Genomic DNA, 139,018 nt, shown 5'->3' with positions numbered 1-139,018 from the left:
CTCTGCTGCTTGCAAAAGAAGAGCTTGGCTTGAGTGTCTTTCTCTCCGGCTCACCTTGTTTCTCTGGGAATAAACCAAATCAGATAATGTAGTCAAGAAAGTACCTGCAACACAGTGGGATACTCATTAAATGGTAATTGTGTGTGTGTCTCGTTACCATAATGAGCACTTACAAAGCACCAGACAATTATTACTGAGGTTGACGTGTTTCTCATTCTCTCCTCTGCATAGTTGAGCATAATAAAACATCTATGTGCTCTTAGGAAAGGCCGTCGCCACTGCAAGAGGCAGACATGTTTCCCTGTAGATACTCCTGGAGCAAACTGTCCAAAAGAACTTCCCGTGATGACGGAAATAGTGTGTATCTGCAATATCGGGTACAGCATCCGCCAGCACCGGGGCTGCCGAGTGCTTGAAATGTGGACAGTGTGGCTGAGGGACCGAATTTAAAATGTTATTTAATTTTAATAAAAGGAAATTTAAACTGCCCCATGTTGCTACCTCTAGTGAGGTTCTAGAGCAAAACCCGCTCCCTGAGAAGTGTAAAACTTTACTCTGGGACCCCCACAGGTACGAAAGCTTCATGGTTAACCGGGGTGGGGAGGCAGAGGTGGCGTGGGAGGGAGAGAAGCATAAAAATGGGGCAAAGTGGGAACTTTCCACGTGGAGGATGGGAGTGTACATCAAAACAGTTTGGTGGTAACGAGTCAAAAAATTAAGACACGCTTCCCTCCCGGACCCGAATAATAAAAAAGACAAACCAATAAAAATATGTTTTCATTTGCCAGGGTTGCTGTAACAAAGAACCATAGACAAGTGGGCTTTAAAAAAAAACATAGGAATTTATTGTCTCACCGTTTTGGACTACAAATCGAGGTGTCTGCTGGGTTCCCCTTTTTCTGGAGCCTGTAGCAGTTGGGTGTGGGCTGGCAGGCAACCCACAGCGCAACCCCTGCCTTGACCCTGGGCCGTCTCTCTCCCCACCTGTCTCCTCCTGCTGCCCCCAAATTTCCTCTGCTTATAGGAGTTCAGTTATAGGGAATTACCCACCCACCCCAGTTCAGTTTGGCCTCCCCTTAACTAATAACATCTTCAAGGATTCTATTTACACCTGGGTCCACATCTGCACAGGGCTGGGAGTTGGGATTCGAATGCATCTCTGCGTGGGACGTGATTCCGTCCATAACAAGGTGCAGACACTTTGAGCAGACACTTCACAAAGCAGGAGACATCAGTGGCCAGAAGCATGTGAAACGACGCTCAACATCCCGGTCATCGGGGAAACGCAAATTAAAAACGCACTGAGCTACGACACCCTCGCCACCCCAGCTACCACTGGGGAAAAGGTGACACCATGAAATGTTGGTGAAGATGTGAAGGAACCAGAACTCCCTCATGCTCTCGGGGGAATGGGAGATGACGCGGCCACGGTGGGAGGCAGGAGAATTACCCCAGATCCCCAAAGATGTCCACGTCCTCACATCTGGAACTGTGAATGTGTGCCCTGCCTTTCGGAAGCAGAGGTTGGAGCAAAACGACTTTGTGCCGAGGATGTGGCAGCCTCTGGAAGCCAGAAAATCCAAGGAAACAGGTGCTTGCTGGAGTCTCCAGAAGGAATCAGCCCTGCCCATGCCCTGTTTTAGCCCAGTGAAATCTATTTCAGACTTTTGGCATCCGGAACGACAAGCTAATAAATTTGTGCTGTCTTAAGTCACTAAATTGGTGGTAATGTGTCACAATGGCAATAAGAAACTAATAAAACCACTTCAGAAAAAGGTTTGGTGTTCTCTTATAAATTAAACCCACACCTACTCTCTGACCAAGAGATTTCATTCTCAGATATTTACCCAAGAGAAATGAAAACATGTGATCACAAACAGACGGGCACAAGAATTGTGCTGGCAGCTTTATTCTCCATGGCCCTCACGGGAATATCCCCGGTGCCCATCGACAGGAGATAAGTAAACTGGTACATCCACACGGTGGAATATTATGCAGCAATAAAAAGGAACAAAGCACTGATTCACATGATGTCATGGGTGAATATCAAAAGCATTAGGTGGGGAGAAAGAAAACCAGACCCAAAAGATTCCCTACTGTAGGATTCTATTTCTAAAAACTCTAGAGCAGACAAAACTAATTTACACTGATAAGCAGTAGTTTCCCGGGGTGGGGAGGGGTGGGGGTGGGGCTTGACAGGAGGAAGCAGGAGATAACTTCCTGGATTATCTCATTTGATTAATGGACATACCCAAATTTTGACAGTTGGGTATGTCTATTAATCAAAACTCATCAAATGGTGTACTTGGGATTTGTGCATTTCAGTGCATGTAAATTTTATGTCAGAAAAATGTTCCGGAGTTTGCCTCAGAGAAGCTAAGAGAGGACTCCCAGACACTTAGAGAGGAACACCTCAGGAGAAACAAGCAGAGAGTTAAGAGAAGCTAAGAGAGACAGAAGCACAGAGACATTTTGGAGAAAGCCATTTTGAAACACAGCCTGGGAGCAGAGGACAAGCAGACACCAGCCACGTGCCTTCCCAGCTGACAGAGGTGTTCCAGACACCACTGACCTTTCTTCAGTTGAAGATAACCTCTTGTTGATACCTTAGTTTGGACACTTTTATGGCCACAGAACTGTAAATTGTGACCTAATAAATCCCCTTTATAAAAGCAAATTCATTTCTGGTATTTTGCATGATGGCAGCTTTAGCAATCCGGAACAATACGTGATAAAGCAAATACAACAAAACGTTGACACGTGTAGAATCTAGCCACTTGGGTGTTCACGGTATACTTTTTTCAACTTTCTTTTTATGTGCTTGAAATGTTTGGCAATAAAATATTAGAGGAAAATGCACACACCCTAAGATCCAGCAGAACTACTCACTAGTGTCTGCCCTAAGGGGGAAATAAATTGGCCTGTGTTCACAAGGTATGTGTGAAGACATAAAAAATATTCTTTTTTTTTTTTTCATTTCCTCGTTTGTAAGAGCAAAACACTGGAAATAACCTAAGTGTCTATCAACCCGTCAACCGTGGATTGTTTAAAATAAACAATGCTACGCACATGCTGTGGAATTCTGCACAGCCATATTTTGGTTTTGTCTTCTAATGAGAAAGAGAGGAATGTTCTGAAAGGGAGAAATCTTTGAGACAGACTCCCAAGGGCAGTCTTGCCCACCCACCTGGAAACAAGACCCCTACCCTGGGGCCCGGGTTTCGAGGAACCTCCCTTATCTCAAAAAAGCACACAAAATAGCTTTATTAAAGGACACACGGTCATCACTGTCACTCAGGACACAGCCTGACCCAAAACCCTAAGCGTCCGCTCATGGATGTCACTAATGGCCTTCGACAATCCCCCGACCCCCGAAACACTGCTGCACAGCCTCGGCCTTGCATCCTTGAAATAAACAATTCTGCACTCAAAGGCCAACAAGGCTCAGGGGTCATGCTGACGTCCGGATGGACCGTGCTTTGGGGTGAAGGGAAGATTCGAGATCTAGAAGTTCTTCCATAAGAGGAGAGATGTACAGCTGTCATTTTTATTTTGCTCTTTCATGATAATCAAGTAAAATCGTATTTTAAAATGTTGCAGTGCAGGTACAGATGCCAAGGAACAGGAGAGAATGTATTAAGTTAACAGCTTGCTGGCTTGATTTATGACTCTCCCACATTTTGACTCGGGGTACATTGCCCTGGGCCTGGGGTTTGGAAGACGCAGACCCCGCTCTGTGTCCAAAGCTGGATCGCATCTGACGGCCAGCCAGAGGCTCAGTCCCAGCTCCCCTCAATCACACGGCAGGGTGGGAGCCCCCCGAGCCCACGGTGGGCCCTGGAGACGGTGGAGGGGCCCCCATACCACAAGACAGAGAGAGAGGAGAAGAGAGGGAGCGAGAGAAAGGAGAGAAGAGACTGAAAACAGAAAAACCCTCCCATTCAAAATGAACCCCAAAACTGAAATTCTAAGACACTTGGAGGCATTTTATAAGAATGATGTCCAGCAAAGTAAAAAATGGGAACGTGAATTCACTCCTGATGACAAAGACTCAAATAAGTTCACATGAATTTAAATTCAAAAAGAATGGAAGGAAGGAAGGGACAGAGGGAGGAAGGGAAAGGAAGAAGAGCAGGAAAAAAGAGAGAAAGAAGGAGAAAGGATTCCTAGGCATTATTTTGTTGTACTTTATATTATTTTATTTAAATTTTTTATTTTATATTTTACATATTATTTTTATATTATTTTAAATCTTTTTATATTATTTAATTTAAATTTATTTCATTTTTATATTATTTTAAATCAATAGTATATTATATGGTATTATTTTTATTCATTTTATTTTTTATTTTTCTGGCTGGCCTCTTGAGCTGTGTCCTGTGTAGCTGGCAAGGAGACTTCACAGGAAAAATAAAGAAATGTTTTTTCACCGTCTCTGGATTCCAGATGTGCACTTGGCCAGCCCAGCTCTTCGAAACTTGCCCACCGCGTTGAGTCCTGCTGCTCGTTTGGGGAGGAGTGAGTGAGGAGCACGGAGAGCCAGGAGTGGATCTCAGTGATGCTCCCCCATGGAAGGACGTGTCCTCCCCTCCCTGCCTCCTGCCAGCCGCCTCGCTCAGGAAACAGCGCCTCTTCCCGGGGTTTCTGTCACTGGCAGCACTTTGCGTCCTAATGGAGACCAGTTATTATTGTTATTGTTATTGTTATTTATAGCTGCCAAGCACAGGGGTCTTCCATGTGCCTGACACAGTTCTAGCACTTTGCATATTTTGACTCACGTGTCCTCACAGCAGCACTGTGAGGTTGGCTCCTTCTAGCAACCCAGCGTCTAAACCTTCAATTACCGTGACCACTCAAGTACAAGTCTTCGGGTGGACGTGTGTTTTAATTCCTCTCTGTAAATATCTAGTAATGGGATTACTGGGTCATGAGGTTGCTGTGTGTTTAGTTTTGTAGGAAACTACCAAGCTTTTTTCCCAGGGTGGTTGTATCAGTTTCCTTTGTTGCTGGAACAAATTAAGCACAAATTTCATGGCTTAAAATAACCCAGATTTATCATCTCATCGTTTTGGGGGTCAGAAGCCTAAAATTGGTCTCGCTAGGCTAAAATGAAGGTGTGGGCAGGGCCATGTGCTTTCTGGAGGCTCCTGGGACAAGCCTTTTCCTGGCCTGTTCCAGCTTTTAGAGGCTGACCACACTCCTTGGCTTGCGGCCCCATTCTCCATCTGCAAAGCAAACGGCATGGCTTCCTCAAATCGACACCACATCACATCGCTTCGACTCTGCTTTCATCACCATGTCTCCTCCTCTGACTCTCTTAAGGACCCTGGTGATGACATTGGACCCACTCGGATAATCTGGGATCATCTCCGCATCCCAAAGTCCCTCATCCTCCTGCAAAGTCCTTTTTGCCAGGTAAGGGAGCACGTTCACAGGTTATGGGATGAGGCGTGAACCTTTCTGGGGGTGTGGGAGATTGTTCTGCCTCCCACAGAGGCCGTAACATCTCACATCCCTGCGAGCAGCGTGTGGGAGAGCCAGTTGGTCCACATCATCACCAACACTTGATGTTATCAGTCTTCCTCATTTTAGTCATTCTAGTAGTTACGGGGTAGTAGCTCATTATGGGAACAACGTACATAGGCTTTTATGCATTTGAAAACAATATTCTATATCCATTACTGCCACAGTGAAGACTGGAAACCAGCCAAGAGTCCTTCAGCTGGGGAATGGGTAGGCAAACTGGGCTACATCCTATGACAGAATACTCCCCAGCCATGCAAAGAAACAAACTCACACATGCACGACAACAGAAAGGATTCAAATTCATGTTGCTCAACGAAAGAAGCCAAACTCGCAAGGCTATCCGCCATGTGACTCCATTTGTAGAACCTTCTGGGAAAGGCAAAGCCTCGGGGATAGAAACAGTGGTGCCTGCCGGGGACTTGGTGTGTGTGTACTGGGGAGAGGGGGTCGGTTACAAAGGGGCACTATGAATTTTCAGGGGTGATGGAGCTGTTGTGTATTTCGATCATGGCAGTGGTTACTGGGCTGTAAGCATCAGTCAAAACTAATGTAACTATTAAAAAGTGTGAATTTTACTGCAGATAGATCATACCTCAGTGCGCCTGCCTTAAAAGCAAAACCTTATTCTGAGGAAGCGTCCTTTGGTCGTATGAGATGCCCCAGGGCTCCATGGCACATACACAGAGGTTTGAATCCTGGTCCTCTGGTATGGGAAGGCATGGTTGGTGGCGGGCATGGTGTTTTCCGTTTGCAGCTCTGTGTCATCTGCCGCAACCAGAGCGGAAGAAGGGGAAGGAAGGACATTTCAAGGAGAGGCCCCTGCAGGGCCAAAGGCTGGGAAGTGGGACCCGGGACGGGTGTGCCCATCAGTCTGGAGGCGGGAATGCAGGGCACTGGCGGGCTGGGGGGTGCCGGGCAGTGTTCAGGGAGGGGAGGGAGATGGGTTGAGAACGAATGGGGACCTCTGGGCATATGCGTTTCCTACCCTGTCCCCGGGTGTTATCGTAGCCTCCCTGCCATATATTCGTTAATTATATACCTGCCTTACCTGCCCTCCCAGCCTGTGTCCTGATCTGGTGAGCAGAGGGTGCCGGACGCCCTGGGCGGGGGACACTGCTGGCTTCTGTGCTGCCATCGGGGGAGCCCGAGCCCCTGGGGGCAGTGGGAAGGGGCTCCATGGCGGAAGTCAGGGAAGGCTTCCTGGAGGAGGGGGCTTTGGGGTGAGGTCTTAGAGCTCTCCCGAGGCCAGTCCAAATACAGATAATGACATGAATGATGCAAGTGACAGCAGCCAATACTCACCAAGTGCAAGCACAGGATGCGAATCAGTTTAACCCCCTAACAATTCTACGGGGTAGATTATACTATCCGTCTCCTACAGATTCAGGAAATTGAGGCACACGCGAGGGAAACAGACCCCAGTTCCAGTTTCCTGCCCTCAAGACACTTCTGCTCTTGGCTGGGGCAAGGGGAGGCAGCCATAGGCGCAAGGGGGTCGCGATCTGGTGGAATTGGACTTTAATGGTGGTCCCAGGGGCTTCGGTGGGAAGTGACTGGGGAGAGTGGCCGATCGGGGGTGGGAGAGGAGGGGAGGGTGGGGAGAGGCAGCTCAAGGAAACCTTCCGAGAGGGGTGAGCATCTAACGTGGAGTCTTCTGGTGGACGTGGAGTCGGGTGCGTGGAGTTGAGTCATTTTTCAGTTCTCTTCGCCCCATCGTGTGTCCATATTCCTATTTTGGTTTCCTTTTTAGGCTTCCACTTAATCCCCCAGCCCCTGTCTTGTTTCCTCCCCAGCAACCCCTTGGACAAACCCCAATTTAACCTTCATGCCTCCTTGGATGTGTGTAAACTCTCATAGACCATACAGTGGTGCGTGTTGTAATCTATCTTGTAAATTTACACAGATGACCTTGTATGGACCCTGACTGGTTTCTTCCTTCTTCCGCTCAACATTATATTTTTAACCATGTGTTAACTAACGTATTGCTTCTAGAACATACCACGGGGGAATCCACCACCTTTTGCCCTCCTATTTTCCGAATAACTGACCCCACGGTTGCCTGATTTGCCCATTCCCACCGTTAATGCTGCTTTGGACTGTCATCGTGTTACCCAATCCCCTTGGAAGTGGGATCGCCGGGTCACGGGGCGAGTGTTGACTCAATCTCGCAAAGATCTGCCCTGTCATCTAAGGTGGATCTTGAAGGGTGGAGCAGTAACTGCAGTTCGAAGGGCTGAGAAAGTGTGTGGCGCGTTCCTGGGGTCAGGAAATCAGAGGTTAAACTCCCCCAGCGGGGTGGACCTTACCCAGAACAACTGTGTAATAAATACCCGGCTGGATTGGTTTCTTTTGTCATTTGTTTTTTCCTAAAAAGGAAAATAGTACCGTTGTGATGGTGGCATAGCAATGTCTATTAAAATCTTAACTGCATGTACCCTTTGAACCCAGCAATATTCCTATGGACCCATAAGGAAGCAGGAAGCAGGCTGGCCGCTGCGTTGCCATTTGTAAAGGTGGGAAACGGAGACCCACTCACAGCTCCGTCAATCAGGGAGGGGTTAAATGAGCTACAGATGGTGACTAGATAATACCAAGCAGGTAAGAAAAAAATGAAGGTGAATTTAAGTGAGGGAGCAAAGGAAGGTCCCCAAGACAGACAAATTGCTAAGAAAAGCAAGTTGCAATATTCAATATATTCAATATATCGAATATTATCCCATTTCCCTAAACACAAGAAATCATAAGGAAAAGTTCTCTGTTATTTATCTATTATATATGTAAATAAGGGGTGGGCAAACTTTTTCTGTAAAGGCCCAAATAGTAAATTTTCTCAGCTCTGCATGCCTTAGGGTTGCAGTCACAGTGACTCACTTCTGCCCTTGTATCGCCAATGCAACCATAGACAAAATGTAAATCAGTAAGTGTAGCTGTGTTCCAATAAAACTTTATTTTGAAGAACAAGCAGGGGGCCGGATTCAGCCTGTGGGCTTTGGCCCGCTGACCCCTGATGGAAATAAATAGTAAATATTTTTGGAAGCATTCCCACCAAAATATTATCCGGTGCACACCCAGCCGGGGAAGTGAGGAAAGCGTTGATCCAGGAAAAGTTACCCTATTGTTTGAATTGCCTTTTCTTCTCATGTAATTCAAAAAGAAAATAATGTTTTAAAAATAGCTTTGGTGATCTTCCCCAGAAAAGGTCAGTGGCATATAAAAGGGATGAGGCAGTCACGTTCCCCGGCTTTCCACCAGGCCAGACAGAATTTCTTTGGTTGGTTGTTCCATTCATTGAACACAGATTGACTGAGCACTTTCACTGTGCAAGGAACTGTCCTAGGTGCTGGGGACGGTAAATGAGGGTCCCCGCCTTCCATAGGGTTTCATTCTGCAGCAGGAGCAGGCTCCTGGTGGGTTCTAGAAGAAGGGGGCAGGCCGGTGTGGCCGGAGGGGCGGGCGAAGAGGGCGGGAAAGGAGTGGGGTGGGGGGCAGAGACTGCAGGGCCTGGGGGCTCCAATGAGGACTTTGCTTTGATTCCAAGTGAGACGGAGCCTCAGGAGGGGTCTGAGCAGAACAGGGCCGTGGGCTGACTTGGTGAAGACGGGGACGCACAGGCCTCAAGTCACCCCACGCAGGGGCGGAAACGCGGAGCGGTTGAGAGACTCCCCAGGTTCGAATCCCAGCCCCGCCATTCCCTAATTGTGTGACCCGGGGTGATGTTCTAAATTCTCCCAGCCACAGCCCCTTCGTCTGTGATATGGGAATGTCAACCGTGCCCGCCTCGCAGAGCTGGTGTGCGATCTGAATGAGTCGATGAGTATAAAATATTTAAAATGGTGCCGGCACATATGATCTCCCCATAAAGGGCAGCTATAATTAGCATCCTCTTCCAAAGCTGAGAAATACTCGGGGAAGGAACAAATTGGTCATCATGCAGAATCTCAGCCTTCCCGGGGTGGGGGGCAAAAAATTCAGATCAGCATCTTTCTCGGAACTTTTTGCTCATTTCCCTCCCCCCTCCTTAATTTTCTGGGAACTCTGAAAGGGGTGGCCCCTCTGAGAATGATGGGAACAGACACCTTCAGGCAGAACGGGTGAGCAGGAGGAAGGTGCTGCAAACAGTTCTGAAGGTTTGAAGTGCCTGGAATGTTCTGGCAAGTGTGACAGGCTTAAAAGCAGCACAACAGGGCAGTTAAGTATGTAGACCCTGGAGCCAGACTTCCCGGCTTCAAATTCCAGCTCTGCCACTTTCTAGCTGTGTGACCTGGGGCCAGTTGCTTTGCCTCTCTGTGCCTAACAACAAAATCTGTATTTGTTATATATTGCTGAGTACAAATGATCCCCAAACAGAGGGAAAAAAACTCAGCAACTTAAAACAACATACACTTATGATCTCATAGTTTCCATGACTCAGGAAAATACAGAATCACACAGCCAATGTTTTTGGAAGAATATTCACCAAAATATTATCAGGGGTACATCTCATTGAGGAAGTGAGATGGTCAAGAGAAATGTTACCCTACTATTTGAAGTTTTTCCATCTTGTGTAATTAAAATTCTTTTAATTCAAAAAGAAAATAAGGCTTTAAAATTAGCTTTAGTGACCCTCTGCTTCAGGGTCTCTCACAAGGCCGTAACCAAAGTGTCAGCCGGGCTGTGGTCTCGTCTCGAGTCTTAACTGGGGAAGGATCCACTTCCCCATTGGCCGGAAGCCACATGAGCCTCTCCAACATGGCAGCTTGCTTTATCAAAGCCAGCAAGAGAGTGATTGGGTCTGCTAGCAAGACAGAAGCCACAGTCTTTTATAACCTAATCACAGAAGTGATGTCCCGTCACTTTTCCCATATTCAATTCATTAGAAATTTCTTCCATTCATAAAAGGGAGAGAAACAATAATACTTGGCCCAGAGGCCTGCTGTGAATTAAACAGTTCACTATATATGTATAAGAAAGTACTTCAGATGCCTGGGATACAACAGAGATCATAAAAGTGTTAACTGTTATTTAGTCAGCCAGAAGGAGTCAGGAAAGTCTTCTCAGAAGAGGCAACTTTTGAGTTGGGTTTTGAAGTATGAGTAGGAGCTCACCAGGGGGGCAAAAGTCATACTTCCATTCAGTTTCTCAGTCAACAACTTCCCCCTTGGGCTTCCTGTGTTCCAGACCCTGTGCCTGAGGGTTCTAGACCCCCTGCATGAGTCTGACCCTCATTTTTGTGGAGCTACCAGACTCATAGGGGTGCCAGACCCAAACAAAGATGGTCATTGCGGCATGTTCTGAGCTATAATGGAATAGTCCAGGCATTGCAGGAACACAGACCAGGCCAGAAGGAGTGAAGAGTGCTTCCCAGGAGAAGCAATGCCTGAACTGAGTCTGGTAGGAAGTGTAGGAGTTTTCCAGGCAGAGAACAGGATTTTCAGAGAAAGGCTGTCATGTGCATTAGCTTGTGTACTTATACATCAACATCTCTTGAGGTGATGCTGAGGTCCCAGGAGTGGCTCAGACCCTTGCCCTGCCCTCTGGACTGGGGGTAGGTGGGTGTCCAAGCTGGAGGGGAGGCAGAGAGGGATCAGGGCAGCAAGGGAAGGGGGAACAGAGCCGGTCCTGAACTCTTAGAAGGTCAGCCCTGAACAAGGGCTGGAAATAGCTAGTCTGAACCACCTCCCTCAAGGAGCAGCCCAGAGAGGGAAAGGTATTTGCCCCAGGTCACACAGCATGGAGGGTCTCCTGATTCTGGGGTCTGGGTTTTTTTTTTTAATTAAACCACTTGTAAGTTACAGAAAGTACAGAGTTCCCATACCCATGCCCCCTACAGTTTTCTCTAACTAACATTTTCCATTAGTGTGGCACTTTTGTTACAACTGATGAAATGTTATTATAATTACGTTATTAACTGTAGTCCATAGTTTACATTGGGGTTCACTCTTCATGGAATAATTCTGTTCTGGTAACATATATACAAACCTAAAATTAATCACTTTAGCCACTTTCAAGTATACAATTCAGTGGCATTAATCACATTCACAATGTTGTGCCACCATCACCACCATCCAGGACCACACTTTTCCATCATCCCAAACAGGATCTCTGTCCCCATCAGGCACTGACTCCCATTCTCTACCCCACCCCTGTCCCTGGTCACTTGAGTTCTAATTTCTGAGTCTGGGAAGTTTGAGGGTCAGACGAGATACCAGAGATGCAGACGTGCCCATGCACAGACCCTCTACACAGGGACATGCCAGGCCCCAGGCACCAACAGACCCCAAGCCCCACGCCCAGACCTGCAGCCCCTCACGGACAGACCCACCCACAAAGGAGTGGTCAGAGACATCTGCGCCCCAGACCTCAGGCTCGGAGAGCCATGCACAGCAGGCACCCTGAGGCCCTCCCTACCCCAGCACCCAGCCCTGTGCTCGGCCCTGCTCAGGACTCAGACACGACTCAGGCTCAGACTCAGCCCATGAGGGGTTAAGGTGCAGGCAGACAGTTTATTCCAGACCCGTGTGATAGGAGCAGCCCTAGGAACGCAAGCGAACTGAGGTAGGGCATGAAGAGTGAGACCAGGGGAACCTCTGCACATTCTGAGCATGGAGGGGGCCTTGGGAACTTGACCTGGAGTGCCCTGGGGTGGAGAGAGGAGGAGAGGAAGTGACAAGCAGAAGGCACAGCATGTGCAAAAGCACAGAGGCATGAAAGACCATCCATCAGTCCATCCATTAATCCATCTGTCCATCCATCCATCCATCTATCCCCCCATCCATCACCTATTCATCCCCTCACCCATCCACCCACCCACCCATCCCCCATTCATCCACCCATCTCCCCATCCATCCACCCATCCATCCATCTGTCCATCTGTCCGTCCATTTATTCATTAACTGATTCTTCCATCTGTCTGTCCAATCATTTCAATGTGAATACCCTCCTGTCATTCATTAATCCATGCATCCATTCAAATGGCCACCTGTTTCCTTAATCATCCATTGATCTATCCACTCCTCCATTTGTTTCTTTATTCAGTTAGTTACACAGTCATCCACTCATTTGTTTATTCATCAGCGTCAACTGTCATATGATCCTCCCATCCCAATGTCGCCAACCTGACCCTCTTTCTAAAATAACTCCCTGGCCATCTTCCTGTCCTGCCCTCCATTATTTTTCCTTCAGTGCTCATGCCAACTTGACATTGCCCTCTATAGTTATTTGTTCACTCAGTCGGGTCTTTGTCTACCACTAGAACTCATTCATTCTCTTGACAAGTATTTATGGACCATCTACCGTATGCCAGGGACTGTTTTAGGTACTGGGGATCCAGCAGGGGAACAAGACAGACAAAATCCCGGCCATCACAGAGCTGACATTCAGGTGGGGGCATCGAACAATAAACAACATACATAATAATTAAATAAATTATTGGCATGTGGGGGGCTGATGGGTACGGTAGAAAAAGAAACAGTAGAACAGGATGAAGGGTACAGGGGAAAGGCATCACTCTAAACCGGGTCCTGAGGGAAGGCCTCACTGAAGAGTTGACATTTCAGTGGGGGGAAGAGTGTCCAGGTAGAGAGAACCACCTGTGCAAAGGTCCTGGGGAAGGACTGAGCCTGACGTGCAGCGAGCAGACAGTTGTGGCTGGTGCTGAGCGAGTGAGGGGGAGAGTTGGGGGATGAGGGCAGAGAAGAGGGGACAGAGCCGGCCAGGTCCTGCAGGGCTCCTGGGCCCCGGTGAGGACGTGGCCTTCACTCCAAGTGATGGGAGAACCTGGGGTAGGTTCTGAGCAGTGAGCACTTCTTCTGCATGCTGTGTTGCCAGCAGATTAATGTCTGTGTTCCATGTGGACCAGGACTCTGTTGTCGTTCCTGCCATCTCCTCAGCACTAGAACAGGGGTCCACAAACTGTGGCCAAGTCCTCCAACCCTCTTGTTTGTTTGTTTTTTTAAATAAAGTTTTAATGGAAAACAACCATGGCCATTCGTTTCTGTATTATCTATGGCTGCTTTCCCCATTAAAAAGGCAGAGTGGAGGAGCTGCGGCATTGACTGTATGGCCACAAAGCTGAAAATATGTACTCTCTGGTCATTTACAGTAAAGGCTTGCTGACCCCTGATCTCGAATGACGCCTGGCATATAGTAGAGACTCGATAAATATTTGTTATTGTACAACTGAGCCCATCGCTCCTCTGTGACCCGCACGAGGCTGCCAGCTTGCGCTTGACTCGGAGCCAGTTCCAACCCCGAGTCACATGCAAGGAAACAACAGCCGAGCGACCAAAAATAAAATACTGGAAACCATTCAAATCTTTGCCACAGAGAAAAATGCCCAGGCGGGATTGCGGACAGGACCCAGGGTGAAACTCAGCATCCTCTCTCTCCATCTGCTGCTCTCTGTCAAGACCTGCACCCCCCACCCCTCCCAGGCCTGGAAGCTGCTCCCCAAATTTCTTTCTTCGCTCAAAAAAACCATTAAACTCTCACAAAGCAAACCCCTCCCTGGTTCTCCACTCTTCCCCATTTCCTCCCCTCTCCACTTCAACATATTTTATTTCATAATTTGTATATATATATCATAAAATTTGCCATTTTAACCATTTTTAGGTACACAATTCAGTGATGTTAATTACATTCAGTGTTGTGCTACCATCACCAGAGCTTGGCCAAACTGAAACAGTCCCCATTAAGCAGTAACTCCCCATTCTCTGCTCCGCCTGGAACCTGATAACTTCTAATCTAATTTCTGTGTCTATGAGTTTGTTTATTTTACAGCTTGTAAGTGGAATCATGCAATATTTGTTCTTTTGTGTCTGGCTGATTTGTCCAACTGTTTTATTATGTGGCTCGGTTTAGAGACTTGCTAGCTTTTTCCATGCCTCATCTGCCTATTTCCTGGATTCTGCACAACAGGTCTGTGCCTAAAGCTTTCTCCTCTGCTGAGACTCAGAATTCTCCCACATTCCCTTTCCTTTCCCCGCACCTCTCTATCCCTGGACCATCCACCCCTTTGCCCGAGTTCCCTCTCTACTGCAGGCAGCTGCTGTGCTCTCAGAATGCACAGAGGGATTGAATCTGACCCCTGACAGCCAGGGGTTCATAATTTGGTGGGGACAATCCTAGTGGCTGGAGTGAAAAGATGGAAGGGTACTGGGAGGGCAGGCTTGGATGGAGAGGGAAGGCTCTGAGGCAGAGGGGCTCCTCCTTTGCGCTTGCTTTCCTGGGTTCTCTCTCTGGTGGTTTCATGCAGTAATTCCCAGGCCAAGTTCTGGAACCAGACTGCTTAGGTTCAAATCCCGGCACTGCTGCTTTCAAGTTGTGCAGCCTTCAGGCAGCCTTCCCTCAATATCCTCATCTGTAAAATGGGTGTGACACTAGTACCTACCACTCAGAATTATTGGGAGGATTGTAGAATGTAATAATACATAGGAAGGATTTAGAACGGTGTCTGGCACAGTTATTATGTAAGTGCTCAATAAATATCAGCAGTTATTAAAGGGCTTAACACAGATCATGGAATGTCCTCAGTAAAAGGAAGTTCATTATTACCCCTCAGTGGTGTTACCAATTACCTCATAGATTGAGCCTAATTAATGATGGCTCCAATTACCAGGTAGATTTCACCCATTGGTGGTCTTGATTATGTCACTAGTTACCAGGCAGATTTAGCCCTGAGCAGGGTTGATGACATCACCAGTTACCAGGCAGATTATGGTTAGAAGGTTAGAACGTGGGCGCCAGAGCCTTCTTTTCATGTTTGAATTTCTTTTGTGTTCCAGTTCACACTTCTTCACTGGTGCCTTTGGGCAGGGGATTTTCACGACTCTGAGCCTCAATTTTCTTATCAAACGGGGATAATAAAAGTACCGATCACATAGGGTTGTTGAGAGAATTTAATGAATTAAATGCCCAGCACACATCAATGCTCAACAAACAGCAACTTTTCTCATCTGCACTGCCAGATGCTTCATGGGGAACTCTCTGGCTAAAGTGGTAGGGGCTCCCTGCTCTGTCTCGGTTAAGAGCGTAGACCCTGGAGTCTGACCCACTGAGAAAAGAGCCCAAAACTGCCACCATCTGTAAAATGGGGTAACAACAGTGCCGATGTCACATGGTCAGCAGAGGGATGCATCGAGATGACAGTCACGTTTATAGCATGCAGTCAGGCCTGCTAAATGGGAACTGTATTATTCCCACAGATGTGTTTGAAAAGAACCACCGCAGGCCTCTGTTCTCCTATCTGCAAACAAGTGGATAGTGGCCATAGTGCTAACGCAGCTTCTCACCGGAAGAGAGAGCTCTAAGAAGCGCTTTTGGGATTGCTGACCAAGTTCACTGGGAGCTGGACACTCCCCTGCGCCTGCTCTCCACGCCCGGCAGTGGCATGTTTCCTTAACCCTTACCTCGCCACCTTTCCCTTCACCATCCTGGCTTCTTTTCCCTGTTCTAGATGTTCTTTCTCTCTCTCTGTCATGTTCCTCACCCACATGCCATCAGAAGGCTGTTGTAGGGCAATAAATAACAAAAATAATAATAACCATTATTGGCTTAATTAGCCGTTTCCCAATACCAGGGCTGGATTCAGTGCTTTGCATGCCTTACTCATTTAATCCACACACTACAAGGACTTGTTACTATTTATTCAACAGACACTTAATAAGTGCCTACTGAATGCCAGACCCTGGTAATTAAAACAAAGGTCCCCACTCTCATGGCACTTACATTTTAGTGGGGAGACAGATGATAAACAGATAAACAAATGCCACCAGTGCTATGCAGATAAACTAGGCAGGGTCAAGGGGAGAGAGAGTGATGAGGGGAACTGTTTTATAGAGGATGGTCAGGGAAGTTCTCCCAAAAGAGGTGACACTGAAGCAGAACTGTGAATGTCGTGCGGAACCTGTGGCAGGGGTGGGGGGTGGGGAGGGAGGTTTCCTGGTGGAAGGAACGGCAAATGCAAATGTCCTGGGGCAGGACCAAGCCTGGACAGTGTTTGAAGAATTAAGGAGGCCAGGGAGGCCGGAATCAAATGAGAAGAGGGGATGATTCCGCGTGCAGCCCCCCTCCCGGCTGCGTGCCTGTCCCATACGCCAGTAAAATGGGACCAGCAGCGCGGGCCCGCCCACGCCAGGTTAGCTTCGCCTCATGACCTTGGGCAGTCGCTGGCCTCTCCCGAGCCTCAGTCTCCCCATCTGTACAATGGGGGCCCCTTCGCGAGCACAAGTTCTGGAGTCAGGTGCCAGGGGATCCGAGCGCTTGCCAGCTCTGTGGTTTTCGGCATAGCTCATCTGGAGGGTGAAGATCTTAATAGCTCCAGTTCCAAAGGAGGGGGGATTAAATGAGACCCTGCAGGTAAAGCGCTGAGCACAGCGCCCAAGGAACGACCATGTCTCCCCCTGATGGCGTCACCGCCCGCACTTCTCCCCGGGAGAGTGCCTGGTACAAAGTCGACCTTCGACAAAAGTGAATTCTCTCCCCCGGCCCTCCTGCCCGCCGGCTCCCCGGGGACCCAGGCATTCCGGCCTCCGACTGCGCTCCCCGCACCCGCGCTCACAAAGGCCCTATTCACGCCCGGGGCACAAAGCGGTCCATTCAGCCGGGCCCCCCGGCCGCCCCCCGCGCCTCGCCATTGGTCGCGTCCCCTGCCCGTCAGCCTCGGGTTCCGCCCACGCCCGCACAGCCCAGCTCCCCTCTAGCGCCGTTCTTTTCCCACGGCTGGCACCCTTCGGCAACTTCTGATTGGCCCCGCTCGCCAAACGCTCTTCTTGATTGGCGAGGACGCCCCCCTCAGGGGCGGGGCCGCCCTTGGCCGCAGCGGGCTCCGATTGGCCGCTGCGGCCCCCGTGGGGGCGGGGCTGCCCTGACGGGCCCGCCCCTCGTTCTCCCCAGGCCGGAGCGTCCGGACCGAGCTTGGAAGCCGGTGAGAGCCGGAGACCCACCGCCCGCCCGGGGGCGGCGGAGCGGGACTGAGCCCCGGGAGGCCGGGGCCCGGGGCCTGCGGGCGGGTCCGGGGAGGCCGGCGCGGGCGGCGGGGGAGGGGCGGGGTCGCGGACACTCACCTTGGACGCGACACGGCGGGACCGCGGCTGGGGGTGGGGGCGGGGGCGACTGCGCTCCCCCGACTCGAGTTCCCACCACGTGCGCGGCCGGGTCGGCTCCTCGCTGGCGGGTCCGGGCCCATTCCGGACACGGGGAAATGGAGGCTCACTCTGAGACCTTGGGCACTTTAATGTCTGAGTCATCGCCTTCAATCCCCTTCCCCCCCGGAGCAGGGTCCCCGTTTTCACGTGTAGAAATCGTGGCCCAGAGACTGGGGTCCCACCGGACCGAGGCAGAGGGGCGCGAAAGGCACCTACCACCTGCCTGGGCGCCTTGGTTTGCATAATTAAATACTCTAATGATCGGAGTAATGAGGTGGGTGGTCTTGTACCCCTAATACAGGGGCACTCTGAGAACCTACTGCGCGTTCTCCCTAAAACCCCTCCCCTGGAATGGCAGACAACTGCCTGGCTTTGAATCCCCGCTCTCCCCCTTACTGTGTAGCCTTGAGGGCCCTACTTCACCTCTCCATGCCTCAGTTTCCCCATCTAAGAACTAGAGATGCTGATTGTCCCGATCTCATGGGTTGTTGAGGTCATTCAGTGAGTTAAAACTTAATATTGTGTCGTCTTCTCTGGCACTCGCTCTACTCTCCGTGGATTTTGTCACATTTCCAGGATTGGGGAAACTGAGGCTCAGAGAGATTATGTCGTGAGGCAGTGCTCTCCGAGGCCCTGGGCTGGGCACTTTCTTCTTCCACATCATACTTTATTTCATTGGCCCCAGTTTACACAGAGGAAAGCCGAGACCCAGAAAGCTTGAGCCGTATTTGAACCCCGGAATCCTCAGCCACCCCCGCCGCTGCTCCTTGACCTTTGCCCACTGCGGGGGGACCCTGGCGCCGCCGCCGCCCACCTGGGAACAGGCTCGCCCTCGCCCCTCCCAACCCGCTCCACCTCCACCCCACCCCCCCAGTGCAGAGCTCTGAAACTCCCGGACCCCCCCCCCACCCAAGCCGGGCAGGTGCTGGGTGACGTCAGAGCCGGGGTCCTGCCCCGTGACGCGACGTGGCCCCGCCCCTCCTGGACCGCCGAGGTAGCCGCACCTGAGTGCTGGGACGCGGACGCGGGATTCCCGTGCCCCCTGCCCATCTCCTGCTTCCGGGACCAGCCGCCGTCCTCCAGGTACCCCCAAGGATCCGCGGGTTGAAAGGGCGGCGACATAGGCGTTTGGGTTCCAGAGAGATGGGGCTTGGGTGCTCAGACTCCTGGCTCCAGGGAAGGGCTGTGGGAGTTGGGGGGACCCCGGTCTGAGTAAAGAGGCGCTGGGGCCCGGACCTCTGAGGAGGGAGGAGGGGCCTGGGAGCCTGGATCCCTGGGTTCAAGGAAGGAGGGCACTGGGAGCCTGGACTCCCGGGTCTGAGGGAGGAAGGGCTGGGGTCTGGACCCCTGGGTCTGAGGGAGGAGGGGGCTGGGGTCTGGACCCCTGGGTCTGAGGGAGGAGGGGGCTGGGGTCTGGACCCCTGGGTCCGAGGGAGGAGGGGCTGAGGGCTGGACCCCTGGGTCCAAGGGAGGAGGGGCTGGGAACTGCGACTCCTGAAGCTTAGCGCTGAGCTGAGGTCCGAGAACTGGAAGCCAAGGGCCCCAACCCCTGCCCTAGGGGCTGATCTCTGGCCCCTTTTCCTTTTCGGGCCCAGCAGTCTGGCCCCTCCCAGGGCAGGTGCTTTCACCTGCCCAGGTGACAGTAATGAGCTCTGGCGGAGGCGGTGCTGCGGGCGGAGGGAGGGCGGGGCGCCAGAGGGGCTCAGCCGCCTGGGGCCCCGCAGGCCTGTCCCCGTGTTCAGACTCCTGGATCCGAAAGGATTGGGGCTTGTGGGGCCCGGACTCCTGTGTCCAGAGGAGGAGGGGCCTTGGGCCCGGACTCCCGACTCCAGCGGGAGGGGTGGAGGGAAGTGCAGGGCCCGGTGATTGCAAAAACTCCGAAACTCTTCCTGGTCAAAGGCCGCTGCGAGAGAGGAAGGGGTGTGTGGGGTGGCGGGTAAAGTCCCAGGGATGGAGCTTGGCTCTGGGTGGATGAAGGTCACACAGGAGGCTTGGGGTGAGCCTTGGGAGTTTGGGGCCACTTGTGGTGTGGGAGCCCTTCTGTCCTCCAAGAGCAGAGGCCCGGGGTCTGAGGTTTCGAGAGCCTCAGTGTCAAGAGTTGCTGGGAGCTGGGACTTGGGGTGGGGGCCATCACCTCCAAGTCTGGATCTCAAAGGGAGCTGGGTGTCGGGACTTCCAGAAGGGTGTGTTGGGTGGGGGCAGTGGCAGGCTGTTCTAGGGCTGGTGGGCAGAGGTAGCAGTGCTACAGCGGGGGTGGGGGACAGAGATATTGGAGTGTTTTCCTGAGACTGGAGCGGAGGGCCAGTAGTGGGGGCCTTTGAGGCCATGGGAGAGAATAGGGGCCAACTTCTTTAGGAGTGGGGTGCAGGGAGGGATGGGGGAATCCTTTTCCTGACCAGTGCATGGATTCCCCTGGAGCTGGTGTGGTCTGTTCACTGGTCTCTGGCTTCTGCGAGGACAGGGAGGGGTCTAGAATGTTCTGGCTCACCCAAGGCCCATTGGGTTGTGCTGGATTCTTCCCCAAAACCAGAGTTCCTGCAGGCAGGGCCCCGCCCCGACTCATCTCTGGGTCCCCAGACCCTCTCAGGACAGAGCCTGGTCCTCAAGAGTCCAGGCAAAACTTGAATGAATGAAGGAGTGAATGAATGGAGCTGTTCTACCCATTTCACAGAGAAGGAAACCAGAGGCAGCGAGCCAAGTGTGTTCCGCGGGCGTGGGGCAGACCAGAGGCAGTCAGGGACCCTGAGTGGCATAAATCAGATCTCCACCCTCCCAAGGCCCCCGTCTCACACAGAGCCAAAGCTGTGTCCTCACTGTGGCCCCCCAGACTGGCAGGATGTGCCTCTTTGCCCCTGCCCCCTGCTCTCTCCCCATCAGCTCCAGCCTCTCCTGCCTCCTCCCTGGACCACAGAGATACAGGGCCCAGCCCTGCCTCAGGCCCTTTGCACGGCTGATCCCTCAGCCTGGAGTACTTTCCCTCCAGCCATCCCCATGGCCGGCTCGCTACAGCTCCCTCAGCTCTTTATTCAGGTAGCAAGTCAGAGAGCTCTACCCTGGCCATGCCATTGAAATCTCAACTGCCCTCTACCTTAACAGCCCCTATTTCCTGCTGGATTTTTCTCCTTGGTGTTCATCACCATTTAACATACTATATAATTTACTCCTTTATCTCTTTATCTGTGTCCTGGGGTTAGAGCAGCACTGTCCGATAGAAATAGAACGCAGCCAAATGTGTAATTTAAATTTTTCTAATAGCCACATTAAAAAAGTAAAATTAATGTTAATTATATATTTTATTTACACAAATACATCCAAAGATGATCCTTTCAACACATAATCCATGTAAACATCGTTAAGGTGGTGTCTTACGTTCTTTTCATCATACAAAGTCTTTGAAATCTGGGGTGTCTCTCATACTTTGAGCCCATGCCTGTTGGGACTCGCCACGTCTCGAGTGCCCATCAGCCACATGTGGCAATTTATGTTTAAGTTTAGTTCCTTAAAATTAAAAATTCCTTTCCTCAGCTGCACTGGAAGCATTCCAAGCACTCGGGAGCCACATGTGGCGCGTAGCTCCCGGAGGGGACAGCCCAGAGCGGGAAGTAGACTCTTCCGAAGGCAGGGATCTTTTTCTGGCTGTTTATTGCTGTATCATCCTTGTCTACAACAGTGCCTGGCCCATGTTGGCACTTATTAAATAATTATCAGATGGATGGATGGATGGATGGATGGACAGTCGGATGGAATAAGTAAACGAGGTCTGTTGACCCATTTTGCAGAAACGGACAATGAAGGCTGGTGGAAAAGGGCAGGGCGAGCTGCCTGGGGGGGTTGGGGTGTCAGGGGGCGCCCGGATGGAGAACCTCCTGACCTCCACCCCCTACCCCCCACCCCTCCGCAGGCCATGGCAGCAGTGACCTTGTCCGCGCCCGGGCGGAAGGCGCCCCCCGGGCCGGGCCCGGTGCCCGAGGCGGCCCAGCCCTTCCTGTTCGCGCCCCGCGGGCCGGCGGCGGGCGGGGGTCCCGGGGGCGCGGGCGCCTCGCCGCAGGTGGAGTGGACGGCGCGGCGCCTGGTGTGGGTGCCCTCGGAGCTGCACGGGTTCGAGGCGGCGGCGCTGCGGGAGGAGGGCGAGGAGGAGGCCGAGGTGGAGCTGGCGGAGAGCGGGCGGCGGCTGCGGCTGCCGCGGGACCGCATCCAGCGCATGAACCCGCCCAAGTTCAGCAAGGCCGAGGACATGGCGGAGCTGACCTGCCTCAACGAGGCCTCGGTGCTGCACAACCTGCGCGAGCGCTACTACTCCGGCCTCATCTACGTGAGTGACGCGGCCTGCGGGGACGCGGTGAGGCGGGAGGGTGGGGTTGCCAGCGCCCCTGCACCCCTGCCTGGGTGTGCAATCCTCCAGGAGACCCTGGTGAGGACTGATGAATCTTGTAGCCGTTTCCCCGAAATTTGGAGAGGTTAAGAAGATGGGGTTCCACGGTCTGGAATCCCCAGTTCCAACACCCGAAATGCTATGGAAATTGGAAGTGCTTTTCTGGGTCAATGCCAAAAGCCAACCTGAGCTAACGCGGACCGTTGATCGATCATCTTTTTCCTACCCTTAGTTGCCACATCATAAAGTGCTGGACTGGTCGGGCTGCCCCGGACCCCCTCCGGGGTGTCGCATAGCCTGAGATCGAGGCACCGTATTATTTTCCTAAAGTAGGAAGCGTTCTGAATTCTCAAGTATAACTCATCCCAGGGGCTTTGAGAAACGGACAACAGATCTGAAATAATAGTTAACAAGAATCACTGAGGACGGAAAGCCACAGGCTGGGCTCTGTGCCAAATGCCACCACATATTAATTCATTTAATCCGAGGTAGAGCATCTTGTTATTCCCCTTTTAAGAGGAAAATGAGGCCGAGAGACTTAATCGCAACAAATGCTAACATTCATTAAGCACTTGCTAAGCATGCTAAAACGTCTCAGTACATTTTCACAATTACAAAGCGTTTTGTCCCCATTTCACAGATAAAGAAACCACAACCCAAAGACAGGTAGTCCCCGGCCCAAAGTCACCCAGCTGGACGTGGGGAACCTGCCTCCAGCTCTGCCCTGGACCGCGTGGCCTCTTCAGTTTAGGCGGGATTGGTGTGGAGAGGTGCTCTGCGGGGGGCTGCTCCACGTGGTGCCGAAAGTTATGGCGAGTCCATCCTGCCCCCATGTTGGGACCCCCCCCGGGGAATTTTTGGAACATACCCAGGCCAGAGCCCCACACCCAGACCGGTTAAGTCAGGACCACTGGAGGGCATGACACGGACCTCGGTATTTTTCAGAAGCTTCCAGAGTGGTTCTCATGTGCAACCAAGGGGTTATTAATTTCATTTAATGCAAGTGCAGAGAGGATTAGAGAGATTGACAAGGAATGTGGACAATGGTATTGAAAAATAACAATATTGGGAGGCTAGCAAATATTTATTGGGCACTTATGATGTGCTAAGCACTGTTCTAAGTGAGTTATCAGGGACTGCTGTTATCGCCCGATGTTCAGGAATGTTAAGTGTCTTGGATCTAGGCGACACAGCTATGAAAGATTCACACCCCAAAGTCACGCTGCTGACACCACCTTAGACTGGTGGGGTCCCACAGCCTTGGTCCTTTAAACCAGTTCCAACAGCTACCCTGTTGAGGGTCACAAAGCACAAGTTTAGAATATTTTGTAAAGTCTTGACTCACCTTTGGCAGAGGAAGAGACTGAGGTTCTGAGTGGGGCAGTGCGTCGCTCAGGGTGCCTCAGCTTGTGGAAGACTGTCTGACCCTGGATGGGTTTTGGCACCTTCTTCAGGCCGCACTGGCCCCTTCCACCTCTTCACACGGCTTTTGCTTTACAAGCCCTGGGGGAGTGGCCTCTGCCCCCTCATTTCCCCAGAAGGTACTCTCAGTGAGAGCCGGGGACATCAGGGTTAACACCAGAAGCGTGCTACCCTTTGCCTTTTAATACATAGTCACCACGGGTCCATGAACCTTTACATCAACCTTGTCAGATATCTATAATCATCCTCGTTCTGCAGGTAGGAAACAGACTCAGAGAGGGGATACGATTTGGACAAAGCCTCACAGCTAGGAACTGTCTACGCTGGGACTTGACCCCAGGGCAGTCTGACTCCAGACCTTGCCACCCATCCACTTATCGAGAAGGTCTAGGAAAAACAAAAATGGTGAGGCCTGAGCTAAGAGTTTGGCTAGGGAGCCAGAGAATTGGGGCCTGAGAAATGGGAGCAAGATAGAAGATTCTAGAAGCCAAGCTGGGAGGAGAAGTGGCCTTAATAATAGTCATTAGCACTTAGTGAGTGCCTGCTCTGTCAGGTGCTGTTCTAAACTTGCTTCCAGTGTGACTTTATTGAGCCCCCCCATAAGGCTGTGAGATGGGGATTACCCCCACACCCCTTTTCCCACGGCTTGGAGAAGGGAGGCACTGGCCCAGCCCCTGCTGATAATGGCTAATGTGTGTGAAGCGTGCAGTGTTCCAGGGTCCGTGCTGAGCCCCGTACATGCTCCGTGAACTTGCCCACGGTCCCCAGCAGCCCTGGCTGGGAAACACTGTTCCCATCCCTATTTGACAGGTGTGGACAGTGAAACCCAGAAGTTTAAGGTGGTTGCTCAGGTCGCCTAGCTAGAAAATGTTTGAGGCGTGATCCGCACTTGGCACCGCTTGTCGTTGGGCCCCTTCATGAATGTTGATTGGCTGGGCAGCTGGTGGTGGGGATGACCACGAAAAGTGGGATATTGGGGTTCCAGAAGCCCAGTTTCTGCCACCAATAGGCCATTTGGTCTTAGGTCACTCTGGGTCTCAGTCCCTTCACTGGGACCCTCGGGGCAGGGAGGGACCCCGTTTACCGAGCACTCACCCTGCTCCCTGCTCTGAGAGGCACCGGGAGATGCCTTATTGCGTTTCACCCCCAAAAGCCTTCTAGGTGAGCTCTGATAACATGCGGCAACACGGGTGAACCTTGACATCATCTTGAGTGAAATAAGCCAGTCACAGAAGGACAAATATTTTATGACCTCAGCTGCAAGAAAGAACTAGAGTATGCAAATCACTAGAGACAGAAAGTGGCTTACAGGGCGCGGGGGCCGGCGTTGGAATGGGGTGTTACTGCTTAATGAGTACAGGGTTTCTGATGCTGTTTGAGGTGATGGAGTTTTGGCACTCGGTGGTGGTGATGCTAGCACAGCAGCATGAACATAATTAACACCACCGAATGGTATACTTGAAAGTGGTTAAGATGGGAAATTTTTTTGTTGTATATAAACACAATAAAAATTAAAAAAAAAATTCTTCTAGATGGCATGGGTTAAAAGCTCCATTTTTCAGGGTTGGAAACTGAGGCCCAGAGAGGGCAGGTGCCTTGCCCAAAGGCACCCCCAGCAGGAAAACGCTTGCCAGGATTCGAACCTGGGGTGACGTGGTTTCAAAGGGAGCGTGTCCCTGCGAGGTGGGGTGGGTGAAGGGAGAGCGCCAGGCCCGGCATCCGGGGCGCCTTCTCGGGGCCCTGCCTCTGGCTTGTCTTTGCGATCTCCCCTAATCCCCACAGCCTAGTAATGAGGCGGGGAGTGGCCTCCCATTTTCTCAAGGAGGAACCCGACACTGGGGCGGGAGTCACGGCCGAGTGGAGTTGGAGGCGGGCTTGGGACTCCCGTCTGGCTTCAGGGCCCCAGGGGACATGGCAGCCACTCCAGACCCTTCCGACCAGCTCTCCCACCCCAGCCACACCCCAGCGACCAGGGTGTCCCCGATCCTCTCTGGATGCTCCGGCCTCTGCCCTTTGCCCCCTGGTCTTGGCGACCAGCTCAGGTTCCCGTTCCCGGGGTGTTGCCCTGGGAACCAGGCGTGGCTGGAGGGAGGGGTGGCGTGGGGAGTGGGTTGCTCCGCCAACAAGCAGTGAGCAGTGGGGGCCGGGGCACCAGCAGCCGTGAGCTACCCTCCCAGGGAATGCGGCCCTGCCACCCCGCCCTCAGAGAGCACCCCGCAAGGCGGGGAGGGCAGGCACCCAGCAAACCGGTTGTTCGGCTCCCTGCTGGCCACTCACTCGGCTCTGCACCTGGAGCTGGGCAGCTGGCGGCGGGGGCACGCCCTCCTGGGCCTGGCAGGTCCCGGCCGCTAACCAGCAAAGTGACTGGTTGGCCAGCTAGCTAGCTAAGGGGCTAACTAGTTAAATAATTAACTAGCTAAACCACTAACTAGGTGCATTGTTAACTAGCTAAGCCACTAGCCAGGTGCATTGTTAACTAGCTAAGCCACTAACTGGTTGCATGGTTAACTAGCTAAGCCTCTAGCTAGGTGCATGGTTAATTAGCTAAGCTGCTAAGTAGGTGCATTGTTAACTAAGTAAGCTGCTAACTAGTTGAATGGTTAACTAGCTAAGCCACTAACTGGTTGCATGGTTAACTAGCAAAGCCGCTAACTAGGTACATGGTTAACTAGCTAACCGAGTGGTTTACCTAGCTAAGTTGCTAACTAGCTGTACAGCTAGCTCTCTGGCTAGTTTAACTGAGTGTCTCACTAGCTCTCCAGCCATCTGCCTGCAGGATGGGTGCCAGTTGCCCCTGTATTAACTCGGTCTCTTTGGCACCCTTAATCCATTACCAAGTCCTTGACCTGGGGCCCAAGTTGTGCAGAGATGGGGTTCAGGGGCTCTAGGAACCTGAATGCAAAAAAAAAAAAACCAAAAAAGAAACGTATTTATTTTCATGAGCCTCTCCCTGAACTTTAGCATTTCCCCCATTAAGAGTGAGCCCCAAACCACAGTGGAATAAACAGCACCTGTGAGTCTGCAGTCAGAGGAAATCACAGCTGTGTTTCTGTCACGTTTCATCTGCGGCAGGTACCTGGAGCGGGCTTCCAGAATGTTCTGTGCATGTTAAAGCAAATACACAAAAATATTCTCCCCTGCCCCTTCAGCTCCAACAGTGGCTTACTGTCCCCGGCTCTAGCCGTGTGTCCCTTCACTCGATGATGGTTTGGAGAATGCTCCATCCATATCTGTGCACTGGGATGCTCACGAATTCTTTTAACCAGTCACCAAGCGATGGGCGCTTAGGTCGTTTCTGGTCCTGTGCTGTTATGAAGAACGCTGCCTTTCAAGCCCGTGTGAGTCTGGGCGGCCATAGGGCCATAGGCCGCGACCCAGGGCCGCCTGGCTGCAGAGCCACATCCCCAGTCAGGGTGAGTCTGCATCCAGCCCGGTGTCTTGCTGAGATGTGAAAAAGGTGCCCCTTCCACAGGGGCCATTTCTACCATCAGCCTGGAGGTGTTCGTGACAAACATTCAAGCTGATGTTGTCAGGACATGAATGGCAGCTCCACAGATGGATGTCCTTGTGCAGTGCCCACCCTGCCCAGCTGTACGCAGCAGCCCCCTGTTGCCGCTGGGTGGCAGCTGGGCAGCTGATGCCCTCTCCCCTCTGGCCCGCTGCAGACATACTCTGGCCTTTTCTGTGTGGTCATCAATCCATACAAGCAGCTGCCCATCTACACGGAGGCCATCGTGGAGATGTACCGGGGCAAGAAGCGCCACGAGGTGCCGCCCCACGTGTATGCAGTGACCGAGGGGGCCTACCGAAGCATGCTCCAGGGTGAGTGGGGGGCCGCCTGCAGCCGGGCTCAGGTGACTGGTCGGGGATTTCAGACCCTGGGGGGCTTCCTGGGGAGCTGAGAGGAGGAGGCTCCTGGGTCCTACCGGGTAGGACCCTTTTATCTCTGTGTGTGCCCACCCCTTCTCTCAGTGAGTATTGTCAGGGAGCCGAGTGGTGCCTGGGTTCAGCAAAAATTGCTCGAGACAGTGATTCCGAGAGCATTCATTCCTTCCGCAGTTATGATACATAAAACCACCTCATTGACAGCCGACTCATTGTGTGAATTGTGTATCATCTATTTTAATAAATATTTAGTATAGGTGAAAATATGTATTAAACATTAAATTTTTACATCTGTTTACATCACAACACATAATCGTACCCAGCCGTACATTTACAGCACACTTTATATATACATTGTTTAATGTATACTATGTTTCTATTGCGTCTTGCAGTAGTATCTTTATATTGTGTAATACAAGTTTGCAAAGTGTGGGCCCTGCACCAGCAGCATCAGCATCCCCTGGGAACTTGCTAGAAAAGCACATTCTCAGGCCCCACCCCAGACCTACTGAGCCAGAACCCCTGGGGCTGGGGCTCTGCATTCTGTCTTCACAAGAGCCCTGGGGGTCCCTGATGCAGATGCAAGTGTGAGACCCTCTGGTGTGATACATGACCTCTGATGTGGCTGTGTTATGTAACAGAGCGTATTTATATATAACGTGCCTTGTAAATGTATGCATAATACATAATAATAGGTAGCCTTGCCTTTACTGGTTATAGAGTGTGTTAGCTATTATTATATCTTAGGAGTAAATCATCCTGTAAAGCAAGGGTTAGTTCCACTCCATGCCAAGCCCTTTTCATGGATTAACTCATTTAAGATCTCAGCAACCTCATGGAATAGGTTCTCCCATTAGCCCCAATTGCTTGATGGGGAAACCGAGGCACAGGGCAGCGCAGTCATTGCCCATGGTCACATGGTGGGTGGTGGAGGTAGGATTTGAACCCAGTGCCCCCGCACCACTTCCCTGTGGGTCGCTGTGGGTGCCACAAATGCACCTCGGGCTGGGGGCCAGGCTGGGTGCCTTTTTTTTTTTAAATCCAATTTTATTGAGATATATTCACATACCATGCAGTCATCCAAAGTGTGCAATCAGTTGTTCACAGTACCATTATATAGTTGTGCGTTATTGCGAAAATTAATTTTTGAACATTTCATTACCACACACACACAAATAATAAGAATAAAAATTAAAGCAAAAAAACAACAATTAAAGTAAAAAAGAACACTGGGTGCCTTTTGAACGTTGTCTCTTGAGTTCTTACGGCAGCCCTGAGGGAGGGGGGCTGTTTTGAGACCCGTTTTTCAGGTGGGGAAACTGAGGCACAGAGCAACTCAGAGCCTGGCCTACAGAGGGCAGCTGGGCCTCAAAGCATGTCCGTGAGGCCCCCAAGACCAGGCTTTTAAATCTGAGGTCCCATTGAACGCAGCACCTGCCTGGCTGAAATCCACCCGGAGGGTTCTAGTCCCTCTCACAAAACACCCAGACCCTTCTCCGATCACGGCCTCAAAACCCCTCTCCACCACTCCCATCTCCGCTGCCCGCTCCAGCTTCCCTGGACTCCTTCCTTCCTTTCTGTCTCTCGCCACCTCACTCCCACCCAGGGCCCCTGCTGGGCTGCCTCTCCCCGCACCATCAGGTTGAGCTGGAATACCACCTCCTCCGAGAAGTCCCCCTCCCTGACCCCAGCCACTTCCTGTTACTTTACATCAGGGTTTCCCAGGTTTGCACTGTTGGCACTTGGGGCTGGACAGCTCTTTGAGGTAGGGGCCGGTCCTGTGCATTGTGGGGCACTTAGCAGCGTTCCTGCCTCAGCCCACCAGGTGCCAGAAGCCCCTCCCCACAGTTTATGTGCTTTTCATTTCCTGCTCAAGTGCAGGTTCCAGGGGGCCGGGAGTGGCAGGACCCCTTCCCCCAGGGCTCGTGTCCAGGAGGGGTCAGAGAGTGTTTGTTGAGTGGTCATCAAGCCCAGGGCTGGGTGCTGGGGGAGGTGTCAGGGACCGAGCCCCGAACCACTCTCTCTGCCCTCAGGTTGGGCCAGTGACCCCCCAACAGGCCATGGTCACCGCTGCTGCTGTTTTTCAGGCCTGTTGTGTGTCAGGGACCAATTCTGGAGTCCAGGAGTTCGCTCTCGGGGCTTTGAGTCCCACAGGCCCAGGGGCTCATGTTGACATTTGTCAAATGAATTTTGTTCGGTTGGGGTTTAGTTGGTTTTCAGGCATCGTTTTACAGGTGAGGAAACTGAGGCTCAGAGAGAGACAGATGCTTTCCCGGAGTCACACAGCAAACAAGAGACCAAGGGACAAGTCAGGGTGGGGTGTTAAAATCTAGGTGTCGAGCACCCAGACCTGAGCTTTCCCTTAACCCTCAGGAATGATTTTGGAAAAGGGGTGGCCAGCATAGGGGGCTGTGGGTGATATGTCCCCTCTGTCCTCTACAGATCGTGAGGATCAGTCCATTCTGTGCACGTGAGTAATCCAGGAGGACTTCCTGGAGGAGGAGGGGTCCCGGCTGGGCGGCTCTGTTGGAACAGGCGGGCATGGGGGGCTTATCTGACTTCATTTCCAACCCCCTTTGCTTCACCTCGACCCCCCATCCATAGCGGGGAGTCTGGAGCCGGGAAGACAGAAAACACCAAGAAAGTCATCCAGTACCTTGCTCACGTGGCATCGTCCCCCAGGGGCAGGAAGGAGCCGGGGGTCCCGGTAAGTGACCCCAGCCTCAAGTGCCCTCCGCCCCACCTCCCCCCATGCGCCCCACACCTCAGCAGCCCCCACCCTTACCCTGGAATGCCCTGCCTCCCTCACAGAAGGCCACGGTCAGCGCGGGGACTTCTCCGGGCTGCCTTTGAGCACCCACTGCATACCTGCTGTAGCACCGGGGGGCAGAAGCCAGTGGGTGCAGGGGTGTGAGGGCCAGCTGTGACCCCATGGGTGCTTGGGCCAGGGCCCTGCACACGGTGGGGTCCTGATCTCCTGGGCCCCCCTCTGCCGGGCCTCGCATTCAGCGTGCAGGGCCCGGATTTGTTTATATGGTTCTTAGCCCAGAGTTAGGCCCTTTGCTTATATGAGCCCTCTGGGCGGGTGGGTAAGTCCTCCTGGGTTAAAGCTGAGAAACAGAGGCCACGCCCCCAGGGAGGGGGAGAGGGTGCCAGCCCAGGCCACCCCACCCCACCCTCCCAGATTCCCCAGCCCCTCTCCCCCTCCCTCCCCAAGGCCGCCGGTTCACCTGTGTGTCTGTCCACGTTCCATGTGCTGTGTGCTGGTCCGTGTCCCGGTCCGTGTCTCGTGTCCTGTGGCGTCCTCAGGCCTCCACCAGCACCTTGTCATATGTGAGTAGCAGGGCATCACTGGGAGCCACCCCTGCCCCGAGTGCCACCCCCACCGTCCAGCCCACTGTCTTCCTGGTGGACGGGGCCCAAGGCACCATGGGCACACCTGCCAGGGACCCGCACTGCCACTTATGGTGGTCCTACTGTGCGCACACAGCCTGGGCCTGTGCTGGCATTTGTGGTTGTCCTGCTGTGCACCTGCAGCCTGGGCTCATGCTGTTCTTACCGTGTCCCCACGGTGCCTGTGCACACTGGCCTGCAGCTCCCAACGTTAAACAACCCAGAGACCAAAACTGCCATTTACTGCTGACCTCCTGAGTACCCGTAGAGCCCACAGCCGTTGTGCCTGCCCACAGCCCAGAGGCCCACACTCCTGTTTATTGCAACCTACTGTGTGCAGTAAGCTCAGAGAGCACTGAAAGAAATGGCTGATGCTGGAGAGCCTGGCTAGGGAGGAGGGGAAGGGATTGCCATTGACTGAGGACCCGCTGTGTGCCGGTCCGGGCACTGAGAGGATAAAGGCCGACAGGCTGGTGAGCAGGTTAAGCCACTGAGTCGTCCACTTGTGGGGCTCCTGGCCTGGTTGGGAAAGGGGTGCCGTTTACTGAGTACCCCCTGTTAACACGCACGGTGGGTCTCGTCCCTCTTCTGCTGAGAACCCCTATGTGGCTCCTGTCTCGCTCTGTGGCCCACCCGGCCTGCCGCCCCCTGAACTCACCTCCACCCTCTCCCGCTCGCTCCCTCGGCCCCAGCCCCACTGGCCTCCTCACTGCTCCTCCTCACTGCTCCTCCAGTCTCCCCTCTGCCTGGACGCTCTTCCTCAGACCCCACGCTGTTCCATCTCCCGCCGCCTCTAATCCCTGCTCAAAGGCCTGCTTCCCAGCGAGGCCTCCCGGCACCTCCTGTTTCAGCCCCATTGCCTGCCCAGCCTCGCTGCCCCCTGCCCTGCCCTCGCCATCTCCCCCCACCACCCCCTCCGCACCCGCTCTGCTCTTCTGATTTGTCTCATCATCATCTGTCTCCCCCTCTTGAATGTAAGCATCAGGAGGGCAGGGGTTTCCATCCATCTCAGTCACTGCTTGTCCAGGGTCCGGGACAGTGTCTGGCCCACAGGACAAGCTCAGTGTTGATTGAAGGAATGAAGGCGTGAAGGAGTGAATGAATGAATGGATGACCGCGTGCTAGACTCGGGGTGGGTGTTTTCATGGATCATTTTATTTCATTATCACAAAGCCAGAAGCACCCATGAGAAAGAGAGAAAGAACGTGAGCGAGAGAGAGAGAGAAAGAGAGGTTCCCCCGGTACCCAAACTCTCGTTCTCTCATTTCCCTCTGGTTGTCCAGTGCTGGCAGGGGCTGAGACGCAGGGAGGACAGGACCCCAGCCCTCAGTGTCCACCTACCAGAATACAAGCCCCACGCAGGTGGGATTCAGACCTCCCTTAGGTCTGCTGCTTTCTAAGGCCTCACCCAGTGCCTGGCATGCAGCCCCCACCCACTTAATATTTGTCGTGTGAGCTGATGGTTCCGCAGCACAGCTCGGGAAACGAGGAGTCCCTGAGCCTCTCCACGGCCAGGCCCCTGCCCCTCACTCGGCTACATGTGCTCATGCCACAAAGCCCCTCTCCTGGCTGAGGCCATCCCACCCTTACTCAGCCAGATGTGGGCTGAGAGGAGACCCCTGCAGACGGCCCTGACACCCAGGGGCTGGGGGAAGCTGGGGGCGTGGGCCCCGCCTCGGAGCAGCCGGGCTGGGGAGGGAAACCACCGTCTCCTGCAAAGCCTCCCGCGGGCCAGACCGGGGAAGCACATTACGTGGATGGCATCGTTTTCTCCTTGGTCTAAAACTCCACAAGTTAGTCTGTGAAAACCTGCTGGCTGTAACGGATACTCCCTTTTCCTCCCCTCAGTCCCCCTTCCTCAGGGGTCTTCCACTGTTGGCAGTTTAGTGTGTCTCCTCACAAACCTTTTTCTGCACATTTACAAGTATGCACATTATGGGTACATTACCCAAAAAATGTCCGTACAGTTACATTTACAGGCCTGGAGAAATATAGTCTTGTTTTGTGTTTTTCCCCTTAATTCGTCCTTTTATTAGTAGCATCACATCACGGGTATTGTCCTGCAATTCGCTTTTTGTTTTGTTTTGTTTTGTTTCTACTCCACGTCGTCTTGGAGATGTTTCCCTGTTCCCCTCACAAGAGATCAGTGGGCCAGCCCCGGGTTTGGGGAAGCGCAGGTGCCCCCCAGGCCCCCGCAGGCAGCCCGCTCCCCAGGTTCCACTGAGGCCTGTGCCCGCCTGGCAGGGGGAGCTGGAGCGGCAGCTGCTACAGGCCAACCCTGTTCTGGAGGCCTTCGGCAACGCCAAGACGGTGAAGAACGACAACTCCTCCCGATTCGTGAGTGCCGGGGGCCGGGCTGTGCACCCCAGGGAGGCGGGAGCCGGGCACAGCCGGGGGGCGGAATGTGTGGATCCATTGAGGAGGAGGGGGTGGGGGTCCTGGACCCCCAGGTCTGAGGGAGGTGGGGCTGGGAGCAGGGTCCCAAGAGAGAAGTGGAAGGGGACTGGATTGGGTTCACAAAGAGCCCCTCCTTGGGGCCTCTTGCTTGGGGTGGGGTCCAGGTGAAGGGGAAAGCCAGCCGAGAGGCCTCTCTGGCTCTGGATGGGGCGGGTGGGGTGGGGGTGCTCCCCAGATCTAAGGGGGGAAGACGAGCCTCAGCTGAAGCCCCTCTCCCCCCACCCAGGGCAAATTCATCCGCATCAACTTCGATGTCGCCGGCTACATCGTGGGCGCCAACATCGAGACCTGTATCCTCTCAGCCCTGGGGGTGGCCGGGGTCCCCTCAGGATCTCGCCCATGGGGAGTGCAGCGTCCTGCTGCTCAGGGGGCCGCTGTGCCCCCCACCCCGGGTGCTCGGAATCCCCGGTGCAGCATCTCTACCCCTCGCTATGAGGTGGTGGGGTGGGGTCCCCAAGACCACCCCCAGTTCAGCAGTTCATTAGGGGGACCCCCAGGACTCAGCAGATGGCCGTCCTCACGGCCACAGCTCATTACAGCGAAAGGGCACAGAACAAAATCAGCAAAGGGGCAGGGCGCGTGGGGCGGAGCCCGGGGAAACCAGGCTGAGGGTCCCCATCTCCTCCCCGGGGAGCCATGGGGCTCTCTTAGTCCCTCCACAAGGAGCCTGTGGAGTGTCGCGGCCCAGGGAAGCTCGTTAGTGACCCATCGCTGGGGGTGTTTAGTGGGGGCTGGCTACACTCGTTAGCACCCTCTGCCCGGCTCCTTCCCTGATTCCAGACTCCCAGACTGAAAGTAGGTGTTCCGAATAAACCACATTGTTTAGGTGCAAGGAGCCCCTCTTAGCATTTCCTAGAATAGTGGGAAACCCGAGGTCCAGGTTCCCGGATGTCCTCCAGGGCCCACCTGGCAGGCAGTCCTCTCTCAGGGTCCCTGCCCGGCCTCTCTAGGGGTGACACACAAACCCGGCGAGAGTTTAATAAAAGATGAACCGCGAGAGAGCAACAAGAGAACAGGCTGAGAAGTCACACTGCCCAGGTTCGAGTCCCAGCCCCGCTGCTTGGAGGCTGTGGGACCTTGGGCTAGTGGTTTGACCTCTCTGTGCCTCGGTTTCCCCCTCCTTCCAAGGGGGAGGATCACAGAACCTACCCTAGGGGGTCTTGGCAGACTGTAGACTCACACGAGTCAAATGCTTAGCCCAGCGCTCCCGCCACATGAAGTCAACTAGCATTGTCCTTATAAGTGTTAATATTATTAATAATTATTAATGCTGATGCTAATTATTTATAATAAGGCACATCCCCATCCCCTGGGGCATCTGCTACGCTGGCTCTCTTCTGTAATCCGGGGAGAAAGGGTGAGAAGCACTTGTCAGTAAAGGGTTTCTCCTCAGGCTGACGAGGGAGTAGGGCACCGGGAGCTCTGCAGCCGGGCCTCGGGGTTCTGCCGCCTCCTGGTGACGAGATGCTCGGGTGGCCCCGGCTCCTGCCTCACTCAGGATCTCCCCTGACCCTGCGCCTTGCAAACTCCCTTTATAAATGCGTCCGTCTTCTCTGCCTGCTCCCCACTGCTCACTTTCTCCAGCCCGTGCTCCCATTCTGGTCCCGTGGAGTGGGGTGGCCGTGACCCCTCAGCGCCAGCGTCCCCGGCACCAGCCTGGCTGGCCTTCCCTGAGCACGGCCTGTGTGCCTGGGGTGCTCCGTTGACCCTGCGAGGTGGATGCTGCCCTCACCCCCAATTTACCACGAGGAACCTGAGGCTCAGGGGCGCCTCCCACCCAGCCCCGTCTAACCCGGGCAGGGCAGCGCCCCAGGACGTTCTGTCCGCCGGCTCCAGTCAGGTGACGACTGTCATTCAAACTCCTGCTCCGGGGCCCGGTGGGCGTGGGACACGGAGGGGTGCACGAGTTATGGGGCGTCCTCGTTTTGCTCTCAGTGTTCTCGTGGTTTGCAGCGTGTGGACATGCCGGCGGCTTTCCTAGAAGGGGAGCGCTGGGGACTGACCGTCCTGGTGTCCAGGAGGGTAAACTGAGGCTAAAGAATAACGACGATGCAAGGTGCTGCTGCCTGTGGTTGGCTATGAACCGGATACTGTTCCGGGCGAGTCACACAGCAGCGCCTCGAGAGAGGGGTTAGCATCACGCCCTTGTCACAGCTGAGGGAAACCGAGGCACACGTGCCAGTGGCTTGCTGAGGCCACTCATCCAGTTGGCGACGGAGGTGCTGGCCTGGACTCCGGACAGCTTGGCTGCTCTACAGGGTAGAAGCGGGGCGGCAGCCTCAGGGGCCGGGGGACCGGGCGGGCACCCCCTCCTCATCTCCGGCACCTTGACTCGCCTCCGCCCAGACCTGCTGGAGAAGTCGCGGGCCGTCCGCCAGGCCAAGGACGAGTGCAGCTTTCATGTCTTCTACCAGCTGCTCGGAGGCGCCGGAGAGCAGCTCAAGGGTCAGTATTGCACGTCCGTCCCGCTCCCTAGGGCCTCTGGCATCTCGGGGTCCCTGGGAGGGGGAGCATGGGGGACACTGATCACTGTCCAGTGCCTACTTTGTGCCAGGGTCCTGCAGCCCCAGCTTCTGCCTCCTGTGGATCCTCTCGCCTCCCAGCTTCTGCTGCCTCCCGACTTTTGCCAGCGAGTCCTGCCACCCCCTGGCCCGCGCTGCCCTCTGGGTCTCGCTCATGCTGGGTGCTGCCACCGCGTGGCCCCGTGGCGCCTGTTCTTACTTCCGGAGCTCTGGGGCTCCTATTTGCTGTGGCTCCTCTGCCGGGCAGCTTCAGCTTTGCCCAGGCTCCCGACTCTTCTGGTTCGTTCTGCTTTGCAGCTCCTGCTTCCTCTCGGCTCCCCTGTCCTCCTGCTCCTGCTCTCGGCCCCCACCTGGGCTCCCCCGTCTCCCGCAGCCCACGTGCCCTCTGCCCTCATAGCCGGTGGCCCCTGTGGCCCCTCTTGGCCCACTCCTTACAGCTCCTGTCACCCCATCACTGCAGCCCCTGATGCCACAAGGTGTCTTCCCCCAGGCCCACTCACGAGGGTGCCTCCAGCCCCCAGGCCCTCGGTTCTGCAGCCCCTCCGGACTGCTGGGGAAGGAGGAGGGAGAAACCGGCTGGCAGGTGCTGGGCAGATCTTCCGTGCCCACCTGCCCTCCTACCCTTGCCCGCTCAACCAAGCAGGCGGCCGAGGCCCAAGGTCGCCGTGGTGAAGCCAGGACACGAGTCGGACTCTGCAGCCTGACCTTGGCCTTGCCCCCTCTCTGCCCCCTTCAGCCGACCTCCTCCTGGAGCCGTTTTCCCACTACCGCTTCCTGACCAACGGGCCGGCGGCGTCTCCCGGCCAGGAACGGGAGCTCTTCCAGGAGACGCTGGAGTCCCTGCGGATCCTGGGATTCACCCACGAGGAAATCACCTGTGAGCGCGCCCGGGGGTGGGGACGGGGTCGGGGGCACCGTCGAGCAGGCCGGGGACCGGCCGCTCATCCATCAGCGCATCCGCTTGAGTGCTTGTTGCAGGCCTGCCCTGTGCCAGCAGGCTCTCCCGCTGCAGGAGATGCAGAGCAGGGAGAGGGCGAGGGGTGGGGCCGGCGTGTTGTTTGTTTATTTATTGAGGTGATGTGCGCATGAGGGTACGCTGCCGAGTGGGGGGCACTCAGGGAGGGGTGCCCTGAGATGGGGACATCTGAGCAAGGGTCTGGGGGAGGTGAGGGAGTGAGCACGGAACACGTCTGGTGGAACTGAGTTCCAGGCAGTGGGAACGGCCTGTGCAAAGGCCCCGGGGCAGGAAAGGCAGAGCGTGTGTGAGGAGGTGAACTGCTCGGTGGACTTGGTGTAGTGGGTGACTGGGGTGAGGCGCTGCGGCTGCAGAGGTGAGCGGGAACCACTGGGGGCTGGGAGCAGGGGCGGGGCAGGTCAGCTCTGGGGCTGCGTGGAGGACGGACCAGGTGCTGGAGGGGCTGAGGCTGGGGCCGGAGGGGGGGTTGGGTTTGGGTCAGGGATCCTGCCTGGTGGAAGGCGGGGTCTCCCTGAGGTGGGGAGCCCAGGGGGAGCAGGGCCCAGCTCAGTGCGGACATGCAGGGGAGGGGGCCTGGGGCCGGGGCTTGAGAGCAAGGCTTGGGCTGCACACAGCACTGGGGGCACTGGAGAGCCACAGCATGGGGGAGCGTGGCATCAGTTCTAGGAGCAGAAAGACAGGCTGGAGGCTGGGAGGAGGCTGCACCGAGGGACCCCAGGGTCCGCACTACTTGGCCGGGCCATGTTTTGCCTCCACCACGTTCCAGCCAGCAGCATAGGTGGACCTCGGGCTGTTTCACGCCTTTCGGATAAACCGTGATCCTTTTAACCGGCCTCTTAGAGGCAGGACCTTAGGCTGTTTCCAGGCTAGGCCGGGCCCAGGCCGGGTCTCCTTCCCCTCCCGTCCCTGGCGCTGCAGGAGGCCCGGGAGGTGCCACGTTGGCTCTGGGGTGAACCCAGAGGGCTGGGGACGGATCCAGCGAGTGCTGCTTGGCTGACTCCCCGGGCTGCAAACAGCCCGGCCTCTGGGCCGCCCTGGGCCCCGGCCCGCCCCCAGCCCCCAGCCCCCAGCCATGCTGTAGCTCAGAAAGCCTCCCGGCAGCCTCCCTGCTGGGCCGCAGATGGACAGTTTCTCTGTGTCTTGCATTCAGGGAACAAAAAACTTTTTGAAGCAGCATGTGCCAGTAGTCACAGAATCCATCTTTAGCCACAGGCCCTGCTGCAGAAAATATGTCTCCCACTGGCCCGCGGCCCCCAGTTTTCCAGTAAGTTGGGGCACATAAAAAAAAGAGTTATTTTTGTTTCCCCCCCTAGAAAAGGAGGCTATCTCTGCTCCAGGCTTCTGTTCAGGTATTGATGGTCAAAATGTTAAAATATTTCTGGACTGGGTTTTAAGTACCTGGGCATTGGCCCAGCCCAGTGGGTCCCCAGTGCCCTGACTGCCCCCCACCCCCGGGACCATCCTGGACCCCACAGAGGCACCAGCCTGCTGGCCAGCACCTGGCTCATAGGCCCGGGGCCTGGGCACAGGTATCCCTTGGCACGGGTGTTGTTCCCAGGCCACGCCCCCCTCGCCTTTCCCACCCACCCGTGTATTTCATCGATGGTTCTGCTCTAGCACGCGTCCTGGTGTGTCCGGGCCACCGTGACAGATCCCGCACACCGTTGGCTCAGGCAAGGGGAACTGACGGGCTCACGGGTTTGGAGGCTGGAAGTCGGCCAGGCCGTGCTCTCGCCACGGTCCGCGGCGTCCCGGGGACGGCTTTCCCGCACCCCCGCCCCGTGTGCGCTCTGGTTCCTCCCACGTGGCCTCCACCTTCTGCTCCGCCGTCTGCTCTGTGCTGAGGTTTCCTCTCCTTGTGAGGACTCCAGCCACGGGGGAGACCCACCCTGATTCAACTTGGCCTTGTTGAATGAGGGTCTTCCAAGACCCTGTTCGCCAGCAAGTCCACATCTCAGCGGATGATAACCTGTTTGCAGATGGTTCACACCCAGGAACATGGGTTAAGACTCGAACAGGGCTTTTGTGGAGGATGTGACTCAGTCCCCGGTGGCCGGCGGAGATGGCCCCGTCCGTTTAGCAGCTACTTTGAGAAATAATTCACATGCCATGAAATTCATTTAGAGTGTAAGTTCAGTGGCTTCTCTTATTTCACAGAGTTGTGCACCTATCACAGTATCAGTTGTAGAACATTTTTATTAGCTCAAGAAGAAACCCCGGGCCCCTAACTCTCGCCCCCCAGCCCTTCCCCAAAGCCAAGGCAACCACGGACCTAATTTCTGTCTCCATAGATTTGCCTTTCCAGATATTTCATATGAATGACTCTTACAACATATGCTCCTCTCACACAGCATCAGGTCTTCAGGGTTCATGCATGTTGTCGCAGGTATCACTGCTTCGTTTCAATTTTTGACTTTGTATGACGGAAAAGTTCAAACATGCACACGGGTGGAGAGCAGAATGTAACGGAAGCCTCAACACTCACCCCGTGAGCTTGCAACTTCACCTCTGTGCCCCACCCCACTCCCCACCTCGGGACTCTGGCGTGAGCTTTTTTAAACCGTAGAGAATCAACCACATCGCGGCCATGGGGGTGGCACTCATTTCCCGTTCCGCCAGCTTGATGTGTGGAGCGCCCGTGTCCCCACATCCCTTCCAGCACCGTGGTTTTAAGCTTTTGTTTGCTTTGCTTTGCTTTTGCTGGTGCAGTAGGTGGATGGATTTTGTTATAGCTTTATTTGCATTTCACTTACAAGGAGTGGGTCCAGCGCCCATTTTATAGACTCTCTTTTCACAGAAGAGGAGACAGAGGTTCAGGGAGGCGGGTGTCCGGCCCCAGGGCTCACCGCAGTAGAAGAGGCAAAGCCAGTGTCTGCTCTGTTCACAGGGTGAAAGGTGGGCGCATCCGTGTCCCCCTTGGGCTGCCTGGGCGCGGGGGGCAGTCAGGCAGAGACCCCCACCCCATCTCCGTGGAGGGGCTGAGACACAGCCTGGGAAGGGGGAGAGGAGCCAGCGTCTCGGGTTGGGGGGACACCCTGTCCCAGCCTGCACTTCCGCATGCCGGGCTTGCTGGTTGGCTACTGGGGTCACCAGCGAGCGGTAACCGCCGGCTCCTCGGGCATCAGTCTTGCTGGGCTCTGAGGCCACCCGTAAAAGCCACCAGGGGACTCGGGCAAGGACTGGGGTCTCAGATGATAAGGAGTTGTCGTCAGGCGTGTTGTTGGCAGGTGGCGGCATATTGGTTGTGTAAGACCATGTGCTTACTGCTTTCTCTGGAGGTGCGTAATGCGTGACTTTTGGTGGGGGGGTAAAATGACATCATGCCCAGAATTTACTTTAAAATATTGTACAAAATTAAAGAAGAAAGTGGGGTTAGGTGAGCAAGTGCAACAAGTAGGTTTTTGAAGCTGAGATTGGAATTCACAGGGGTTTGCAGTGCTCTCTTCTTTGGGACTTTTCCTAAAAAGAAGCGAAGTAACACACACACACACACACACACACACACACACACACACACACACAGGTTTTTGAAGCTGAGATTGGAATTCACAGGGGTTTGCAGTGCTCTCTTCTTTGGGACTTTTCCTAAAAAGAAGCGAAGTAACACACACACACACACACACACACACACACACACACACACACACACACACACTGTAGGTCCTGGGGCCCCCAACCCCAGAGAACTGGGGGATGGATTGATTTTGAGTGACCTTGGCCTTTTTTATTTTATTTCGCTTTTTATTTGGAAATACTTTCAAGCTTACAGAACAGTTACAAAAATAATACAACCCCTGTATTGAGAATTCCAACACACCCCTGTCCTCCCAGCCACCCGGAGCGGCCAGCTTTAACATTTGCCACATGTGTTGTATTGTTCTATCTATCCATCCATCCGCTTGTCTGTCATCTATCTGTCTGTTGGTCTATCCATTTTTCAGGCTAGGGTCTGCCTCAAAAGCGTCCCAGCTGGAGGCACCCGCTGCTGGTGGCTTCAGAGCGGGGCTTCTGGACGCTGTCAGCCCCAGCGCCCCCCACCTTCCTATTTTCAGGTTTTGTTTTGTTTTGTTTTTAACTTTTTATTTTGAATAATTTCAGGTTTACAGAAAAGTTGCAAAAATGTACGAAAGTTTACTACCTGCATTTCTTCCAGATTCCCCAAGGGTTAACCCATAATATATTTGCTTTGTCCTCGACTCTCCCCATCTGTCTGTGTGTTCTGAGCCATGTGGCAGTAAAGGCAGAGACACCACACCCCTTAACCCCTGGTCCTCGTTTGTGAATGCCGCCGTCGCAGACGACCACGGGCTCAGTGGCGTCGAGCACGAGGCTGTTCTCTCCCAGCTCTGGAGGCTGACGTCCAACACCAGCCTCTCTGGGCTCAAGACAGGTGTCTGCCGGGCTGGCTCCTTCCGGAAGCTCCAGGGGAGAGCCCATTTCCTCACTTCCCCGCGTCCCTTAGCTCGGAACCAACCCTTCCGCCACCCCCACGGCACAGCCCTGCCACCTCTGCCCTGCGCGTTCAGCTCCCCCCACCTCCCTCTTACAAGCACACGTGTGATGACGCTGCGCCCACAGGATGGTCCAGGATGACCCCCGGCTCAGCGTTCCTAACCAAACCGCACATGCACAGGCCCTCTAGCCGTATGAAGTGACATTTGCAGGTTCTGGGGGTTCAGACGTGGGCTTCTTAGGAGCCTTTATTCAGCCGACCCCAGCCCTGAACTCACCAGTGTGTGTTCCCTGAGAACATTCCGTCATTACTCGAGCACAGTGCAGCACCGACGTCAGGAAATTAACCTTCGTGCAGTACCAGTGTCTAATCCACAGGCCCCAGTGCCAGCTGTCCCAATAATGTCCTTTCGTAACAACAGCAGAAAAATGTGTTTTAATTATGCATGTGTGTATCTCCAAAGTCCAAGTTCAGGTGTTAGTGATCATGTCTATTTGGTTTCCTTCATCTGGGATGGTTCCTTGGTCTTTTATTTTATCGTTTGTGACCCTGACACTTCCAAAGATAACTGACCAGTTGTTATGTCTCATTTTGGGTGTGCTTTCTCAAGCTTAGACTCAGGTGACGCATTTTTGGCAGGAGGATCTCAGTGATGCCGTGCCCCACCCTCCACCTCCACTTTTTGTTCAAACCAGCTTGCCGTAGAAGTGTAGTTTGCTCACAAGAAAGCATACCCAGATCTCTGGGCATCCAGCTCAGGGAATTTTCGCAAGCAAATGCCCCCATAACCAGCACCCAGGGGCCCCTTCATGCCTGTTTCAGTCACCTGCAGCCCCCAGAAGTAACCTTTAACCTGACTACTGACAGCACAGAGTTGTCTTGCCCGTTTTTTAATTTCTGTAAACAAAATCCTATCGTATGTGCACTTTTGCGTCTGGCTTCCTCCATTCAGCCTTGCATTTGTGAGTCTTCTGTGGCCAGGAGGGAGCTTCTGCAGGGCTGGTTCCGTGGAAGTGTCATGTTGTAAATTTTCATTGAACTGGGTGCGTGTGATCTGTGTGCTTTTCTGCACACATGTTAGACATACATATTTGCATTTTAAATTTACACTACAAAGAGAGGGGAAGGGAAAGCCCGGCAGTTTCGGCAGTTTTGAGGGCTGGGCTCTGGGGTCAGACTGCCCGGGCTCGAGTCCCAGCTCTGCTGCTCCCCACTAGGTGATCTCAGGCAGGTCGCCAACCTGGATGTGCCTTGGTTTCCCCATCTGGATAATGGAGATCCTGGCAGGATCTGCATGATCCAGTTGTTAGGAACAGTAAATGAATTCGTTTCTCTGGAGTGTTCAGAACAGGATCTGTGGAAATAGGCATTGCGCTTCATACGTGGTGGACATGGTTCTAGAATGAACGGGTGATAAGGTAGCCAGGTGGTTGCGCTGAAGCGTTGGATTGCCACAGGGACAGCAGGTTCAAGCCCAGCCTGATGGGGGCACAGCGCCCATCAAATACCACAGGCAGCTCCGCTCTCGGGGATGAGCTTGTCTGCAGTGGTGCCCAAATCTCAATGGAGTTCTGAACAAAACAGAGAAGGGGCTTCCCTCGAGTCAAGCAGTCACTGCGCTGCCAAGGAGTTCACCGTACATGCAGCCAAGCACAAAACACTTTGTGTTCATCTTCAAAACGGTTGGGACTTCACCTCAGATCATTGCAAGCCCATTTTTGATTGATGAGGATATACAATGGGGTGTTTAAAAGTCACACGGGGCTGGACTGTGTGGTATGCAGGTGCCCCCTGCATCCCAGGTCCCCACCACCTGGTCTCTGTCACTTCAGGATATCCCCCCCACCCCGACATGGTCACTTCCATAGACCCCCCCCCCACCTTGTCACTTCCAGAGACTCCCCCCCCCTTGTCTTGGTGGCACCTTCACTAGGACAACCAAACCGGCCGGTTCCTCCTTCCGCCTCCAGGGGGCAGCACTGCCTACGTCCGCGCTTCCCCGAGCGTCCTGCGCAGACCAGCGGGTTCTTGCCGTTTTCTCCCTTTTCACACCGATGGTGGCACTCTGTGCCCAGCATTCCGCACTTCGCATTTTCCATCCGATATCTTAGAAACGTCCCCACGTCGCAGCAGACCTTCCCATGCATCTGCCTGAGTCCCCTGCAATCTTACATGTTATAAAACAGGCACGAGCAGAGCTCAGGTCCAACGTAAACGGAGCTCATTGGTCCCTTCACATGTTTCAAGGCGCACCCAGTGTCCCAGGTGGCTTTTAAGCTGAGGGGCGGTTGTATGATTTGATTTAGGATTTTTAATTAAATTTTAAGGGGCTAATTAAGATTATGAACCAGGGTCCTGATTTTTTCTTTTTTTTTTTTTTAGTTTGAGCATTGTAGGTTTACAGAAAAATCGTACAGAAAATAGAGTTCCCATATACTCCTCCTCCTTTTTAACACCTGGCATTAGTGTGTGCATTTGTTACAAGTGAAGAAAGAATATTAGTATAGTTGTATTATTAACTGTAGTGCATGGTCTATATGAGGGTTCTTTGTTCGGCGATTTTTTTTTAATAGACTTTATTTCGTAGGGCAATTTTAGCTTTGCAGAAAAATTGAGCGGAAAGTTTATTGAGTTCCCGTATCCTCCTTCCCCGACACACAGTTTCGCGATTATTCACACCTTGCTTTAGCGCGGCGCCCGTTACGTTGGACGAGCCGGTGCTGATGCATTCCGAGGAGCTGAGGCTGGGGCTCGCTCCCTGCCTTGTACAGTTCTGTAGGGTCTGACGAAGGTGCACAGCCCTGGACCCACCAGGGCAGCATCGCCCAGAAGACTTCCACCGCCCTAAAATTCCCGGGGCGCCCCCATTCCAGCCCCCCCCCCCCGAGTGACCCCGCTCTTTGCTCCCCCTCAGCCATGCTGCGGATGGTCTCGGCGGTTCTGCAGTTCGGCAACATCGTCCTGAGGAAAGAGCGGAACACGGACCAGGCCTCCATGCCGGACAACACAGGTACCGCCCGCCGGCCCCGCCCCCGTCCGGGCCCCACCCCCGCCCAGGCCCCTCCCCTCCCTGTTCAGGCCCCGCCCACTCCCCGCCCACCGGCCTCCCTCCCGGGACCCAGCATGTACCGCCTTTCCCCTGCTTATAAAACGCATGAGCCCTGCCGAAATTCTGAACACCGGGAGTTCGGCAAAAACGGAACAGGGGTTGCCTCTGCCCTGGCCATGAACTCTGCATATATAGCTATAAAATTACTTGCCTGTCCAAAAACGGTATTCGTTTTTTTAAAAACCCAGAATTATAGTCAATGTACCTGTTTTATATAAAAGTGGAAATAACTGTGCTTTTTCATTGTTATAAAATAACATAGGCTGGGTGAGGAAGAAAAAAATTCTTACAAGCCGGAAAAGTAAAAGAGAAGGGAAAATTACCCCTAATCATGCTCTCCGGAGGTCATTACTGTCAGGGTTTTTTGGGTGTTTCTCCCTGGCTTTTGTGCTGCGTCTGTACAGGTGCAGATACATATTGTCACAGGAGCGGAAGATGCTTCACAGCCCCTCCTCTCCAGACCGGAAGAGCTCCCTGTCCCGATTATAAAATCATTCGGGCTGGTTTTCAGAGCCTGCACTACGTGGAAAGTACAAGGCCAGTGGCAGCGTTAGCCACGATGGGAGGCATCGCCTGCTGTGCTGGGGCTCTGTTTACCTGCACCTCAGATGCACTGCGCCCATTCATTCATTCATTTGTTTTACAAAATCTGGGTCAGGACTCAGAAACCGGCTTCCTCCCCTTTCTGCATTGGGCTAACTTTCCAGGGTATTAATTAGAACTCTACTGCAGTTTCTTTTTTTATATTTTTAAATTTTACCCTGGTAAAATTTGCCCTTGTAACCATTTTCAAGTGCCCTCCTCAGGGGTGTTAATTATCTTCCCATCGACATGCTCCCATTACCATCTTCTGTTACCAGAACGTTCCTTCATGTTAGACAGGATCTCCACACCCATTAAGAAATAACTCCCCATGCCCCCTTCCCCTCAGCCCCTAGTAACCGCTTATCTACCTTCCGTCTCTGTGGATTTATCGGGTCTCGGTTCCTCATATAAGTGGAATCATATGACATTTGTCCTTTTGTGTCTGACTTCTTTCATTCAGCATGTTTCCAAGGTTCATCCACATCGTGGCATGTGTCAGTGCTTTGTTTGTTTTCATGGCCGAGTAATATTCCATCGTGTGAATAGGCCACATTTTGTCTTATGCATCCATCTGTCGCTGGACAACTTGAGTTGTTTCCACCTTTTAGCTATTGTAAACAATGCTGGTGTGCAAGTTTCTGTTTGCATCCCTGCTTTCAGTTCTCTGGGTATAGACCCAGCAGCGGAATTGCCGGGTCACGTGGCAATTCTGTGTTTAACCTTCTGAGGAACCACCGACTGTTTTCCACAGTGGCTGCACCATTTTACATCCTCTACCAAATTTTCTTAATCCTAGGTCTTTGGCTAGAACTGTTCGTCAGCATAATTGGTCTCCTTTGAAATCCCATGTGCTTTATTTTTACTTACAAATTTTATTTTCATGTTGCATTTGCAAACTTTCATCAGAGAAGCAGGGCTTTGGGCACAACAGAGGCTTTTAGCCATGAAAACATCACCCCTCCGATGGCATATGCTCCATTGCACATGACACACATGTGCTCACTTTTTTTGGTTCTTAAATACTTGTGAAATTATTCAAGGTCAGAGAAGAAAAAAATTAGAAACCGCAATTGCACATAAAGGAGAAATTGAAATCCTCATACCCTCACTACCTAGATATAATCACTGTGGACATTTTGGTGTATTTCTTTTCAGAACTTTTTCTTTTCCTTTTTTCTTTTTTGCCAGAGCTGAGTATTTGTAATAATTGTTTTCCCATTATGGAGGCAATAGAAGCTTGAAAACATTTATTTATTACTGTTTTTTTTCCCTTTACTTTTATTATTGTTTTAATTCAGAGTACAAGAAAGAAGCTGACACACTTGCTCAGTTCATCCCCACCTGCATCTTCTACAAAATCCTTTGTTAACATTTTGGTGTCCAGGCAATTTGTGAGGGAGTTTTTTTTTTCTGCAAAATTGGGACCTAGAATACATCATGTTTTGTAACCTGAATGTTTTCCTTTTAATGTAGTACATATTTTGTTCCATTTCATTAAATATCTCCCAACACAGATGCTCCCCAGTATTTTATTATAAAAATTTTCAAACATATAGGAAAGTTGAAAGGATTTATTTAGAAATATAGTCTTTAATTATACTTACCAAGGATTTCTTTCCTGTCCCCTGGGTCCACCTTAGACTTTTTACTTTTGTTGTAGTTGTAAATGGTGTCTTTTTATTTGTTCTTTACTATAATGCAGAAGAGCAATTAGCTTTTCCAAATATTTATTTTGTGTTTAATCACCACAGGGAACTCTTATTGCAAAAGCTTCCTGCCCCCAAGTTTCCTGTGATGTTTCCAAACATACAGGAAAGTTGAAAGAATTTTACAGTAAATATCCAGATGCCTACCACCTAGATCTTACCATTTTTAACTACACTTGCTTCATTGCATGTCTATCTATCTGTCCATCCATCTGTCCATCTGTCCACACCCCCATCTGTCATCTTTTTCTGGAGAATTTCAAAGTGGCAGACCTTGGTACAGTTCAGTTTGTGTACAGCAGCACTCTTGTTATTTGAGGGGGAACGTCCGTGAGCACATCTTAGGCTTTGAGTTCCCAGCGTGATCTGAAACGACTGCAGAGCACCCCCCTTCAAATGGGCAGACCCCACCTCGGCTACCCAGTCCCCACCGGTTGGGCATCCCGGTTACTCCCTGCCCTTCTCCAACTTAACAGCTCTGGTGGGCGCCCCTGCAGCCCAGCCTTGCTCACGTCCGGGGAGCTGTTAGCCGACTCCATTCCTAGTAGGGAGAGCTGTTGGGCCGGCGGGTACACACGCCTTCCGGACGGTAGAGCCCCTTGTGGCCTGGCGAGGCCCGTCCTCTCTTCCCGCCGCGGTGGGGGATGGCGCCTCTCCCCATCCCCGGCCGGAGCCACCTCACACGCCGACGGGATCTTGGTGCCTCTCGCCCGCAGCTGCCCAGAAGCTCTGCCGCCTCCTGGGCCTGGGGGTGACGGACTTCTCCCGGGCCCTGCTCACCCCCCGCATCAAGGTTGGCCGGGACTACGTGCAGAAAGCCCAGACCAAGGAACAGGTAGGCGGCTGGCGGGCGCAGGGAGCTGGCCTTGGCCCGTTTCCCACACTCTCGGCCGACCTGGGCCGAGAGCCCGCTCAGTCACAGGCTGTGCCCTCGGCACCGGGAACAGAAGCACCAAAGGAAGCAAAGACCTCTGGGGCCTCACGCCAGTGGGAAATGAACAGGATGCTTTAGACAGCGATGCCCCCTCCCAGGCGGGGGTGAGGGTGCTCGGGACAGGCCTTTCCGAGCAGGTGACATTTGCACTGAGACCTAAAGGCTGCGACGGCGCTGCCAGGTTAAGGTAACCTCAGGCAGAGGGCCCCAGGGCTGGGAACATCAGGAGGTGGGAGAGACTCGAGGGCAAGGGAAGGGAGGTTGCCACGGCATTCAGAGGGGTGGGCAGGGCCACATCATGTAAGATCTTAGTGGTCAAGGTAAGGAGGTGACTTTTATTCCAAGTGCAGTGGGAGGCCAGTGAAGGTTTAAGCCAGGTAGTGACTTGATTCCATTTGTCTTTTATTAAAAAAAGCCCTGGGCTGCATGTGGAGAGTGGGTCCAGGGAGCCAGGGCAGAGGCGGGGGCAGCAGCTCAGGCCAGGGTGGTGGGGGTGGAGGGGAGTGGACATGTGCCAGGGGGTTCAGAATCTGGCCTTTGAGCAGGGACCTCTGCTTTGAGACCCAGTGGGGAGACGAGGACCAGAGTTGGGTGGGTGTGTATGTGTGTAACAGGTTCCACTCAGCTGGAACCCCTTTTAAGGAGGAAGAAACTGAGGAACAGAGAGGTTTACTTCTGTGTCCGAGGCCACACAGCCTCTGAGTGGCAGAGCTGGGCCTTGCACGGAGGTTGCGGGCTCCAGAGTCCGTGCTCTTAACCGCTGTGCTGCAGGAAACTCGCCCGAGGGGCGGCCGGGGATCAGGGTGCCTGCTGCCCTCCCCAGCACCTCCCCCAGGCCTGGCCGCGGTCGGCGGGTGGTCCCCAGGGGGCGAGCCCCCCCGCCCTGCCCTGGCCTCCCGGCGTCTCGCCGCCGGCCTCACTGCGCGCCCGCCCCGCAGGCTGACTTCGCGCTGGAGGCCCTGGCCAAGGCCACCTACGAGCGCCTCTTCCGCTGGCTGGTGCTGCGCCTCAACCGCGCCCTGGACCGCAGCCCCCGCCAGGGCGCCTCCTTCCTCGGCATCCTGGACATCGCCGGCTTCGAGATTTTCCAGGTCGGGGCCCGGGCCCTGCCCCGCGGGACCTCCCGTCTGTGTTCTGACCCCCAGCCCACCCCGCGTCTCCATCCCCCTCTCCCTGGGTCTCCGTCCCCCTCTCACTGCCCTCCCCTCCCGCAGCTGAACTCCTTCGAGCAGCTCTGCATCAACTACACCAACGAGAAGCTGCAGCAGCTCTTCAACCACACCATGTTCGTGCTGGAGCAGGAGGAGTACCAGCGCGAGGGCATCCCCTGGACCTTCCTGGACTTCGGCCTCGACCTGCAGCCCTGCATCGACCTCATCGAGCGGCCGGTGAGCCCCCCCCCCGTCCCCCGGAGCCCCAGCCTCACGCCCCGCCCCGTCCCCTCCCCCTCGACGAGAGCCTGGTGTCGCCGTCCCCCCCGGGCTCAGGGTGGGGAAACGCCGGCACCTGCTGCGGGAGCGCGTGCTGCGCGTGCGCGGACCAGGCCGCCGGCGGAGCCTGCACCCGGCGCTAACTCCTCTTCTGACGTCCGCTGGTGGCCAAGTGTTATTTATAAGAGCTACAGCTCAGCAACAGCCCAAGTGTCTGGATTTGGGGATCTGGCTTACTCTCCCGTCCTGTCGCTGGTCAGGCCAACCCCCCCCGGCCTCCTGGCCCTGCTGGACGAGGAGTGCTGGTTCCCGAAGGCCACCGACAAGTCCTTCGTGGAAAAGGTGGCCCAGGAGCAGGGCGGCCACCCCAAGTTCCAGCGGCCGCGGCAGCTGCGAGATCAGGCCGACTTCAGCGTCCTGCATTATGCAGGCAAGGTAGGGGGCTGGAGCCGACCTTGGGTTGCATGGGTAGGAGTTGGCTGCAGATGGGGAAAGGGTGCAGAGGGAAAGCAGGGGGGCCCTGGTGTCCACTGGAGGCAGAATGGACAGACAAGGGCCAGGAGAGCCTGAGAAAAAAGGAAGGAGCCTGTCTGATGAAGTCAGAAAAGCTTCCTCAGGGAGGGGTTATTGGCAGTGGGTTTTGAGAGATGGGTAGGAGCTCACCGGGAGAAGTGTGCATTTTATTTCCTCATTCAGCAAGCATGTGCAAAGGCTTCTTGCATGCCCACCCCTGTGCTGAAGAAAACTGGAGATGCAAGTCAAACAAAGTTTCTGCTCTCACAAATTATCTGGGAGAGAGACCAACACACACCATTAGGATATTAGGCCAATAATTGCTCTAATGGGGCAGCTAAGGACAGTGTCAGAGCCCAGAGAAGGAGTGCCAGCCAGGAGAGTAATGCTTGACCTAAAGTCTACATTGGGGGTCAACAAACTTTTTCTGTAGAAGACCACATAGTAAATACTTTTGGCTTTGTGGACCAGACAGTCCCTGTCACAGCTGCTCAATTCTGCTGTTGTAGTACAAAAGCCTCCATGGATGATTCATAAATGAGTGGGTCACGCTGCTTTGCAATGCAATTTTACTGGCAAAAGAGGTGGTGGGCTGGATCTGGCCCGTGGTCTAACTGATGAGTGGCGGAAGCCGGCAAAGGACAAATGAGGGTTGGAAAGGCTCTCCAGGTGGAGGGGACAGCAGAAAGGCTGGGAGGCAGGAGACCCTGGGTGATCCGTGTCTCACACTCCGTTCATTTCCCAAATGTTTTCTAAGCGCTCCCATGTGCCCCACACTACCGTGGGCAATGGGGGAGCCCTGCCCTCAGGGAGCCCCCGTCTGGTGGGAGAAACACCTGTAGACAAGCACCTGGCTGGGATTGTACCTGTAAACCCCTGCATCCCCTGAGGGAGTGGGCCAGGTGAAAATCCCCTGGGAGAGAGTCCCAGCAGCAGGAACAGCAGGGGTGGAAACCCTGGGGCACAGTGAGGAGGCAGCAATAAGGAAGAAAGAGCTGGCAGATGGGGTCCCAGAGTCAGGCAGGGGCCAGGTAGGGAAAGAAACCAAAGAGGCGCAGTGCTGGTGGATGCACCATTCAGGGCCTGGCACTAAGTGGCCCTTGCATTCTCCGTCTTGGGGGAGCCCCAGAGCTGGGCGGCTCAGAGCTTCCGGGCACCCCCTTGGGGGATGGGGGGGGTCACCTCCCCTCTTCTCCTGATCCCATCCAGGTCGACTACAAGGCAAATGAGTGGCTGATGAAAAACATGGACCCTTTGAACGATAATGTCGCAGCCCTGCTTCACCAGAGCACGGACCGGCTTACGGCGGAGATCTGGAAAGATGGTGAGGGCCAGTTTCCTGGGTCCCTTCCCCTGGGGGCCTCCCTTCCCTTTCCCTCCAACCCACATCTTTGTTTCAGAGCCAAGTTCTGAACCTGAGTTCTCTTCTCAGACCCAGAACTCACACAGTTAGGCCAGACACGCTCATGAACGGTGTTTCAGATTAGTGGGTTATTTGTTTATTTGTGTGTATGTATATCTCAAGTCAGCATGATGCTCAATGATAAAACACTCCCCTTAACCAGAAACAAGACAAGGAGGGCCACTGTCTACACTGCTGTCAAACACCATTTTAGTGATAGTAGCCTATGCAGTCAGACAGGAAAAAGAAATAAGCATGTGAGTTCTGTCAAAGAATAGGTCAACTTATTATGTATAGATGGCATATGATTCCCTTTTCTCAAAATTAAGAGATTCAACTGATTAACAAGAAATTTCAGAAAGGTGGTGTTTTACAGATTAGCTAACTTTTAGGCTTTGCTTTCTTTGCTTTCTCACAAAGTCCCCAGCCAAGGGAAAAGAAACAACAGGATGAAATAGAGTTATGGAGAATTTTCCTACACCAACAAGGCCCACATGAGTTGGGCCATCAGTCTTTTAGGACTGACATGTCTAGGAGGTGTGGCTAGAAAAGCCACCCACCTTCATGGTGTAACTCCAACCCTTTCCAAGCCCTGTCTGCTGCTCCCCACCCTCAGAGGAGGTTTGCGAGATGATTTTGTAAAATTAGCGAAACCAGCATCTTGGCTTTTTGTGATTCTGGGAGACCAGAAAGCATTCACCTTTCATTTTGCTTCACCTTTCACTGCAATAGGAAGCATGGTTGTAGATGCATCAGCCAATGTGATTAGACAAGAGGGTAAAATAAGCAGGATGAGGGGTTCCCAAAATGAGCTCGCAGAACAGAGGGGCATGGGGTGCCTTGATTTTGTGAGCTTATTTGGAAAGGAAAATTTGATTTTTATGTCTCACATAGTTAACACAAGAGAGATTGAGAAGTGATATCTACTTTCCAGAAAAAAACAGATTCAGCTATGGGAATCCTCTTCTTCAGGCTCATAATTACCCCCTCTTCTTTAAAAACTTTGCCCCACCCATGGACTTCCCTGATGCTCGGTGGTTGTCACATGTCCTGCCTTATGTGTTCCGGCTCTCAGAAGTTTCCATGAAAGAAAGTGGAAGTTGCCAAACCTCATGAATCCAAACTGGCACCTCCACAATTCTCTTAGTGCAAGCCACAAGCCATCCCAGACTCAGGGTGCTGCAAGTCACAGGCAAAGGGTGCAAGAACAGAGAGGAGTGGAGGATTGTGGCCGTTTTTGCATCAGTCTCTACCGCACACCTTCCCTGAGCCTGGAGTTGGGCGCCCAGCATCCCAGCAGCAGAGAGGAAAAGGCAAATTAGATCAACTCCCCTCAGAGAGGCAAAAACAGTGAGCTGGCTGGGAGCATTGTGTTTGTCCTTGAGCTTCCTGGCATCCGGGGCAAAAAAGGGGCACCTAGTAAAACAGATGCAGACCCGGCTTCCCTTGGATTAAATTCTCACAGGGGACATTCATCCTTTCAGCTGACATTGATGACAGACAGTTAGTAGATACAAAGGTGAACAGGACAGAGTCCCAAGCTTTAAAGGTCATGGCCAGTGGGCAGGTGTTTTCCTTTTGCTTTGCCCGTGCTGTCGACTAACCAGCCTCTCCTCTTTCTTTCTCCCTGCCATCTTCTCCCCCTCCTCTCTCTCATGCTGCCCCCTCCACATCTCACCCATCTCCCTGCCATCTCCCTCCATCTGCCCTTGCCTGCCAGAACACGGGGGCTTCCAGCAGTTCTCTTTCCTTGGCTCCTTCCCACCGTCACCCTCAGGATCCGCAGGGAGGCACCGCTCTGCCATTTCTCCACTCGGGGGTGGGTGTCTCGGCATCGACGGGTGAGGTTGGCTGGACGAGGAGGGTGAGCCTGGTGGACCGGGAGCCTGGTTCCAAACACCTGTCCCCTCTCCTCTGTATCCCAAGGCCTCACACCCTTCTTCTCCCTCCTTGTCGCCTCCTTCAGCAGTTTCCAGACTCTTCATAGCCGCAGAGCCCTTCCTTCCAACTAAATCTCACGGAAAGTGCACACAACTGTGATCATATCTGCGGGAGTTTACTGAGCATTTACTGTGTACCGTGGGTTCCCTGAAGCCCCTTTACAAGTATTCTCACAAAGAATTTTCAGAGCGACCCAACAGGGTTGGCGTTAGTAGTATTATGCCCATTCTGCATGTGAGGAGACTGAGGCCCAGAGAGATTATGTAACTTGCTTGCGGTCACAGAGCCAGAATTTGAACCCGAAACATTGAGTCCCAGAGCCCCAGCTCTTCCCTGTGCTAAGAGAACTTAGCAAATGGTCATTTGCACGTTGATAATGACTAGGAGTACAGGGAGAGTTGAAGTAGGGGGAGGAAAAACTGAGCCCCCACAGAGCACCAGGCCTTGCCCTAAGCATGGATTATCTGACTGAGCCCTGATGACCCTCAGGGTGGGGTGGGATTGCAGGACAGCAGATTTGTCCCAGCTGTGAGTTTCCGAGAGCCTGGGGCGGTTCAGCGTCTGGAATTTGAGGTGGAGGCAGAAGGAAGGAGTGGGATATTTTCACCCGCTGAAGTGGCATCACTCAGTGGCAAGAGAGAAAACAGATGATTCCAGTAGCTGAGAATTCAGATGGTTCTGGAAAACCTGGTTTGTATAGAGGTGGATTGCCTTATTTCAAATATTGCCCATAAAAGCAGGACTTTAACATTTATTTTTTAATGTGGCACTGTTTCAGGTTCCTAAATGTGTATGTGCTGTGGGGTTAGCACTGTTTCCCCTCTCTGTGCCTCAGTTTCCTCATCTGTAAAATGGGAGTTATTCTCATTGGGTTGAAGAGGGGTCACATGTGCCGATAGATGTAAGTGCTTTGAGCTGTACCTGGCATGGAATAAGTGTAGGGTCAGCATTTGCTGTTGTTATGTCATTGTTTATTCATAAGGAAAACACAAATTATGTCCTTGAGGAAAATAGGAGGCGTTACTGCCTTGGTTCAAATCCTGGATCTTCCATTCCTAATCTGTGTGACCTTGGTCATGGTCCTCCACTTTCCTGACCCTCAGTTTGCCTGTCAGTCCAATGGGGCTAATGCTTACCTTTTCAGACTATGTGAGGTGTTTCATATGTAAAGTGCATGACCCTATAAATGACAAGACCCTCAACCTTTGGCCAATCCAACTCCCTGAAAATGACCCCTAACCCCTCTCTCTGTGCATCTGTTTCCTCCCCCCACAGTGGAGGGCATCGTGGGGCTAGAGCAGGTGAGCAGCCTTGGGGATGGTGTGCCAGGTGGCCGCCCCCGCCGGGGCATGTTCCGGACTGTGGGACAGCTCTACAAGGAGTCCCTGAGCCGCCTCATGGCCACACTCAGCAACACCAACCCCAGCTTTGTCCGATGCATCATCCCCAACCATGAGAAGAGGGTGAGTGATTCAGCCTGGGGACAGGGAGCAGCTCTGGCAGTGGGTAAAACAAGAGTTTGCTTCTGGCCCCAGGCCATTTGGGAATATTCACTCGTTCATTTGATTTACATTTATTGGACACCAGCTTGGTGTCAGGTCCTAGGGATACTTTAGAGAGAAAAGCACAGCCAACTGCTATTCTCAAGGAGCTCACAGTGTAATGGGATAGACAGACATTCAGATAACCACCCAAAAGGAAAGTCTGGTTGAGTTTGCAAGGGTGGTAAGTGCTGCATAGGGTGTGATCTGGTCACTGAAATCAGAGAAGACTCCCTGGAGGAGGTGATGACTGAGCTAAGGATAAGTGGTATTTTGAGCAGAGAACAGCTTATGAAAAGGCCCAGTGGTGGGCCAGGATATGGAAGGTCCAAAGGGTAGAAAGCAGGAGGTTGGGGCTGGGGGTGTGGTGGAGGTGGGGGAGGCCATGCTAGGCCTTCTGGGCCCCATGAAGTTTTCTTGCTGGGGAGATCAGAATAGGCCTAAGAAGGGCCAACATGAGTGGAAAATGAGATCACAAAACGAGGTGCCCAAAGCTTAGAATGTCCTCAGAAAGTAGGAGCTGTGGTTTTGGGTGCATCTAAGATAACCCCCCGACACACACACATCTCCAAAGTTGGGATGTGGCTGATGTTCAGTGACCTGTCAGAGTTTAATAGAGTGTTTTCTTTGTCATGGTATGTGAAATAACAGTGTGTTTTACCATTGATGGTGACTTATATCTGATGAAATATGGTGAATATAGATTCAGCCATTTCTCCAAGGACCCTTGGTTCTCTTTCATGGAGAAGGTGCTTAGAGACCAAGATCTGGGTGCTAGGTGTGTTCAGTAGGATTGAGATGTTACTCTGAAGAACTCTCAGTACACAGAACTTTGGCTACACAAGCATACACACACACACGGACTTATATGCACACATGTATGTACACGCAGGTACTTATATATATGTATACACACAGTACATCTGTATTATTGCTCTAACTATATGTATTGAAAACCATGAATTCATACCAATACATCCAGTTCCATACCAACATCACAGAGTTCACTGTAACTTTTTCCTGTTTACGTAATTATAACTCTTTTCCACCTTGAGAAACCTGGCTCCTATTATCCGCTACGTGTTTACTTGTTTCCTCAGTCCCCTGTTATGTAATCAGTCTCCTGTCCCTGCTGGGCACTTCCCCAAATAAAGCCTGCCTAATGTTTTGTCAAAGGGTAGAATGGAAGGAAGGAAGGAGATGAAATGTTATTATGAGAACATCATATGCATTCTCCCTAATTTCCAGCCATTTTCTTGGTCCTCTTATGATCCCAAGTAAAAAATTCAACTAAAATGTTTTAAGCAAAGTCAAAAATGTATAGACTTACATAATTGAAAAGCCACCATTGGGTTCAGGTGTGGCTTGATCCAGGCGCTCAAATGGTGGTGTCAGGAATCTTTCCCCACTGCATGACTCTGCTTTTCTATATGTTGCCCTCACCCTGAGGTCTTTAACTCAGGGTGGCCAAGTGGCACCAGTGGCTTAAGCTTTCGTTCTCCCAGTCCAGCAACCCAAGGGGAAAGAAAGAGCCTCTTGCCCAATGGCTCCAGCAAAAGTCCCAGGGCTGGCTTTCATTGGCCCAGTCCAGGTTTTGTACCCACCCTTAAACCAGTCACTGTGATTGGCCAGCCCTGGATCACATGACCATGCATGTCTGGGTCCAGGGATGAGGTCATTGCTCCCACTCATGGGCTGGCTGCAGAGGAGGTGGGGTCTTCCCCCTCCAAACCCTGATGCTTTATTACCAAGGAACAGGCACAGACACAGCCATGGGTAAACAGAAGCTCCCTTTTGCCAGAACATAAACAAACTGAGGGGCTTCTATCTGCTGAGTCCCCAGTGGGTGTTAAATAAATGTTTGATGGTTAAATGCATAATATAAAAATATATATATATGCTTACAGAGCCCTTGAAAAAGTCCCAAATGGTGGTTCCTAGTCTTTAATTCCCCGATGAACTATTTAAAAATGCCGATACCCGTGCCCAACTTCCAGAGCTTCAGATTCTCCCCAGGGAAGGAGATTTGATTTGAAAAAACAAACAAAAAAAGGCTCCCCAGGGCTTTGGTGTATAGTCAGGGTCGAGAACACCTGAGCTAGAAGGTTCCATGAGAAGGTGCCCCTGTATTTACTGTAGGACCTGGGAAAGCTGGGGGTTCTGTTTTGCCACATCCCATTTGAATTTCTGTACTGTTTACAGTTGTACCATTTATGTATTACTTTTTTTAAAAAAAGAAAAGTCAGTCACTCACGATAGTTATTTATGGGCTTCGTCACTGGTTCCCTTCCCAGGGAAGACCTGTGCATCTATTCAGCTCTCGCCATCTTTTCTCCTCAGCACTTATTAATGTTTATTTACTTGTGGCATTTGTTAGCGACTTCTTTACCCCGTTTACTGTCACTTTCTCCCGCTGGACCGTCAGCTCCCACGGGTGGGCATCTCTGCCTGGCTTGATGGCTGCTGTTTCCCTGGGGCCCCACCAGCCCCTGGCACGTAGTAGGTGCTCAGAACATAATGGGTCGAACCGCACAAAACTGATGCAATTCAAACATTTTATATATAAAAAAAAGTCTGGTGGTAACAAACACAGAGATACAACTGTGCATTTGGGTGGCATTCCTTCTGTGCTGCCATCGCGGCCGGGGAAGGGGTCCTCCTGGTGGACGCGGCCCCCCGCGGCCCCCCGCCGACCCCGCGCCTCCCTCGCGCCCTCCGCAGGCCGGGAAGCTGGAGCCCCAGCTGCTGCTGGACCAGCTGCGCTGCAACGGCGTCCTGGAGGGCATCCGTATCTGCCGTCAGGGCTTCCCCAACCGCATCCTCTTCCAAGAGTTCCGGCAACGGTGAGCCCGGGCCCGGCAGGGGGGCGGGGGGCGTGGGTGCCGCGTGGGTGGGAGGTGAACGGGCGCCCCTGGTGCGTGTGGAGGGGCGGGGGTGCAAAATCGCTCAGGACGGCACCTGCCCTTGGCGTTGAAGCTGACCGCCCAAGTGGGATCCTTAATGGGTTGTGTAGCCACGCATCCGTGTGTTGCACCCTGCATTTCTTAAAAAACGGAGCCAGTCAAGAACAGAAAATACCAACGTGTGTGACAAGTACTAGGGCATTATAACAAAAATCATATTTCACACAAGCGGTGCAGAGCAGCGCTGCCCTTTAGAGATACAATGCAAGCCACGTTTGTCATTTAAAATTTTCTAGTAGCTACGTTTTAAAAAGTGAGAAGGAACAGGGGAAATGAATTTTCAACAGATATTTTATTCAACCCAATATGTCGAAAATATTCAATAATTTAGACATATAGCAATATGAAAATCATTAATGGATATTCCGTGTTCTTTGAAACCCGATGTGTGTTTCATGCTGACTGTGCATCTCGATTTGGATGCTGAGTTTCCACTGGTCAAAGTGAAATGGAGTTTGATCAAACAAGAGGGTTGTGTTGATCTGAGAAATATTTCACACCACTTCAGTTTTTAAATTTAGATTTAGCTTAATTAAAATGTAATAAAATCAGTTCTTCGGTCGCACTTGGCCACATTTCAAAGGCCCGATGGTCGCTGGCGTCTGTTCTTAGCCGCTCCTGGGAGCTTGTTTAGACAAGTTTTCAGGTTCTCCGAATCCTCCTGATTAGTCTGCATTTTAACAAGATCCCTGGGGATTTAGAAACACACACACACACACACACACACACACACACACACACACACACACACACACTCTCTCTCTCTCTCTCTCTCTCTCTCTCTCTCTCTCTCTCTCTCTCTCTCCCCCTCTCCCCTCCTCTCTCTCTCTCTCTTTCTGAGATTTCTCAACCACCAACTGTAAAAAATAATGCATACCATGTATATGACACATTCTATATACGATATGGGTGTATATAGGACATATGAGATGTGTGTATATATTATATACGATACACATTATTTTATATGAAATGTCGAGATCCAAGGAGAGGGAGCGGCAGGACAAAGGCTCTGAGGGTGGACGCATCTGTGACTCTAAAACAGATTCTGTATTCTGTATTGCACTCAACAATTTGAAAGAAACTGCTGTGAGGCACGTAGCTCGGGGACCACCATGTGATGAGTGTTCAGAAAAGTTAGCTGCCATCGTCCCTGCTGATACTCTCGCATCCCCGTCCCAGGACACGGCTGTTTTTGCACATCCCAGCGACTGATGCTGCAGTTTTCTCACTGCCGCTGTCACTGTTGATACTGTACTTTGTCACCCTGAGCCCTGTGCCCAGCTGGTGGCAGGTGCTTGGGGGCCATTTGCTGTAACTTTCCACCACCCCCATCTCTCCCCATCCCCAGGTATGAGATCCTGACGCCCAATGCCATCCCCAAGGGCTTTATGGACGGGAAGCAGGCCTGCGAGAAGATGGTGAGGCAGAGGGAGGGGGCGGGGGAGGGGGCTGGGCCTCCTGCAGTGCTCCTCTCCTTTCAACCCTCCCCCCACGCCTCCCCCATCACCCTCCCCCCATCTTCTCCCCTCCCCCCATCATCTCCCCTCCCCCATCCCTCACAGATCCAGGCCCTGGAACTCGACCCCAACCTCTACCGCGTGGGGCAGAGCAAGATCTTCTTCCGGGCGGGGGTCCTGGCCCAGCTGGAGGAGGAGCGGGATCTGAAAGTCACAGACATCATCGTGTCCTTCCAGGCAGCGGCTCGGGGATACCTGGCCCGCAGGTGGGGGGGGCACCGTCTCCCAGGGTCCCAGTAGCCAAGGCTGTGGCAGGGAGGGGTTGACCAGCTCTCCTTGCCCAGCAGCAGGACTGGGGAATGAGCAGGGCAGAGAGAGCAGAGGGCCGGGGGTCAGGAGGGCTGGGGCTGGGGGCTGGAGGGCTGTGCCCAACAGGATCCAGCAATGGTAGGGAAGTGCCTGCACACAGTAGGTATTTAATAATGGCTGACTGGGTGCAGGGAGCAGGGCCCCTTTGCTAAGGGCACAGGGCCTGGAGCAGCCGAGACCCACTCTCCCACTGTCTTCCCGCCCAGGGCCTTCCAGAAGCGGCAGCAGCAACAGAGCGCCCTGAGGGTGATGCAGCGGAACTGTGCGGCCTACCTGAAGCTGCGGCACTGGCAGTGGTGGCGGCTCTTCACCAAGGTAAGGGCTGCAGGGGGATGGGAGGGGGCCCGGACAGCAAGGGGCAAGGGCCTAGGGGCCAGGCCTGCTTGAGCCTCAGTGTTCTACATCAGTAAAATGGGCCCATCAGCCTAACCTCTGTTTGCCAGGATTCTTTAGGGAGCAAGTGACAGGAAACCTGGGTCAAACCACAAGGGTAAAAACCAGAGGGCAGCTTCAGGTACAGCCAGATCCAGGAGCCAAATAGGGACATCCGTTATCCGACTTTCTGCGACTTCCATGTGGCTTTCCTCCATGGCAATCATAGCCAGACTTTTCTCAAATGGGGGCCACCAGCAGATCCAGTCTCACCCACCCCCCCCTGCACACACACACACCCCAACCCCACCACCAGCTTGGCCAGTGCAGTGGGCAGAGTCCAGGCTTCTCTCTTGGTCCAGCTGGGGTCTGTGGCCATCCTAGAACCAGTCAGATGAACCGGGCTGGGGTCACATACCCATCCAAGCAGAGGGGAAGAATCAAGTCATCAGGACCCTCCATTGTAAGCTAAGGGAAGGGGGCTCCCCCATCAGAAAATTAGAAAGGTAAAAGGGATTAGAGGTTTGGAGGTGAAAGCACAGCTGCTCTGTGTGATTCTGAATACGATAATAGAGAGGTCAGCCTGCAGCCCTCACTGGGTTTTATTGAACACCTACTATGTGCCCAGCACTGTTTTAAGGGCTGGGATAAAATAGTATAAAAACAGACCAGGCTCTCCCTGTCTTTGTAGGTGCCCATAGGTTAACGCGTTATCTGGGGCTGCTTTCACGTTACAAGGGCAGCGTGGAGTCATTGCCACAGGGATCATATGGCCTGCGAAGCCCCAGATATTTACTAGCAGACCTTTTAAGAAAAAATTTCTATTCTAGGCCTGGAGAGGAGGCTGGGGGAGGTTGACAGGTATTAATGAATCCCACAAATAGATGTAAAATTATCACTGAGCTAAATGCTATGAATTAGGACAGAAAGGAACAGAAGATGATAGAATGGACAGAGAATCGGGTTGCAGGGAAAAGACTCCAGCGGAGATGAGGACTGCATAGCAACCAACAGAACAGACTACCAGAGCACATCCCACTTGGCCTCACAGAGGGTGGTTTGGGGAAACTTGTGTGTGCCTGTCATTCAGACCTGAATCACACAGTGTAAAATGCACCTTTCCCCCTGGGACTGGGTGCCAGAATCGCCATTGCCAGGTTCCGGTAGCTGCCCTAGTCTCTTTATAAGTGTTAACTCATTTAATCCTAAAAGCCCTGTGACGTAGGGGCTGTCATGGTCCCCACTTTACAGATGGGCACGAATGTGCTTCTCTGAGGGCAGGCAGCTAGCTCTGGAGGAGCTGGGATTTGAACCCACGTCCTCAGGGGCCACCAGAGGGCGCACTCTCCGCCCCTGGGCCAGGTGCCTCCCACCTCAGCAGGTGGAGGGTGGCCGGAGGACCCCAGCAATCCACCACGGTCCCTCGCCTCCCCTTAGGTGAAGCCACTGCTGCAGGTGACGCGGCAGGACGAGGTGCTGCAGGCACGGGCCCAGGAGCTGCAGAAAGTGCAGGAGCTGCAGCAGCAGAGCGCCCGCGAGTTGGGCGAGCTCCAGATCCGCTTGGCGCAGGTGAGGGGCGTGGCTGCGGGTGGGGAGAGGAGGGGCCAGGGTGTGAGGGGCGGGGCTTCGAGGGAGCAGGGTGGCGGAGGGAGAGATGGGCGGGGCGGGGCCAAGGTGTGCTGGAGCCCGGCAGGGGTGCAGGGGGCTGGGGTCACGGACAGAACCAGGAAGCCAGGGGCCAGAGCTGCAGGGCCGCAGGGCAGGGCAGGGCAGGGTGGAGGTTCAGGGGTCAGGGCCGTGGGTGGAGCCGTGGTGCCTCAGGAGTAAAGGGAGGGTGTTGAGGGGGACTGCGGGCCCCGGGATATACCTGGGGCGGAGCTGTGGGAAAGAAGGCAGGGTGGGGGCACAACCCAGGTGCTGGGATCTGGCAGGGGTGGGGGGTAGTGGTGTGCAGCCCTCTGGGCAAACACAGTGCTGGGGCCACCATCCTTACCCCCACCTTTTTCTGGACTATAGATTTTATTTTATTTTATTAACTTTTATTGGCTTGACTCTCTTCTGATGACAGAATTTATCTGTAATGGGAAATTTAGCATGGGGGACAGCCCCTAAAGCTTTCTCTCTCCCAGGAAATTTTTTTCTGCCTTTTGTTTGTGTGTGTGTGTGTGTGTGTGTAAAGAAATTCTCACCTATTCATTTAAGTATCTTTTATTATAATTTTTACCACAAAAATAATATGTATTTGAAAAAGGTAATAAACACAATGAAAAATGTGCAGTTTCAATGAACCAGAAAGAAAAAGTTCATGAAAAAAGCAAATCAACATGCAATGATTTCATGTTAAATGAATAAAAATAAGGAGAGAATGATAAGAGATGTATATATACTGGTAAGCATAAGTAAATGGACTGTGAAAGACAGGGCTTATCAATTCTTTTTTTCCTATACCTGGCTTTGTATAGGACTTTATACAGACACTAACAAGCTTGTGTATTTTTGCATATGTGGTATATATTTCTGCATCTATAATATGTGAAAAAATGTTTAGAAATATATCTCACAATACATACTGTTTTGACAACATGTAATTTTTAATTAATAATGTTATTTAGGCTAATGTATGATTGCATATATTAGGAAACCAAAAATAAGTGACCTGAATGCAGTACATTTAAAAATGTTTCTCATAGAAAAGAAGTCCAAGACTAGTATGGGGGCTTCTTGGACATCGAGGACCCAGGCTTCCTCCCTTTGGTTCCACCATCCACAGTACAGGACATTTGTTCTGGTGTTGCCTCATGTCCAATATGGCAGCTGGAGATCCAGCCATCACATCTGGATTCCAGGCATTAGGAGAGAAGGGGAATTGTGGGAAAGAGCAAAAGCAGACTCCCAGCTGAGTGAGGCCCCTTTAAAGAGTTCTCTTAGAGGAAATGCCACCTCCCAGCTTCCACTTTCATCTTGTTGGCCTCCTGGTTGCAAGGGAAGCTGGTGAAGTTGTATTTTTTTTTAACTGGATATGTTGTCACTCTGAATGGAGCCAGGATTTTATTATAAAAGAAGGTCAGGGGGTGGGCGTTGAGGGGGGCAGCGTCTGCTGCAATATGTCATGGAGAGCTTTGTGCATCAGTCAAGTTTCCTCCAGGACATTATTTTTCAAAGCAACAGCTTCTTCGTGAACATATCGACTTAAGGACACTTAGGAAAACTAACAAGAGTAGTTACTCAGGAACATACTGCAGTCTTTAAGTGGCTTCTAGTTTTTTCGCTGTTATGAACAAGGCAGAGGACATCTTTGTGGCACCCTTCCGTGACTATTTCCTTTCCCAGTACTTTCTTATGTCCTCATTGCCTTCACCTTCCCTTGCGTGTCCTTGACCGTGTTAATAGGCTGACACCAGCGCAGGTGGGCCTTGTAGCTGTTTCCAGTATTGTAGCTATCTTAACGTAAGGCTGAAACTACTCCTTTCTGAGCGTTTTTCTGATTGCTTTTCCGGCGCTATTTCCTTGGGTTATACTTCCAGGAGCAGGGGTAGTAAACGGAACGGGAGGTGGTAGAAGGAACCCTCTGGAGTCTCGTGGGGGCTGATGGGAAGGGGCAGGCTGGCCGGGAGGAGCTGGAGGAGTCCCAGGGGGAGAGGATGAGGCAGGTGCTGGGGACAGGGGCGAGAGGGCAGGGAGGAGGGGACTGGTGACCGAGGGTCTGTGGGGAGGGGAAGAGTCTGGCCTGTGGCTGGGGAGGGGGGGTCCATCCTGAGAGGGGCCCTGGGGGAGAAGCAGGTTGGGCGATGCGTCTCCCACCCCCCACCCTCCAAGGACTCGAGGAAATGGGGCAAAGCAAGTCAGAGGGCAGAAGGGTCCCAGAGCTCCGGTCGAGGGCTGTCCCGGGAGCACTGCTTGCTAACCCCTGACCCCCTGACCCCTGACCCCCACCCCAGGTGGAGGAGGAGCGCGCCCACCTGGCAGAGCAGCTGCGGGCAGAGTCGGAGCTGTGCGCCGAGGCGGAGGAGACGCGGGGGCGGCTGGCGGCCCGCAAGCAGGAGCTGGAGCTGGTGGTGTCGGAGCTGGAGGCCCGGGTGGGCGAGGAGGAGGAGTGCAGCCGCCAGCTGCAGTCGGAGAAGAAGAGGCTGCAGCAGCACATACAGGTCTGCTCCCAGTGGCGGCCCAGCAGGCCCCTCTGGCCCCACCCCTCTGTCCACCCTGCCCACCTGGCCTTCTGCGGACTAGGTCTCTCCTGGCCATCAGTGTGCAGAAAACTCAGCTCAAAGTGGCTGAAGCAAAAAGAATAATTTCTGGTTCTGATAATGGGAAGGTCCAGAATACGAATCCAGGATATGCTTCAGGCATGGCTTGATCCAGGCACTCGGGAGATGTCCTCAGTACTCTGCTGCCATCCCCTGGCCCCATTTGCCTCTCTGTGCTGCGTTCTCGGGCAGACTGCATGCCCATGGCTCCCGCAAGCAGCCACTCTAGGCTTCTGTCTTATCAGGGATTAGGACTTCAACTGTTTTGGGACACAATTCAACCCACAACACCTTCCAAACAGCTCCTTGATGATGTTATTATTTCCATTTTATGAATAAGTATGAACCCCAACCATCTACACCTGCACAGCTTACCATATACACTAGCCTGGCACTTACTGTTCCTCAGTTTGCAACACAGTTGAACTCATCTAGGAAATTCTTGCCTGGGAAAGTAAAAGTTGCAAACAACTGTATGGTTCATTTTGGGAGCTTCCCGAAAAACCACTGTCTATTGATTTGACCAGTAGTGATAGTAACGGTAATAACAACGGGCAACTTTGGAGTAATGCCTCTGGGTGAGCTGGGCACCGTGGAAAGCACCAAACATCTTTCCCAACTATGTGGAGTAGATATTACTGTCATCCCCATTTTTCAAGAGGAAACTGAGGCACAGAGAGGTGGAAGTGACTGGCCCACGGCTGCTCATCTAGTAAGAGGCAGAGCCGGGATTCGAACCCAAGCGCTGCTGGTTCCAGGTTCTGTGCTCAGAATCTCATGAATGTTCATTGAGCGCCCACCAGCTGCCAGGCTGTGTTCCAGGTGCAGGGGGGACACAGCAGCATATAAAACCAACAGAGGCCCCCGCCCACCCTCAGGGAGCTTATGGGAACGAAGGGAAAGGAGAGTCACACCCACCCTGGAGGGGGGGCATAGGGCCAGTCCCAACCAAGGCACATGATAGAGGGGGTGTTCCCACAGGGAAAATCATGGTGCTATCACCAAATGCTTGCCAGGCAAAAAGAAAAAAAGTTCTCCATATACTTCTTGCCTTGGTGCCAGACCCCATGCCCCCAAAGCAGCCAGTCAGGGTCCATGGGGGTGTATGCTTTGATTAAGGCAACCCAGACATGTGCAGATCCTAGAGGTGGGCAGCACTTGTTCTGCCCTAGGGGGCTGGAGGCCTTTCTGGAGGAGGTGACATTGGGGTATTGTAGAAAGCATAGGAGTTCGCCAGACAGCAAAGGAAGGGGAAAGGCCTTCCAGGCAAAAGGAACAATGTGTGCAGAGGCTGTGAGGTCTTCTGTGGGGATCTTCTTCTCCCACCTTATACCTGGGCCTGAGTGAAAACCTACTTCTCCCTGGAATGTGGCCAACATGGACTGAATTTCCTAAGAGAAAAGCTGAGTCTTGGGTTGGAGTCTAGGCTCTCACCTGAAGCCAGTGATCCTGGACACATCCCATCCCCTCCCCTCGCTAAGCCTCTGTTTTCTCTGTAAAGCAAGGACCAACCTAGGATGTACTGTGTTCATTTGTTCCTTCATTTATTCAACAAATATTTATTGAGCCCCTGCTGGGCGCAGGCACTGAGGGCAAAGCAGTGGGCTAAACACAGGCCCACACCCCCAGGGGGTTGCAAGTGAATAAGCAAAGCCATTTGTCTTCAGGCAGTGTGCTGAGTGCTATGAGGAGGGAAAAGAAGGGGCTGTGACAGGGGGTCTCTGCAGGGGGAGACAGCGGCCAGGGCAGCTTCTGGGACGGGCAGCCTTTGAGTTCATGTGTGAAGGAGAGAAGGAGCCGGCGGAGCAGAGTCAGGGAACGTCTCCCAGCAGAGAGCCGACAGGATGTGCAAAGGCCCTGAGGCCGGAAGGGGCTGATGTGTTTGAGGGAGAGTGAGCAGGCCCCAGGGTGGAGGGGTGGGGGTGGCAATGAGGTCAGGGGGGGACGAGGGGAGCACCTCTGCAGGGCCTCCTGCCTCAGGGCCCTTGCACTGGCCGTTCCCCCTGCCTGGAGCTCTGTTCCTTGTGGCGTCCCTGAGTCCCTCCACTGCCTTCACCTCTCGCCTCAGCGGGGGCTGCTCAGGGAGGCCTTACCTGACCCCCGGCCACGTAGATCTGCGGGGTCTCTGGCACCTGCTTCCCCCTTCCTTGTTCCTAATCCTGTGCCCGAGCTGCCCCCAGTGTGCCATTTTAGGTTTTCTAGTAGCCACATTAAAAAAAAGTTTAAAGGAAACAGGTGAAATTAATTTTGATATTATATTTTTAACTTGATATATCTGGAATATTATCATTTGTGTATATAATCAATGTAAAATTGTTGGAGATATTTTATTTTACATATAATTAATGGCATTAAAATATCAATATAGAAACTATTATGGGATATTTGTTATTTTATTGTGTGTTATATAGAATTTTGTATAATTAGTGATACATTTTGTTATACTTAAAACTTAATTATAATTACATCATATTTATTATTTTAATAAGTTATTTTATTGATATTAGTGATTTTTTTTTTAACCAAGTCTTCAGAATCCACTGTTTCACACTACGGTGCATCTCAGTTTGGACGATGCACTTTCATTGGAAATACTTTTGATCTGTGTTTACATTTTGCAGCTTCTACAGTTGATAAAGTGGATTCATGTGCCCAAACATACTTAAAAGTTTTCCAATGATTAACCGATTATCCGGTTCTAAATTTTAAATAAGTAAAATTAGATAAAATTGACAATCCAGGTCCTCCGTTGCAGTGACCACACTCCTAGAGCTCGGTGGCCGAGCGGGGCGGATGACGCCTGCCGGGCGATCTATTTATTGCGTTTCTTGATCGTTGTTGGCCTTCCCCCCCCACCCCCACCCCGCGTGCACAAGGCTATAATTTGCACAAGGACAGAGCTGTCTCAACTCTCCCCGGGGCCTAGAGGGGCGCCTGGCAGACACTAGGCGCTCAAACAGATGCTGATTGGGCTGGTGAAATGGAGAACCAGTGAGGGCCGGGTCCTTCCCAGCCTCGCCCGGGCACGGTCCTGTCTGGGCTCCAGGCCCCGTGGGCCCACCCTCCCTGCATCCTTCCCCCCCCACCCCCCGCCCCCTGTTCCCTGGCCCCTCACCCCTCCCTCCTCCCAGGAGCTGGAGACCCACCTGGAGGCGGAGGAGGGGGCGCGGCAGAAGCTGCAGCTGGAGAAGGTGACGACAGAGGCAAAGCTGAAGAAGTTCGAGGAGGATGTGCTGCTCCTGGAGGACCAGAACGCCAAGCTGAGCAAGGTGGGCAGCTGGGGGCAGCCGGGTGGGGGGCTGCGCTGGCGGGTGCCTGGGGCTCTCACTGGATCCCCCTCCATCTGGTCCCCTTCTCCAGGGGTCCTGACTCTGTCTTCCTTTAACGCTCGTTCTCTCCCTACCTCCCTGGCCACACTTTTACCCAAAAGGTATTTATTGAGCAGCTACTGTGTCACTGTCTGTTGCCACCTCACAAACCACCCAGAGGCTCATGGCTTTAAATGACAGCTGTTTCATTGTGTCCCATATTCTGGACTCAGCTGGGAAGTTCCTCCTTAGGTCTCGCTTGGGACTCCCTCAAGCCATCGTGGTCAAAGAGTGCAGGGCTGGGTGTCGGGAGCCTCGGTGCTTCTCCACATGCCCCTCTACCTGCGAGGTAGCCTGGACTTCTCACATGGCGGTTCGGGACTTCAGGAGGGGGAAGTGGAAGTCGCCAGGCCTCTTAAAGGCTCCAGCCTGGAACTGACACAGTGCCGCTTCCACGAATTCTCCAGATCACTTGTGGGATCTGCCTCACTGTACTAGATGCACACCATGTTAGGTTTTTGCCACGATGATGCTGCGTAACAAACAACCCCCCAAACCTCAGCTGCTTACAACAACATTTTTCTTTCCCTTTGTGGGTCTGTGGATTGGCTGGGCTCGGCGCTGGGCTGTGGTGCCCTGTGGGACGCGTCAGGTACAAATGAAAAGGCAGGCTGGACCTCACAGGCACTTCCAAAGCCTCTGCTGTCACCACATGCAGCAGAATTTTGCAAGTCGCGTGGCCCCACCCAGCCTCTGCGGAAGGACCTTCCACCCAGGCATAGGGATCCCCCTGCAAAGTCGAGGGCTTGCATATCTAAGAGTATTACAGGGAGGGACCAAAGAGCTAAAACCTGGAAGCCAGGCTACACGCTGGCCAACCTCTTCTCTTTTACTCAGTTCTATTTCATCCTTTTAAAGGTGATCTCTACCCACTAATTGATTTCCAAAACCTCTTAAGGTTTGAAAACTACCATTCTTGGCCCATGCTTCTCAAACTCCAGTGTGCCTGGGAATCATCTGGGGAGCTTATTAAAAATGCAGATTCCAGTTAGTGCATCTGGGATGGGGCCCTGGATTTGGCATTTCCAACAAGCTCCCATCCAACACTGAGGCCGCGGGCCCATGAACCATCCTTCGGGTAGTGGTGAGGGTGAGAAGCTGCCCAGGAGAAGGCAGGGGTGTGGGGATGGCCTGGCAGTGCGTTTCCGTGAGAGCAAACGGCCGGACACACCCTCACCGTCCTTCAGGGGCAACAGGCTAATGGACGGTGGTTTATCTCAGCTTCCCAGGGCGGCTGGGACAAAGCCCCACAAGTCGGGGTACCCCAGACAACAGGGATGAACTGGCTCGTGGTTCTGGAGGCCAGAGGCTGACACCCAGCTGTCTGTGGGCTGGGCCCCTCCAAAGTCTGTCCAGTGAGGGGGCCAGCCCTCCGTGGCCTTTGCTGCTGGGTCTCTCATCTGTGTCCCCATTTCCTCTTCATTTAAGGGACCCCAGGCCTGTTGCCCTCCAGGCCCCCCTGCCCTAAGAGGGCCTTATTTTAACTTGCCCAATTCCATCTGGACCTACCCTGTTTGCAGATAAGTTCATTGATCTAGTTTGCTAATGCTGCTGCAATGCAAAACACCAGAGATGGATTGGCTTTTATTAAAGGGGGTTTATTTGGTTACACAGTCACAGTCTTAAGGCCATAAAGTGTCCAAGGTAACACATCAGCAATCGGGTACCTTCACTGGAGGATGGCCAGTGGCGTCTGGAAAACCTCTGTTAGCTGGGAAGGCACGTGGCTGGCGTCTGCTCTGGAGTTCTGCTTTCAAAATGGCTTTCTCCTAGGACGTTCCTCTCTAGGCTTCAGCTCCTCAAAAATGTCACTCTTAATTGCTCTTGGGGCGTTTGTCCTCTCTTAGCTTCTCTGGAGCAAAAGTCTGCTTTCAAAGGCCATCCCCAAAATGTCTCTGTAAGCTGAAGCTCCTCTCTCAGTTCCCGTGCGTTCTTCAAAGTGTCCCTCTTGGCTGTAGCAAGCTCGCTCCTTCTGTCTGAGCTTGTATAGTGCTCCAGTAATTTCATTCAGATCCACCCTGAATGGGCGGGCCAACACCTCCATGGAAATTATCCAACCAGAGGTCTTGTCCGCAGTTGACTGAATCACATCTCCATGGAAACACCTAAAGGATTCCAAAATCTAATCAACACTAATATGTCTGCCCGCACAAGATTGCATCAAACATAATGGTGTTTTGGGGGACATAATACATCAAACTGGCACAGTCATCTTCCAGGGGATGGGGCTTAGTCATGGACGTATCTTTTTGGGGGACCCAACTGAATCCGTGACCACGGTGGGGTCCTCGCCCAGTTAGCAGGTGTGAGCCCCCAGGGTGGGCTGGTCTGCAGACCCCAGGGGGCAGGCAGAGGAGGGAAGGGTGGGGGCGGGCAGGACCCCCGTGAGAAGGACACCAGGGGGCGTGTGGGGGGCCCTGACCGCCCCCTGCCCTGCGCAGGAGCGGCGGCTGCTGGAGGAGCGTCTGGCCGAGTTCCACTCGCAGGCGGCCGAGGAGGAGGAGAAGGTGAAGAGCCTCAACAAGCTGCGGCTCAAGTATGAGGCCGTCATCGCGGACATGGAGGGTGAGCCCGGGAGCCGCGGGGCCTCGGTGGTCGCAGCTGCTAAACGGGGGCGGGAAGGAAGGCTGGGGACAGACGGGGCGGCCTCCCAGCCCCCAAGTGGCTTCGGCCTCCCTGAAGCCAGCTCTCGTCCTCTGTCCTCGGGGACTCACTTCCCTCCCTCCTCCCCCGCGTGCCCACCCGCCGCAGAGCGCCTGCGGAAGGAGGAGAAGGGCCGCCAGGAGCTGGAGAAGCTGAAGCGGCGGCTCGACGGGGAGAGCTCGGAGCTGCAGGAGCAGGTGGTGGAGCAGCAGCAGCGGGCGGAGGAGCTGCGGGCCCAGCTGGGCCGCAAGGAGGAGGAGCTGCAGGCCGCCCTGGCCAGGTGGGGCGCCCCGCTCGGACCCCGCTGGGGGCCAGCCGGCCGGGCTCGGTCCCGTCTATGGAACGGGCAGAGCGACCGTTCCAGGTCCAGGGGGGAGTGGAGCAGGGGCCTGGGTGGGTGGGCGGCCGTCCGCAGCTACCCCGCTTGTGGGGGGCGAGAGGAACCCGCTTCTCCCCGCACACGGGGTTTGGGAGGTGGCCGTGCCGTGTTAGGAACGGTGACAATTAACCACAGAATTTGCGTTTATTGAGCACCTACTGTGCCAGGCATGGCACTCAGTGTTTCAAACGCTTTTTGTGTTTCATCCACCTAAGATACTGTTAAGTCTAGATTAAGTTAGATTTCAGAGCTGGTAAAATGTGAAAAAATGTGCACCTTAGAATCGACAGAACAGTGTTTGTGTCTCTGTGTCTGTTTGTCTGTCTGTCTCTGTGTCTGTGTGTGTCTCTGTCTGTGGTCTAGAATATGCATTCTTGAGACTGAATCCTGGGTTCGAATACTGACCTCCCCCCTTCCCCCAAGAGACAGCATCTCTCTAGCCTCAGTTTCCCCATCTGTAAAGCGGGGCTGATGACAGAAGCGACTCCCAGGGTTGCTGTGGGGATTAGATAAGAAAACACCCCAGAAAGGCCCGGCAGGCCCTGAGCCTGCGGTGGATGCCGGCATTTTTGCTTGACTTTTCACTCCTGCTTCTGTTGTTTTTGTCACTGTCCTCGCAGCAGCCCTGGGGCTGTTCACCGCTCTCCATGGACCAAGAAACTGCGGTTCTGAGGGGTCAGTCCCCTGCCAGGGTCACCCCCCACGTGACAGAGCAGGGGACCCGAGTCCTGGTCCACAAATCATCCTGGGGGTTTCGGGGAGGACCTCTGGGGTCAGCTGTGTGACCTGGGCAGGGGAGTTCCCCGCTGTGGGCCTCAGTCTCCTGATTTGGTGTGAGGGTTGTACATGGCGGGAGCTCGGTGGGGGTCAGCCGTGATCCCTGTTAGCACCATCCCCATTTCACAGTTTAGAAAACTTTGAGGCTCACATAGCGGAGTCGCTTGCTCAAGTGGGCGCTGGCTGTCCCCAAGGCCCACGTCTGGCCTCCGTGCCCCCGGGGCTCACCCCTCATCCCTGCCACCCCCCAGGGCAGAGGATGAGGGCACGGCCCGGGCCCAGCTGCTCAAATCCCTGCGGGAGGCGCAAGCGGGGCTGTCTGAGGCCCAGGAGGACCTGGAGGCCGAGCGCGTGGCCAGGTCCAAGGCGGAGAAGCAGCGCCGGGACCTGGGCGAGGAGCTGGAGGCGCTGCGGGGGGAGCTGGAGGACACGCTCGACTCCACCAACGTGCAGCAGGAGCTCCGGTGAGGCCGGGGTGAGGGGACCCAGGGGGTGAGATGCCATTGACAGGAGAGGACCAGCTCTGGGCCCAGGCCCCGCTGGGGATGAAGATGAGTCAGGAGAGTGGGTTGGGGGACAGATTCAGGCAAAGACAAGCCCAATCCAGAGCAAAGGGTGCTTTCATGAGTAACACAGGATGTGGGTGGTGAAGAGAGAAATCCCTAAACCAAGTCTGTGGGAGGCTGTCTCAGAAGACTCCCTGAGAGGGGTCATTTGAATAGGGTTTTGAAAGATGAGTAGGAGTTCACCCTTAAAGCCACACTCCTCCTGCAGTATTACTGCCTAGGTCCCTTGAGTACTATGAAGTGAGATCTCCATCTTTGGAGGGAAACAAGAGAAGGAGACAGTCAGCTGTTGGGGGCATCCCCCCACCCTGAAATCCCTGCCTTCCCCCTCCAGTGTGAAATTGTTTTCCCCTCCCCTTCCCCAAATAAAAGGTCCAAGAGGGAACAGGAGGTGACAGAGTTGAAGAAGGCTCTGGAGGAGGAGACGCGCACTCATGAGGCGGTGGTGCAGGAGCTGAGGCAGCGGCACGGCCAGTCGCTGGGGGAGCTGGCAGAGCAGCTGGAGCAGGCCCGCAGGGTGCGCGGGGAGGAGGCTGGGGGGAGACAGCGGGGTGCTGGGTCTAGGCCAGCCTGTCTCTGGGGTTCTTGCCTCATTTTCCACATCCTTGGTCTGTCTTTCATTCCACAAACATTAATTGAGTGCATACTACATTCCCAGCACGGCCCAGCAGTAAGCAGAACAGTTAACGCCCCTACCCTCGGGGAGCTCCCATTTTGGTGGGAGAGCCAGAGAATAAATGATACATGCACATGCATATATAAAGTTGGGGTGATGCATGCTACAGGGAAAGTAACCAACAGGGAAAGGGGGAGCCGAGTGCCAGGGGTTGCAGTTTTAAACAGTGTGGCCACGGCGGGACCCTGAGAAGGTGACAGCTGAGTGGAGGATTGCGGGAGGTGAGGGGTGGGCCACGTGGGCATCCGGGAGCCTGTTCCGGGTGGAGGCTGCAGCCAGTGCAAAGGCCCTGAGGCAGGGGTGGGCTGGGATCTCAGGTACAGCATGGAGGCCAGTGTGTCTGGCGCCGAGTGAGTGGGGAACCCAGAAATGACTCAGACCCAGGTCTCGCCCACAAGGGGCTTGTGGTCTGGGGGGGAGGGGGGCAGCGACACAAGCACCCCGATGCCGTGTGCTCCAGTGGAGGTGGACAGGCAGCCCCTGCTGCGCCCTGGGAGGGTCGGGGAAAGCTCCCTGCTGGCCTGGTGGGGTGGGGGGCACGCAGACCCACAAACCGCTCGCCTCCCCCACTCCCTGGCCAGGGCAAAGGCACCTGGGAGAAGACGCGGCTGGCCCTGGAGGCCGAGGTGTCGGAGCTGCGGGCGGAGCTGGGCGGCCTGCAGAGCGCGCGGCAGGAGGGCGAGCAGCGGAGGCGCCGCCTGGAGTCCCAGCTGCAGGAGGTGCAGGGCCGGGCTGGCGACGGGGAGCGGGCGCGGGCCGAGGCCGCCGAGAAGCTGCAGCGAGCCCAGGTGAGAGGGTGGCCTGGGCCGGGGTGGGGGCCCTGCAGCGTGACCGGGTGAGATGCCCCCTCTCCGGCCCACGTCCACCTGCCGTCCCTTCCGACTCCTCCAGCATCTTCACCCCCCTGCCCCGCCCCAGGGGAAAAACAGTGTTTCCATTTTTATTTTCCAGATTAAAATAGTGTATTAGGGTAGAAGCTAAGGTGCTGTGACAGAGACCCCAAAATTCATTGGCTTAAAAAGACATGTATTTCCCTCTTAAGTAACAGGTTCAGGGAAGGTGGTCCAGGAGGTCACTCAAGACCCTGTTTCCTTGGTCGTGTTGCCCCACGGTCCCCGAAAGCACTGAACAGGTGGCACGTGGCTGGGAGCCCTCTGGGCTCCAGCTTAGGAAGTGAACCCCGCTTAGGACACTTTGCTTGGGTTCCATTGGCTGTAACACAATCATGTGACTGCGGTGAGCTGCAAGGGAGGCTGGGAAATGTAGTTTTCATGGACAACCTTTGGGCTCAGCCAATAGCCCAGTAGGAGCAGAAAAGACGGATTTGGGGGCACAGCTAGGGTCTGCACCCACACAGGCGTACTCCTCAGTGGTCACTGTTCTAAAATAAAAGCGATCCCCAAAGGAGAGCTTAGCAGTTGGTAGTCTGAGTTCTGGGTAGCCCCGTCCATTGGAACTTTCTACAATGATGGAAACACCCCATTTTTGCATTATCCTCTAATCACACATGGCTCCTGAGCACTGTGGCATATATGACTGAGGAACCAAATTTTTACTTTAGTTTCATTTCCTCTTAAGGACTCTCCTAACTGGATGCCGTCCTGCCTGGCTCAGACCTCAGTTCTGCTACTTGTAGCTGTGTGATCCTGGACAAATTGCCTAACCTCTCTGTGCCTCAGTTTCCCTCTATGTAAACTGGGAGTAATAGTTATAAAGCACCTAGAACGGCTCCTGGGCATAGTCAGCGCTCAGGAATTGTGTGACGTTCCTATTTACGAGCACTACCTATTTGCCAGGGTGCAGCTGGTCACTTCATGTCCACTTCTGTTGTACCTTTACTGCAGCCCTGGGACATAGGTCCTGTTGTCACCCCCAATTTAGAGAGAAGGAAACCGAGGCCCATGGAGGCAGAAGTTGCTTGCTCAGGTCACACAGCCGGGAGGTGCCGGGGCCAGGTCAAAACAAAAATTGCAAAAGAATTCTAATCACGACTCATCTAATCACATGGCAACCCCACGTTTAACCCTTCGAATTGCTGCCAGACTGTTTTCCAATGTGGCCACACCATTTTACCTTCCCACCAGCAGTGCGTGGAGGAGGCTGGAGGGGTGGGTGGGCTGAGGTGGCGCCACGATTGGCGACCTTCATCCTGGTGTCCCTCCCTGCAGGCTGAGCTCGAGCACGTGTCTGGGGCGCTGAGTGAGGCCGAGTCCAAAGCCATCCGGCTGAGCAAGGAGCTGAGCAGCACGGAGGCCCAGCTGCACGACGCCCAGGTGACCCTGGGTACTCCCTCCTGCGGTCAGACACCCCACCACCCTTCTGCTGGCCACAGCCAACCTCCATTCTGCCCTCCACCCGCAGGAGCTGCTGCAGGAGGAGACCAGGGCGAAACTGGCCCTGGGGTCCCGGGTGCGAGCCCTGGAGGCCGAGGTGGCAGGGCTGCAGGAGCAGCTGGAGGAGGAGGCGGCTGCCAGGGAGCGGGCAGTGCGTGAGCTGCAGGCTGCCCAGTCCCAGGTGAGCAGCCGCTGGGGGAGGCCTCGAGGGGGAGATGCAGCCCCCCACCCGCTCCTCCTCCTCCTGGCTTCCCCCACTCAGGGACAGCCCCACCGTCCACCCAGTCATTAGGCCAGACCCCCGGGTGCCATCCTGGCCCACTGACTGACCCTCTGCCCTGTCCCCTCCTCTCCATTCCCTTCGCCCCAGCTCCGGCCTTGTCCTCCCCAACCTGGCCCCTCGTCCCATCCTCTTTCTCGGCCTCCTGGCCTCCGTTCTCTCCCTCCAGTCCCTCCCCACTCGACCCAGAGGGGTCTCTCTCTACCTAGAGCTGACTGCCGTTCCCCTGCTCCCAGTCCCCCTCCCATGGCCCCCCAACACCCCTGAGACAAAGCCTAGGCATTCCGCTAGGCATTCAGGGCCGTGCATTCTCTGGTCCTTCCTTCATCTTCAGCCATTTTATCTCTCCTCTCTCCTCCCCAACTTCTCCTGGAAAGCCCTTTTCATTCTTCAGGGCTCAGTGGCCACCTCCCCTCCTCAGGAAGCTTTCTCTGACCACCACCAGCCTCGACTCCAGGCCAAGTGCATTGCCCACTCTGAGCTCCCACCATTCCTCCTTCTTTTGTGCCCACCCCTGTCATCCTGAGACTGTCTGTGCCCATGCATCTTCCCACCAGATTGGGAGCTCCTTGAAGGGGGGACCCTATCAGAGTTAGAACTAGGTCCCCAGTATAGCCCAACATGGAGCCTGGTATATGGTAGACCTTGAGAAATATCTGTTGAATGCCTAGAAATACTCTTCTCTATTTGGCAAGCTCCTATTCATCCTTCAAGACCCATCTCAAATGTCCCTTCCTTCAGAAAACGTCTCCTGAATGTTCCAAACAAAATCCTACCTTGTCCTGAGGATCCCACGGTTCCTCACACTTCCTCTGCCTTAGCCTTCATCACCCTGGCTGGGACCGGTCGCTCAGTCTCCTCCATCAGCAGCACCCGGGTCTGAGTCACCTCTGGTCCTGGCAGTAGTTTTAATCCCCTGGAGAAACCGGGGCTCAGGGTACTCAGCCTCAGGCGAGGCAGCAGGGCCCCGTGGAGTGGGTCCTTCGCCTCCTCAGCCTCGGGGTCCTCATCTCGGAAGTGGGGGCACCGCCAGCCCACACGCGTCCGCCCAGCCCGCCTCCCCACCCCCAGCTCTCGGAGTGGCGGCGGCGCCAGGAGGAGGAGGCGGGGGCCCTGGAGGCAGGCGAGGAGGCGCGGCGCCGGGCGGCCCGCGAGGCCGAGACCCTGGCCCAGCGCCTGGCGGAAAAGGCCGAGGCGGCCGAGCGTCTGGAGCGGGGCCGCCGGCGGCTGCAGCAGGAGCTGGACGACGTCACGGTGGACCTGGAGCAGCAGCGGCAGCTCGTGAGCGCGCTGGAGAAGAAGCAGCGCAAGTTCGACCAGGTGGGCCCCTCGCCCCTCCCAGCGGGAAGCCGGTGCCGATCCCGGAGGAATCAGTGACGGGTCCCGGCACAGCCCAGCGACCCCGGGGTGGAGGGGGTGGGGGGCGCGGGACTGGGTGCCTCTTCCCTTGCGGGAGGGTAAGAGGGCACCGTCCTTCCCGGTGTGTGATTCTTGTCCCAGCGCGACAACTTGTAGCACCGCTTCTACTCTCAGGTGTGTGCTAGTTCAGGTGATAAAATACAGGAACCTCTGATGAGCATCTCAGGGGGCTTGTGAGGATTCCATGAAATCGAATTTCATTTCGATTCTATGTCAATTTCATTTCAAATGAAATTGCCTCATCATGTGCTTTTCCCATCTCAGGCTCGGTTACCCCTCTAGAAAATGGGGATTATGTCAAGGCTCCATTCAAGGATGAAATAAAACTCGCAGAGCCTCAGATGGTTAAGATCAGGCAACCCTGGTGTTCGAATCCCAGCTCTGCCCTTCCCAGCTGTGCAAATGGGGCAAGTTTGCTGCTCAAACTCTCTGTGCCTCATTTTCTTCATCTGGAAAGTGGGGGGTAATTATTGTGCTTTCCTTTTTGAAAGATCTTTTCACTGGATGTAGAATTCTAGGTAAACAGTTTTATTCTTTCAGCACTTTGAAAATATTCCGTTGTCTCCAGCTCCCATCGTTCCTGATGAAAAGTGATCAGTCATTCAAACTGTTGTTTCTCCAGGAAACAAGTTGAGGGGTTTTGGTTACTTTTTTTTTTCCTGGCTGATTTTAAATTTTTCTTTTTATGTTTGGTTTTTAACAATTTGACTATGCCATGCCCAGCTGTGTGTTTGTTTTTGTTGTTGTTGTTTGATTTATCCTGCTTAAGTTTCGTCAAGCTTCCTGCAGCTATAGGTTGATGTTTTGGGTCGAATATAAAAATTTTCGGCCATTATTTCTTCAAATGTTTTTCTGTCCCATTCTCTCTCTTTCCTCTTCTTCTTGGACACCAAATAAATCTGTTTGATGGCTTAATACTGAAGCATAAGTTATCAAGGCTCTACTAAATTTTTTTGCACTTTCTAAGATTTTATATAAATTCTTTTTTGATTGACTTTCACTCAAAATGCTATTTCAAGATTTAATACATAATATTTTATTCATTTCTCTTTACTGCTGAGTGTTATTCCTGGATAGATGCCACATTTTGAATATCCATTCACCTATTGACGAATATTTGGTTGTTTCCAGTAGCTATTGTGAATAAAGCTAAAATCTTTCAGATAGGTATGTGGTAGTTTTAAGTCACATTTTCCTAATAACCAAGGATGTTGAGCATTTTTTCACATGCTTATTTACTATCCATATATCTTATGTGGTGGAGTATCTGTTCAAATCTTTTGTCCTTTTCTAAATTGGGTTATTTGCTTTCTTATTATTGAGCTTTGATAGTTCTTTCTGTGTTCCGGATACAAGTTCTTTACCAGATACATACTTTGCAATTATTTTCATCCAGTCTGTGGCTAATCTTTACATTCTCTTAATAGAGTCTTTCAAAGAGCAGAAATTTTTAATTGTGATGAACTCCAACTTACCAATTTCTTCTCTTATGGAACATGTTTTTGGTGTTGTATCTAAGAAATCTTTGCGTAACCTAAGATCACAGTGGTCTTCTGTATGTTTTCTAGTTTTCCAGTTTTAGGTTTTGTGTTTAGGTCTATGTCCACTTTGAGCTAATGTCTATATAGGGTTCTAGGTATGGATCCAGGTTTATTTTGGGGGGATATGGATATCCAGTTTTTCCATTTGTTCTCTTATTGCTCCACCATTAAAAAAAAAAAAAAAACCTCTCTCCATTGACTAGTTTTTACTTCTTTTTCAAAGTATTTGGCTCTTCTAGGTCCTTTGCATTTCCATATGTATTTCAGAATCAGTTTATCAATTTTTGCCAAAAAAAAAAAAGTCTCCTGAGATTTTGGTTGGGATTGTATTGAATCTATAGATCAGTTTAGGGATAGACAGCTTGATAATATTGAGTTTTCTGACCCAAGAACATGTTATTTCTGTCTACTTATTTAGATCTTTAATTTCGCTCAGGGATGTTTGTAGTTTCACTATATATCTTACACATATATCAGCAGATTTATCCTTAAGTATTTCATGTTTCTGAAGTTATTTTATGTGGTGTTGGTTTTTGTTTCATTTTCCGGTTGCTAGTATATAGAAATACAGTTGATGTTTGTCTGTCAAGCTTGTATCCTGCAATTTACTAAAGTCACTTATTAGTACCAGTAGCTTTTTTATAGATTCCATTAGACTTGCTACACAGATGACCATATTTTCTGTGAATAAAGACAGTTTTACTTCTTCCTGTACTTTTTCTTCACCTTTCTTATGGGACTCCGAACACATGTATGTTTGTATGTTTGTTTGATACTGTCTCGCAGATCATCGACATTCTGTTCATTTATCCCATCTTCTTTTTTTTTTTTTGCTGTATTTACATGATCTCTGTTGACCTGTTTTTAGGTTTGCCCATCCTTCTGATGTGTCTAATTCATTCTAATTTCATTTCATTTTATTTCAGATATTGTATTTTTCTATTCTGACATTTCTATTTGTTTCTGTTTTACAGTTTTCACCTCTGACCTGAAATAACCCTGTGTCTTCCCCTATTATATCCACATCTTGTCCTTAGACTTATTACCGCAGTTGAAATCCCCATGTGGTAGTTCCAACATCTGTGGGCCTGCTGCCGGTGACTGATCTTTCTCTTGACTGTGAGCGCCATTCTCTTGCTTCTTTGCATATACAGTAATTTTTGTTGTTTGCCAGTCAGCGTCTGAAAAAAACAAAACCACAGTAAAGTCTGAAGTATGCTTTTTAAAACTAAATATTTTTTCCAAGAACGCCCCCACCCCCAAGAGGAGGAAACCGCCTTCCCTCTGTTGGGCATCCAGAGCGAGGAGCTGTGCTGCTTTGGGATGGGGCAGCAGCTTCAGTGCCTCCGCCTCTGTCCGTCTGTCTGTCCCTGCTGCTCCCTCTTCCCCGCCTCCTCATCTCCTTTCAACTAATCTGTCCCCATCTCCCTCCACTCGGCAGCTCCTGGCAGAGGAGAAGGCGGCAGTGCTGCGGGCGGTGGAGGAGCGCGAGCGGGCGGAGGCTGAGGGCCGGGAGCGCGAGGCTCGGGCCCTGGCGCTGACGCGGGCCCTGGAGGAGGAGCAGGAGGCGCGCGACGAGCTGGAGCGGCAGAACCGGGCGCTGCGGGCCGAGCTGGAGGCACTGCTCAGCAGCAAGGATGACGTCGGCAAGAGCGTGAGTGGGGCTCCCCGGGGCGGGTGGGCTCTCGCATGGGGAGCACGGACTGCTCACAGACATACACACTCATGCATGTTCCCAGAGTGTGAGGAGAGGTGTCCATGGGACAAGCATGTGCACACAGGGAGAACCTGGGGGGCTGCTCAAAAATCACGCGTTCCCGTACATGTACACAGTGTCCGTCACACACACATGTGTTCACACACACAGGAACTCACTGCAGCACACGGCCCAAGGACCACTCTCCATGCACGTACCATGCACACACACTCACACACATACACATGCATGTGGAGACCCCACCTGGGCTTTCCAGTCCCACCAAGACACACGGGCCCCTCCATTAGGCAAAGATGAAGCCCCAGTGCAGCAAGATCAGGGTCCCAAGTTACAAAACTCACGCAGAAGTAAGCCACCATGAGTGAGAGACAGCTGACCCAGCAGACTCCAGAACTGTACTCTCAGGAGCTTCAGATAATAGGATTCTCATACGTAGGGTATTAATAAAGCACATTTTAGGATCATTCAGAGTAAGACACATGATAAGCGGATGCTCAGTGGATGTTGGGTGAGTTAACGAATGAGCACACTAGGATGGGGTATCTACTCCCCACTCAGGTGCATGAGCTGGAACGGGCCCACCGGGTGGCAGAACAGGCAGCCAGCGACCTGCGGACGCAGGTGACAGACCTGGAGGATGAGCTGACAGCAGCCGAGGATGCCAAGCTGCGCCTGGAGGTGACCATGCAGGCTCTCAAGGCGCAGCATGAGCGGGACCTGCAGGGCCGTGAGGAGGCTGGCGAGGAGCGGCGGCGGCAGCTGGCCAAGCAGGTGCGGGCCCGCGGGGGGCCTGGGTCTCCCCACGCACTGTTGACTCCACGTTTCTGCAAAGACCCGCTAACCAACCATCCTCCTCCCACGGGACCATCTTCCTGTTCTCCCCCCCTCCCCCCGTTAGCCTCCCCCACCCAGAATAAAGCATCCATCCGCCAAACCGCTTGCTCTACCACTCACCCCCTTTTTCCGCCCACCAATCCCACTGGCACCCAGCCACCGCCCCACCAGCCTCCTCTCCCCAACCCAGCCCCCACCTTCCACTCCCCCAACCCAGCCCTGTGCTCGCTCATTGCCCAGCTCAGCCACTCCTACTTTCATCCAGATTCTTACTTCCCATTTTTTCACTCCTTTACCTGCTTCCTCACTCCTCTCTCCTCTCTCCTCTTATTCATTCATTCTTCTCTCAGCAAAGAACTTTCTATGGGAGGCAGTGGGCAAGGCCCTCTACCGGGTGCTGCCAGGGTAGGGGCAGTTCTGAATGTCCCAAAGACCCCTCTGGGGCCATGTGGAGGTGAGACTGGAAACTGGGAGGCCAGAGGGGATAGAGAAATGGGTGACGTGAGTCCTGGGGTCTCTGGGTGATTTTTATCTCCCCCGGCCCCATTGGCTCAGCCGCAGATGAGCGTCCAAGACTTTGACCTGGGGTGCTGTGAGCAGGGGAGGGTCAGGGTCAGCTCTGGAGCCGTGGGGGATAGCGCGGCAGAGCAGATGGGAGGCCGGGAGGAGGCTGGCAGAAGGCGGAGGACCAGGCCTGAGCTGGAGCCCTGGGGCCGGAGAGGAGTGGCGGGCAGGGAAGAGGCAGGCCTGGAGGTTGGGGCAGCTCCGGGGTGGACACCCACATCGCCAGTGTGTAGGGGCCGTGGATGCCCTGTCCCTGACCCAGACCATCCCACCCTCCCAACCAGCTGAGGGACACCGAGGTGGAGCGGGACGAGGAACGGAAGCAGCGGGCCCTGGCCATGGCTGCACGCAAGAAGCTGGAGGCCGAGCTGGAGGAGCTGAAGGCCCAGACGGCGGCCTTCGGGCAGGGCAAGGAGGAGGCCGTGAAGCAGCTCCGCAAGATGCAGGTGAGGGCGGGCTTGGGCCGGGGCGGACCCCCCAGCACTCAGGCCCCCCCCCAGGAGCAGCCTCCGGGTTATACAGCAACCCTGTAAACAGCCAGGCCTCAGGTGCTCATCTGGGTCCTTCATATTTTTTACTTACTTTATTTTAAATGTTTAATTTTTTTAAGTTCAATATCCTCATTTTACCTTCTTTTTTAAATGGAAATACCTTTTTTTTTTCTCCCTGATCATGAAAATTATACCTGGTTGTTTAAAAGAAAAAACAGAGTAAAGGACCACAGCAGCCAGTACAGAGGCCACGAGCCCGTGTGGCTTCTGAGCCTCTGAGATGTGGCGAGTGTGAGTGGGGACGTAATTTCACGTCCTGGATCTTGAAGCCAGTAGGAAAGCGGATACAAATGATCTCATTCAGAGTTTTTAGATTGATGCTTAGTTGAATCAATTTTAACTTGAAATAATATGTGGGATCCATTAGACCATGTAGAACTTAACATTCAAGTTAATGTCACCTGTTTCTACTACTTTTTTAATGTGGCTACTAACAAATTTGAAATTGCATCTGTGGCTGGCGCACCATTGCCCTTGGGTGGCTGTGCTATAGGAAGTAACACTCTCCAGTCGTCTCTCCACGGAGGGAACCCCTATGCTTCCGAGGGGTACATGCAAATAGTAATAACTCCGCGGAGACGGCCAGCCTTCCCTCGCTGTCTTTAGCCACAGCCACCCCGGCCTCCGGTGGACAGGTGCACAGTGGGGTTTTTAACCTGGCAACGTTGGGCATTGCTTTTTGTTTTTCTTTAAGCACAGCCGAGGGGCAAAGCCTTCTTTCCAGCATCTTTGCACAGTCCCCGCAGTGGTGTGGCCAGGAGGTAGCAAACTGGTTCAGAGCGTGGACTGTGAACCAAAATCCTGACTCAGTTATCAGTTGTTTGCTTCAGGGCGCGTCGCGGCCCAGCCCCCGGCCCAGCCTCGGGGGAGCGCGGGTGATGGTGTGTGTGTCCTGGCCCAGTCCCGGGAGTCACTACAGAGCCCAAATGGCAGCCCCCGTTTGGGCTTCCTTTAAATTTAGAGAATTTTTGCAGAGGAGGCAGCTGAGACCAAGAGGGGGGTAGTGGCTGGTTCCAGGGCACACAGCCAGGCTGCGGCCAGGTGACGCCCCACACGGCGCCCTCAGGCCTCCGCTGCCTTCCGCGCTCAGCCCACGGGGCCGGAGAGGGGCGGGGACTGGCCCAGGGTCTCGGGCAGGGGGCCCCGGGCTGGGCGTCGGGCTCGTGCCCCGCGGGGGGCTCCCGAGGGGCGCGGCCGGCTGAGCCCCCCGCCCGCAGGCCCAGGTGAAGGAGCTGTGGCGCGAGCTGGAGGAGGCGCGCACCAGCCGGGAGGAGATCTTCGCCCAGAACCGCGAGAGCGAGAAGCGCCTGAAGGCGCTGGAGGCCGAGGCGCTGCGGCTGCAGGAGGTGAGGCGGGGTGGGGGGGACCTCGGAGACAGGCGAAGGGGCGTGGGGGGTCCTCAGGGTGCGGGTGGGGTGCGCGGGGTGGAGTTAAGACTGGGGTATGGGGGGACCTCAGAGCCGAGGAGGCGTCGGGGGTGGGGGGGGATCTCAGAGCCAGGGGAGTGGGGAGGGGACCTCAGAGTGGGGTGGGGGTTAGGGGCACAGCAAGGAGACCTCAGAGCTGGGGGGGGGGCACCCCACAGCTGGGGAACGGAGGAGGGAGGCGGGGCGGTGGGAGGGACCTCAGAGCCGGGGGCGGGGCCAGGGCCTCCAAGCGCACAGAACGGGAGAGCAGAGCGGTGGGGCAGCTCCCGGGTTGAGGAGACTGGGGTGATGTTCTAGAGGGTTCCTGGTGGAGACGACAAAGCCCAGGTGTGTGTGGGGGTCCCCTGGTGGTGAGAGGGGTGAGGGAGGAGAGCGCCTGGGCAGAGGGTCCTGGGGCAGCAGAGACCTTGGGCTCAGTGGGGCTGTGACCAGGATGTGGGTTCTGGAGTCCAGTAGGGGGAGGGGACAGGGGTCAGGGACTTGGGACAAATGTGGAAGGCACCTGCCTGCAGATGGAAGTTCAGTCCAGAGTTACCCAGGGACAGTGTGGGACTGAGCAGTGAAGAAAAGGCCAGCAGACTTGGGGAGAGCTGGCCCGAGGGATGAGACCCGTGCCAGGTCACCCCCACTCTCCCGCTGACCACCCCACTTCCCCTGGTCACAGGAGCTTGCAGCCTCGGACCGTGCCCGGCGACAGGCCCAGCAGGAGCGGGACGAGATGGCGGACGAGGTGGCCAGTGGCAGCCTCGGCAAGTGAGTGTCCCTTGGCAGTGTGAGCAGGCACCCTCCTCTGGCTGTCCTGCCCCCTCACCCCACCCCTGCCCGCCCTCCCTAGGGCAGCCATCCTGGAGGAGAAGCGTCAACTTGAGGGGCGCCTGGGGCAGATGGAAGAGGAGCTGGAGGAGGAACAGAGCAATGCCGAGCTGCTCAATGACCGCTACCGAAAGCTGCTCCTGCAGGTGAGTCCAGCCTGTTGCCCCTGCTCTCTCCCACCAGCCTAGGTCCCCACTCTTCTGGTAGGAGAATAGAAAAAGGGGATATTTGAGTTGGGTTTTGAAGGATGAATAGGAGTTTTTTGGGGGGAGGGGCAGCATGATGTATTTATTCACTTGTATTTCTGAGGCTTGTATCTCTGGGTCCAGAGATGCATTTTGTGAGGGTCTCTGTTCTCTGAAGTTCCCTGGAGGAAAGAGACGGAGCTATAATGTCACATTCGAAGGTGGTAAGTGTGACAACAGAAGTATGCCAGGCCCAGTAGAGAGAGAGAGGACTCTTTCTGGAGGAGTCAAAGAAAGCATTTGGAAGAGGGGACATTTGGCTGGGGTTTTAAAACATAATTGGGAGCTCACCAGAGGAAGAAAAGCAAGTTTTAATTTGTATATTTATTTACAAACATTTTTTGAGGCTTCTAGAGGCCCAGATACTCTTCAGGGTAACCCTGGGAATTGGAGATGGATCAGCCCAGTCCTCTGTCCTCAAGGACATCTTAGTCTGACAGGGGAGACAGGCCATCCCAATGCAGAGATACAAGTGAAAACGGAGGAAGCACTTGGCACTGTGGGAGCCTGGAGGGAACTGTGACCCAATCTGGAGGCTGCGGACTGTGACGGAAGGCTTCCTGGTGGAGGTGATGCCTTGAGAGGTCTTGTAGGAAGTGTAGGAGTTTGCCAGGCAAACAGCAGAGGAGTGGGCTTTCCAGAATGAGACCCTTGTATATACTATTTCATTAATTTGTTAAGTTACATCGTCTTGAGGCCTGTCATGAGCCATGTCCTGGTACTTCTGGGGACCCAGAGAGGAGTGAAACCCCACCTCAGCCCTTGGGGAGGCCCCAGGCCGGTGGGGGAAGCAGTCATAATCTGGGGTGGTATGGGTCCCATCTTACTCCAAGAGGGGAAACAGCAGCTGAGAGCAGGAGGGAGTGTGCTCCCTCCAAAACCAGTTGAACATGGGGTCCACTGTAAGAACTGGAGGGGCTGAAGTCATCTCACCCTGTAGATGCTCAAAACTGAGCTCCTTCCCGGACAGGGCCCCATACCAAGGAGAAAGTGCTGGGAGAGGAATGGAAGTTGGGCAGAACAGGGATAAGAGTGAGAAAGGAAAAAGAAGATGAGAATTTGAGTGTGGGAGGGGGAACAGAGCCAGGAAAACTTAGGAAGCAAACCAAAATGTTTTGAATACTGCACAAAAAAATAACAGGAAAGGAAATGAACAGCCACCACAACAAAAACGGATGGAGGTCAAATCCCATAGAAAGTTATGAGACAAAAAAGAGAGTAAAGCACAAAATGACAACCCTGTAGACAGGGGAGCACACAGCATGACTTGTGCACAGAGCACGTTGGAACCACAACCCAGAATTTCAAAACAAGAAATTGATACAAACCACAAAAGAACTACAATCAGGAAAATTCAGAAGTGAGGTGAAAACTCAGGAAAGAATTTGAAGTGAAAGAAAAAATCATTTCAGAAAAGATAAAGTACACTCGAAGGAGTCAGTGAGCATATCGGATGAGACCGTAAGAGAAATGGAAGTGGAAAGGAGGCATCTTAAAAAATCAAAGTGAAACCTAAAAAGACGTGAAAAGGGATTTGCAAGAAAATAGCAAATGTTGAAGAAAAGGTAAGAAGATCCAGCCTGTGGATAATAGGAGTCCTGAGGAAGCAAACCAAAGCAAGAGAACATAGCAAATACCAAAAATCATAATACAAAAAAAAAATTGCCTAAAATTTAACAATGTTTTGAAACTAACATCTTGCAAGAGCATGCTGTGTACCTGAGAATACTGACCCAGCCCAGGACAACTAATACCAAGATAGATTCTATAAAACTATAGGACTTTAAAGGGAAAAAAAATCTTTTAGGCATCTAGGCAAAAAAGAAGAAGTAAGATATAAGGAAAAGACAATTAGGTTATCAGGAGTCGCTCTGACAGTGTGACTCTATGCTTAAAATGGAGGAATGTATTTAAGCTATTCAAGGAAAGAAAGTGTGAGCCAAGGATTTTGGTATCTTTACAGTCTTTACAAGACTGGCCGCTGTAAAGTGTACAGAGAAGCTGTAAACATGCAGGAACTCGGGCTATTGTTCCGGGGCCCCTTCCTGAAGAATTTCCTAGACCAGTGGTTCCCACAGGTGGACCCAAGATCAATGGCACCAGCATCTCCTGGGAACTAGTTGGAAAAAATGGAAGTTCTGCTTCTTCCCCCTCCAAGACAGATGAACCAGGAGCTCGGGGGTGGGACCCGGCGATCCATTCTGACCAGTTCTCCAGGTGATCCTGGTGCAGGATGAGTCCGAGAACCACCACCCCGGCAAAGAAGCCTCAGACTGTCACTAGAGATGTGTCCATGCAAGGACTGGTAGAGGGTGGTAAGAATGTAGCTTACATATAGTTCTAAGACTGAAAGAAGTCTTAAAAGGAGTGAGCGAGGAATGTACTGGCGGCATGCTCTGACGCTAAGATGCTGGAAACTATTTTTAAATGGGGAGAATGGAGAGAGCATCTGCACAAATAATTTTTAACCTATTTTCAATAATCATGTTGGTAGCAATAGTCTGTGTTTTACTGAGACATCTGTGTAGTATGGGATGGAATAAATTATTAAAGTGAATTATTAAAGATGGATAGTCTAATTCTGTCACCCACTGTGTCCTGGAGAATCAGGTTCCTTGGTGTGGAAGTCCCTGGATATATATGTCATATTGAAGGGGTTAAATTCTTAAAAGCACCACCACCCTGTGGTCTTGAATTTGACTTGCACATTTCTACACAAACTCATGAGGTATTTTACATAGCCCCGTCCTAGCCCTGTCCACCCAAAAGGTCTAGAAACACTAACCAGTATGGGAGCGGTGAGCATCCCTGGTGTCCGGATTAAAATCCAGAAGTACCAGTTCCCACTAAAGGAAACCAGGACTTCTTCAGAAAAAGCTGATTCCAGATTTGGAGCAAGAGATGGAGAAAGTGAGCCTGGAACATCGATCAGGTCCTGCCAGTTAGTAAGGAAGCTTCCACAGTTAGGTCAAGAGGGCTCAGAAGCCAACCTAGACAGGTCCCCACAATTCCAGCTTCAAAAGGACGATAATTGCAATTGATTGACATCTGTCAATTATGTCCAAATCCATGAGATTTTAATGATACTTTAAAAATGCTAATCAGTCACCTTCGGAGGTGGGTGATGATGGGGAACCAGTTTGTTGCTTTGAAGACTCATTAATAAAGGGAAAGAATTAAGTCCTTGGTCGCGGCTGCCAATTTACAGGAAAAGTAGTAAACAGAGAAATGTGCCAAATTACCCCAGGAGTGTGTCATCGGCAAAATCCAGATGGAGAGAAAGTCTACAGGTTGAATGGCCCAGGTTCTTCAACAGATAAATTGTAAGGAAATGAAAGGGCTGGGGGTGGTAGCTATAGATTAAAAGAGACTTAAAAGACATCTATAATAATTTGTGAAAGACAGCACTAAACTACAGAGTTTAGGGGTACATCCTTAAGTGACAAAACTCCAGAGAGAAGCAGGGAAGCAATAACCCTAACAGTCAGGATAACATGCTATTTTGAGGGGAAGGAAGAGGTTGTCCTAGGATGGGGCAGGCGAAGGGCTTTCTGGGGTGGTAAAATTCTATTTCTTGACCTGGGTGAGGGTGCTGAGGGTGTTTGACTTTTATCAATCCAGTAAGCCATACATTTGATTCGTTTGACTTCCAGTACCACTGATGTATTTTACAATTAAAGAATTAGTGTTTTTTTTTAAAGATGTGTTCCTGTGAGGATGGAATGAAATAAAGTATGGATCAGACTGGGTCTGCCTCATTTCCACATCCCACGCACGACACGAGCTGAAGACATAAACAGGAACTGCTCTTGGGGTGTGTTCACATATTCGCAATGTAGTAGCTGCTGTTTATTGAACAGGATAAACATGATCCATGCATCCCTCATACCAAACCATTGGAGATGCTGGTTAAAAAGGTGGATTCCAGATCTGCCAAATCAGTGTCTCTGGAGGGCAGGACCTGAAGTCTACATTTTTTTTCACAAGCTCCGCAGATGATTCTGCTGCAAACAGAAGTGTGATAATGCTTGGAATAGATTCATTCACAGAGGTAGAATTTATAGCAATTCAACAATTTTGTGATTGTCTTGTGGATGTATTAAAATAGCAAAAGCATCTCCAGAAGGTTGAAACCCAGGGCTGGCAGTGCTGTTGGCTGCTAAGCCAGTCACTGAAAACAGCAATTAATGTTGGCCAAGTATTCAGTACATGTCAGCTCTGTGCTCCATAAGTCATCATCAATTCACATGATCCGAGACAGCACCTGAATTTGCGTAACCACCTTCCCTTGGGACCATCTGTGACATCCAGCCTTTCCCACCTGCTGCAGGTGGAGTCGCTGGCCACAGAACTGTCAGCGGAGCGCAGTTTCTCAGCCAAGGCAGAGAGCGGGCGGCAGCAGCTGGAGCGGCAAATCCAGGACCTGCGGGGGCGCCTGGGGGAGGAGGACGCTGGGGCCCGGGCCCGCCAGAGGATGGTCATTGCCGCCCTTGAGTCCAAGCTGGCCCAGGCTGAGGAGCAGCTGGAGCAGGAGAGCAGGTAGGTGGGAGAGCAGGGTGTAGGTGGAGGGCAAGCCCCACATGCTGCTCCATTATGGGGAAGTGGCACTGTGTTACAAACTCCTGGCTATAGAAATAGTCAGAAAGCATCATAATATTCATGTCTGCTGATATCCTGTATCATTTAGGGTGCTTCAGGTACAAGCAAGTAAGAGTATGATTTAAACAATAATGTAGTAGTTAGCTATAGCTGCTTAACAACCATTTCTTTTTTATTGCTTGTAAGTCTCTGAGCTGGCTTGTAGGTTTTGCTGATCTGTCTGGTGGGGTTCACTTATGCGTCTTTGATCAGCTGAGGGTCATCTGGATGGTTTTGCTGTTCTTTGCTGGGCTCCCACATGTCTAAGGCCTTGCTTGGAACAACTAGGCTAACTTGCCTCTGCTCCATGTGGCCTCTCACCCTTCAGCAGGCTAGCCCGGTTTCCAAGAGTGGGTGAAAGTGTTAAGGGCTTTTTGAGGCCTGGACTCAGAACTGTTAAATGTCACTTCCACCTGTTTGGTCCTTCTGACTAAAGCAAGTCATGTGGCCAGCCCAGATTCCAGGGAATAGAGAATTAGAGTCCATGTTTCAATGGAAGCAGCTACAGAGTCACCTTGCAAAGGGTGTGGCTACAGGAAGTGATGAGAATTGGGGCCCTTTTGGCCATCAGTCTGTGACAGAGAGGAATTTCTTTTTCTCACGTGATAAGTCCAGAACTGGGCAGCTGAAGGATGGCAGGGCTCTGGGGCAGCCTCTGTGAGGTTCCTTTTGTCTTTTTCTCATGGTCACAAAGTGACTACACTTGCCTCAAAGCCCCACACATATCCCACACATATCCATGTTCAAAGCTAGGAAAGAGGGACAGTGCAGGGCTGAGAGAGTTTCTGCTACTTTCTATCAGGAAAGGACTTTTCCCAGCAGACCTCACCCTGATATTCTTCCTTTTATGACTCATTGATCAGCGCTGGGCTAGAGCAGACCTACCCTCCTGAAATCAAGAGATGAGCACCAATACCTGAAAAAAAAAGGGGGTGGGGTGGGGGTGGGTAGGCCTACAGTCCCCAGGAAATTCTCCAGTTAAAAGGCTCAGATCTTTTCATGTACATGAGCTCACCCTTTGCCCAGGCCCAACAATTTCCTAGAGGGTGCAAGGGTGACACCCTGTGGTGTGGCCTAGTGACTGGGTGGACGGTGAGGCAGTTCTCCAAGATGGAGAAACAAACTGGGGAAAGATGCTGAGTTCATTGGAGAGCCAGTGAGTATGAGGGAGCTGGTAGGATATAAAGAACCCACAGTCTGACTCGCAGGAAACAACAGGCAAAAAGCCAAGGAGGCTGCATGCCAGTGTCTGACCTGAGTAGACTGTGGGACCCCCTTGGGGGTGGGAAAGAGGGCTGTAGCCAGTTCATCTGCAGGACAGCCATTGGACAAACCACAGAGATAGAACCCCAGATGGGTCCCTCTCCCAACCATGCCCCTCACTCCTCTCTCCAGGGAGCGCATCCTCTCAGGCAAACTGGTGCGCAGAGCCGAGAAGCGGCTCAAAGAAGTGGTGCTCCAGGTGGAGGAGGAGCGGAGGGTGGCTGACCAGCTCCGGGACCAGGTAAGTAGCTGGCACAGTTGGGAGCAGGGAGCACAGGCCATCTCTGGAGGTGGCAAGCGGGCACTGGACTAGAACTAAGCACAGCTGTCATCACAGGGCTCAGAGCATCAGCTGCAGGTTAGAGTCAGTGACTTTCCAATCCAGAAGTTCTGGAATCTAGGAAGGGTCCTGGTAGGGAGCTCAGGCAGCCAGGGTAGGGGAGACTGGACCAGGGCTAAAATGACAACAGATAATATTTACTGAGTGTTTACTATGTGCTGTGCTAAAGGCATGTAAGTAAGTTAATCCTCATCTACCTGTGAGGGAGGAACTACTATTTTCCCTCTTATTAAATTAGGAAACCGAGGCATGGAGAGGTGAAGTAAATTGCTCAAAATTATTTAGCTTGTACGAGGTGGATCCAAGGTTCAAACCCCAGCACTCTGGCTTGAGAGTCTTTGGTCTTAATTATTCATTGAGCAGTTACTGTGCCCCAAGTACTGTGCTAACTTCTTTTAAAAAAAATACATGCACGCACATTGCCTGGGTCATTTCTCTTGCCAATTCCATTTCACAGATGAGGAAAATGCAACTCTAAGAGGGAATATAATTTGCCCCAAAGTCACACTGTTTGTAAATCATAAAGTCTTTATCAGATCTCAGGTCTGAGTCTAGACAACGCCCCTGTGCCCTTAAAAGCTCAGCTGCGACTTATTCGCTATTTGTACAACGATTTAAGCACCCATTATGTGCCAGGCTTTGGGGATGCGGCTGTGAATGCAATAGAAGACATGGCCTCATGGAGCTCATAATTAAAGCATAGGAAAAGACACAGTAAGCCTGTAAAAAAAAAAAAAAAGAGAGAGAGAGAGAGGGAGAATTATGAATTGTGACGAGGGCTATGAAGATCAAAGCAAGTAAAGGTAGAGGAAGATACAGAGGATGGGGGAATCCTTTTAGATAAGAGGGGTCAGGAAGATCTCTCTGAGAAGGCTTTGAGCTGAGACATGAAGGGCGAGAAAGAGCTAGACAGAGGGAACAGTGAATGAAAGGGTCCTGGGGAAAGGAAGTGAGCTGGAAAAAGAATGGAGTGAGGGGTTGAGTGATATGAAGTGAGGACAGGGTGAGAGATGACATGATCTAGGGAGGCTCTCAGGGAAGTTGGTCAGGGCAGTGGGTATATGAGAAGAGAAGTGGTCAAGAGCAAGACTTTACAAGGCCTGGAACATTGGGGAGTGGGGGACGGATGGGTCAACTCTGGGTTCAGTTAACCTCAGGGGCCATGTGTGGGTTGGACTAGAGGCAGAAGGGACGGGGCGGAGGACATGACCCCCTGCTGCCCCCCCTCCCCCACCAAGCTGGAGAAAGGGAACCTACGAGTGAAGCAGCTGAAGCGGCAGCTGGAGGAGGCTGAGGAGGAAGCTTCCCGGGCCCAGGCGGGCCGCCGGAGGCTGCAGCGGGAGCTGGAGGACGTCACCGAATCTGCTGAGTCGATGAACCGCGAGGTCACTACGCTGAGGAACCGGCTCCGGTATGGCTGCCCCCCGTGAACCCCTGACATGCGGGCAGCATGTTTACCCCATATTTCCCAGCAGCAACCAAAGGGAAATGGGGTCTGTGGGGGGCATGGGAATGGGTCTGTGTTGAGGGGGGCCAGATACAAGGTAATTTCTCTCTTTCTTCCCATCTCCTTTTTCTCTCTGTGTCTTCTCTCTGCACCCCCTTTTTTCTCCTTGTGCTCCATCTCTCTCCATTTCCTATCCGTCACCGTCTCTGTTTCTCTGTCCCTCTTTCTCTATCCCTGTCTCCATCCCTCTGCTCCCTTTATCTCTCTGTCCTCATCTCTGTCCTGCTGTCCTTCCATATCCTTTTGTCTCTCCACCTCTCCCTCTGTCCCCCTGTTCCTCTACCTCCTTCTGTCCCTCCATCTCTCTCTGTTCCCCATTGCCCTCCACCCGTCTCTCTCCATTTCTGCCTGTCTCATCTTTTTCTCTCCCCCACCCATTTCATTTTGCTTTCCTGTGTCTACCTCTCTGCTTCCCTGGTTTTATCTCCATCTTCTGGTCCCCTACCCCCTCAACCAACAGACGCGGCCCCCTCACCTTCACCACCCGCACGGTGAGGCAGGTCTTCCGGCTGGAGGAGGGCGTGGCCTCGGACGAGGAAGCCGAGGAGGCTGAGCCAGGGTCTGGGCCGCCCCCGGAGCCTGACGGGCCCCCACCAGCTCAGCCCCAGTGACCCCCTGCCCCTGGCTGGCCGCATTAACTGGACAGGGACAGGGCCATTCCCTCCCTAGCCCTCACAAGTGCCTGTCCCAGGAACCCCACCCTTCTGGCTTCTTGCACTTTGGAATTGGTGCCCCTCTCTGGCACCACAGCACTTACCACTCCCACCCTGGGCTCCTGAGACCTCCCCAGACCTCCCATCAGCCAAACCCCCAAACACAGAGGAGCAAGGACTGGAGTCCTCTAGCCTCCAGGAAATTCAGGTGTGATTGGCAAGCTCTGGCCTCAACCTCTCCTTGGCTGTTACTCATCTCTGTTAGGAAGGGGGCAGCAGACTCCCCTCCCCAACTCACTCCATCTCCCCTGCCTCCACCCCTCCACCTCTCTGGGTCCTTGCCCCCTCTTCCCCCCCTCCCCCCCAGGGTTCATTCTCAGTCTCTGGGTCTTTCTCAGCCTGTCTCTTTCTAGGTTGGTTTCCTTCTGTCTCTCTGTCTAGTCACTCTTCCTCCATTTCTGCCCCATCCCTGAACTCCTGGGTGTCAGAAGTGGAGCTCTGGGCCTCCATCCTTTGACGCTTGCAAAGAGATGTGGGATCAGGGGTCCCCCCACCCCTTCCCATCTCTGCTCTTCTGGTTCTGGTTGCTCCTGTGTGATCAAGGTTCGGAGTTTCCTGTGCGGGCTGGGGAAGAGGATATCTTCCTTACCCTCCCATCCCAGACTCCGGCAGAAATAAACTCCGCCCCCCAACTGGATTCAGAAGTCGGTGTTCGTACCTGCAGGGGAGTCTCTAGTGGAGAGAGAATGGGTGTGGGGAGGGCGAGGGGTGGGCTGGTTCTGATAACTGTACCAGAGTACTGGGGACGTCCTGTGTCCCAGGCCTGTTACCCCTAAAATCAGCCTCCGAAGTATTCCATTTTATGGAGGAGGAAACTGAGGCTAGGGAGTGACAAAGGCAGCGCTGCGCGCAGACTCACTTAAGTATTTACTCAAGTATTTGCAACCTGATGACAGGGGTGAGCACTGGGTGAGTCTGTCCCAGCCCTCGGCACACCCCCAAGGCAGGGACCGGGTTGCTTTCCAGCACCTAGGACAGTGCCTGGCACGCGGTTTGCATGTGGTAATTAATTGCAGAAGGAATAGGTCACCTCCTTCCCCCATCCCCTCCCTACTCTTTCAGAGTGGTGGGCAAGCCCAGAGAGGTTGAGTGACTTGCCCAAGACACACAGCCACTAAGACACTGAATCGGGATTTGAACACAGGCCACCTGGCTGCAGTATTGACAATACTGAACATGGGGCCCTGGACCTCTGAGCCTACTCGGGGACCCAGGCCCACCCCTCTCCTGGAAAGTGCCCTCGCCTAAGGGACTCACACTCCCCCGGCCCCCTCAAGTCTATGTAGATAGGGGTGTCGATCCACATTTTTACCATCAGGGAGACAAGCAGGCACTTGTGCCTCCTGCCCCCCCACCATGAGTTGGTCCAGTGATCAAAGGGATCTTGAAGCACCAAAAGGTTATAGCTTTAACTATGACGCTTTAACTAGACATTCCCACACTTGAAAACTCAACCCCTTGCCCACCCCCAAATCTCTAACCGCAGTCAGGAGACAACCCCACCCCAACCCCACCCCGGCAGACAGACAGGTGGCAACCTTCAAATGAAAAGGAGCTTTTATTTTGGTGGGGGGTGAGAGGGTGGGTGGGAAGGGGGCATGACACTTTTTCTTTGGGGAGGGGGGTGACATGCGGCAGCTTTTGCGTGGGGCGGTTCATGCACCCAGGGTGGGCGTGGGGGGCTTGGGGGGAGGGACCGGGTGGGCCCCTGCCTCCCTGCCCTGGGGGTGGGCTGAGAAGACCCGCCATTAGCACCAGTTGGACGATTTGCAGACCTCCCCTCCCCACGCTGACTCCGGACCCCCGCCCCCATCCCTGAGAGCGCCCCTCGCCACTCCCCCCCACAACGACAGGCCAGGCCCGCCCCGCCCACATTTGAGTGAGAAACTTATTGCTGTGTGTGTGTGTTGGGAAGGGGGAGCCGCTGAGCTCGGGAAGACCCCGCCCCCGTTCATTCCTCCCCGACCGCCCCGCCCCCCGCCCCGTGTCCGTGCGTTCCCGGAGCGCAGGAGGGGCGCGACATGCGTGTGTGGGGGCGCGTCATGCAGGGCATGCGTGTAGTTGCAGGCACCCTGGCGGCCGGGGGGAAAAGGGGTGCGGAACTCGGAGGTTGTCCCTTCAGCTCTCTCCCACCCTCCCCGAATCCCACACTGTTGACTTGGGGGGTGGGGTGGTGGCGAGAATCGCGTTTTGTAGAGGTTTGTAGTGATCGGGGTTATTTTTAAAAGCTGAACTAAAAAGCTGGTTACGTGTGGCGGGTTGGCGAGCAGCGGGGAGACGTTGGGAAGAGGTCAGTACCCTTTGGAAAAGACCCTCACCCCCTTTCCCCGCCCCGTTCGGCCTTCATGAGGGTCAAGGGAATCTGGGGGCTTTGGAAGATGAACCCTTTGGCAATATAATCAGTCCCCACCCCCATACCCTGGTGACTGGAGCCCCTAGCCCTTTGCCCCGCCCCCACCCCGCTCCCGCCAGAACCCGCCCCAGCCCTCACCCCAGATTCCCCAGGGCTCGGGGTCCGAGGGAAGGATGGGGGTGGGGCTCAAAAATGCCCCTTGCATAGGAATCGTTGCATCACGGATCGTGCTCAGTGGCCCCCCCAACTCTTGGGGGGGGGATTCCTGAGGCCATGGGAGCAGAGGGAGGGAGGTTGCTAATTCCGTGGCCCCCCAGCTCCAAAAGGGGGTTCCTCTGAGGATTCTGGGACCCGTGTGGCCTCTGGGCTTGGGAGAGGTAGCGCACCCGTGAGCCCAGGGTGGCATCTGAGAAATGTGGCCGCCCGCCAGGGGGACAGTGAGAGGAAGCGTGGGCCGGCGGGCTGGGACCCCGGCGGGCTGGCCGCGTCATCGCGTCCCCAGCTTCCGATGCCGGAGGGCCCTTCCGTGGGCGCACCGCCGCTCCGCTCACACGCCGGCCGCCTCAAATGGAAACACTTCAACCGAAATAAACTGTCCTCGCCAGAGCAGCGACCTCGGGACTCAACGCGCTTTATGTGCGAATCACGCACACTAAAGACAAAACTTTTCAAATCATACTTGTCCTTGTTCTGCCTGAAGCCTGAGCCCACCCCAGGGGTGCAAATACGACCCTCTGGGAAACACCGGTGTCCCTGAAGAGGGGACCGTCTGCACCCCTTGCGGTGAAGGGGTTTCGAGGGACAGAATTGAGCACAACAAGGGGGGCGAGGGTCCAGTTCCCTGGAATTGCACGCAGGTGGAACCTGTCATGGAAATTCTGACGTCGGGGGAACCTGAGGTGGATGAGGCTGCTGTTAGGGATTTAGGAGTGTCCGTGGAGGGGCCTCAGGGAGGCCTGAGGATTTGGGGGTGTTCAGGGAATATCAGAGTTGTGGGAAGGATTTGGGGCATCCCAAAGGCTGAAATGAACTGAAGGGCCAGTCAGGTCTGGGATGTCTGAGAGCTGCTGGAAGGCGGTCCAGGGAATTTGGTGGAGTTGGAGGCGACATCTGTGAGCATTTCTTTTTTTTTTGGGGGGGGGGTGTCAGGTGCCAGGCCCAAGACTTAGGAACTTTGGGTGCAGGTCTCGTGTCCTGAGGATCTGGGGGGTTGGGGAATTTTGTGTGCTAGGGCCAAATCATCCCAGGAACTCTGGGATGGGAGATCTGGGTCCATGCAGCAAGAATTGAGGCAGATCCCTGGGGGCGTGGGGTGGGGTGAGGGGGGGAAATGCCCCGGGGGGGAGCCTCCCAGAGGCCGAGGGCCCTGTGGCAGCCCACACAGCGCACAGCTACCGGTTGTTTGGCTTGGGCAACTGTTCCTCCTCCCCTCACGTTTTTACTTGGTTTTCTTGTTTGTTTGAATCAACATGTGATGGGTTGCCCTCCTGGGGTAGAGGGTGGGGGGTCAGGAGACCATCTTGTGGCTTAAAGGCCACCCCTGACCCCCTTCCCTCCCGTGCATGGCATGCAGCCCCCGGCGGCTTATTGCTGTGGTGGGGTGGGGTGGGGTGCGGTGGGGTCCAATTGGGAGAGGCATGCAATGCAGAGTGTAGAGGAGGTGCCCCAAATGTAACTGGCATAATTTGGACATATTTACAAGAGTTGATGGGAGGGCATGTTCTATGGCTCATGGAGACCTGAGAAGGCTTTATTTGGGGTGGGGTAAAGGGGAGATGGGCTTTGGCCCCTCTCCCTCCATCCTAGGGGCCCAGGTGGGAGGTGAGGGGCCCGGGGGTGTCTGCTGGCATCATCATCTCGGTTGCATATTATTAGTGACTTTTTGATTTTTTAAAAAAACCCCTTTCCCCACCCCCCAGCTCCTTTGACCTTCCCTGTCACCCCCGAGTCCCCCCACAGGGGGGAGGGGAGCGCTAGAGGATGGAGGGCAGGGTTGGGGGAGCGCGGCGGGCGGCCCGGGGAGAACCAGGGGGAGTGGCAAGGGGTGCGAGGCGCAGGGACACCCCGCTCAGGCCCGCGATGCTGCTCAGGCTGCGGGATTTCTCGTAACCTGGGGGGGGATCAGAAACAGAGATGGGGGTGCAGGGGGAGGGTCCGAGAAAGGGGACCCCCAGGACAGAGGGAGACAGAAATATGACCAGAGATAGAAAAGGGGAGAGACAGAGATGGAGGGGGGGAGACAGAGAGGGGGGGGGCAAGAGGCGGCAAGCAAACAGAGGGTAAGAGACAGGAAGGACAGGGAGACAGGGACACAGAGCGAGTCAGACACAGACATACAAAGATGGCAGCAGAGAGAGAGACAGACAGAGGTGGGCCAAGGAGATGGAGAGAGAGGTGGACAAATTGGAGTCAGTCAGCATCGACGAGAAAGGTTCAGACATCAGGGAGGGGGGAGAGACTCAGGGTTAGGAGGTGGGGGGCGCCCGTGAGCCCCCGCCTCCCCACCCCATCCCCACCGCAGCCCGCCCCCCGCCCCCGTTGGCCCCCTCATCTGAGGCAGGAAGGTGGGGGCAGCAAGGCAGGAAGCTCTGGTGCTGGGGGTGGGACTTGGGTGGAAGGCATGTAGGGGAGCAGCCGCGGGGGTGCTGGCGAGGGGGATACGGGCCAGGGCCAACCTGGTTGTAGGGACAGGGGGAGAGGCACGGGGAGGGCCTGGGTGGGGTCCGGCTGGCAGCCAAGGGTGACCATATCCTTCAGGGTCACCATGAGCATGGAGGGAGGGGAGGAAAACTCAGAGTAGTGCGAGAGGGACGAGGCTTCTCCGGAAAGTTCTAGGGGGTATCTTGGAGGATCCAAGAAGCCCTGGGGCTCTAACAGGTGACCAGAGGCTCTAACGTGTCCTGAGGGCGCCTGTGTGGTTTCCTGAGAGACTGGGAATGCCTTAGAAGTTCTGGAGTGTCGAGTGTCGAGTGTGGAGTGGCGCGTGTTGGAGGCAGTTCTCTGGCTTTTCTAGGCAGTGCTAAGGGGTCTGTCACGGGGTGGGGGGGGGGCTTGATGGTAGGAGAGAGGGCCTGGGGGGTTCAAAGCCCAGTACCTTGGGGACACCCCCTCCCAACCATTCCCAATTGCTAACCTGGGGGGAAGGGGCAGGGGGGGAACGAGGGTCTCGCGAGGTCTCAGGCGGTGACAAGAGCTGGGGACAGAAATACACAGAGTCACGGCGGGGGGCAGGTGGTTAGGGAGACCCCCCCAACACAGCCTCACTGTTGGGGGGATGGAGAAACGCCGGGATCTCGTCCTCCTCTCTGGTGTTTTCCGGGGGAGGGGAGCAGTGAAATGGGGGTGGCCAAAGACATCAAATATGGAAGGAGCTTCCGGGGCGGCTGGGGGATGGGGGGTGGGTCAGGAGGAGGAAGGTCGGGGAGGACATGAGAACCAGCGTCAACTGTTGGATTCAAAAGATGGTGAGGGGAGTCGGGGATGGGGGGGTTGAAAAGAAGGGTCATGGGCCAAGGAGAGGGGGGATAATAGGGGAGGGAGGAGCCTGGGGGTGGGAGGGAGGAGGCTGGGGGTGGGAGCGTAGAGGGGAGGGAGGGGGGACCAGGAAGTCTGGGGAGGACTCAGGCAGCCCCATCAGCTCCAGCCATTATTTGAGTTCAATGAATGGATATTGGCATCCTCGGCAAGAGCAGCATCCTCCCCATCCCCACCCCTACCCCACCCTCACCCATATTCCCAATCTCCTCCCCACCCCCTCCCTCTCGACTCCGTGGGGGCCCACGTAGACCTGGGTTCGGGGAAAACGGGATGGTAACAGGGCTAGGTCCAAGAAGGGAGACGGGGAAGGAAAGGGAGCAGGGAGTGCGGGAGGGGGCGATGGAGATGAAGATGGAGGGTGTGGGGGGGCTGCAACAGGGAGACGATGGCGGGCTGGAGCGAGAGCTCTAGGAGCCCGGACGCCTGGGTTCTCGTCCCTGTCTTCTGTGGGGTCAGGGTTCTGCAATTGGTTAGGGCCCTCCCTGAGCTTCTGTGAAACAAGCAGGTCCCTGGAGCCTCCCCAGGTCCCACTATTCCATCTCCTTGGCTGTGGGCAGGGATTCTTTAAGATCCGTCTCTATTTCTAAGGAAGATTCCACACGCTGTGGCTGCTGCCTGGCTGCCCGTTCCCTCTTCAAGTTCCGTGTCCCTCCTCTGAAAGGCCCTTGCTAACCCTTTATCTTAAAGGGCCAGAGTAATTATTATCTTGTTCCCCTCCCTTCCTTCCCTCTTCCCTCTTTCCTCCTTCCCTCCCTCCCTCTTCTCTTTTTTTGTTTTTGTTTACTTGCTTATTTTCTGCTGCCTCCAGTCAGGGAGTGGCAAACCTCTTCTGTATAAGGCCAGATGGTAAACAGTTTTGGTTGTAGTGGGCTTGCCATCTTAGCCACAACTACTCGACTCCGCGGGTGTAGCGTGACAGCAGTTGTGTGCCAATAAAGCTTTATTCACAACCCAGCTAGCTGCCAGATTTGCCAGGGTTTGCTGACCCCTGCTCCGGATGGTAGACTCCACGATGGCAGGGGTTTTTGCTTTGCTCACCGCCAAATCTCCAGGACATAAAGCTGCACCCTCGATAATTAGTGGCCGAATGAATGAATAAATGAATGAATGGATGAAAGGAGCTAGGGTTGTGGTGAGGATTACAAAAGATATGGTAAATTCCTAGTGCATGCTTGGTTATGTGTGCTGAAGGATTCGTCTCCTAAATATCTCTTCACCCCCCACACCCCCTACCACGGCCCGGTCCCCCCTAACCCCTGACTCTCCCTGCCCCGTCCCCTCCCACCTGGGCCTCACCCCGGCCTCCTGATCCAGGTCTCCTGGTTCAAGTCCCAGCCCTCAGCCCGCCTCCTCCTCACCCCTCGCCTGCCCTTTGCTCTTCCCTCTAGTCTTTTCTGCCCCCCTGGGATCCTTCCTCCCTGCTCTGCCAGGTAACTCCGGCCCCTCCTTCCGTTTCACCTGTCCCGTGGCCCAGCCGCAGCCCGGGAGCCTGCGTGTTCCCCTTGCAGAGCCCAGAGCGACCTCCAGCCCACGCTGACCCCCTCAGAGTGGCTGCCTGGCTCTGGGCCTTCCTCGTAAAACTGGGGGCTCCTGGGGCGGGGGGTGGGATGCAGGCCGACTTTGCTCTCTGTTGAATTCCCGGTGCCTGGCACCCCCCTGGAATATACGGGTGCTTTGGAAGTGTGGGCTGAATTAGCAAACTGGGCGGAGGGCTGAGCCTTTCTCACCCCGGCCCACACCCAGAAATGTCCCGAGTGTGCACCCCGTTTTCCTGGTTGAATAAAGAAGTCAAGGGGGAGGCAGGAGAGCTGTGGATGGGGTGAGGATGGGGCTCACTCATGACGGGAGGGGCAGGGAGGTCAGGCACCAGGTGTGGGGGTCTGGGGTTAGTGAGGGGCATGGCAAGTCCTGGGGTGGCTGGGCATGGGGTCAGTGTCAGGGGCTGTGGTTAACTGGATGTTCACAGTGGGGGGGGGGGGTTGGTCAGTGGGGGTGCTGCTTGTTCTCAGAGGGGTTAGTCGGGAAGGCGGAGTCAGAGGAAGGAGATCCGAAGGTGGGGGCTACTTACCCCTGGGGGAAGGGGGTTCGTCCATTAAGGGGATATCCAGGCCGCGGCGTTGGCGTTGAGGTCGGGCAAGAAGCTGGGGGGCCCTGGCTTACGCCAGTCTTGGGGGGGCAGTGGGGGAGCACTGGTGGCTGGGGGTGGGGGAAGAGGCCAAAGGGTCCGGGGTGGGGTGGGGGGAATGGAGATGGAATAAAGACAGGTGAAGGGTCAGTGGTGAGGAAACTTGGGGTGGGGGAAGGCTGGGGAGGCAGTTGGGGGCCAGGGAATGAGGGAAGTCCCACACCTCCTCCCCGCTCCCCTGGGGTGCTGTGGGGGAGGGTCCCCAGGGCCCCTGGAGGGCGCCTCACCTTTTCGGATGGAGCCGTCGGGGGAAGGGGCGTAGTCGGTGAGGAGGAAGCAGGCTCGGTCCCGGCTGTAGCGGCCCCGGCTGCCAGGGGTGAGGGGGCTCTTGTCCTCGGGGGACATGGCGGGCTGGTCGATGGCAGGGCAGTCCTCGTGGGCAAGCGCGGCGGCTGCTGGATCCCCATTGGGGCGGGGGTCTGCATCCCGAGGGGGGAGACCAAGACACAAGGCAGAGTGAGGTGGGGCGACTCTTGGGGAGTCAAAGATCAGCAGTGAGGGGGTCTTGGGAGAGGAAGAGCTGGAGGACGCTGGAGGTTGGAGGCAGGGGGCGGGAGGGGCAGCTAGGGTTGGGTATTGAGCGACATGGCCGGGGGCGTGGGGAGGGGATCCTTAGAGGCTGATGAGTGGTGGAAAGGGCAACTGGGGTAGGGAAGGGGGTCAGTGCAGGGCACGGGACGGTGTGGACGGGGGGAGGTGGTGGCTGGGCCTTCAAGAGCAGGACCCGGTTGGGAGGTAGGGTCCGGGGAGGATGTGGGGAGGCGCGTTGGGTGCTGAGAAGGAGGTTGAGGTCCAGCGTTGGGTGGAGGGGCTGGAAAGGGCACTGGAAAGGGCAGGACCCGGAGAGGGTGTTTGGAGGGGACAGTTGCGGGGAGATGTTCAGGGCTGGGAAGTGGTTGCTTGAGGAGGGTGTTGGGTGCTGGAAAGGGTTGGTCCACTGGGGAAGGGTTGGCAAGGTGACAGATGAGGGGGGGAGGGGGGTCCCCCAGGCTCTGACTCGAGATATTTTTAATTGGTGTGAAATTGGGTCAGCGGCTGAGGGAGCAAGATGGGGCCAGCAGCCCAGCTCCCTTCCTTGACCTACTTAAGAAGGCCTGGGGGTGGGGCCCGCCAGCCTCTGCCTCCTCCCCAACACCCAAATCCCTGCCTGGGGAGAGGGACACACGCACAAACACCGGCCCAGTCTCTGGGTTGCCCTCCTGCCCCTGCTGGGTGGCCCTGAAGCATCTTCCTCTCTCACTCCCACCGCTGTCAAAACTTGAACCCGGCCACTCCGGGTCTGTTCTCTTCCTCTCCGTCCTCTTGCTCAAGTCCCACTTCTCTCCACTCTCAGTGACAATCTCTTCATTCCTGACCCCCTGCCTCAGGCTCTCTTTTCTCGGGTCTCTCTGGGACACTCAGATGCTACAACTGTCCCTTGGCCACTGTCCCTGGTCTGCCTGATGCGCATGGGCCATTCACGTGGGAGACCCTCTCTCCATGAGTGTGTCTCTGAGCACCCCGTTCTCTTTCCCAGCCTCCCTCACCGTGTGCTGGTTTCTCTGCCTCTCCGGCCCCAGTACCTGGGCTGCAAGTCTGCCTCTTCACAAAATCTCTGTCTCTCCATGACTGACAGTTCCCCGTCTGCTACCACCCCGGCCCCTCTGACACCGCCCTCCATGCCCCCCGCCCTTGCCCCCTCCTCACCTGCCCGGTTGATCTCAATCACCTCCTCCTGAGCCAGTGGGCATGGCTCCCCGGGGGCCGGCAGAGGAGGCAGCCCCATGATCCCGAGCCCCCCTGCTCCCCCCCTGAGCAGCCCGGGGTGCGTGTGGGGCCCCGGCGGGTGGGCCCCGGTCACAGTCACCCCCACGGAGGGTGGGGTGATGGGTGGCGGGGGACTGATGCCGCCACTGCCGTGGTGGGGGTGGGGCGGGGGCGGCGGGGGTGGGTCAGGCTTGCAGTAGTTGGGCGAGCCGGGCTGCGGGGGCCGGGGGATGTGTTTGTTCTTCTTCTTGGGCAGCTTCTGCTTGGCCATGGCCAGCGAGTAGTACATGCCAAAGTTGTTGACGATGACGGGCACCGGCATGGCGATGGTGAGCACGCCAGCCAGGGCGCATAGCGCCCCCACCAGCATCCCCGACCAGGTCTTGGGGTACATGTCTCCATAGCCCAGCGTCGTCATGGTGACCACGGCCCACCAGAAGCCGATGGGGATGTTTTTGAAGTAGGTGTGGTTGGAGCCCAGGATGTCATCGGGGTCGGCGCCAATGCGCTCGGCGTAGTAGATCATGGTGGCGAAGATGAGCACGCCCAGGGCCAGGAAGATGATCAGCAGCAGGAACTCGTTGGTGCTGGCCCGGAGCGTGTGGCCCAGCACACGCAGCCCCACAAAGTGCCGGGTCAGCTTGAAGATGCGCAGGATGCGCACGAAACGCACCACCCGCAGGAAGCCCAGCACGTCCTTGGCGGCCTTGGAGCTCAGGCCCGAGAGGCCCACCTCCAGGTAGAAGGGCAGGATGGCCACGCAGTCGATGATGTTGAGGCTGCTCTTGAGGAACTCCACCTTGTCCGGGCAGAAGGTGATGCGCATCAGGAACTCAAAGGTGAACCAGACCACGCACACGCCCTCCACGTAGGTCAGGAAGGGCTCCGTCTCCACCTCCACGTTGGTGATGTTCTCCGGCGGCGCCCCGGGGATTGGCGAGGCCTGCGTCACCGTCTTGTTGCTGATGTGGATGAAGCCCTCGTGGGTCTCCAGGCAGAAGGTGGTGATGGAGATGAGGATGAAGAAGAGCGAGGCAAAGGCCACATACTGCAGGGCAGGGTGGGAGAGAGAGGGCCAGAGGTGACCCAGGCATCTGGTCTACCAGCATCCTGAGAAGACCCTGCCAGGGCCCCTTTTTCCCGCCTCCCAGCCCCAAAACTCCAGGGGGGTTCAGGCATCCTGAGCCCTTGGCTACATCCCTCTCCCCACCTCCAGAGCTGGCAAAAGTGGAGGGAAGGAAAGGAACAATGGTGGCTCTCTCCCAACTTGGTAGAGGAGCTGGCCCCAGCAGCGGCGGGAGATGGTGAACAACTGCTTCCCTGGAAACAGAAATTTATGGCCCCTTGCTGTCTGCTGGATCCCCTTCCACTCCCTCCTGTTCCCCACTTCCCATCTCAGAGCTCCCAAGGGTTCTGATATGGGACTGGTGGGGGGCGGGGGGAGGGGTTGATTAAGATCTGATGCCCTCTGTGTCTGTGACTTTGGGACTCAGCCTGGAGCTCAGAGAAGGGGAAGGGGAGAGGGTGGGAGGGGAGCTGGAATCATGAGGTAGTTAAGAGTCAGGCAGCCTGGGTTTCAATCCAGCTTTTCCCTTGCCCAAGTTGGAGATCAAGCTTTCTGAACCTCAAGTTTTTCATGGGATTATTGTAAGGATTAAATTGGACGCAGACACAAAGGGCTGGGCTTCCAACAGTGCTAGGCCTGGTGCCTAGGACACAGTAAGAAGGCTTGTGCTGTTATTAGGGGAGGGGAGTATCTGTCCATGGGGGCAAGGTCAAGGTCTTGGAGAGGGGCCAGGGTTTGAAGCCCTTAGAGAGGAGATGGAGGTCTGGAAGTCAGGAAAGGAGATGGATGGGTGAGGACCTCACAAATAGAGGACAGGGCAAAGGTGGAGCAACAGAGAAGGGGGTCAGGGCCCTGTGGGGTGAGGAGGTGAAGGGTTCAGACTGCAGAAAAGGAAGAGGATATAGAAGAGGGGAGAGGTCAGGATTTAAGGCTCTGGAGAGGAAGGGACAGAGTCAGGGGCTTGGACACTGGGGAAGAGGGCAGGGTCAGGGTCAAAAAGATGTGAGGGGGTTTTAATCAGAGGTGTAGAGAACGGGGTACAGGGGTGCCTGGGTCGTTTTGAGAAAGGGGTGGAAACCAGGGTCCTACAGAACAATAGTGTTGAGGGGAGAGGGGTGGGGTCAAGGTCTTAGGGAAGGAAGGGGGAAGGTTGGGAACCCAGAGAGGACTGTGTGCTTCCTCAGATGCACAGAGGGGAGGGGGAGAGGGATGGGATGCCTCAGAGAGGGAAGGGAATGGGTGTCAGGGGCCAAGAGGGGGCTTTAATCATATGGGTAGAGGAGGTGAGATGCTGAGCAAGAGGGGGGTCAGTGTCGAGCCAACAGACGACTCTGGGCCCTCCGGTGGGCCAGGGTCAGCGCCGGCCCCCTCTGCCTCCCCACAGAGTTGAGGGGGCGGGATCTGGGATTTGGGAGGGCTTGACTTCAATCAGGGGTGCAGACCAGACACGGTGGCCAGTGTCGGGTCGAGAAAGGACCCTGGACCTGGGGGTGGGCAGGGGTCAGAGCCGATCCTCCCTGCGCCCCCCCCCCCCCCCGTTTCTCCGCAGTGATTTAGAAGGCCAGAGGCCACCGTAAAGCGCATGCCCGGCGCTCCCCGCCCCCTCTGAGCCCCGCGCGGCGGCGCAGGCTGCGGCACCGCAGTGGGGGCGGGCCGGCCGGACAGGGAGGCGGGGCGCGCGGCGGCCAGCACCGCGGACAGCTCCCCGCCGCAGTGCGCAGCCGCAGAAGCTGGGCACCGCCTTAACCCCTTCCGGGCCGGAGCCGAGCAGGTAGCGCGCAGCCGCAATGCCGCCGCTCCACGGCGGGAGGCCGCAGACCTGGAGCTCGATTAACTCCTTCCCTCCCAGGGCACGGAAGGGAGGTGGGCACCCGTCGCAGTGCGCAGCTGCAGAAGCTGGATAGCGTCGGAATGGTTTAACCCCTTCCCCTGAGATGGTTCAAAAGTAGAAGGGATAAGAGGACATGGATTCCCTGTAAGAAGGAAAGGAAAGATTATCCCGAAGGGAGCGAAGGGGAGGTAGGGCCAGACCCTCCGCTTTGCGTTGAGCTCGGCCGCCAACTCTCTCGAGCATTCTCACTAGGAGACTAAAATGTGCTTGATAAACCGTGAACACTCAAAAAGCATTTGTGGAGTAAAGGAGTGACCCCGCAGCTGTCTCGGCCCCCCTAGCTGAGCATCACAGGACTCCACCTTCGTCCTCCCCCTCACCTCAGCACCCTTCATTGGGGCCACAGGAGGGAAGGGCGCCCCAAGCCTTGGGGGAGGGGGCCCTCTCAGAGGCCTGAGGGGGCATCTGGGGCCACGGGCCTTCCGCACCTCCTCCACCCCACCTCCCCCCACCCAACCCCAAATCTTGCCAACTCAGCGCTTCCCGGGAACCAAACTTTATGCGGTGCCTCCGGGGCCCCCACCCCCTCGCTCCCTCCCCCGGCGCGAATGCGGCACTGCGGCTCCGCGTCCTTCTCGTCCCGGGACGCGGCACCGCACGGTGGGGGGAGGGGGCCGGGACCGGCTCCTCCCGGGGTTTGGGTCCCTGGGAAGCGCGGAGGAAGGCCCGGGGTGGCCTCTTTCCAATGCTCCCCATTGTGAACTGTCCCCTCTCTTCCAACACATTCTCCCTCTGGGGTCTCTGGGACAGGAAGTTAGGAGGAAGGAGGAGGTTCGACCGGGAGGGTAGCCACTTAGCCTGGGAAGTTGCAGATCTCTGAGGAAAGCTTTTTGGGGGAGAGGGAAGGAGTTCTGGGGAAAATCTGGTATTTTGAGGGAGAAAAAGCTGGAGAAAAGTATGCGGGGACAAAGGGTCACTGCTGGGGTTGGGGCTCTTTGGTTCCTGTTTTTTTGTGGGGAGGGGGGACCAAGAGGCCCAGTCCTGAGCTTTTAACGGGGGTGGGGTTGGGGCAGAGCAAGGAACTTGGAAATGAGAGCAGGGATGGGGGTGGGGTGTCTAGAAAGTTGACAAGGCAGGGAAGAAAGAACTGGGAGTTATTTTGAGAAGAAAGTTTTGGGGCTGTTGACTTGAGAGAGGGGTCCCAAGGACTGAAACTAGTGAGGGCTTCTAAAGGGGAAAGACATATGGTAGGGGTTCAGGGACACGGAAAAGTATGAAAGGCTGGGGGCGGGAGTTGTTCCGAGCTTTAGAGGGAAAGTCCTTGGGATGGGCGTTGGGGTGGAGAATACAAGCAGGGACATGAACACAGGGGGGGGCCCGAGAGAGAAGACCCCCAGAACTCAATGTTGCAGTGAGGAGGAGGGGAAGTGGGAAGTGTCCTGGTGGGAGCAGGCAGTTTTGGAGCTCAGAGGGATCCAGGATATTCTCAGGTTGGGGTGAGAGGGGTCTTCTGAGACTCCGAGGACAGAAGAGGGGAGGGGTGTCAGTACTAGCCCGGAAACTCAAACTTGGAGAGTGGGATCTTCGGAGGGTGGGAAAGAGAAAAGGGAGACACGGGAACCTATTCGGAGAGACTGAGATTGAGGGATTGGAGAGGGGGACTTCAGGGGGTCTGGAGGAGGGTGTTCGTACAGCCCGGGACCCTCTGAGGGGCTGGGAGAGGAGAGGAGGAGGAGAGGTGAGGGTCGTTCAGAGGAGCTTAGGGAATTCAGGGTTGGGAAGGAAGTTCCTAAGGGTCTGGGGTGGCTGAGAGAAGCAGGGTGGGTTTGGCGGGGTCAGGGAGATTGTGAAGGTTGGGGAAAGGTTTCTGAGGATCTGGGGGAGCATGGCCGGGAGAGGGGGGTGTGTTTGGGAGCCCGGGAGACTTCTAAGAGACTGGCGGGGGGGGGGGTGCTGAGAGACAGGAAGAGGGGCTCTGACCCGCCCACGGGCTTCCGAGGGTTGGCCCGGGGGACCCCTGGGCGAGGCGGGGGAGCAAGGGAAAGGGTAGGGGGGCCCGGAGAGCGCGCTCACCCTGGCGGCCCGCGACGAGTAGGGGTCCTCGAAGAGCGCCCACACGCGGGGCTGCCAGCGCCGCCACCACGTGCCGCCCGCGCCGCCCGCGCCCCCTGGCGGCCCCCCGGCTCCGCCGCCGCCCGCGTCCTGGAAGCAGAGGCGCTTGAGCTCGCCGCCCGCGCCGTCCAGGCCGCCGCCGCCCGCGCCCGCCTCATCGTCCAGGCCCGCATCGTGGGCGCCCGCGGCGGCGGCGGCGGCGGTGGCGGCGCCCGCGGGGTCGGGCGCCTCGAAGGAGTCGAGCGCCTCCTCGGCGTCGCGGTGCTGCCGGTAGGTCATCCAGCAGCAGGCCTCCACGTCGGTCTCGTCGATACCCCAGAAGCCGAGCTCCCTCCTCGAACAGCGGCCCGCACACGTCGGCCGGGCAGTGCAGCTTGCCGGTGCGGTAGTAGTTGAGGCACGTAGGCGAAGACGCCCGGGTGCCGGTCGAAGAAGAACTCGTCGGCGCCCGGGTCGTAGTCGAAGCGCGCCGCCGCCTCGGGCTCCGTCAGGCCGGCCAGCCGCGTCCCCGGCAGGGTGCGCAGCGTCGAGCGGTACGTCTCATGGCGCACGCCGCCCACGTTGATCACGATCCTTGCCGCTGTCGCCAACCGCCGCCGCCGTGCCGCCCCATGGCCGCCGCCGGCAGCCCGGGGCATGGGCTCGGCGCGCCGGCCCCCCGGGCCCGCGGGGTGCCGAGGGGCCCGCCGTGGACGCGGCAGGGCCGGGCTGCGCAGGGCTGCGGCGGCGGCGGCGGGTGGCAGCGGCGGCGGGGAACTCGGGCGGCTGCGGCGGTGGCGCCGGCTGCTGCTTGCTGGCCCCCTGGCGCCCGCGGAAGGACGAGACGCAGACTGAGCTCAGCATTGGACGGGGGGCGGGGCGTGCGGGGCGGGGCCGCGGGGGCGGGGCCGCGGGGCGGAGAGGCGGCCGTGATTGGGCGGGAGGGGGCGATGGGACAGAGTGGGCAGGGCTGCTGGGAGGAACCGAACTGATTCGACCAGGCAGCGGCGGGGCTGAGGCTGGGAGCCGGACGGCTCCAACCCTAATACTGCCGGCCTGGACGGGGCGGAGCAGCAGACACGCCGATTGGACCTTTCTGAGAGAAGGGGCGGAGCGGTCGTAAAAGGAGGCGGAGTGGGAGGCTAACGCTGCCAGCTCTGGCAGCACCGGGAGAACCGAGGTGGCGGGGCTAGAGAGACCTGGTGGAGCTGAAAAGAGGGCGGGGCGGGGCAGAGGGCCATTACGAGTCCAAGCTGTCTACAGGGGTCTGACAGGCCGTGGAGGGCGGAGGAAGGGGCGGGGCCACAATGGGAGAAGCCGTTCTGATTGGCTGAGAGGGGCGGGGAGAAAAGGCGACTGCAGGCGGGGACCTACTACGCGGGCCGGCGGGAGGGGCTGGGGAGGGCCAAGTGGAGAAGACAGGGTTGGGCTCCCAACATTTCCTAGACGGGGCGGGGCGAGACGGAGATTGCGGAGGGGCGGAGCTGCAGCGGCGGGAACCGGCGTGGAACTTGGAGGGCGCTCCTGGGCGGAAGGGGACTAGGCTGGACTGCAAGGGGACAGGCTAGGGCACAGAGAATGAGGCCTGGGGAGAAGGGGTGGAGACGGGCGAGGCCTGGAAACCTGAGAGCTTCCGGAGAGGACTAAAGGAGACGCGGGGTTAAAGGAGGGCCTAGTTAGACGGGGTCGGCCAGGGAGTATGAGGGTCTGGATGAATGGGGCGGAACGAGGCAGGCGGGCGGGGTCTACAAACGGTAGAAAACTGGGAAAGCGAGCTAAGGGAGGAACGGGGCTTTGTGGGGCGGTGCAGAGTAAGCAAGCGTCCCGGATGGAACGGGAGAGGCGAGACCTGCAGAAGGTACACAGCCACTGGGCTGGACGGAGTGGGAGAGAGCTCTGGGGCCTTACGGGCCCGGGCGAGGATGTGCAACTGGTGGAGAAAGGAGACGAAACCTAGAGAACGGAGGACCAACGGGTAGGTAAGGACTGAGGAGGAGGGGGCGCTAAGGGAGGGCGTTCAGTGGAGGGAAGAAGCTCTGTCCACGCTGAATCTGCAGGCGGGGCCCTCGGAGAATGGGGCGGAGCTAGATGTCAGAGAGGCACAGGCGGGAGGGAGAGGGAGTGTAAGGGGCGGGGCCAACGGAGGGCGGGGACAGAACCAGGAGGATCGCCCTGAAACGGGTCCTGCCCCGCCCCCTCAGCCTGCCGAGCCGCCGGGCGTCACGGCGCAGGCGCAGGCGCAGGGGGTGGGGCGGGGCGGGCAGCTGCGGCGGGGGCTGCAGCGGGAGGAGGCGGTGCCTGTGGGAGCGAAGGGGCGGGTCAGGGGGCGGCAGGCGTCCGCCGGCAGCCCCGAGCCTGGGTCCCCGCCTCCCTCTGCAGGTGCGGCGGCTGCTTCGGGGAGCCTCCCACCCACCCCCGCTCTCCTTTCTGTGTGTCTCGGACTCTCTTGCCCTCTCCTCTCTGAGTGCTTGTCTCCTCGTTCTCTGTCTCCCCCCTGTCTGAGTCTCCCGCCCCTCTTTTAGAGGTCTCTGTCCCCTTGTTCTCTGAATCTCTTTCTTTCCTTCTCAGCCTTTGCCCTTCTCCTCTCCGGCCCTCGGTCTTCCCTCCTCCCCCGTGTCTCAGTCCCCCTCTCTCTGAGTCTCTGTTTCTCCCAGGTCTCCGTCCCCCTCTTTTGGGTCTCCAGGCCTCTTTACCCACTTTTGTGTCTCTATCCTCCATCCCACCCCCCATCCCGTTCCTCTCTCAGATTTCTGAGTCTCCCTTTTCTATTTCTGGGTCTGTGCACCCCTCAGTCTGGGTCTCTGTCCCCTCTTTCTGGTTCTCCGTCCCTCCCCCTCTCCCTTTCCCCCTTCTCTGTCTCGACCCCCCACCACCACCATTACCACCCTTTCTCTCTCTGGATCCCTGTCCTTTCTCTTTGGATCTCTGTCCCTTTCCCAGGTCGGTCTCTCTCACCCCCTTTTGGGTCTCTGTTACTCTCCATCCCTGGTTTCTGTAGCTCAAACAGCTCAGTCTGCCGCCCCCTCCCCCCCACCCCACCTCCATCACCCCTCTAACCCCCATCCTGGCCACGACTTGAGTCTGCGTCACTGCAGAGAGTTGCAGAAGTGGGGCCTGTCCTGCGGACCAGGGAAGTAGTTTTGCCCCACATCCCCGACCCTGGACTCTCCCATTTCCCCCTGATCCAGTCTCCAAGACCCTCAAACCTCTGATGGAGCCTAGGATTGCAGAAAGAAACAAAAAACCCCAAACAACGGAACTTCCTACTCCTCTCAGCTCTAAATTCTGGTTTACCCCCAGGCAGGACCTGTGTCTGAGGTGAGGGGTTGGGGCTGGGGGTGAGTGAGGTTCCTGGGAAGTCGGGGTGGGGGCTGGGCCTGGAGCCGGGATTGGAGAGGTACTAGGGGCTGGGAGTAGGGGGCTAGGCAAAGGACCTAAATTGGCCATCCTTCCTTGCACCTTCCCTCTGCCCACCCCAGACCCCTCCACTTTTCTCTAAGGCTTTTGGCAGCAGCCAGGCAAGGGATCCAGTTACCAAATCAGCATTTTCAGGGAGGCCAGAAGGTGTGGGAGGGGGGCGGCAGGGGGTGGTCCTGGAAAAGGGGAGAATAAGGGATGAGACGCGTTATTTAGGGACCCTGGGACGGAAAGGAGGACAGATGGCCCAGACCTCCCCAGGCCCGGGAATTTGGATGCCCTCACTCCCTCATGGTCCTCGCCAGACTCTGCCAGCGAATGTGGGGATTTGTGAGCCCCAAGGCGCCACTCATCCATTAGAGGGGTGGGGGCTTCTGGAGGCTTGCCGAGGGCTCAGTTTATAGGACACCCAGCCGTGCTCGCTCACAGACCAGGGGACACCGGACTCGATTTTCGGCAACGGAAAACCGGAGGGGTGATGCCATTGTCTGTCCCGTCCGCAGACCCTGCCTGCCTCCACTCCTGCCCAATCTAGCCTTTTCCAGGCCCACATGGCACCAAATCCCGGTAAGCTCCAAACTGCCACCTCCCTCATCCTCGGCGGCCCATCACAACTCTCCCTCCAGCGTTCTCTAAGGCCCTGGAATTGAGGAGGGGTCTTCCCCTCCCTTTCTTTAGGACCCTTCCTTATTCCTCCGCCCCCAGCCCCATCAGTTCCAAATCCAGGAAAGGGGGTCCCCGGTACACTAAAGCGGAAAATATGGGGACTCCCTGCCTAGGATTCTCGGTTCTCCGAGACCTTTCAAGTACCTTGGCCCCCAAAGCACAGAATTGGGGAAATCTCTCCGCGGTAATCTTTGGGTCCCCGTCTCCCGAGGCACCCGCCTCCCAAAGTAGGATTTTGGTCGCTTCACCGCCCCCGGTCCCTGAGCCTTCGCCCCCTCCCCCGTACTCACCCCAAGTCGAGGCGGGGCGGGGTGGGGGAATCCGGGGCTGGCGGTGGGGGGAGGGGTGACCCTGTCCCGGCAGCTCTGGGCAGCAAGAGGCTGCAGAGGGGGGAGTGACATCACCGCCGGAGGAGGGGCAGCGCCGCTCCCCGCTACCCGGGGGCTTCAAGCCCCGCCTTGATGGCGGACCCAGGGGTCCCGGAGTCCCAAGGGGAGAGAGTAGATGAGGTCCGTGGGAATGATATCCCTTCCACTTAGATCGAAGGTTGGGAAACCCTTTACCGACTTCAGCCACCACCACCCCCATGCCACCTGTCGCTGCCGTCGCGATTTGTCGCCTCCCACGAATGTTGTGGCTGCGCCCGCCCCCGACAGGGCGTGGAAACGGCTTGGACTACAACTCTCGTGATGCCCCGCGGCGCCGGGCGCCTTTGACCAGAGGCAGCTTAGGCGAGGGGCTTCATGGGATTCGTAGTATAAGACTCCCGCACCACTGTGAACCCCATAGAAGAGGGGCGATACCCTTCCCCTCCCTCTTCTTCGACTCGGGGGGTGCGGACACGAATGTTTCTCTCCAAAAAGCACACGTTTAAAAGAAGAAGGGACCCAGGTAGGTGCTTGGAAATGGAATTTTACTGGGTTGCGGGGCCCGAGCACGCATGCGCCTGCCAAGCCGTCACCCGGAGAGCCGCGCCTGCGCAGACCCGCCCCCTCGCCGCCCCGCCCCGCGAGGCCGAGCACGCGCCAGCCCTACTCGCGCGCCTCCTTTCTTGTCCCGGCGGTCGAAGACGGCCACGTGGGCCCCCAGGAAGACGTCGCCGAGGATCCACAGAGGCCCCGCGGGTGGAGGCATGTCTAGAGCCTGGAAACCGGACAGGCAGACGCGGGCGCCTCCCCGAGCAATCTGCAGGGGAACCAAGGAGGGCCTCTGGGTGTCGCGCCCACCGGGCCCGCCGCCTCCCGGGGACAAGAAGCAGGGTCTGCGGCCCCTGTCCTGTCTTGTCCTACGGCTGTTGCACCCCCAGCTCCACCCTCTCAAGCCCCAGCCACGCTACGCCACTCTGACGTCATTGTGACGTCCACTTACCTGGATAACATAGTCCTGGGCCGTGAGGTTGAACCAGACTCCCCCAAAGAGGAGGGAGACTGTGGGGAGTTCTGGGATTTTCGAGCACTGGATGAGGTACTGGAGGAGAAGAGGAGCAAGTGAAAATGGAGGATTCCTGCATTGCTCAGATCCCTTCTGCGGTTCCTCAGGGCAATTAGGAGCTAGGAATTCAGAGCCAACTGCGGTCGAGTTCTGCCTTCTCCACTTCCTCACTCGTGTATAATTTTTTTCGCTTTTCCCCGCCATATAGTCAAACCCTCTTTTCCTTTCATCTAAATGTCAATCAAAAACTCGTCTACACCTTGGGCCCTCAGGTGTACTATATTTGCCTTACAGTGTCTAAAAAGTACAGGTGTGTGTCCTGTGGGGCTTGCCTCCTGTGTTCAAATCTTGGTTCTCCTACTTACCTGCTGTGCAACCTCAATCAGGTTACTTAACCTATCTGGGCCTCAGTTTCCACTCTGGGAGTGCAAATGATATTAGTCCTTACCTTGTAGGGATGTTGTGATGCTTGGAAGAATGCCTGACACATCATAGATGCTATTATGGCTATGTACAAATCTGGAGCTTTCAAATAATGTTTTCAAGTTTCTGCAGCAAACCGCATTTTTCCTTCATGGCCATATTTGATGGGCTGAGTAGCTGAGAAGTGCCTTTTTCAGGTAGATGGGGCATGTAATTCCAGTTTGCCACAGCCCCCACCACTCCCAAGTACATGACCATAAATACCAGGCTATGATTAATAACTACTAAGAAACTTATCTTCCTTGCAATCAACAGTAATCACCTCATTGGGAAGGCAAGGAATGGCGGGACCTCTGTTGAATTAGAGTGCATAATTCTTTCTAAAGGAGGGATGGTAACTTTGACAACAGATCTGCATGGCCCGGGAAGGTTTAGTGACTTGCCCAAGACCACACAGCTTGTATTTGAGTCAGAGACTCATGAACGGAGTGTTCTCTAGCACAGAGTTGTGGAAATGCAGACCCGGAAGGGCCCCACTTCTCCCCGGAAACTGCCGTGGCCGGCGGAGGCACCCTGGGCATCCTGTGATGGAAGTTCCATGGGCAGCTCTCAGCCTTATGTTGCATCATGACCCAGTCCATGCTGCTTGAAACATTTTCACAGCTTCTGAGATCCTACACTGTCCAGGTTCTGCTCCCGTACCTCTGGCTGCTCCTGCCCTGACTCCTCTTCCTTTCGGGGAGTGTCTCTGGGGGACTCCTGGGACCCCTTCTCTCTCCCTAGGAGTGCTCCCCCACCCCCATTGCTCATTTCCATCTAAGGGCTGATGGCCCTTAAATATGACCTGTGAATTTTGCCCACTCCTCACCTCCCCGCAAGGCCTCTCACTCTCATCTAGTCCTGAATCAACCCGCATCATCTCCTTCCCAAATCCTACCCTCAGCCCCCTACCCAGGCCACCAAAACTGACGACTCCTCTAGTTCCATGTACTATGCCCCTCAGGGCAGACCCTTGGGAGGTGTCCTTGCTTCTTCCCACTAACCCCTAGGCTGTCATTCATCTTCTGCCCTGGGACACCTCCCGGACACCTGCACCCCACCTTAGGGCCCTGCATCCTGCCCAGTGTTCTCTCCCTCCCCATCAAAGCCCCGGTGCCTCCCTTGGGAGATGAGGCCCTCACCTCACCCACCAGCAGGGGCAATCCCCCAATGGCCCTCTGCAAGGCCCGGATCTCCTCCTTGGGGCCCGTGATGAGGGACGTGCCTGTGTCCAGGATGGCTGCACAACCCCGGGCACAGAGAGTCAGCCCCGTGGCCACCTGCATGCTGTGAGCGGAGGATGCAGTCATTGGAGCTGGAGTCCCAAGAGTCCAGGACTCCAGCCTCCTCCCTCAGACCCAAGAGTCCAGGCCCCCACCCCCCTCCCTCAGACCGGGACCCAGGACCCCTCACCGCTCCATGTGGATCTGCCAGTAGGCAGGGACCGTAACTGGCATGAAGGTGAGGGGTGGGATATAGTGTGTGGGGTCTGAGCCCCCCAGCACCAGCTCTCCTCCATCGGCCTCTTCGGGGTCCCTGCAGAGGCAAAGTGCTGTCCGCATCACTGGCATTCCCCCTGTCAGGCCTGAGGGGACCGGACTTCCTGCTAATGGGGGTGGTTTCTGGAATCTAAGCGGGCAGTGGAATGCAGGCAGGATTGGAAGCCAGGCGACAAGGGTAATGGGGCTTTTTTGGTGGAAGGTGGAACTTTGGGGCATTGAGAGCTTCCTGAAGTGGGGAGAGGACTTGTAGGCAGAACTTTGGGGGGCGAATTTTCCTGAGCTGAAAGTCATGGTACATGGGGTTTCTGAATCGGCCCGGGGTGGGGGTGGGGGGTGCAGGCAGCTTCCTGGGTGGGTGGCCAGACTTTCTGAATTACTTGTCTTGCAATCTCAAGAGGCCTAAGACTTCCTGAGTTGCCTGTGATGGGAAGAAGAGAGGGGGCAAGGCCTTCCTGGAAGGCAGAAGCTGGACTTCAAAGAAGACGGCAGGAAATACTAAGAGGTGGGTGGGGCTCCTGAGGGGGTTGGATGTCAGGGTGACTGAGTGGGCATAAGATTTTCTGACGATGGATGATGGGCCTCTGGGGCAAAGTGGATACTTCCTGGGGGTGGACGGGTCTTTCTGAGCATAATGTTGAATTTTCTGAGAGGTGGGTGCAGCTTCCTGGATTAAAATTGGCAATTCCTAATTTCTGGTGGCTGTGCTCAAATGGAATCTGAATTTTCTTTATGGTAAGGAAAGGGTTCCCAAATTTAGAATTTGGTTGAGGAGGGCTTGGAATTTCCTAGTTTGGGTTTGAAACATGAGGCATTTTGAATGGATGGTGGATTTCTTGAATTTGTCTTAAACTGTCTATTAGTGGATGGGACTCCTGAACAGGGTTCGGGTGTTTCTTATATTGGGTAGGTGACTTCCTGAATGGGAGATGGGACTTCCTGTGTTGGGCACAAGACTTCCTGAATAGAGAGTAGGACTTCCTGTGTTGGGCACAAGACTTCCTGAATAGAGAGTAGGACTTCCTGTGTTGGGTAGGTGACTTCCTGAGTGGAAGGTGGGACTTCCTTTATCAGGTAAGGGACTTCCTGAAGGAGAGCAGAACTTCCTTCTTGGGATAGACTCATAGATAGGTAGGACCCTCCCACCCCCGATACCTGTTGAGGTAGAAGGAGAAGACAGGCTTGTCCAGTATCCCCTGGTCCACCAGTACATCCAGCGGGGGCTGAACTCCTCCCACAGCCAGAATGGGAAAGCCGAGGCCCAAAATTCCATCAAAGTGGGCAAAAGTGAAGACCAGACTGGGCTCCCACAGGGCCTCTCCGAAAACCACCGATGCACCCTCTATTCCCCCAATCTAGGGGTAGGTACAGATGGGGCCAGTTATTTCTTAGGGGACACTATCCAAAAATCCCTAAGATCCCACACATCAAGGCATGAAGTCCAGATCTGGGGGTATCTGGAAAAAAGCCCAGATGCTTAGGAAACTCTGTCTCCCTACTTGGGAAGCCCCACCTCCCGACTTGAGGAGCCCTATCCATTGTCATAGGAAGCCCGCATCCCCAAAACCCTCCCTAGGCCACATGATTGTAGACACTGGGGCTCTCCCAGGCTCAAGTCTTCCTGGGCTCAAAGGTCACGCACAGTCAGCTTGTCCTCACTCAGGATGCCATCTAGACGCCCAGTTCCATATTGAATAGCAAACTTGGTCCCATTGGACCGGAAGGTGCTGGAGGCATCAGAGTCGAAGCGGTGGTGTAACCCTAGAACAGAAGATCCGTAGGTGTCACTGGGAGTCAGAGTCTCCCCAATGCCTCCTGCCACTCTGACCTTCTCACTGTGAGGGCATGTCGGAAGAGGATGTTGCCTCAAAAACCTGTGGGAAGCCAGAACCCAGGCCTCCTCTCCCCCTTCACCCCCATTCTGTCTTATTCTCCCCCATGAAAGCTCACAGCAGGGCACACTGAAGAAGTGGCATCTTTTGGACGGGACCCAGAGATTGGAGGAGCCAGTGTCAAAGACGACAGAGAAGTTTTGCGGGGGCGTTCCCAGCCCAATTTCCCCAAAATACTGGACCTAATGACAAAAAAGGAAACAGAGAGTAAATGAAGAGCTTGGCTCTTCACGGGGATGTGGAGACTGTGGGGGGCGGGGACTCACATCCAAGTAGTTGGAGAGAGGCACAAAGATGGGCTTGCCCTCAGTTGCTGCGGTTCCCCACCCGGGGAGTGCCACTGGCTCCACCCATCTCCTCGGTGGCTTCAGGGTCCCAGGTCCAAGGTGGGCTCGGCGGAGAGGGATCCTGTGGGGGAAGAGGACATGGACAGTTAGGAAGCTACCCTTCCTGGAGATCCTCCATGGCAGCCTTTCCCCAATAGGATATAATGGCAAATCAAACTTCTCTATGACTCTGTGACAACAGTTATTACCAGCAACCCTACAACAACCTTCCAGAAGATTGATGAAAAATGTCCCCAAAGATTCCAGAAGAGCAAGCCACCCCAAAGAGACCATCCCAAAGACCTTGCAATAATAGACTTTCCAAAGACCATAAGATCAGCCATCCTCTTTCCTCTCTCTAAGCCCAAGTCTACAAATAAATTCAATACCGCCCCCCCCCCCAAGGGATCTGACTCCCAGGGGAGTGAAATGCGGGACACAACTCCCAGCAATGAGCCTGGTCCTGGCCTCAAGGGATTGAGAATGCCTTCTTGACTACAAGGAGGAAAAGAAAGTTACCAAAATATGGTTTCAGGGCTAAGAGATTTCAGATAGAGGCAAGAGGCTATCCTGGAGGTTACTGTTATGCAAGCTTGAGCTAGATATTCCAAATGGCCACATATGCCAAGCCCAAATCAACAGTATCATTTTTCTGTGTATATACATATATATATATATATATTTCACAATAAAAAAAATGTTTTCTTTAAAAAGCCATCCTTAGAGAGTCTCTCTTCACACCTTCTCCAGACTCAAACTTAAATCTAGCTTTTGCAAAAATCTTCATGATGTTGTACCAAATCCCAGCTTCACTGTTTACACTAAAGTAAATTTCAGATCTCTCAAAGATTCAGTGAGAATATGAAATTATAAGAGCACTAGAAGGAAGTAAGATTTTAACTAATTCTGGGGAGAGGAAGGCTTTTCTAAGCATGCTACCAAGATCAGACATCACAGGGTGTGCCAGTTTGAATGTATTATGTCCCCCCAAATGCCATTATCTTTGATGTAATCTTGTGTGGACAGACCTATCAGTGTTAATTAGATTGTAATTCTGTGAGTGTTTCCATGGAGATGTGCCCCACCCAACTGTGGGTGATGACTCTGATTGAATAATTTCCATGGAGGTGTGACCCCACCCATTCAGGGTGGGTCTAAATTAAATCACTGTAGCCATATAAATGAGCTGACAAACAGAAGGAACTCAGTGCAGCTGAGAGTGGCATTTTGAAGAGGAACTGCAGCCAAGAGGGACACTTTGAAGAAAGCACAGGAGCTGCAAATGAGAGACAGTTTGAAGACGGCCGTTGAAAGCAGACTCTCACTCCGGAGAAGCTGAGAGAGGACAAACACCCCAAAAGCAACTAAGAGTGACATTTTTGAGGAACTGCAGCCTAGAGAGGAACGTCCTGGGAGAAAGCCATTTTGAACCCAGAACTTTGGAGCGGACACCAGCCACGTGCTTTCCCAGCTAACAGGTTTTCCAGACACCATTGGCCATCCTCCAGTGAAGGTACCCGATTGCTGATGTGTTACCTTGGACACTTTATGGCCTTAAGACTGTAACTGTGTAAGCAAATAAACCCCCTTTTGTAAAAGCCAATCCATCTCTGGTGTTTTGCATTCCAGCAGCATTAGCAAACTAGAACACAGGGGAATATGACTCTAAGATTTTAAACCTCTACAACTTCACCCTACACACACACACACACACACAGCTGTAAATAGTTAAAAGCCAACAACCTGGAAGAAATATTTACAAGTTGTATGTCAAAGAGTTAGTATCTCTAATATGCAAAGAGTTCCTACAAATAAATAAGAATAACGTAAACAAACAACCCAGTGTTGGAAGACAATTCTCCATGGATCTCTTGCATTTCTGCCTGTCTTGGAAACAGACGCTGACTGCCTTTTTCCAGACCATCTTTTCAAGGATGTTTAGTGAACAGCCTTGGAGGATAGAGATAGGTCTCCCTCTGGAGCAAAGGGCAGGCAAGCTCACTATCCAGTATAAAAGATTTGGGTTCTCTAAGCCCAGGATTCCTCTCCTGTAATCCACCCAATTGCATGTGCAGGCAATGGTGGCTTAGAAAACCGACACAAATGTTGACATTCTGGCTATTATTATGGCTTAAAATAAATGAAGTAAATCTCTATGCCAGTGGTTCTCAGTTCCATCATGAAAGGGAACCACCTAGAACAGGGGTGATGGGCAAGGTTTTCTATGAAGCCTTCCTAGGCCATATATGGTCTCTTCTGCAGCTACTCAAGTCAATCATTAGAACACAAAAGCAGCCATAGAGGATATGTAAATGAATGAGACTTCCCTTAAATTCTATTTGCAAAAATGGGGCACGTTGGATTTGGCTCTGGAGCTGCTGTAATTGTCAACCCTTGGCCTAGAGGGGTCATTAAATTCAGATTTCTGAGTTTCAGATTAACTAGGTCTGGGATGGGGCCTGAGAATTTGCATTGCCTCTCTAACAAGTCCTGGGACAATACTTTGAAGATTATCGCTCTTCGCATTGACATGCAAAATGTCTACTGGATATTAGATTCAAGAAGCAGATTAACAAACAGCATGTAAAATAATATTTTTGTACCTGCCTTGAGTCACTCCTTGGGGCCCTGCCCCTCACTCACACCTCCCCCACCCCACCCCATGACTCAGTCTTGAGAGCCCCAAGAATGTGAAGTGGGGAAACTGCTTCCTGAACCCTCCCCCCACATCAAGAGCTCCACCAGATGAGAAGAGAGGAAAGGAAGGGAGAGACTGGGAGGGGTGCAGAGGCCAGAAGGGGGATCACTAGGGTCCCCAAACTGAACTTCTAACATTTTAGAGGATATGAATCTGGGGGAGTCTGAGTTTAACTCAGATCTGGGCTTCCAAAATCTGGGGGTTCTCATGCCTGGAGACTCACCTCCCTAGAGGAGGGGAAGGGGTCCCGGAGGGTCTCAGGGTTGCAAGATCTTGGACTTAAAAGGGCTGGGGTTTGACCAGCCTGTCAATGTAGATCCATCAGGGGCGAGGACGTGGGCCCCCAAGAAAGGACAGTCATGGGTCCTGGGATTCCAGGTTTGGGCATCACAGAACTGGAGAGCCCCAGACTCGAAGGGTAAGAGGTGCAGCGTCCCAGGTTTGGGGTCGCAGTGGGGCCCCAGTACCGGATCAGCGTGGCCCCGGCAGGCTGCACGTCCAGCAGCGGCGGCAGCAGCAGCAGCAGCGACAGCAGCGGCGGCGGCGGCATCTCTGGGGACCCGAGAGCGGGCACGTTCCCTCCGACTTCAGACTCCACCCTGTTCCCTGCCCACCGCGGGGCTGGAGAGGTGACAGGTCATGTGGCTTCCCAGCAGGTGACGCGGGGGCAGGAGGTGGCATTTGGGGAGGGAGGTGCGGAGAACGTTTGGGGGGGGGGGTCCCCAGAAGTGATACTCCGTGTCCCTGGCCCTCCTTACTCCCAGATTTTGGGGGCGGGCGAGTCTCTTTCATCTGGGACCCGGGCCCCAACCGTTAACCTCCGTCGCTTCTACTTGTAACTTTCACTTCACTTTTCTGAAGCGTCAGTCACGAGGGTTTCCCTGGGCGTGTGGGGGGGACCGTGGTGAGGGCGCGCGGATGTGGCGCGCGCTGGAGTCCGGGGACGGCAGAGCGGCTTCGGACAGACGCCCCTCCGAGTCTGCAGTGGCACCGCCTGAATGTCAGAAGGCCCGGCACTTAGCATTTAATTTGGAAAATACTGAAAAACACAAAAATAAATAAATAAGTAAAAATCACTCGTAGTCCCGCCAGGATTGAAAAAGTGTGAAAAGAATTCACAGCGTCCTTTTTACTCTCCATCGTTCCCTTTTCTGCCTGATGAAGCTTCTCACACTTTAGCAAGCATCCGAAAAGCTAATTACAGATGCAGGTTTCTGGGGCCCGGTCCTCAGATTTTGATTCTGAAGGGCTGAGATGGGGCCCAAGAATCTGCATTTTGAAACAAACCCACAAACACCTTTTTGAGAAACTCCTTTCAAGCTTTTAAAAATGTTCTAGCCTAGACTTACATATCAATGTCAGCATGCAACCTCATTTTTAAAAAAAGTAAGTAAAAAGGTTTTACTTACTGATGCGAAACTTTGTGTGTGTGTGTGTTTAACCAGATACCTTGAACTTAAAAAAAAAAAAAACAAAACTTAGGGGTTAACTTGCATAGAGTAAAATGCACACCTCTAAAATGTACAGCCCTATGTCTTTATTTTTCCCGACATAGCATTATGAATATTTTCAAACACATAGAAAAGTTGAAAGAATCTAGTGAACCCACCTGGGCTGTACATGGCAGCATCTTCTTTCTCTTCCCTTTTCCCATGTCTTGCAGCTTCTGGGAGATCCCCTAGGGCTTCTTTTTCTGTGTCCAATTTCCCTTGCTTGGATTGGACAAGGGCTCACCCTTCTTCAGCTTGAGCACAGTTTGATAAGATCTTCAAAGTTCCTATTTACCATTGGGTTCACACCCACAGGAATGGATTAAGAACATGTTTTATTTGGGGGTACATAGCTCCAGGTCAGGCAACCGCCATCCCATCAAGATTTAGAACATATCCAGCACACCCCCAGCTCCCCAGAAGGTTCTCTCTTGCCTCCCCAAAAGCAGCTCAGCCTCCGACTCCAGTGATCAGGGATTAGTTTCTTTCATCCTTGAATGTCAAATAAACGGAATCATACAATGGGACACCTTTTGTGTCTGATTTCTGTCACTCACAGTTTTCCTTGTAGCCTTTAAAAATCAGAGCCTATAGGCTTACCTCTTCTTTTTGTTCCCAAGCATTTTATTATGAAAAAATTTCAAAAAATACAGAAGAGTTGATCAAATTTTAAGTTGGACACCCATAAACCCAACCAGCTAGATTCCACCATTAACAATTTGCTGGGTTTGTGTTATTACATTGCTAGCCATTGCTAGATGGTTCTCAACCGGCCCATGCTTTTGTCCCCCACTCCCCTCCAGAGGACATGTGGCAATGGCTGAAGACATTTGGGATGACTGTCACAACTCCAGGCGGGGGGTGTGCCTGGCATCTAGCGGATTCTATAGTGCACAGGACCCCCACCCACCCACCCAAGAATGATCTGACCTCAAATGTCAGTAGTGCTAGGTTGGGAGACCCTGAGGCCCTGTTCTCTCCATTCCTCAGGCTCAGGGGCCCCCCGGCCTTGCACTTCAGCAACTCACATCCACACAGCAACACAGCATTCTGGAGTGCCAGCAGTGCACTATTTATATCACCAGTCCCCTAGGAGGCTGCTCCCCCTTTTCAGTGTTACAGACAGTGCCGTAGTAACAGACTTTATAAATATTTTTCTGCACACCTGTTCCATAATATCCACATGTCAATTTCTGGCATAGGAATTGCTCGAGCAATGACTATAGCTAAGTGGTAGATTTTGATAGATATTCCTTGATTACTTCCCAGAGAGCTTCCAGAGCCGGAGTGGTAGTAACACCAATTTCCCACATCCTCACCAATGCCACACGTTATCTCCTGGGTGCAAAATGCTTTTCCACTGTTGTTGAAAATGTTCACTGCCCCAATTACTAATGCTGTTGAGAATGTTTCCCTCCCTCCCTCCCTCACTTCCTTCCTTCCTTTCTTCCATTTGTATTTCTACCTTCAGGATTTCTTTCATCTCTTGCCAATATGTACACACACACACACACACACACACACACACACACACTTTGAGAGTCTTTGATGCATCAAAATAACTCTACAAGTCTATTATGAAAATCAGTGGTCCCGCCCCACACTTTCTCCTCCCAATCTTCTCCTCCCAAGAGGCAACAATTTTCATTTCTTTTAACTGATAATATTGACATTTATCTCTACATCTCTAAGTAATGCATTTGTATTGCTACTTCTTGTTTTCTCTGTTTTAGACCTGACCTTTTGCCTTCCAACTATCAAAAATAAGGATTTAACTCTTTCCTTCTTCTGTCCACACTTTTAACATGCATTCTTCCCATCCCTCCAACCCCTTTAGTTTAATTGTCATGGTTTTTGTTAGACCAATATTCAGCATTTATTATTACTTCTAATCAGGAAGATGCGTGTTAAATCTACAATACAATGAAACTAGAATCTCACCAGAATGGCTAACATTAAAAAGTCTGATGATGACATATGTTGGTAAGGTCGTGAAGCAAGCGGAACTCTTATACATAGCTGATGGGAATTGAAATGGTAGCTACTGGGGAAAAACGCCTGACAGTAAAGCTGAACATATGCGTACCCCAAGATCCAGCAATTCTGCTTCTACATATACCCAGATAAGTGAGTTATATGTCACCCAAGACACATGCAAGATGTTTATGGCAGTGTTATTCATAATAGCCCCAAACTGGACACAACCTGTATTTCCATCAGCTTGAGAACAAACTCTAATGGGTATTCATTCCGCGGAACACTACTCAGCAACAAGAAAGAATAAACTGCTGATTCACACCAGAAAAAAAAAGAAAAACTCTCATGGACACAATGATAATAGGAGGAAGCCAGACATAAAAGAGTACATATTGTATCATTCCACTTACATGAAGTTCAAGAATGGGCAAACTAAGATGTGGTTATGGAAGTCAGAAAAGTGGTGATCTTTTGGGGATGGCATTGAACTGGGAGCGGACATAAGAAAGGGGCACTGGAGATGGTCTGTGCCTTGATCTGAATGGTGGTTTCATAGGTGTATTATTTACAATAGTAAAAATTCATCAGGCTGTACATGAATGATTTTACATTTACTCTCAGTAATTTTTATCTTGGAACAATGAAAAACAAGAAATACAGAGATAAATTCTGGAAAAAATCTGTGTTTACATTATTACGGCTATGTAAATGTTATACCCATTTATAAGGATTGGAAAAACTTAGTGACAAGCAGACTTGGGAGCATGTATTTGTTATCTAATGCAGGGTAACAAAATTCCCCTAAGCTGAATGACTTAAGACAGCAATAATCATTTATTATCCTTCATGGTTTCTCTGGGTTGGGAATTTGAGAGTAGCTTGGCTGGGCGGTTCTGGTTCATGAGGTTGCGGACAGATGTTGGCTGAGGCTGCAATCATCTGAAGACTTCCTCAAGGCTGGAGAATCTGCTTTCAAGATGGCTCACTCACACTGCTTGCCAGTGACTAAGGGCTTCTCTGTGGAGGCTGCTTGAGTGTCCTCACAAGATGGCAGCTGACTTCCTGCAGAGTGAGAGAGCCAAGTGACCCAGGGGGAAGCCATAGATCCCTTTATGAGCTAGCCTTGGTAGTCATCCCTATTACCTTCACAGGATCCTAATATTCACATGGGTCAGCCCCGACTCACAAGAGTGTGAATACCAGGAGACTGGGATCCATCTTGGAAACCATCTTCGACACTGGCTTCTCAGGAGCCCGGCTTTGGACGTGTTGAGTTTGAAATGCCTTTTAGACACCCACAAGTTGAAGTTAGCCATTAAACATACAGATCTCAAGTTCAGGAGAGAGGTTGGGCTGCCAACAGAAATTTGGATCTTGTTAAATGTGTTGCAAATATTTTCTTCCCAGGCTGTTTGTTACTTAGTTATTAAACGTATTTGTGGCAGTTTTAGTCATTATACGAGTTTCCTTTGGCCACTGTAACAAAGTAACGCAAACTGGGTGGCTTAAGTCAACAGAAATGCATTATCTCACTGTTCTGGAGGCCAGAAATATGAAATCAGAGTGGTGGCAGGACCAAGCTCCCTCTGAAAGCTCTAGGGGAGGAAACTTTCCAAACTCTTCCAGCTTCCGGTGGTTGCTGACAGCCGTGGCACTCCTTGGCTTGTAGCCACATCACTCCAATCTCTCTGCCTCTGACTTCCCCTGTCCTTCTCCCCCATGTATTGGTGTCTCTGTGTCCAAATTCCCCTCTTCTTATAAGGACACCAGTCATGTTGGATTTAGGGTCCACCCCTAAATGTATGACTTCATCTTAATATGATTACATCTGCAAAGTCCCAATTTTAAAATAAGGTCACATTCACAGGCTCTGGGTGAACATTGATGGAGGAGAAGGGGACACGATTCCACCCAGTATCGTTGTATAGGAAAAAAAATTTCCCTGAGTGGTCAAAAATTTGCATTATTTTTTCTATAGGGATTATGGGGACCCTAAGTATTACTGTAGGGACCCCTCCAGCTGGATGCTCATGCATTATTGTAAACCGTGTGTGTGGCCAGGACGCTGTGCGACCTATGTCCAGGTGAAGTCACACCTGCCACTCTGGCAGCTGACTGGCACCGCAAACCCCGCCCCTCCCAAGGCAATGATCCAACCTCTTGTCAATCACTGTGCTGACCCCGCCTCCCTAGCTGTCAATTATGGCCCCAGATCCACCCCCACGTGCTGGCAACGCCCTCCCTCTGCCTGTCAATCATTGATATTTCCACCAATCCCAGACTTCTCTCAGTCTCGTCTTGGTCCTTCCCCTCTTTGGGGGCTGTCTGACGATCTCCTCGCTCTTCTCTCTTTGAGGCTGGAGGTGGTGCCCAGTGCTTGTTGAAGGGGATTAGAGGAGGAGGGACCCCAGCTTTTAAACTGGAGAACTTGGGTTTTCCTTGAACATCCTGCAGCAGGAAATTCCCCCAGACGGACCCTAGCGGAAAGGCAGGGAGGTGAACCCGAGACCCTCAGCAGAGCCAGGAGGGAGAACCCTAAAGGAACAAAGGCTCAGGGGCTTCACAGATAACGATGCAATAGAGGGGAAGTAACACTGCAGGCGTGAAAGCCTTTTATTTATTTATTTTTACTTCATTTTAATTTTATTTTAATTAAAACAAACGAAAAAGATATTAAAGTATATGCATACACACACAGACAAATACTATTTTTAATATGAAAATTTCCAGACATGCAGAAAAGCTGGGGAAGTAGAAAGTAAAAACACCATATATATATGTGTGTGTGTGTGTGTGTGTGTATAGTTTTTTTCAACTATTCCACTATTACTGGACATGTTTGCAATCTTTTGCTATTACAAATTTACAAATAATGGCATATGATGCTGTTTTTTAAAGCAGTTTTATTGAGATATATTCACATACCATACAATCCATCCCAAGTGTACAATCAATGGATACTAGTATATTCGAAGAGTCGTGCATTCATCACCACAATCAATTTTTGCACGTTTTCATTAAGGAGGGGAAGTCTTGAGCAGGGGAGAGGAGATTCGAGGGGAGGGGGTTGGGCTGGTACAGACGGTCCATCCTTGTCATGGGGTGGGGCTGGGGGTGGGGGACAGCAGTGTCCGTGTGCGTCTTCTGGTGAGCTTGGAGTGCGCCCCTGTGGCAACCAGGGGGACGTTTCCTTCATAGCTTCTATTTGTTTTTGTTTTTTTTTTTTTCCTGCAAAAGAAGTGAGAATGAGGAGGAGGTAGGCTGATGGTCTCTTCACTGTCCTTCAAACGCACCTGACAGCCCCCTGCCTCAGGGCCTTTGCACAGGCTTTCCCCTCTGCCGGAAATTTTCCCTCCAGAAAACCTTACTCGCTCCCTCACATCTCCGATGAAACTTCACCCTCTAAGCGAGGCCTACCTCGGGAACCCTGTCGAACTTTACAACCACCCTGCCCCGGCATTTCCCAGTTCCTTTACCCTGCTCACTTTTTTTCCCATATCACATATCACCTTCTGACACACTCCTGCATGTCACTAACTCAGATGCCATCAGTTGTCAGATGCCACCATTTTCCTAGGTACTCTATGGAAGAAAATAAAGCCGCCAATTTGAATATAAGGTGCTACCGACACTAAGCCACGTGCATCTTGAAATCAGTGACACTGTCGCTACCATTAATTTACTGATCACTTTGATTGTCCCTTTCACCATTAGAACCTACGCCCCTATAAGGGCAGAGATGGCTTTCTGTTTCATTCGCTACTGTGTCTCCAGCATCTAGGACAGTGCCTTGCACCTAATAAACACTCAGTAAATCATTTTAAAGCCCAAATTTGAGTTCACCTTGCTGGGGGGGCCGGGGGGGGTGCTTCCCCGACACAACAAACAGTCGTTGTCTCTACGATCGATAACTCCCACTAGATGTCCCCCCTCCGTCTCAGCAGCCGGCCGTCCGGGTCGGGTCTCACCCCCCAGAATCCACTCCCCCCATTCCTGATTCCCCATCAAGTACCAACTCGAAGCCATTTCCTTCCCGCCCCCGGGGTGATGAGAGGCCTTGCCTGCAGAGCCCCACGCGGCCACACGGGGGCGGCGTGGACCCACGTTCCCGGCCACCGCCCGCCGCCGCCTGCCCGCCGCCGCAGTTCCTCCAGCAGCGCTGCTGGAAACCGCATCCCCACCCCGCCCCGCCCTCTCAAGCCCCCTGCTTTTGGCGCTGCGGTTCCTGCTGCCTGGAGTCCCGACGCGCTCACTTTCTCCAGCTTACGGTACCGCCCCCTCAGCCTCAGCCAATGGGACCCGGGTCACCCCTCATCAAGCCTGACCCCCTTCCTGGGTCTGCAGAATCGCGTTTGGAGATTGGATAAATGATCACCAGAATCTACAAATCCCGTTTATTTAATGGCCCAGCAGCTTTGTAAAAGAGCGATGATAGTCCGCGTCCGACAGTATAGCACAGAGAGGAGACGTCCCCGGCCCAAGAGCCCTCGCGGGGATTCGAACCCGCTGTCAGGCCTGAGGCACCTTGAGGGTCGGATTCCAGAATGTGCAGACAGCGTCAGCCACATCTGACCCACGAGACCCCCAGATCGGACACTGTTCGCTCTACGATTTTATCTCGCTCTCAGCTCCAGCCACTCTGCCTTCTTTGCTGTTCTTTTAATACGCCAAATTCATTCCTACCTCAGGGCCTTTGCATGGGCTGTTCCTTCTGCCTGAAACCCTCCCCCCACGTGTCCTTATGGCTCTCTCCCTTGCGTCCTTTACCTCTGGAAGTTTTTTCCAGGGGAGAGAGACATTATTTTATTTTCGCAGAGGTAGCTGCTGGCATTTAGTGGGCAAGGGTTGGGGGTAGTGGGCATAAGAAAAGCCCAAATATCCTACTGGACAGTCCGTCAGAAACTTGTTTATAATTATCTGACTTGCAGCCTCTTCTCTTTTACTTGCAATTCAAATGTAATTCTTAGCATGGTTTTGATAAACCCTGAATTTTTCCAGGGTGCAGCTTTATATATACCAAGGGAAAATTGTGTTTTTTCTTATTGCTAACTGTGTCAAGAGTTGGCCACAGTTTTGCATAAAATGGATCACCCACAGCAATGCTGCTTGAGGCATCTGAGCCGATGTACAGCTCGCCTGTATCAGATAGTGTGGTAGCTCTCAAATACAGTGATTCTACATTTCAGAGTCAGATCTGGCTGCTGTAGTGTGTCTTTAGTTGTATGTATGTTGAAACAGGTAGCATGTGTCAGCATATTAGGTGGAATTACACCTTACACATTAGTTGTGATTTTTAAAAATAGGGCTAAAAAATAATTGAAAGAGGGACTTAAACAGATATTTGCACACCAATATTCATAGCAGCATTATTCACGATAGCCAAAAGGTAGAAGCAACCTAAGTGTCCATCAACAGATGAGATTAGCAAAATGTGGTATAAAAATACCATGGAATATTATTCAGCCATGAAAAGGAATGAAGCTCTGATACATGCTAACATGGATGAATCCTGACAATACCATGTGGAGTGAAGTAGGCAAACCCAAAAGGACAAATATTGTATGATTTCACTGATATGAAATAATCAGAATAAGCAAATTCATAGTCAGAATATAGGCTACCAGGGGCTGGGGTGGGGGTAGGGAATGGAGAGTTGATGCTTAATTGGTGCAGAGTTTCAGTTTGGGGTGATGGAAAAGTTTTGGTAATGGATGGTGGTGATTTTAGCCAACATTGTGAAAGTAATTAACACCATTGACTTACATATTTGAATGTGGTACAAAGTGGAAATTTTAAGTTGTATATATATTAAAATTTAAAATTAAAAAAACGACATAGGACTAGACACCGCAGAGTGTACAGTTAATAGTACAACTGTAATAATATTCTTTCATCAATTTTAACAAAGGTACCATAACAATGCACATGTTAATAATGGGGGGGGAGCGATATGGGAACTCTGTATTTTCTACATGATTTTTCTGTAAACCAACAACTTCTCCATTAAAAAATTATTTCAAAAAATAGGGTTACCTATCAGGGAATTGCAAATCAAAACGACAATGAAATATCACTTTGCGCCCAATAGAATGGCTATAATAAAAAAGACAGGCAGTAACAAGTGTTGGTGAGGATGTGGAGAAACTGAAACCCTTATGCACTGCTGATGGGAATGAATAATGGTGAAGCTGCTTTGAAAAACAGTCTGGTTGTTCCTCAAATGATTAAACATAGAGTTGACATATAATCCAGCAATTGCTCTCCAATGTATAAACCCAAGAGAAATGAACATATATGTTCATGCAAAAACTTGTATGTGAATGTTCATATAAGCATTATTTATGAGAGCCAAAAGGTGAAAATAACCCAAATGTCCATCACCTGATGAATGGATAAGCAAAATGTGGTTTGTCTATGCAATGGAATATTGTTCAACCATGAAAAGAAGTGAAGTCCTGACACATACTACATCGTGGATGAACCTTAAAAACATCATGCTAAGTGAAAGAAGTCAGTCACAAAAGTCCACATATTGTATGTGTCCAGAATAGGCACATCCATAGAGACAGAAAGGAGATAAGTGGCTGCCAGGGGCTTGGGGGTTGGGGTGGGGCTGGAGGGCAGAAGGGGAGTGGAAATTGGTTGCTAATGAGTGCAGGGTTTTTTTGGAGGTGATGAAAATGTTCTAAAACTGATCTTCGTGATTGCCCAGATTAATGGTTGCCCAACTCTGTGAGTATACTAACACTCCATTGAATTGCACACTTTAAGTGGGTGAATTGTATGGTATGTGCATTTTCTCTCCATAAAGCTACTTTCAAAAGTTAAGGGACACTGGACCAGTTACAGGTGAGAACATTCATCTGCAATTAGGTCCAGGTAACAAATGTGCCACTGACTGAATGCTTCTATATGACAGACACTATGCTCCCCAAATCCTTACACCCTTCATAAGAAATACAAATAGTTATATCCGTTTTACAGGTAGGTCAACTATGATGTAACTGGCCCTCAGATTTTGTAATTCATCATCAGCCTTTTGCATTGTTCTAATACTTTAATGCCCATAAGAATAAACAAAGATCAGGGCTTCTTGTTTGAGCCCTCTCAATTCATGTTGTTTACCTCATTAAATCATAACGACAATGCAGTAAGGTTGATCCTCTCCTCCTTTCAAGTTTACAGGTGAGAAAACAGAGGCATAGGGAGGTTAGGTGAGTTGCCCCAAAGTTCCACATCAAGAAAGTGGCAGGGACACCCATATCTTCCGACCCCAGTGCCCACGTTAACAACTTCTCTTTACGGGTAACACCCATGGGTGAAATATTCCACAGCCTCTAAATACAGGACAGGGTAGAGCATTGGCTAAACACAGAAGGAACTTTGTGTTGGGCAAAACAAGTTAAAAAAGAGCATAGATCTATATTCTTATACTTATTTTTACAAACACCTGTATATCTGGAGCCGGAAGGCTGTAGAACAATTTTCATCTTCTTCTATCTGTTAGAATTTTCTCACTTTTCTTTAAGAGCTTTACCTTATTTCTTCTTTCTTCCCTTCCCCTTTCCCTTCTCCTTCTTTTTTGCCAAGGGAAGTCTTTAAAAAAATATCCCAATCACCAATCATTAAAAACTAAGCATCTTCTGGATCCTGAATTGTAGTTTAATTAATGTGAAACCAACAAGCTGCACACCTCCAAAATCCGAAAACTTGTAACAAACAAAAGAGGACAAAAATGCGTTAACCAGCCCAAAGCAAAATGAAGCTACAGCGAGGGAGACTAATAACGAGTACATCTTTCGTCGCGGGGACAGACAGAAAGAAGCTTGGATGTCTCCGCGAATGGTCCCGGAATTCTTCTGCCAGACCCCAGGGGAGCTACCCGGCCGGAATAAACTTCCGGTGGGTACACTACTTCCGTGCGGGGCAGCCGATTCGGCCTGGCCTAGGCGGACCGGAAGTCCGTCACCTTTCACTCCCCGCCCTTGTCCAGAAGTGACGCACGGCGGGGTTGCCGGAAGAAGTGGCGAAGTTACTTTTGGAGGGGTCCTAAGCAGTGGCAGCGTGCAAGGGGACACAGAGGAGGAAGAAAAGCAGAGAAGGGGGACAGAGGCAGGTGCGCCCGAGAGCAGAGGGGCGCGGGAGGAGTCCCGGGCCCGGCGTTTCCCGGCGTCCCCCGCGCTGCTCCACTCAGCCCTCTTGGTCCACTGCCTCCCCTCCGTAGCTCGCGCCGCCCCGGCTGTTTCCAGAGCAACGGGAGCAGGAGACCCCCGCCGGAGGCCGCCCACGAGACCCCCGCGCGCAGCCATGAGCCCCGCCCCCCACTGGTGTTCGGAGAGGGGCGGGACCTGGAGCGAGGTGAGGGGGCGGGGCATGGCGGAGAAGGTGGGGCCAGGGCGCAATGGGCGGAGTTGGGGCGGGATCCGGCGCGAGGTAATGGGGCGGGGCTTGAAAGGAGGGGGTACAGATGGGGTGGGCTTGGAGCCAGGTGATGGGGAGGCGCGTGATGGGCGGAGATGGGGCGGAGCATGATGGGAAGAGGTGGGGTCAGAATGAGATGGGGGTAGCTTTCTGAGATGATGCGAGGCGGAGTCTGAATGGGAGTAGGCGGGGTGAAGGGGAAGGGAGGAAGCGAGGGCGAGGCGTGATTGAAGGGTGGGACCTGGAGAGCAGGTGGGTGGGACAGGGAGGGGGTGCCTGGAGACCCGTTTGGAGCAGGGGAAGGGGCGTGGCTTTAGGAGGGGCGGGTTTTTAGGCTGGCAGGGGTCTGGCCTGGGGCTAGGGTGGAGTTTGGATGGAGTTGGATGGAGTTGGATGGAGTTGGAGAAAGGAGTGGGGTCCCCATCAGGCCTTGTAAGTGGCACCACCCGACTCTCCATGGCCCCACCAGGCCTTTAAGCCTCTCTGTTCTGTAGGCTGCTCCGTGACCCCAACATGTCCACCCCCACCACCAGTTCCCCGGACAACCCCCTGCCTGGTGAGTGACCTCCCTCCCACCCAGCCCCCCTCACACACTGTCAGGAGCTGCTCACTGTGCCTCCTTCTGTTTCCTCCCTTTCCCAGGAAATGCACCCCCTCAGCCCGGCGCCCCCTCTTCTTCCCCTGCCATAAAGGAGGAGGGTCCAGAGCCATGGACTGGGGGTCCGGACCCTGATGTCCCAGGCACTGATGGGGCAGGCTCGGCCTGCAGTGTGGGTGAGACAGGACCCGGGGCGGGGAGGGGGCAGGAAGTTTGTGTGGGGAGTCTGGGAAGGATCTAGGGAGAAGGCAGATAGATGGGAAGGGAGAGGTGGGATTTTTTAATCTTCTCTTCCTCCTTGACATCTCTTACTTTAAGTGATTCTTTGGGGTTCACCCACACCTCTTTCCCTCTGAATCCCGGTTTCCCTGGGTGTGTGTCTCTTTCCCTTACCATCCTTGGGCTCTTTGCCTCGGGCTCCCTCCAGGCTTGTCTGCAGCTCTTGCTCACAGTCTCTGTCCACCCACCCCAGTCACCCCATACCCAGCGGAGGAGCCAGAGCGCAAGCGGAAGAAAGGCCCGGCTCCGAAGATGCTGGGCCACGAGCTGTGCCGTGTGTGCGGGGACAAGGCCTCTGGCTTCCACTACAACGTGCTCAGCTGTGAAGGCTGCAAAGGCTTCTTCCGGCGCAGCGTGGTCCGTGGTGGGGCTGGGCGCTATGCCTGCCGGGGCGGCGGCACCTGCCAGATGGATGCCTTCATGCGGCGCAAGTGCCAGCAGTGCCGGCTGCGCAAATGCAAGGAGGCGGGCATGAGGGAGCAGTGTGAGTGCTGGGGTGGAGGGGGCGCAGCCAGCTGGGCCCCCACCCAGCCTGGGGCCTCTGCTGAGGCCGGCGTCCCCCCACAGGCGTCCTTTCTGAAGAACAGATTAGGAAGAAGAAGATTCAGAAGCAGCAATTGCAGCAGCAGCAGCAGTCGCCTGTGGGGCTGGGGAGCAGCAGCAGCAGCTCAGCCCCTGGGCCTGGGGCCTCTCCTGGAGGGTCAGAGGGAGGCAGCCAGGGCTTCGGGGAAGGCGAGGGGGTCCAGTTGACGGCAGCTCAGGAACTGATGATCCAGCAGTTGGTGGCAGCCCAACTGCAGTGCAACAAGCGCTCCTTCTCGGACCAGCCCAAAGTCACGGTACTGCCCCTTCCATAGCCTCGAGGAGCCAGTAGGGTCTGCCCAGCTGTGGCCCAGGGTGTGGGGAGGGAGGGAGGCTCTGGAGCCCAGGGGCTTTGAGAGGAGGCTCCCCCAAGGTGCTGGCTTTGCCTCAAGATGCCCCCACAGCTTTGGGCTTGGGGGAGGAGTCCTGGGAGTGACCCTGGTCCCCCTGTGTCGCCAGCCCTGGCCCCTGGGCGCAGACCCCCAGTCCCGTGATGCCCGCCAGCAGCGCTTCGCCCACTTCACAGAGCTGGCTATCATCTCGGTCCAGGAGATTGTGGACTTTGCCAAGCAGGTGCCCGGCTTCATGCAGCTGGGCCGCGAGGACCAGATTGCCCTGCTCAAGGCGTCCACCATCGAGGTAAGGGCCAGGCGCCCGGCCTTGTGGGGCCCTCCCCCTCTGCCTCTGTGGAGCCCAGAGAAGCCACAGGACAGGTGCTGGAACAGCCATGCGCAGGACCCCCTGTCCTTGCCTTCTCGGGGGAAGATGGTGTCAAATACGGAAATGAGAAAGTCAGAGGCTACATGGCGCTGAGGAGAGAAAGAAGGGCTGCGGTGGGGAATGGGTGAAGGTCGTGCCGGAGGGACCCATTTAGAGTGTTCTGAGAAGGCTTTTCAGAAGCGTTGGCATCAGAACCAAAGCAGGGGCACCAGGTAGACGCTGCGTATCTGCTGTACGCCAGCCGCGCTCTGGGTGCTGGAGATAGAGCAGTGAGCAACCCCAAAGCCACCTGCCTGCCTCATCACAGTCTGAGGAAAACAAGTTCTGGGTGGCTGGCACGAGCTTGACGGCACCTGGAGGAGGGCCAAGCATGACGTGTGTGGGGCACGGGCCTGAGGCCCGGGGGGGCTGAGTGAGGGGGATTGGGGGGGATGGGAGGGGCAGGCACGGTGGTCCTGGCGGGCTGCCCTGCCCACCCCGTTCCTCTGCCATCCTCAGATCATGCTGCTGGAGACGGCCCGGCGCTACAACCACGAGACAGAGTGTATCACCTTCCTGAAGGACTTCACCTACAGCAAGGATGACTTCCACCGTGCAGGTGGGCTGGGCTGGCATCCCCTCTGCACCCCTCTCCTCTGTCTTCTGAGCTGGGGGGACGGTGGGGAAGGGAGCCAGCCTGGTAATGAGGCCTCCACAAGCTCCAAGCCGCCACCAGCCGCCGACTGTGCACAGCGGATCCAGTGGAGCACGAGATGGAGTCACTGCTCTCACGGGGGGCCTCTTGGTGAAAATTAGGAACCCCCACCCCCAGTCCCCACTGCAACCTGGTCTCATCGGAGAGAGGGCAGGCTGGATCTCGGGCCGTTGTGAAGTGTGCGACCTGCCCAGCAGTGTGGGGCAGCCCTGGTCCCTGCCCTCCAAGAGTATTTCCCTATGTGATGTGGGTAGGTGGGCTTCCTGGAGGAGGTGCAGTTGCATTGAAGCCTGAGGGGTGAGAGGCATGGCTGAGGACAAGCGGGTGAGGAATAGCATGGCTAAGGTACCGTGAGCACAAAGGCTTTGCTACCTGTGGACTTTTCCAGTGAGCCCGCCTTCTCCGGTGTGCCTCCCTGGGTCCCCTCTCTCTGCTCCCGAATGTCCCCACCTAGACCCAACTGCTCTTTTTCCTGTAACCCCCAGCCTCAGCCTCCACACCACCCACCGCATCCCATGAACCCCTTGACTGTGAGCCTGGCAGGGGGGTCAGGAGGTCTCCAGAGTGTTTCCAGTGGTGGGGAGGGGGAAGAGCCGGACACGTTCAAGCAACTACAAGGAGAGCGATCAGCCAGGGCACAGGGAGTTGGGGCTGGAGGGGAGGCTGGATCCAGCCACTGCTCACACCTCCCTGCCACCTCCTGCTCCCAGCTGCAGTCACGCCTCCCGGGGCTCCTTACTTCACCCGGCCTGATCTAGACCGTTCTCCACACCCCAGTCAGAGGGATCCTGTGAGCACCCCAGTCAGCTCAGGTCCCTCCTCTGCTTGGAAACCCCTCTCCCCATGGCTCCCATCACAACTCAAAGAAAAGCCAAAGCCTCCCCAAGCTTGCTGGGCCCAGCACGCTTCACCCCCGATCCCTCCCTGCCTGCACCTCCCGCCCTTTCCTCACTCACTAGCTCTAGCCACATGGGACTCCTTGTTCTCATTTGAACCCACTAAGTATGCTTCAACCTCAGGACCTTTGCACTGGCTGTCCCCTCTGCTGCAAACTGGGGACCAACTTGTCCTTGTTTGCTCAGGAACTTTTCCCGGTTTTAATTCAGAAAGTCCTGTGATCTGGGAATCACCCCCTTCTCAGCAAACCAATGGTCAGTCACCCCACCTGGAACTCTGCATATCCTCCCAGCTCGCTCCTTCCGATCTTCAGATCTGTGCCCAGATGGCACCCTATGGGGAGGCCTCCCAGGCCGCCTTGACTGGAATGTGACTTTGGCCTTGGTCTGTCCCAGTTGCCTTTCCTGCCTCATTTTGTCCCATAGACCTGACCACCATCTCACGAGCTGGGTATTGTCTATTATCTGTCCCCTGAACCCCCAGTGTAAGTTCCATCTGGGTGGGGACTTTGTCCTGTAAGCAGCTCTGTCCTCAGGCCTGGCATGGAGTAGGTTCACAATCAAGTTTGAGGAGCAAATGAGCCAGTCTTGGGAATGAAGTTGGCTTTACCCTGAGAGCAGTGGAGGCCAGGGCAGGAAGTGACTGGCTTAAGAGAACTTCCTTCGCTGCTGAGAAGGGGAGGAGGACAGACACCCAAAAGCCAGGGAGGAGCTGTCGCTGCGGAGGCGGAGCGCGGGCTGGTGGAGGGACGGTAGTGTGCCCTGCGTGTGCTCACTCCTGTTCGCTCCCTGCACTTGGGAGGGGTGCTGCACTCAGACAGCAGGCAGACATCTCATGGGTGGTGGGGACACAGGGTGGCTTAGTTCCCTGGGGGCTGCTGTAACAAAGTACCTCAAACTAGAGGGCTAAAAACAAATTCTCCCACCATCCTGGCCGCCGGAAGTACGGGGGCTGTAGTGGGATCTCGCCTCCTCCTAGCTCCTGGGGGTTTGCCAGGGCTTGGCAATCCCTGGGCTTTGCTCTCTGCCTCTCCTCTCTGTCTCTTTCTCTGAATCCAAGTGTCCTCCTAAGGACATGTGTCACAGAGGATTGGGGCCCACCCTGCTCCAGTTGGGCCATGTCTCAGCTAATCACATCTTAAGAGATCCTATAGCCAAATACGGTCACGATCGCAGGACAGGGATTTAGGACTTGAGTATGGCTTTTTGGGGAGCACAATTCAACCCATAGCAGAGGGGAACAGAAATGACCACAGCTTGGTAATTACCGCTGTTTCCCTCCCCCCTGATGGGCGGTGTCAGGTCCCGGTGTGGGGTCTGGTTTCTGGGGGAGGGGCTGGTATTGGGCCGGGCCCCTGCCCCCGCCTCCTCACTTTTCAGCCCGCTCACAGGCCTGCAGGTGGAGTTCATCAACCCCATCTTCGAGTTCTCGCGGGCCATGCGGCGGCTGGGCCTGGACGACGCCGAGTACGCCCTCCTCATCGCCATCAACATCTTCTCGGCCGACCGGCCCAACGTGCAGGAGCCGAGCCGCGTGGAAGCGCTGCAGCAGCCCTACGTGGAGGCGCTACTCTCCTACACGCGCATCAAGAGGCCGCAGGTAGGGCCGCGGGCCCGCCCCGCCCACTGTCCCCGCCTCCGCAGGGCCCCGCCCACTGTTCACGCCCCCTCACTGCGCCCAGGGCCCCGCCCACTGCTCGCGCCCCCTCACTGCGCCCAGGGCCCCGCCCACTGCTCGCGCCCCCTCACTGCGCCCAGGGCCCCGCCCACTGCTCGCGCCCCCCTCCCGTCTGCCCACTACGCCCAGGCCCAGCCCGCGCGGCCGGGGAGAAGCAGGTCTGAGTCTGGGCGAGTGCCGTGGAGTCCAGGCCCTCGTGGGGTCATCCTGGGGCTGGGGGCCTGCTTCCTCGCGCGAGCCCACCGTGTCTGCCCTAGAGCGGCACTCTGCGCCCCGGACGCTGCCCTTCCCTGAGGAGGCAGGCCTAGTGGGGGCGCCCCCGCTCTGCCCACCACGTCCCACGCTGGCGGGCCCGCTCGGCCCCGGGAGTGAGGAGCACTGGTGGTTTGGGGGGCCAACTCTGGCCGCGCGGGGCAGGGCCGGGCCAGCGCTATCGCTTGCTTCACCCTGTCCGCCCGTAGGACCAGCTGCGCTTCCCCCGCATGCTGATGAAGCTCGTGAGCCTGCGCACGCTGAGCTCTGTGCACTCGGAGCAGGTCTTTGCCCTGCGGCTTCAGGACAAGAAGCTGCCGCCCCTACTCTCTGAAATTTGGGACGTCCACGAGTGAGGGGCCTGCCGCCGCGCGACAGTGGGTCGCTGTCGTTCCTTCCTCCTCCTGGGGTGGGACGCCCGGCCTGGGGCCCCACTTTGGCTTGGAGCCCAGGCCCCGGCCTTGCCAGCCCTTAGCCCTCGGGATGAACCCCAGCTGCTGTCCAAGCGGGCTCTTGGTCCCTCCCTTCCTGCCCACCAAGTCTTCCTGGAAGGGGTGGGTGCATCACAGGCCCCAGCCTGGGACCCCCTCCCCGCGGCCCTCCCCTCCCAGCTCACGCCTCCAGCCCATGCGCAGTGCACCTTGACCGGAGGGAGGGGCGGCCCACGGCTCCCCCCCACAGCCTGAGACCGAAGACCTCTCTCTGCTCCTTTTATTTAATAAAAACTTTAAAAACAAAACAAAAACAGGAAAACAAAATACGAATACAAATTTGCGCTGAGTTGGAGAGGGTTTAGAAAGAGAGGGGATGCCTGTGGGGGTCTTTTCCAACACCCTGAGCGGCGCGCAGAGCCGGGCATTCTACCCCTTCCCGCCATGCCCAGCCTCGCAGTCTGGACCCCTAGTGGCACAGAGGGAAGCAGAGGCAACCCTGGTGTCAGTCTAGTGGGGGCAGACACCGACACCACAGCCCAGGGTCATGTGCACTGGGCGCCATGGGAGCCCAGGAGGGTGCTCAATGGTCTCCGGGTCACCGTCCTGTACCAGGTGAATCTCGCTCTTGAAGGACACAGGACGCGAGGGGGTGAGGAGAGAGGCTTTAGTCTAGTCAGGTATTTTTCAAGGCTTCCTGTGGGCCAGGCACTGTTGGGCATTCTGGGGACAAAGACGTCCTTCATCCAACAAAAATTTATTGAGTATTTACCGGATAGTTTTGGTGTTGGCAACGGAACGAGACAATCCTCCTCTGAGGTTAATACCATTCAGGGCTGGCAGTGGGGAGAGGGGTCTCAGTGGGGGCACCCAATGGCAGTAAGGGAGCGTAGAGGAGGAGTCGGGAGGCGATGTCCTAGCTGGGACCCAACAAACCAGTATCCGCCGGCGGAGGGTTGGAACTGAGGGAATGGCACGTTAGAGACCCTGGCGAATTCAGAGTAAGGACAAGCCATTGCATTCGCATAATTCTTCCTTCCCCCGGGCCAGGCCCTGAGGGGACACCCGGTGAGCTGCGTGGACATTCTGGAGGGTGGAGGGGGCGTGGCCCTGGGGGACAGGAGGGTACCGAAAGGCCCGTTGAGGGGGCGGTGGACATGAGCGTAGTAAAGCCATCGCCCCGTGTCAGGCAGTGTGCTCGGCACCCCACATCTGCGCTGTCTAGTTTACGCATGAGGACACTGAGGCCGTGAAAAAGAAGAAGCCTGGAGGGACCGAGCTAGAATCTGCCAGGTTCTGCGGGGCGAGCAGCGCGAGGTCTTACACTGGACGCAGCCGGGGACGAGCCGGCTGGTGGGCCGGGAAAATGCGCGCGCAGCGCCCGCAAACCTGCCAGGCCTTCGGAACCGAGGGGCGTGGCCTATTTGTAAGCAGCGCTTGGGGGCGTGGCTCTGAGCCGCCTGAGGCAGAAGGGGGCGGGGTATGGCCAGAATACGCGAGCACGTTGGG

General features: G+C 54.1%; 4 protein-coding genes and 1 long non-coding RNA gene across 7 annotated transcripts; 3 read left to right on the top strand and 2 right to left on the bottom strand.

Annotated features, from left to right (window-relative positions):
• The first annotated feature begins 18,589 nt into the window (after positions 1-18,589).
• On the top strand, positions 18,590-92,928 carry MYH14 (myosin heavy chain 14). The gene is made up of 42 exons (XM_037819302.1): positions 18,590-18,731; positions 21,550-21,960; positions 27,108-27,264; positions 29,770-29,797; positions 29,932-30,034; positions 30,637-30,660; positions 32,965-33,057; positions 33,404-33,467; positions 35,524-35,622; positions 36,436-36,576; positions 44,043-44,138; positions 47,245-47,363; positions 48,401-48,553; positions 48,677-48,851; positions 49,155-49,327; positions 50,615-50,729; positions 54,024-54,211; positions 57,011-57,132; positions 58,604-58,673; positions 58,818-58,978; positions 59,288-59,396; positions 60,891-61,022; positions 63,392-63,598; positions 66,829-66,966; positions 69,507-69,630; positions 69,817-69,988; positions 71,116-71,328; positions 71,803-71,947; positions 72,688-72,894; positions 74,275-74,379; positions 74,468-74,620; positions 75,791-76,039; positions 79,121-79,333; positions 79,955-80,167; positions 81,079-81,240; positions 82,563-82,691; positions 83,437-83,525; positions 83,608-83,731; positions 88,161-88,369; positions 89,864-89,972; positions 91,310-91,482; positions 92,039-92,928. The coding sequence occupies exons 2-42, from the start codon at positions 21,553-21,555 to the stop codon at positions 92,187-92,189; spliced, it is 6,015 nt and encodes a 2,004-aa protein (XP_037675230.1). The 5' UTR covers positions 18,590-18,731; positions 21,550-21,552; the 3' UTR covers positions 92,190-92,928.
• A 6,786-nt stretch (positions 92,929-99,714) lies between these two features.
• Positions 99,715-107,964, bottom strand: KCNC3 (potassium voltage-gated channel subfamily C member 3). The gene is given in 8 exon segments (XM_037819626.1): positions 99,715-100,377; positions 100,594-100,785; positions 102,053-103,160; positions 107,083-107,451; positions 107,453-107,518; positions 107,520-107,708; positions 107,711-107,763; positions 107,766-107,964. Coding segments are annotated over 8 exon segments (2,280 nt in total). The 3' UTR covers positions 99,715-100,273.
• A 665-nt stretch (positions 107,965-108,629) lies between these two features.
• On the top strand, positions 108,630-115,080 carry LOC119521408. 2 transcript variants are annotated; one of them, XR_005214348.1, is made up of 4 exons: positions 108,630-109,075; positions 110,289-110,418; positions 110,947-111,084; positions 114,974-115,080. It is a non-coding gene; the product is annotated as an uncharacterized LOC119521408 (long non-coding RNA). The 2 variants fall into 2 exon arrangements; XR_005214347.1 differs by lacking the exon at positions 114,974-115,080 and adding an exon at positions 111,723-114,863.
• Positions 112,080-120,113, bottom strand: NAPSA (napsin A aspartic peptidase). 2 transcript variants are annotated; one of them, XM_037819627.1, is made up of 9 exons: positions 119,959-120,113; positions 116,734-116,875; positions 116,526-116,649; positions 116,218-116,336; positions 115,731-115,930; positions 114,490-114,612; positions 114,219-114,363; positions 112,552-112,650; positions 112,080-112,368 (listed from the first exon to the last, which is right to left on the bottom strand). In XM_037819627.1, the coding sequence occupies exons 1-9, from the start codon at positions 120,039-120,041 to the stop codon at positions 112,141-112,143; spliced, it is 1,263 nt and encodes a 420-aa protein (XP_037675555.1). In that variant the 5' UTR covers positions 120,042-120,113; the 3' UTR covers positions 112,080-112,140. The 2 variants fall into 2 exon arrangements, with proteins under 2 accessions (XP_037675555.1, XP_037675556.1); XM_037819628.1 differs by having other exon boundaries at positions 114,228-114,363.
• A 10,817-nt stretch (positions 120,114-130,930) lies between these two features.
• Positions 130,931-137,582, top strand: NR1H2 (nuclear receptor subfamily 1 group H member 2). Its single transcript, XM_037820107.1, has 10 exons — positions 130,931-131,074; positions 131,183-131,316; positions 131,874-131,935; positions 132,022-132,153; positions 132,450-132,740; positions 132,824-133,095; positions 133,298-133,477; positions 134,057-134,156; positions 136,540-136,748; positions 137,288-137,582. Exons 3-10 carry the CDS (start codon positions 131,893-131,895, stop codon positions 137,432-137,434), a joined length of 1,374 nt encoding a protein of 457 aa, XP_037676035.1. The 5' UTR covers positions 130,931-131,074; positions 131,183-131,316; positions 131,874-131,892; the 3' UTR covers positions 137,435-137,582.
• The last annotated feature ends 1,436 nt before the right edge of the window (positions 137,583-139,018 follow it).

Source organism: Choloepus didactylus, chromosome 27 (genome assembly GCF_015220235.1).
Source record: "Choloepus didactylus isolate mChoDid1 chromosome 27, mChoDid1.pri, whole genome shotgun sequence".
NCBI classification, from domain to species: Eukaryota; Metazoa; Chordata; class Mammalia; order Pilosa; family Megalonychidae; genus Choloepus; species Choloepus didactylus.
The sequence above is the reverse complement of the archived record's forward strand: the minus strand, read 5'-3'. Positions and strand labels throughout refer to the sequence as shown.

Excerpts from the sequence above, each read along its gene's own strand:
- MYH14 (XM_037819302.1), top strand. The coding sequence starts at position 21,553 with ATGGCAGCAGTGACCTTGTCCGCGCCCGGGCGGAAGGCGCCCCCCGGG. Across the intron at positions 30,661-32,964 it reads CCACCAGCACCTTGTCATAT|GGGGAGCTGGAGCGGCAGCT; the intron begins GTGAGTAGCAGG and ends CCCGCCTGGCAG. Across the intron at positions 48,852-49,154 it reads CGACCTCATCGAGCGGCCGG|CAACCCCCCCCGGCCTCCTG; the intron begins TGAGCCCCCCCC and ends CGCTGGTCAGGC.
- NAPSA (XM_037819627.1), bottom strand. The coding sequence starts at position 120,041 with ATGCCGCCGCCGCCGCTGCTGTCGCTGCTGCTGCTGCTGCCGCCGCTG. Across the intron at positions 116,876-119,958 it reads GCCGGGGCCACGCTGATCCG|GATCCCTCTCCGCCGAGCCC; the intron begins GTACTGGGGCCC and ends CTTCCCCCACAG. Across the intron at positions 114,613-115,730 it reads TTCTCCTTCTACCTCAACAG|GGACCCCGAAGAGGCCGATG; the intron begins GTATCGGGGGTG and ends TTGCCTCTGCAG.
- NR1H2 (XM_037820107.1), top strand. The coding sequence starts at position 131,893 with ATGTCCACCCCCACCACCAGTTCCCCGGACAACCCCCTGCCTG. Across the intron at positions 131,936-132,021 it reads CCCGGACAACCCCCTGCCTG|GAAATGCACCCCCTCAGCCC; the intron begins GTGAGTGACCTC and ends TCCCTTTCCCAG. Across the intron at positions 132,154-132,449 it reads AGGCTCGGCCTGCAGTGTGG|TCACCCCATACCCAGCGGAG; the intron begins GTGAGACAGGAC and ends CACCCACCCCAG.